The following is a 115,944-nucleotide window of genomic DNA, read 5'->3' as shown; positions in this document are numbered from 1 at the left end:
ATTTGGATGGAAGAATAGGTTCTCCAAGTTCCCAAAATTGAGAACCTCTAAGTCTCTACACCAAGGAGAGATTGGATGATGAATGAGTGACCTTGGAGGATTAGATGACTAGCTAATCACCTCCAAGGTGTTGGCCTCTTTAGAGAGAAAATGGAGAGACAATTCTCACCCATTTTCCCCAAAAATAAACCCTTATTTCACTTAATGAATATTTAGTTATAAAGTCATTTATATAGTCACTTCTTTAAGTGACCTAAATAACCAAACAACCCTAATTCATCTTCATGGCCGGCCATATAGGGATTTATGGGCTTTTGGGCTTTAATGAATCTTTATTCATTAAATTGTCATACAACTTAAGTTAATGGGCTTGACGTTCGAAGCCCATTGGGCCTTAAGGTCCAAAACTATCCCGTGGTCTTTAACGAACTTATTCGTTTGATTAATTAACATATTAATTAATCCTTGCCATAAATAATTAAACCATTCAATTAATCTTACTCATTTCATTTATTTCGTCCATCTCTACCTTACACGGTGTACGATCCATTAGGTTCCTTTTAGCGAGGTAGTGGGCGATTAAAACCATTTTACATCGATTGTGAATTGAAACTATTTTCAATTCTCCCTTTAGTGATTACACACGTTTAGGGCTTCCACAAACCATGAGTGACACCTAGCCGTATGTCATGGTTACCCAAGCTAATCAGAAGAGGTGGAGAACCTATTCAGTCTGGGATTACAAATGCAATACGGTCCTTCTCTAATCTAATACTCTTGACCACATTGTTTGGTTTGATAGTTTATTTTCTCATGTCTACTATCCAATGTGTGTCTTGTGCTTATATGATTACCTTGAATGTGATTAGGAACGCATTCCCAAATCTCATTCATACTCTGGCCAGAGATTCAAATCATATCAGAGAGTATTCTCCCTCAAACGGTTTGAAGGTTAGAGATCCCTTGTTGCGCATTCACTTGTCTCCATAGCTAAGCGGCTTGACCCCAACGATGCCGTGGACACCCTCCTGGTGGGATGACTTTGACATAATCAAAGATCAAGGTCTTAACCACAAGACAACTATGATGCCTCAGGTCAAAGGACTACTTTGCATTATCCCAACCATGAGTTCTCATGTGACATGGAATATGAGAACTCTTCGTTGATCGCGTTCAGTGAACTCATTCTCTATTGAGCACCTACCGTACTTGTCTTGATGTCACACACACCAATGATTCGAGACTAATCACTCTCCCTGAGAGAAGACATAGTACGTACCGATCTTGACGGACTGTCAATGCCCAATTGGCAATCCTATGATCAGGAACGTTTAGGATGTGTCTACGAAAGAATGGTCTCAAGAATCTAACTTCATTAGATTACATTCTCCCAATCACATATTCCTTGGACTTTATCGTTTAAGCATATAACATTTATATGAGACGGCTCAAACAATAATCTATGCCCTTTATATGTTAAACTAGATTAGTTTAACATGTGAAATGTCCGTAAAGTATCATCACATGATTGGCTTTAGGGCACATTTCCAACAATCTCCCACTTGCACTAGAGCCAATCAGCTTGATCATCAATGATGATATCTCTTCTGTAGTCATTTCATAAATGGCTGAATAGTAGGCCTAGACAGTGGATATCTATATGTGTTATCCATAGAAGCAACCTTGAGAATACCGACGTCACCATTATACATGATTCTCAATCATGTGGTTCAGTCTCTCATTTGTGTTCGGATCTTGATGAGACCTTGATTCCCAGGCTTGAGCTATCGCCCTATTAGTGTCATACACTTTCTGGTTGGAACCGAATAGAGAGTTCATAAATGAACTTTCCCATCCAAACAACATTGTTGTAAACTTCTATATGGAAATATATCTTGCATTCATAATGGAACACACTAAAGTCATTACTTTAATGTTTCCATCCAAATATCTCTTTAGTCATAATAAAGAGATATTCGTTTATCTCTTCATTCATAATGAAGAAACATCCAATGATGGATTAGATTCATAATCTAATACATTTACGCTTCCATTACGTTACTTTGATTCTTCCTCGATCTTTGAGGAATTTATCCTTTAGTATTTCTTAAATACTTAAGGACTCACTTGACAGTTGCCATGGTTCTGATCCTGGGCTTGCACTGATATCATCTTATACCGTTCTAGGTACAACTCATATCAATGTTTTTCATACAATATGAAATACATAAATCACCTTTGTGCATATGCATAAATTATTCTATTTACGCATTATTTCTTTGGGAGTCAAAGGGTACGTTCCCTTTGAGAAGGGCAACTTGCTAGTCTCACTAGAATCGTCCTTCTTATTGAAGTTTATCATCATATGAGAAACTTCCTAGCATCCATTGTCTATTATTAGGGATTGATATAATCCAATTATATCATGAAATATATCATTATAGATTTCCATCCCATGTATATAGACTATATCTCCCATATACATTCTATCTTCATATAATGTATTAAAGTCATAACTTTAACAAAGAAGTATTCTTTTCATTTCGAAAATTAATATATCATATATATTTAAATTTTTTAGGAACATGATTAACTCCCACTAATCTTTTGTAAAACTAGTAAACAAAAGATTCATTTACATCTATATGAGAAATCAAACGATTTGATCCTTTTTCTCATAAAATGCAAATAGCTCCCACTAACTTGCTAAGATCCATGATGGATGGATCTCTACAACTTACATGTCTTGTGATTTATAGTTTTAGACATATATTATCAAGACTATCTTAATAATGGTTTCGGAAACCCAGATTATGTCCAAACATTGAATCACCATTTAGTTGTAGCTAGCAATCTTCGAATTTATTGAAACTAAGACTACGTCAAAAATGGTTTCTTCAAAGTCAACCATTCTTTTTTATTGTAGTCACCTTAAGCTACCAATTAGCTTTGAAGGTTTCATTATTTCGAGTCAAATGGTACTTTACCATTTCCTTGAGTATATATCGTATATGCACTCAATGTAGTCATAAAGTTCAAAACCATTCAACTGAGACGGTTTATAAATCCTTATCGACTACCTTGGAGCTTGTGGTATAGGAACTAGGTTGTTATATTTGTTGATTACTTTCTTGTCTCTCAAAGAACCCATTCTTCGAGTTCTATCTTTCGTTCATTTGCTTTTAGGCAAATCACATTGTAGAATTACAATGAACTACCCAACAAAACAACATTTGTTAGTTGGTTTATAGAAGCGATATCCAAAAGTTATTTTAAGGATATCCTACAAGATTGTTATCAAACAAATATTGCTTGTTAGCACACAACCCTAAATCTTTAACATGCTTAAGATTTGTCTTTCTTTCCAACTACATCTTATGGAGTCATGAAAATATTGGAAGATCTTCTCAATCACAATCATATTGTTTTAGAAGTATATATCCTATATATGGGTAATAGATAACATCTAACGAACTAAATCTTATTCGAGTTCGTTCTTCTCCTAATGGAGAAATACATTATCTTATGATGCTTATTTCCTTGAACTCTTTCAAGGAAACTATTCTAAAGTGTTACCTTATCTTGGATCAAATCTAAGGAGGTAAATACTTTAGACGTCTTACTCATCAACTTACATTACTTGAATTCTTTGAAACATTTTGCAAAGTATTCGGACTTGTGTTTATTCAAAATAAACTATAGTCCAACCGAGAGTGATCTTCGGTGAATGTTATCCAACATGAGTAGTATTATGTTTGTGGACAATTGCCACTAACATCTAAGTGAATTAACCTCAACAACTTTGTGATTCTTTCTTCTTTCCAAAAGAATAAAGATTCGAACATTTCACCTCTATACAATTTTAACAAGAAGGTATTGGATCCGGATCTAACGATCCAAAGCGTCCATCTATTACCAACTCGTAATTTATGTTTTGGAGGTATCACAACTTTAGTTGGGATTAGTCACTACCTTGCAACCTTTTGGGTTTTAAGCATCATTATTTTCTAAACAGTTAACACTACCATATTATCTCTACTATAGAGATAATTAATTAGATTACCATAATCCAATCATTGATTAATAAAGAACATTGTTTTGTCAAACAAAACATTTATCCATTTCACATAGTGACGGAATTTAGTTCCTTAAAATTGGAATATAAAGACAATCTATGTTTTTCCAATTTCTTTGGTAGTTCATATGAGGAAGTAAGTACCATCTGCTTTCGCAGAGATCTACATTTGATTCACGTTTCGAATGTGAAGTACTTTCTCTTCTCTCATTAATCTTCTACTTCGTATTAGCCACACTTTTACAACGATTGTAAAACATAGTCACTAATACGGAATCATGCATTCAAGTAGAAGAACCAACTGTTTTGAACTATTCAAGAACATTTTACAACACCTTCGAAAGGTGTGTCCTTGACACTTGCAAGACATTTCTTGCAAATACCCCTTCCAATATCCATCCTTTCATAAAGAAAGTTTGTTCCCTTGGAGTTATTTATCTTCTTTATTTGACTTTCACCTTTGACTACATTAGTCATGGTCCCTAAACTCCCACTATCTCTCTTGAAACCTTTTTCAATTGTGTTATACACATCAAACATTTTGGAGAGAGTGCGGTTTATTGTTCACTACATAGTTTACAATAAACTTAGTGAACCATTAGGATAGGGAAACAAAGGTGAAGTCCTTGCCTAGTTTCCGTCTCGTTAAGTGGTATATCACTTCAACACTTAATGATTCAAAATCATCATAAGTCCATGTTAATGGACTATTTTTGTCAACCAACCATTATGTTCTAAACATAATTACAAACCTTCAAGAGTTGTACAAGGCAACTCTCATTTCTTCATACAACAATTGTAAATGAAGAAACATGGCACATAAAGTGTTCATGCCTTTGTGCTTTCTTCTCAAGTTCTTTGTTCATTTAACAAAGAAATAAGCACTAGTGTTTGCATTGACTAAGAGTTGTTCAAAGCAACTCCTATTTCTTCATACAACAAATTGTAATTGAAGAATTATGACAATTAAAAGTGTTGTCCTCTTTATGATAGACCTTTTCTAACATATTCTTCTAATGATACATTATCATTAGGAAGATTGTGAGGATGAGACTACTTAGATACATATGCAATCCTATTAAGACATTCTTTGGGATTGTGGTACCTAAGTCCGGAAACTAAAACATTCGGTTTTGTCAAGTGTTGGATAGCGTTTGCAAATATATTGGTAAACAAATACATAACGAATATAAATTGATTGATTTTAAGCCATTTGATTTGGGTCTTTAAATCAAATAGCACCACCCACTATTTTTGGCAAATTCCATATCCCTCATAGGAATTCGAGAGTTTTGGATGAAACTCCTAGTAGGTTATGGGAGGCTCACTATTACCAAGCCCACCTCACGATGATACGATATATGGCTAGCAACAATAATAATGAGAGAGTACGCTTACTCATTTGCAACTCATGCAAGTACCCATCTTATTTGGCCTCTAGAGAATGTAACCTCACAATGATATGATATTGGTTCCATTGCACTTAGTTAAGTTCTTCCCACCATGCTTAGTGTGTGAAGGGGTTCAAGAATAGCCTCACGATGATACGATATATAGCTATCCTCGTTGCCTACACTCACCTCATCATATGCATATGGATTCCTCCTGAGTATAAGCATGCACTTTGTACTCCCCCATGATAGGGTGAAGCCGGTGTACAAGTCATAAACGATTGGATCCCACCACGATGGAAGGCCACGAAGAGATATTCTAAACATCTCTCGCTTATCAACTTAATATTGGTTTGGTTGAGGGTTTTAGGTCTCATCACATATAAACATACATTTTAATCTCTATTAAAACTATTTTGGTCCTATTACAACTATTGGTCCATCCCTTTGTTTTAGTTGTACATAATACTCCCACTATGCTTTTAAAACGATTTTTAAAGCAAGAGTATATGATACTACTAACATAAACTTTGCATTCATTTGATGGACTACATAGTTGCCTTAGGGCCTAAGGATGATTATGAACCTTTGTTTAGATTCAACACGAGCCTTGTGTTGAACCTCAGTCTAGGAATGAAGATTGATTTTAGTTACGCGTTTAATCACATTAAGGCGTGTTGTCTTATGGGCGTTGGACCCAACTACTTCATTTTCATGCATATCATATAAAGCAAGAAAGAAGTACTTCAAAGTAAATGTGAGCTTATGCTCATTACAACATTTGCATATAACAAATTACTTTAAAGTAAAGAAGAGCTTAAGCCCTTTTACAACATTTGATCAAATCAAATTACAACCAAAATCTAATCTACACATTTCCATGGTTCAAACAAATTTGAAACGCCTTTCACATAGCTCAATTATATTAGGCTTAGGTTCATAATCACCCTTTAATTAATTAACACTTTAACTAATTAATGAATGCAACATTTTCATTTGGTTTTTGTATCCATAAAATTGATTTAAATGGAGCTAAACAAAATGAAAATCCAATTCTCATTTAAAGAGACAAAACAATTTTGTTCTCATCCTATTTGGGCCATCTTGCAATTAACCTCAACTTTTGGGCCATATTGCAAATACAAAAACTTTTGGGGTCACTTTGTATAATACACAAAAGTCACAACTTCATGTAAATACAACTAGAACCCAAACTTTTAATAATGCAAAAACTTCATTAAAGGAACAAAACAATTTGTCCTTTAGCGTTTTTGGACCTAAACGTAAAAACGTAAACTTTTGGGCCAAAGTGCAAATACACAAAAGTATCAAAACTTTATGTAATTGCATAAAAGCCCCAAAAGTACTCCCTTTGAGGGAGTGGCCTGTTTTAGGGAGAGGATAAGAGTGGTGTGTGTGTTGATTTGTAAGTTTTGTCAAAAAACATGCAAGTGTATGTAAAAGGATATGTTTATGAAATAATTCAATCATTATTATTTCAATCATCATTTATACAAATAATTAACACTTTAAATACATGATAAATCATTTAAAAACATATCACATATACTTTAAGAAATAAATCAAAACTTTGAATCAAAACACCAAACCTTTTTGTTCTTGGCAAGAACATCAAGAACAATGAAGAACATCCATGAAAAACCCAAATTTTTCCATGAACTTTTTCCACCCAAAAACATTCCAAAACCATTCTTACTTAAGGGAAATAACATCTAACCAAACTAGGGTACTTAGGGGTTCCAAAGAACACATTAAAACACTTTTAACAAGTCAAACAAGAACCCAAAAATTCACCCTTTGATTTTGGCCGAATTTTCCCAAAAGCATGGCACCAAATTTTAGCTCCAATATTCATGCTCATATGAACAACATCTACAACATTTGAGATAGCAAATTTTCCAACAAAATTTACTTTCAAAGAAGCAAGAATAAAGCTTGTAACAATTACAACTTTTAGATCACAAACTTATGAACTACAAAACACAAAAGGATTCACCAACTACTAGACCTAGGCTCTGATACCACTTGAAGGGATTATTTTGAAAAACATGTTCATTTGAGCAACATCATATAGCATGCAATTAACAATTAAAAGGCGGAATCATGCTTGTATGTACTCAAAAACAAAACATGACCATGAAATTCAAAGCCTAGTAGATTGGTGAACCAATAATCAACTCAAAAATAAGTGAGTTGAAATTAATACCTTTGTAGATTCCTCTTTGCATAAGCAAAGGCTAATCACCCAAAGAGATAGGGCCTTCATTCCTTGCTTCTTAGATCCATGGATTTGGATGGAAGAATAGGTTCTCCAAGTTCCCAAAATTGAGAACCTCTAAGTCTCTACACCAAGGAGAGATTGGATGATGAATGAGTGACCTTGGAGGATTAGATGACTAGCTAATCACCTCCAAGGTGTTGGCCTCTTTAGAGAGAAAATGGAGAGACAATTCTCACCCATTTTCCCCAAAAATAAACCCTTATTTCACTTAATGAATATTTAGTTATAAAGTCATTTATATAGTCACTTCTTTAAGTGACCTAAATAACCAAACAACCCTAATTCATCTTCATGGCCGGCCATATAGGGATTTATGGGCTTTTGGGCTTTAATGAATCTTTATTCATTAAATTGTCATACAACTTAAGTTAATGGGCTTGACGTTCGAAGCCCATTGGGCCTTAAGGTCCAAAACTATCCCGTGGTCTTTAACGAACTTATTCGTTTGATTAATTAACATATTAATTAATCCTTGCCATAAATAATTAAACCATTCAATTAATCTTACTCATTTCATTTATTTCGTCCATCTCTACCTTACACGGTGTACGATCCATTAGGTTCCTTTTAGCGAGGTAGTGGGCGATTAAAACCATTTTACATCGATTGTGAATTGAAACTATTTTCAATTCTCCCTTTAGTGATTACACACGTTTAGGGCTTCCACAAACCATGAGTGACACCTAGCCGTATGTCATGGTTACCCAAGCTAATCAGAAGAGGTGGAGAACCTATTCAGTCTGGGATTACAAATGCAATACGGTCCTTCTCTAATCTAATACTCTTGACCACATTGTTTGGTTTGATAGTTTATTTTCTCATGTCTACTATCCAATGTGTGTCTTGTGCTTATATGATTACCTTGAATGTGATTAGGAACGCATTCCCAAATCTCATTCATACTCTGGCCAGAGATTCAAATCATATCAGAGAGTATTCTCCCTCAAACGGTTTGAAGGTTAGAGATCCCTTGTTGCGCATTCACTTGTCTCCATAGCTAAGCGGCTTGACCCCAACGATGCCGTGGACACCCTCCTGGTGGGATGACTTTGACATAATCAAAGATCAAGGTCTTAACCACAAGACAACTATGATGCCTCAGGTCAAAGGACTACTTTGCATTATCCCAACCATGAGTTCTCATGTGACATGGAATATGAGAACTCTTCGTTGATCGCGTTCAGTGAACTCATTCTCTATTGAGCACCTACCGTACTTGTCTTGATGTCACACACACCAATGATTCGAGACTAATCACTCTCCCTGAGAGAAGACATAGTACGTACCGATCTTGACGGACTGTCAATGCCCAATTGGCAATCCTATGATCAGGAACGTTTAGGATGTGTCTACGAAAGAATGGTCTCAAGAATCTAACTTCATTAGATTACATTCTCCCAATCACATATTCCTTGGACTTTATCGTTTAAGCATATAACATTTATATGAGACGGCTCAAACAATAATCTATGCCCTTTATATGTTAAACTAGATTAGTTTAACATGTGAAATGTCCGTAAAGTATCATCACATGATTGGCTTTAGGGCACATTTCCAACAATCTCCCACTTGCACTAGAGCCAATCAGCTTGATCATCAATGATGATATCTCTTCTGTAGTCATTTCATAAATGGCTGAATAGTAGGCCTAGACAGTGGATATCTATATGTGTTATCCATAGAAGCAACCTTGAGAATACCGACGTCACCATTATACATGATTCTCAATCATGTGGTTCAGTCTCTCATTTGTGTTCGGATCTTGATGAGACCTTGATTCCCAGGCTTGAGCTATCGCCCTATTAGTGTCATACACTTTCTGGTTGGAACCGAATAGAGAGTTCATAAATGAACTTTCCCATCCAAACAACATTGTTGTAAACTTCTATATGGAAATATATCTTGCATTCATAATGGAACACACTAAAGTCATTACTTTAATGTTTCCATCCAAATATCTCTTTAGTCATAATAAAGAGATATTCGTTTATCTCTTCATTCATAATGAAGAAACATCCAATGATGGATTAGATTCATAATCTAATACATTTACGCTTCCATTACGTTACTTTGATTCTTCCTCGATCTTTGAGGAATTTATCCTTTAGTATTTCTTAAATACTTAAGGACTCACTTGACAGTTGCCATGGTTCTGATCCTGGGCTTGCACTGATATCATCTTATACCGTTCTAGGTACAACTCATATCAATGTTTTTCATACAATATGAAATACATAAATCACCTTTGTGCATATGCATAAATTATTCTATTTACGCATTATTTCTTTGGGAGTCAAAGGGTACGTTCCCTTTGAGAAGGGCAACTTGCTAGTCTCACTAGAATCGTCCTTCTTATTGAAGTTTATCATCATATGAGAAACTTCCTAGCATCCATTGTCTATTATTAGGGATTGATATAATCCAATTATATCATGAAATATATCATTATAGATTTCCATCCCATGTATATAGACTATATCTCCCATATACATTCTATCTTCATATAATGTATTAAAGTCATAACTTTAACAAAGAAGTATTCTTTTCATTTCGAAAATTAATATATCATATATATTTAAATTTTTTAGGAACATGATTAACTCCCACTAATCTTTTGTAAAACTAGTAAACAAAAGATTCATTTACATCTATATGAGAAATCAAACGATTTGATCCTTTTTCTCATAAAATGCAAATAGCTCCCACTAACTTGCTAAGATCCATGATGGATGGATCTCTACAACTTACATGTCTTGTGATTTATAGTTTTAGACATATATTATCAAGACTATCTTAATAATGGTTTCGGAAACCCAGATTATGTCCAAACATTGAATCACCATTTAGTTGTAGCTAGCAATCTTCGAATTTATTGAAACTAAGACTACGTCAAAAATGGTTTCTTCAAAGTCAACCATTCTTTTTTATTGTAGTCACCTTAAGCTACCAATTAGCTTTGAAGGTTTCATTATTTCGAGTCAAATGGTACTTTACCATTTCCTTGAGTATATATCGTATATGCACTCAATGTAGTCATAAAGTTCAAAACCATTCAACTGAGACGGTTTATAAATCCTTATCGACTACCTTGGAGCTTGTGGTATAGGAACTAGGTTGTTATATTTGTTGATTACTTTCTTGTCTCTCAAAGAACCCATTCTTCGAGTTCTATCTTTCGTTCATTTGCTTTTAGGCAAATCACATTGTAGAATTACAATGAACTACCCAACAAAACAACATTTGTTAGTTGGTTTATAGAAGCGATATCCAAAAGTTATTTTAAGGATATCCTACAAGATTGTTATCAAACAAATATTGCTTGTTAGCACACAACCCTAAATCTTTAACATGCTTAAGATTTGTCTTTCTTTCCAACTACATCTTATGGAGTCATGAAAATATTGGAAGATCTTCTCAATCACAATCATATTGTTTTAGAAGTATATATCCTATATATGGGTAATAGATAACATCTAACGAACTAAATCTTATTCGAGTTCGTTCTTCTCCTAATGGAGAAATACATTATCTTATGATGCTTATTTCCTTGAACTCTTTCAAGGAAACTATTCTAAAGTGTTACCTTATCTTGGATCAAATCTAAGGAGGTAAATACTTTAGACGTCTTACTCATCAACTTACATTACTTGAATTCTTTGAAACATTTTGCAAAGTATTCGGACTTGTGTTTATTCAAAATAAACTATAGTCCAACCGAGAGTGATCTTCGGTGAATGTTATCCAACATGAGTAGTATTATGTTTGTGGACAATTGCCACTAACATCTAAGTGAATTAACCTCAACAACTTTGTGATTCTTTCTTCTTTCCAAAAGAATAAAGATTCGAACATTTCACCTCTATACAATTTTAACAAGAAGGTATTGGATCCGGATCTAACGATCCAAAGCGTCCATCTATTACCAACTCGTAATTTATGTTTTGGAGGTATCACAACTTTAGTTGGGATTAGTCACTACCTTGCAACCTTTTGGGTTTTAAGCATCATTATTTTCTAAACAGTTAACACTACCATATTATCTCTACTATAGAGATAATTAATTAGATTACCATAATCCAATCATTGATTAATAAAGAACATTGTTTTGTCAAACAAAACATTTATCCATTTCACATAGTGACGGAATTTAGTTCCTTAAAATTGGAATATAAAGACAATCTATGTTTTTCCAATTTCTTTGGTAGTTCATATGAGGAAGTAAGTACCATCTGCTTTCGCAGAGATCTACATTTGATTCACGTTTCGAATGTGAAGTACTTTCTCTTCTCTCATTAATCTTCTACTTCGTATTAGCCACACTTTTACAACGATTGTAAAACATAGTCACTAATACGGAATCATGCATTCAAGTAGAAGAACCAACTGTTTTGAACTATTCAAGAACATTTTACAACACCTTCGAAAGGTGTGTCCTTGACACTTGCAAGACATTTCTTGCAAATACCCCTTCCAATATCCATCCTTTCATAAAGAAAGTTTGTTCCCTTGGAGTTATTTATCTTCTTTATTTGACTTTCACCTTTGACTACATTAGTCATGGTCCCTAAACTCCCACTATCTCTCTTGAAACCTTTTTCAATTGTGTTATACACATCAAACATTTTGGAGAGAGTGCGGTTTATTGTTCACTACATAGTTTACAATAAACTTAGTGAACCATTAGGATAGGGAAACAAAGGTGAAGTCCTTGCCTAGTTTCCGTCTCGTTAAGTGGTATATCACTTCAACACTTAATGATTCAAAATCATCATAAGTCCATGTTAATGGACTATTTTTGTCAACCAACCATTATGTTCTAAACATAATTACAAACCTTCAAGAGTTGTACAAGGCAACTCTCATTTCTTCATACAACAATTGTAAATGAAGAAACATGGCACATAAAGTGTTCATGCCTTTGTGCTTTCTTCTCAAGTTCTTTGTTCATTTAACAAAGAAATAAGCACTAGTGTTTGCATTGACTAAGAGTTGTTCAAAGCAACTCCTATTTCTTCATACAACAAATTGTAATTGAAGAATTATGACAATTAAAAGTGTTGTCCTCTTTATGATAGACCTTTTCTAACATATTCTTCTAATGATACATTATCATTAGGAAGATTGTGAGGATGAGACTACTTAGATACATATGCAATCCTATTAAGACATTCTTTGGGATTGTGGTACCTAAGTCCGGAAACTAAAACATTCGGTTTTGTCAAGTGTTGGATAGCGTTTGCAAATATATTGGTAAACAAATACATAACGAATATAAATTGATTGATTTTAAGCCATTTGATTTGGGTCTTTAAATCAAATAGCACCACCCACTATTTTTGGCAAATTCCATATCCCTCATAGGAATTCGAGAGTTTTGGATGAAACTCCTAGTAGGTTATGGGAGGCTCACTATTACCAAGCCCACCTCACGATGATACGATATATGGCTAGCAACAATAATAATGAGAGAGTACGCTTACTCATTTGCAACTCATGCAAGTACCCATCTTATTTGGCCTCTAGAGAATGTAACCTCACAATGATATGATATTGGTTCCATTGCACTTAGTTAAGTTCTTCCCACCATGCTTAGTGTGTGAAGGGGTTCAAGAATAGCCTCACGATGATACGATATATAGCTATCCTCGTTGCCTACACTCACCTCATCATATGCATATGGATTCCTCCTGAGTATAAGCATGCACTTTGTACTCCCCCATGATAGGGTGAAGCCGGTGTACAAGTCATAAACGATTGGATCCCACCACGATGGAAGGCCACGAAGAGATATTCTAAACATCTCTCGCTTATCAACTTAATATTGGTTTGGTTGAGGGTTTTAGGTCTCATCACATATAAACATACATTTTAATCTCTATTAAAACTATTTTGGTCCTATTACAACTATTGGTCCATCCCTTTGTTTTAGTTGTACATAATACTCCCACTATGCTTTTAAAACGATTTTTAAAGCAAGAGTATATGATACTACTAACATAAACTTTGCATTCATTTGATGGACTACATAGTTGCCTTAGGGCCTAAGGATGATTATGAACCTTTGTTTAGATTCAACACGAGCCTTGTGTTGAACCTCAGTCTAGGAATGAAGATTGATTTTAGTTACGCGTTTAATCACATTAAGGCGTGTTGTCTTATGGGCGTTGGACCCAACTACTTCATTTTCATGCATATCATATAAAGCAAGAAAGAAGTACTTCAAAGTAAATGTGAGCTTATGCTCATTACAACATTTGCATATAACAAATTACTTTAAAGTAAAGAAGAGCTTAAGCCCTTTTACAACATTTGATCAAATCAAATTACAACCAAAATCTAATCTACACATTTCCATGGTTCAAACAAATTTGAAACGCCTTTCACATAGCTCAATTATATTAGGCTTAGGTTCATAATCACCCTTTAATTAATTAACACTTTAACTAATTAATGAATGCAACATTTTCATTTGGTTTTTGTATCCATAAAATTGATTTAAATGGAGCTAAACAAAATGAAAATCCAATTCTCATTTAAAGAGACAAAACAATTTTGTTCTCATCCTATTTGGGCCATCTTGCAATTAACCTCAACTTTTGGGCCATATTGCAAATACAAAAACTTTTGGGGTCACTTTGTATAATACACAAAAGTCACAACTTCATGTAAATACAACTAGAACCCAAACTTTTAATAATGCAAAAACTTCATTAAAGGAACAAAACAATTTGTCCTTTAGCGTTTTTGGACCTAAACGTAAAAACGTAAACTTTTGGGCCAAAGTGCAAATACACAAAAGTATCAAAACTTTATGTAATTGCATAAAAGCCCCAAAAGTACTCCCTTTGAGGGAGTGGCCTGTTTTAGGGAGAGGATAAGAGTGGTGTGTGTGTTGATTTGTAAGTTTTGTCAAAAAACATGCAAGTGTATGTAAAAGGATATGTTTATGAAATAATTCAATCATTATTATTTCAATCATCATTTATACAAATAATTAACACTTTAAATACATGATAAATCATTTAAAAACATATCACATATACTTTAAGAAATAAATCAAAACTTTGAATCAAAACACCAAACCTTTTTGTTCTTGGCAAGAACATCAAGAACAATGAAGAACATCCATGAAAAACCCAAATTTTTCCATGAACTTTTTCCACCCAAAAACATTCCAAAACCATTCTTACTTAAGGGAAATAACATCTAACCAAACTAGGGTACTTAGGGGTTCCAAAGAACACATTAAAACACTTTTAACAAGTCAAACAAGAACCCAAAAATTCACCCTTTGATTTTGGCCGAATTTTCCCAAAAGCATGGCACCAAATTTTAGCTCCAATATTCATGCTCATATGAACAACATCTACAACATTTGAGATAGCAAATTTTCCAACAAAATTTACTTTCAAAGAAGCAAGAATAAAGCTTGTAACAATTACAACTTTTAGATCACAAACTTATGAACTACAAAACACAAAAGGATTCACCAACTACTAGACCTAGGCTCTGATACCACTTGAAGGGATTATTTTGAAAAACATGTTCATTTGAGCAACATCATATAGCATGCAATTAACAATTAAAAGGCGGAATCATGCTTGTATGTACTCAAAAACAAAACATGACCATGAAATTCAAAGCCTAGTAGATTGGTGAACCAATAATCAACTCAAAAATAAGTGAGTTGAAATTAATACCTTTGTAGATTCCTCTTTGCATAAGCAAAGGCTAATCACCCAAAGAGATAGGGCCTTCATTCCTTGCTTCTTAGATCCATGGATTTGGATGGAAGAATAGGTTCTCCAAGTTCCCAAAATTGAGAACCTCTAAGTCTCTACACCAAGGAGAGATTGGATGATGAATGAGTGACCTTGGAGGATTAGATGACTAGCTAATCACCTCCAAGGTGTTGGCCTCTTTAGAGAGAAAATGGAGAGACAATTCTCACCCATTTTCCCCAAAAATAAACCCTTATTTCACTTAATGAATATTTAGTTATAAAGTCATTTATATAGTCACTTCTTTAAGTGACCTAAATAACCAAACAACCCTAATTCATCTTCATGGCCGGCCATATAGGGATTTATGGGCTTTTGGGCTTTAATGAATCTTTATTCATTAAATTGTCATACAACTTAAGTTAATGGGCTTGACGTTCGAAGCCCATTGGGCCTTAAGGTCCAAAACTATCCCGTGGTCTTTAACGAACTTATTCGTTTGATTAATTAACATATTAATTAATCCTTGCCATAAATAATTAAACCATTCAATTAATCTTACTCATTTCATTTATTTCGTCCATCTCTACCTTACACGGTGTACGATCCATTAGGTTCCTTTTAGCGAGGTAGTGGGCGATTAAAACCATTTTACATCGATTGTGAATTGAAACTATTTTCAATTCTCCCTTTAGTGATTACACACGTTTAGGGCTTCCACAAACCATGAGTGACACCTAGCCGTATGTCATGGTTACCCAAGCTAATCAGAAGAGGTGGAGAACCTATTCAGTCTGGGATTACAAATGCAATACGGTCCTTCTCTAATCTAATACTCTTGACCACATTGTTTGGTTTGATAGTTTATTTTCTCATGTCTACTATCCAATGTGTGTCTTGTGCTTATATGATTACCTTGAATGTGATTAGGAACGCATTCCCAAATCTCATTCATACTCTGGCCAGAGATTCAAATCATATCAGAGAGTATTCTCCCTCAAACGGTTTGAAGGTTAGAGATCCCTTGTTGCGCATTCACTTGTCTCCATAGCTAAGCGGCTTGACCCCAACGATGCCGTGGACACCCTCCTGGTGGGATGACTTTGACATAATCAAAGATCAAGGTCTTAACCACAAGACAACTATGATGCCTCAGGTCAAAGGACTACTTTGCATTATCCCAACCATGAGTTCTCATGTGACATGGAATATGAGAACTCTTCGTTGATCGCGTTCAGTGAACTCATTCTCTATTGAGCACCTACCGTACTTGTCTTGATGTCACACACACCAATGATTCGAGACTAATCACTCTCCCTGAGAGAAGACATAGTACGTACCGATCTTGACGGACTGTCAATGCCCAATTGGCAATCCTATGATCAGGAACGTTTAGGATGTGTCTACGAAAGAATGGTCTCAAGAATCTAACTTCATTAGATTACATTCTCCCAATCACATATTCCTTGGACTTTATCGTTTAAGCATATAACATTTATATGAGACGGCTCAAACAATAATCTATGCCCTTTATATGTTAAACTAGATTAGTTTAACATGTGAAATGTCCGTAAAGTATCATCACATGATTGGCTTTAGGGCACATTTCCAACATACAGGTGATGTTAAAATATCTCAAATATTAAAAATATAAAATATAAAAAAACCAAAAAAAAAAAAACCTTCTACTCCCCCCCCCCACGTTCTCTCTCCCTCATTCTCTCCCTCTCTCATTCTCATTTTCTAAAAAAAATGTGTTCATACACACAAAGTGTGTAGGCAAATACTAGTATTATTGAAGGATAGATTGTTTTTTCAAGTGTCTCTCTAATTATTCAATGACATATGATGTTCAATCTAGGGCTAGGCACGGGCCAGGCTGGGTAGAGAGATTTTAAATTTGGGAACTGGACCTAACCCGGCCCGTTTGAAACGGGCCGATTCGGGACGGGTCCACGGGTCCAATTGTCATAGCCTAGCTCGAAATAAATTATCGATGACGTGAATTGACTATTTTACCCTTGGATGTGAGCATGTGGTGTGTTATGCATGTAAATGGTGGTTCAAACTTGCAATTTCCTTAATTTTTGGAACAAAGTTTGAAATTGGTTTTGTGGTTTTGGTTGGTGACCACGTGGACCACTCACACACACACAAACTCTTCCTCTCACTTCTCTCCTATGCTCTCTCTCCTTCGGACTCACTCTCTCTCCTTCCTTAACGTACGGACGAACGCCAAACTCGCATTTCACGCACGGATCGACGTCAAGAAGGTAAGATTCGAACTCTTTGCAAGTCCTTGAGTTCATATATACCATTTTTAGGACTTGAAAACCTAAAAAACCCCGAGAACTCTAACCTCCGATTTGGTGCACTTTTCATGCACACGTAAATGTGAAGGTTTCAGTGGATTTTAAGCTTATAGGTAGCTTAAGGAGGTCCTCACGAGGCTATGAGTGGTTCGTTGGAAGATTTTGGACGTCGGGATCGTGAGTTTCAAGTTTGGCATGTTTTCTCGAATTTCTCCAGTGAGATCCTGTGATCTTTGGGGCTTTAAACATTAAGGAAATGTTCTATAAGTTAAGAGCTTCAATTTGGTATTGGTTTCATGAAATTTGGATGAAAAATGAGTGAGATATGAAGGTTTTCGTATTTTTCCAGTTTCCGGCGAACGGCGACGGCAAGGCTAGCCGGAGAAGAAGATAGAATATTTCGTCAAAGTTGATTGAATATTCTGACGCCGTCAGGTAAAACCAAGGAAGAAAATATCGGTAATATCGAAAATATCGGTAGTCCGAAAACACGGAAATATCGATGGAAATATCGGTAAAATATCGATATCGATAAAAATTACATGGAAACCACATAAATTGTAAGAAAAACTTGGAAATTTTTATTGAAACTTTGTAGGATGTTTATTTAGTCAATTATCTATTAGTTTATCACAAAAAATTGGAAAGAAATGCATTGCATGATGGATTTAACATTATCAAGTTGATTATATAGCGAGCTGACAAACATTGTGAGTGTAGAAAATATGTAGTAATTAATGAAAGAAGTCTAAACACACCATAATCATTTATATATAATGAATTAGTACAATATTTTACACTTTATACATTGCATGGTAAGATACATAAGTGACTTAGTACCACATAGAGTTCCTATGAGGTTCAAAATTTTCACTATCTTCATCATCTCTATGTGTAGAGTAAGTGTATTGTGAAGAGTAGTTATCCAATTTAATGAATAATAATCCAATTTCATAATAATCCAATTTCATAAAAAAATAATCCTAATATAAAACATGGTGATGAATAATAATCCAATTTAATGAATAATCCAATTTGATAATAATCCAATTTAATGAATAATAATCCAATTTGATAATAAAAAAAGGCGATAACAAGCCAATTGGCAAAAATGATTAAAAAAATCTAAATTGTCTAACTGACCGACACTCTTATAGACTCATTATATCACTTTTATAGACTCATCTTACCCTTATAAATTCATTATTTTTCTTGAAATTGATTAGAATCATTAGAAAAACAATTTTTTGCATTTCCATATGCCTAACCAATAAATACAACTTCTACTATTTCCCTGAAATTATATATTTTCACTTTTTCCCTGAAATTGAGTCCTTTATCCTAATCTAATCTAGACCCCCAGATTAATTTATATTTTCACTCTTTTTCTGAAATTATATAAATTGTGCAATTGAGTCCTTTATCCTAATCTAATCTCGACCCTTCATCTTGATTCTCACTCTCTGTCACGTTGCCACGTGGCAGCCCACTAACCCTCACCCTATCTCTCTCTCTTTTCCCGAGTCCCTCTCGGACCCCTCACTCTCTCAGAGTTCTCAACTCTATCTCTCTCTCGAACTCTCGTTCTCTCACTCCATTTCCCCGATCGCACCCACACCCAGGCACACCCAAATCCGTCCACCCCGATGTTAGCGCAGCATCTCCACCACCCTTCTGAACTCTCCCTCCCTCTCCTCCGTCTTTGGGAAGCACGGCGACCCGCAGAGGAAGCTCGGCTTCCCCGATCGCACCCACACCCAGGCACACCCAAGTTTTCAGGTGAGATCCGACTAAACCCTATGTTGATTACCTCTTGCATGCGTGAAATCTGAAGTTTATATGTGAAATTGATGTTAAAAATTGTGTTTTTGCAAGGTTTTTGGGACGAAATCGGCTCGGGAATAGGCACACCATCTCCGGCGTTCTTCTCCGACGTTCGGCTCGGAGTTCGATTGCACCGTTCAAAAAAATTTCGCGATATTTGGACGAAAACCATTTGGATACCACTTAAAATATCCATCCCCCGAAAAACCGATAATATCGGCGATATTTCACCGATATTATCGGCATTTTCTTCCATGGGTAAAACTAACGGATTCCGTTACTATTTAACGAATTATTCTTAACGGCAGGTAGGGTTTTTGTTAGGGTTCATGCGCGTGGCCGCGCGTGTTGTCATGCTTTGGTCGGAGCGTGGGTGGTCGGAAAATTTTTCTAAAAATATGGGGATGTTCGTGAGGTTGTGTAGATCATGTTGGTATATTCAAACACCCCATTTGAGTATTGTATGAGAAGTTATTAGCTAGTTTTGTCTATGTGCTTTAAATAACGTTTTTATAGTTATTTCGTATATAGGGGAGGCTTATCTTGAGGACGAGTGCAGTCAAGGGCGACTCGGGGGCTACGACCCTTCGACATACCAGTGAGTGGGCTTTTGGTTTTCAATATATATTTATATACTCGATATTTTCCCAGAATATGCGTTTAAATGAAAGTATGCTTTGAAATGCCATGCATATAAATTTATATTCGGAATATGAAATAGTATATGATGCATAATATATAATTGTGGTGCTGTGGACGCTCAGGTAAGCCCAGGTGAGTTTATGAATTGTGAATGTGAATAATGGTTGTGATTATTTGAGAAGCATAGAGCTCATAAACCTGCACCTCGGGTGATTGTGATTTAGCCAGAGATAAGGCACATGCCTGTTATTATAATGTCACCTCCCGCACCATATGCTCATATTGGATCCAATTTAGGTGCATAATCTTGTCGTACAGACCATCATAGGTGGTTCCGACTCATAGGTGACTAGCGATTTATCGCCCAGCTATCATGAGAGAGTAGTATTGAGCATAATTATATTACACCGAGTTTTGTCGTATAGACCCCTTTTTAGTGGTTCCGACTTATGTGCAGTGTAATGCCGTACAAGTCATAGTAGTGACTCCGGCTAGATTGACTAATGAGCTATGAATTCAGCCGTACATATTTATGCAGAGGTTCTGGCTTATATGTTATCTTCCATGCAATTATTCTCACCTGAATTACTTATTCTATTTGCATCTTGGCATGACATACTTATAATTATGAATATGTGAAGCATGATTTGAATGGATATATTTACATATATGTTTATACATATGATTATATTCTATTTCTGGGAAAATTATACATGTTTTATGGCGAGGGGTTAGAACTGTTGAGAAATGAAATGGTTTTGTAAAACATTTGTTTTTGCCCACTCACGTTTTCTGTTTTGCGCCTTTCCAGGTTTTAGGTAACTGCTGTTGGTGACGTACGAGGATTCCGGCGATTCTGACGTATTAAAATAATTGTAGGACATCTTAGGGTATTGTATAATTAGTAATTGTCCTATTGGACTGCACCTAGACTTTCTATGCTCTAAATAGAAGTATTTACACTTGTATCTCACTCCTAGCACTTCCCGTTTATTAGTGCACATTAGTAGCTTTCGATTTTAATTTATTCGTATATTTCTTATCTTAATTGCTTCCTCACTGTGCACATGGCTACGTCACCCTCACGTGACGACCAACATGCCTCGATCTCGGTCGGGGTGTGTCACTAATTACTTTTTTTTTTTGGGTCTGACATTGGGCTCTTGTTTTATTACCAACAACACACATATTTACATTTACAAGAGAGGGGCCCACATACAATACAAACATAACAACAAAAGTATGGACCTAACAACAAAACCAAGCCCAATAGAAAAAACCCTAACAGCCTGCATCCTTTGCTGCTGCTGCCATCAAAAGGACCACCAAACTCGAACCAGTGGCCTGAAATCAAGCCAAATCGAGCCCCCAAAGTGGATTAAAAGAAGACTTCAACAAGTCCAGCAAGATCCTTTACAACATGCTTTTCCAAAGCTAAACTAAAATCAAAACCAAAACCAATTAAATCCATAAAATAAAGAAATTATATCCCTAAATTCAGTAACCTAAAAATTTCAAAAGTCCTATGATTATATTCTATTTCTGGGAAAATTATACATGTTTTACGGCGAGGGGTTAGAACTGTTGAGAAATGAAATGGTTTTGTAAAACATTTGTTTTTGCCCACTCACGTTTTCTGTTTTGCGCCTTTCCAGGTTTTAGGTAACTGCTGTTGGTGACGTACGAGGATTCCGGCGGTTCTGACATATTAAAATAATTGTAGGACATCTTAGGGTACTGTAAAATTAGTAATTGTCCTACTGGACTGCACCTAGACTTTCTATGCTCTAAATAGAAGTATTTACACTTGTATCTCACTCCTAGCACTTCTCGTTTATTAGTGCACATTAGTTGTATTTCACTCCTAGCACTTCCCGTTTATTAGTGCACATTAGTAGCTTTTGATTTTAATTTATTCGTATATTTCTTATCTTAATTGCTTCCTCACTGTGCACATGGCTACGTCACCCTCACGTGACGGCCAACATGCCTCGATCTCGGTCGGGGTGTGTCACCAATTACTTTTATTTTTGGGTCTGACATTGGGCTCTTGTTTTATTACCAACAACACACATATTTACATTTACAAGAGAGGGGCCCACATACAATACAAACACAACAACAAAAGTATGGACCTAACAACAAAACCAAGCCCAATAGAAAAAACCCTAACAGCCTGCATCCTTTGCTGCTGCTGCCATCAAAAGGACTACCAAACTCGAACCAGTGGCCTGAAATCAAGCCAAATCGAGCCCCCAAAGTGGATAAAAAGAAGACTTCAACAAGTCCAGCAAGATCCTTTACAACATGATTTTCCAAAGCTAAACTAAAATCAAAACCAAAACCAATTAAATCCATAAAATAAAGAAATTATATCCCTAAATTCAGTAACCTAAAAATTTCAAAAATCCTAATTCAAAAGTCCTAAATCCTTGAACAGAAATCCAGATAATTCAAAAACCCTAATTTAGAAATTACCTTAATTTGAGAGAATATGACATGATATTTCGAATCGCAGGATGATTGTGGTGTTTTCAGTGGCGGTGATGGGTGGTCACCTTTGGGAGGAGAGTCAAGAGACGTTGGCAATTGTGGTGTTCACAAAAGGACTCGACTCGAGTGGGAGAGGGGACTAAGAATCGAGAGGAAGGACTCTGGGAGAAAGAGATCGAGAGGGAAAGAGAGTGGACTGAAAACCGAGAGGGAGAACTCTGGGAGAGAGAGATCAAAAGGGAAGAATCTGGGAGAGATAGATCAAGAGGGAGGACTCGGGAGAGTCTTCGAGAAAGATGCTTCAACTAAAAATTCATTACTATTGGTCCCTTAACTTTAATCAAATTGGAGCAATGATCTTTTAACTAAAAATTCATTACCATTGGTCCCTTAACTAATCAAAATGTGTAAGCTATGATCATTTTCGTTAGAATTTTATCAAAATAAGTTATGTTGGAATGACCATTGATACAATTGGGATCCGTCAGCTCATCAAAACGTATAGCTATGGTCATTTTCATCAACTTCTTCAGAATTTTGTGAAAATGAGTTATGTTGGAAGGACTAATGCTACAATCGAATTAAAGTTGAGAGACCATTTCTCTAGTTGAATTAAAGTTGAGGGACCAACAGTAATGTATTTTTAGTTGAGGGACTATAGCTGCACGTTTTGATGAGTTGAGGGACCAATGGTAATAGATTTTTAGTTAATAGATCAGTGCTTCAATTGAGTTAAATTAAATTACCATTGTTACAATTTACTATTATTCATAATCCAATTATCAACATTCATTTTGTTTGAATTAAAAATAAATGAGACTATATAGAATGGGTTGGACTCAACTCTAATCTTTAGAGGGCCACCATAGTACAGGTCAGCATTGGGCCTGGTATAATGTAAGCCGACCCGGACCATACAAATTGCCCGCCCGCGGTTTCTCTTCCACTTTTGGAAACCCCGCTCGCCCACTGATTCACCAGTAACCGTCAACGACCGAACCGCAGGTAACATTGAGCAAAGCTACAAGCCTACAATCCAGTAAACAGCAACCACGTGTCGGTCTCACTTCCACGTCAGCGGTTCATCCTCGAACGCAGGGTGCGCAAAGGGCTCTCCGGCGCACGATAGCGTCGCCCACCAGTGTGGTCGGCATTGAAAACCGGATAAGAACTTTTCCTTAAAGTAATCAGAGGAATCGGATATGCATTGCCAAATAACAACTCGTAATAATTGAACCGCAGGCCCATCACGATCAATGTATCGTCGTCATCACAATCGTACACGTGTCCGAACGAGCACCTTTCAGTAGGAGTATGAAAAACCAACGGCCTGGATTGCTCATGCACGACAAGAACACTGACGTGTGTTAGTGTTTACTTTATGGTTTTTGTCGTTAAATATTGGAGAGGGTGATCCTATTTTTGTCTGATTCGGAGTAACAGGGTTTCCACAGAGAGAGAGAGAGAAAGAGAGAGTTGGAAATTTGGGTGTTGAGAGGAAAATGGGTGTGCCGGCGGTGACGACGACGGGGGAGGGAGGGAGTCCGAGGAGTCCAGAGGCGAAGCTGGGGATGCAGGTAGAGGATTTGTGGGACGTTCAGGAGCCACAGCTGAGTCCAACTGAGAAGCTCAATGCTTGTTTTGAGAGCGTCCCTGTTTCTGCTTTCCCTCCTGCTCCTGAGAATCAAGGTACCCCATTTACATCCATCCATACACTACACATATACATGTAACATATATATATATATACTCCTATATATATATATATATATATGCATATATACAGATGTAATGACATGGGATCATGTTAGAATTTGTAGCATATGTATCTGCTGTGATGATCAAATGATTTGTTGATTAGAAAGGAAAATACTTGGCTCGTTCGTTACATGTTGTTTCTTGTTGCCTTCAAATCACCAAAATCGCCGTTTGACGTGTGTTGGAGAAACTTTCTTACGAGATTTCAATGAGACGTTTTTGTATACGTATCAGACTGTGATTTGTAGGTAAGGAAGAGTGGAGCTAACCAGTGATCCATATGAATTTGATGGTGAATGTTATTAGAAGAATTAAACAAAAATCAAGAGATAACTAGGAGGGATCAGTTTTGTTGGAATCTGATAAATTTAGGAGGTTTTGAAAAAAAGTGGAGGATTGTTTTTGGGATTGAAAATTTTGCTTTTAATATTGTTGTTTGTTGGATTAATTTTTTTGGGAAACTTGTTGTATTTCAGTGATTGAGATAAGGTCAGACACCAGTTTAGCTGAAGCTGTTAAAATCCTGGCCCAACACAGAATTCTTGGTGCACCGGTGGTGGATGTCGATGCACCTGAGGACGCTAGCTGGATCGACAGATACATTGGCATTGTTGAGTTTGCCGGAATTGTCGTGTGGATTCTGCATCAGGTTAGCAAGTTAACAAACATTATGCATTAAAAACGTCAACTATGTTGTTTATAAATGCATTGTCTTAGCGTTCCTCCTTACCTGCAAATCACATCCTGAATCATGATACATAAGAAACATAACTACTCCTTAAAACCATAAAAAGAAAAGTCATGCGCACATGTCAAACTGTGATTTGTTTGGAAAGAGGAACGGCTCCTTAAATATGAAGGAGCCGAAGTATTTTCCTTTTTAGTTTTTAGACTCGGGAGCTACGTTTTTTTGCTATGAATTATCAATGTGGAGGAATATAAAACATGATAATTATGCTAATCTTGACAGTCAGAACCATCGTCCCCGAGGACCCCAACTAGTCCATCTAGTGCAACTGCTATGGCAGCAGCAGCTAATGGACTGAAAGGTCTTGATCTTGCAGGACTCGATTTCGTCTCTGATTTTGCCGCAGCAACTTCTGGAAGTTTTTTCGAGGCTTTGACTTCTTCGGAGTTTTACAAGAACACACAGGTCATACAATATTATTAACATCTTCAATAACATAAGATCATTCATTCCCATGATATATATATTAACATTTGAGAATACAGGTTCGAGATATCTCGGGGTCATTTCGCTGGGCTCCGTTTCTTGCTTTGCAGAGCTCAAACTCGTTTTTGACCATGCTCTTGCTGCTTTCAAAGTACAAAATGAAGAGTGTTCCTGTAGTTGATTTGGGTGATGGAAAGATTGATAATATCATCACACAATCTGCTGTGATTCACATGTTAGCGGAATGCGCTGGACTTCAGTGGTTCGAGAGCTGGGGAAAGAAGAAACTATCCGAGCTTGGTCTTCCCATGATGACTGCTAATTGCATTGTCAAGGTGAAATCTCTTCTCAGTTCCCACCTGAAACTATCTTTCAATGAACTTGGGGATTTCTCTCATGCATAGTTACCGCAACGCTTAACTTGAATGCATAATATTCTGTTGCAGGTGTACGAGGATGAACCAGTGCTGCAAGCGTTTAAGCTGATGAGGAAAAAGAGGGTTGGAGGGGTACCCGTGATTGAAAATGGCGGTAGCAAGGCAGTAGGTAATATCAGCCTAAGAGATGTTCAGTTCTTGCTTACTGCACCAGAAATATACCATGATTACAGGTATGTAGCGAGAAGTGTTCAAGTTTATTCATAAGAATTTCAGTTGCAATGTAAATCTGGATCACTCATTTGACATGTCTTGACAGATCCATCACGGCGAAGAACTTCCTGACAGCAGTTGAAAGCCATCTAGAGAAGCATCAGGAAGTCTACCCGATGTTGAGTACCATGGTTACGTGCAAAAGGGATGACACAATTAAGGACTTAATCCTGATGCTGGACTCCAAGAAGATCCACAGAGTATACGTTGTGGACGATGATGGGAATCTGGAGGGAGTCATTACGCTTAGGGACATTATTTCAAGGCTAGTTCACGAGCCCCGTGGCTACTTTGGTGACTTTTTTGACGGTGTTCTACCGCTGCCTCAGAATAGCAGGGTTTAAGAGAGGTATCGAGAACAATGTTCCAATCTTTTCCCCAACCGAAATGAGCAATCCTTTTTCGTTTTCTTGATTTTATTTTCCCCTTGTATGTAATGATCTCTGTCCTGGTCCTATGGTGGTTTTGTTGGATGTGTTTTCGTCGTAGGTAAGTCCTCTGTAATTACTGGTGTTCAGTTTGACACCGTTTTGACTCTCTGTAAATTTGTTGTATCCATGAGCTCCATGGGAGCTTTTTTGCAGTAACAATAATAAAACCTTCTCTTTTCATCTACTTTTCTGCTCTTTGATACAAGCGGCTTTAGGGGATTGGGAAATCGAACTTAGAGTCTCGGGTATAAGGGGTAAATCTTTGGAATTGGAAAATTGAACTTAAGATCTCGAGTACAAGGGGTAAATCTCTTGACGACTTGAGTTACAAGCACTTCGTGGAGATTAGTAAAGTTTTAGCCTTTATTGGTAATGGCAATATCTTCATTGGGATGTTGGGAAGGTTTGTTTAGAAGGTTTTGGGGGTTGAGTCTTAGGCATCCACAACTACTCTCTTCCCAAGCAAGAAGCCAACTTCTCTTGTATTTACCTAGATTAAGCTTTTTAGACAAGTTTCCTCATTTCAAGCAAGAATTGAGAGGACCAATTAGTTGATTTGCCTGACACCGTGAAATGCTAGATTCAGTTGCCCATGCGTTCACAAACTGTTCCTAATTGTTCTTGTCCGAAGACCAAGTTGGACGTTTTCTTCAACATCAGCTGTTGAAAAATGCTAAAAACAATCGAGCACGCGTAAACTAATCTAAACCTGTCTTATTTGTATTCGACTGATCTTAGCACTCCTTGTTATTAAAGGCAAGAAGTGGCTAACTATAAAACCAAGGCTTTTAAGTGACGATATATACATATAAAGGCTATACATACACACACAAGGTTTCCAACTTGGGGAACTTCACGCTACATGAAAAACACATGTACTAAATCAATCTGAACAACCTTCAACTTTACTTTCTGGAAACCTAAACCACTTACGTTGCTCACAATCGATTTCATCCCTTAAGTATCATCAGATGTAATAAATAGGTTCCTAATTCTAGCCAGACAAATTCATAACACCGCCTTTACAAAATTCCGAAAACTCACTAAACGAAGAGAAGAGTTGTAACCAGCTAGATATTCACGCAACATCTGATATACATTAAATTTACATCTCCATTCTTCAAGTTAATAGCTCAAGTTGCACTCATTTTCAGAGAAAAAAATAAAACCAAAACGTAAATGGGTATATGTTTCTGAATCGTTGTGTATATCGAATTCAATATTTTACACCAATGGTTCTAGTTCTTCTTCCGCACACAGATAACATACAAGACTCGCTGGCGATTCATGGAAATCAAACACATGAACCACGAAAAAACATCGACAGCAACAAAAAGCTAAAATCTACAGAACCTGTACAAAAGTTATTACAGTAGATGATAGATGGGTTGGAAAATAGCTTTCACAAAAAACCTGTGTTTATAACATTAACACCAGCAAAATATTTAAATAGGTATCATCATCATCATCAAGCTACATTTTTTTTTTGTTTTCGACATTATAACTTCAATTCCAACTTCCAACTAGTCTTTGATAAAAGCAAAGAGCTTACCTCCTATGCACTTTTTCTTCTCAGATGGTTCAGAACACACGGTGTCCCTTCGAACAAATCCAACACGTAGGTCTCCAAGTCATCCGGTGTGTACTTTATATACTTCCCGGCATGCCTTCCACTCTCCAGCTGACTCCCAAATCTCCCCATAAATGATCTGTAAGCTGGAATCACCTTCTCTGATATAGATATCCGAAGCTCCTCCCGAAGTTGAGCATCTGGGACCTTCCAAGCTGTTTGGGTCCGATAGATTTCTTCAAAGTTCGCATTGAAGTTCTTAAACCTCTCCTTCAACGCCATCTTCGAAGCATTACTTGTGCTCCCGCCAATCCCTTCGTCTTTCAAACAAGACAGGACCTTGCTCCAAGCAGCTCTTAAATACCCAGTAGCATACTGGCGTACCTGGCCACGGCGCTTGCGAACCCATTGGTCTCCCAAGAGTTTTCTAATCTCGGAATCCTTCACTTTCTGCACTATGTACTGAATATTATTCATCAAAAACACAGACTGCATTGCTCCATCATCATAAACCCTAGACTTCTCCTCGAGATTGGACTCCAAATTCGAAATCAACAACAACAACCTATGGCCTATCGGAGACATGCTGCCTATACCCAAATCATCATTTGGCGATCCTTGCAACCTTTCCAACTCTTCCTCACCAGTATCCAAAAGCGAATTGAGAGTAACACTATAATCAACCAACAATTTGACATAGTTCATGACATACCGAGTAAGCGGGTGAATCTCGCCGCTCAGCATTGGTTTCTTACTGGCCTCGCTCTGAACAGCATTCTCAAACTCAGCAAATGTCCCTCTCGCCGCATCACCGAGCCCATCCAACACTCCCCTGGCCTCACCAACCACATACTCATCAGTCATCATTTGCTGCAAGTCCGGCAACACATCAGCCATGGCATCATACATGTCAAGTATCCGAAATAGCTTCTCGGGCGACCTTCGACCAATGGCAACCGCCTCTCCAAAATTCAACAGCTGCATAACACACCCTTTGGCAGTGTCATTGAAGCAACACTCCCTAGTCTCATCAATCCCTTCAAATATCTGATCACAAAGCCTCCTTTCGCCATTGATCAAAACCCTAACGCCAATTTTCACAGCTTGTATCCACTTCTTCATCTTCTCATCCAAACTCTTCCACTCAATCTTCTGCACCTCCTCAATGCTCAGCTTTTCGACGCCCAGAATCACCAAACACTCGTCCAAAGCGTCGCGCCTGACGCTGTTATACACCTGCACACACTCCTTTTCGTAGCCGGACCGAATCATACGCTCCGCAATCTCCTTCAGTTCCACGACGGCGTCAGGATGTATCAAATCAACGTCTGTATCGCCGAGGCTGCCACCGCGCTCGTGGAACCGGCCGGCGTCGCGGTCCTCCTCGCCGAAACTCCCAAATTCATCGTCGATTTCGCCGTCGTTTGACACGAACGACAGCGAGACTCTCCGGATCGAGCCGTAGAGTCGATCCGAGTCGAAAGGCACCGTGTTTCTGATCAGAATGTGGCGGAACTCGTCCTCCAGCCGAGTCATCGCGATTTGGAGCGCGTTCTCGGCCCGGTCAACCAATTCGTTATCGGACCGGACCGAAAGCCCCTCCATGAGGGTGAGGATCTCATCAACGGCCGCCAAATACTCACCGGCCTCGACCGGCGACTCCTCCCACGGGACTGAGTTTCTGTGAGCTTCGGATTTGGACTCCCAGCGGAAAATCACCTTCTCGGCTTCCCCGAACCGGTCCTCGTCGGCCTTGGAATCCTCGCCGTTGATCAAATTGGTGATGTTAGACAATCTATTGTCGAAGCTCGAGAAGATCAGGAGCATGTCCTCGCGGACCTCCTTGGGGGTGTTGAGGCTCTTGACGATCTGCTGAGCCGTGGCGAGGACCCGGTCCTCTCCGCCACCGCCTATGCTGGTGGTTGTGGTGGTCATTTGGGAGATGTTTGGCTGCTAGGGTTAGAGATGGTAACTGGTGTTTGGGTGTGAGGGAGTTAGGATTTGGATTTGGGGAAAGTGGGATTAGGGGCGGAGGTGACCATTCGGGGGACGGCGGAGTTGGGGACTTCGGGGGGTGTTTGGTTGCGGGGTTTATCCGAGACTGCGACTGAAATGACGACACTGTCCGTCTGGCTTTTGGCCGGCTGCTTTTGGGGCGTGCTGGTTCTCGACAAGACAGAGAGAGAGAATTTTAGAGAGAGGAGTGAGTTTACGGAAACTACTTATCGTGCTTTGAGCTTTGCGTTCGGGGAGTGTCGGGGTGGGGAGTTCGGGTGCGGTGCTGGTGCACGGGTGTTAACCTGGGGGTAAGCTTCCAATTCCACCGTTTGATTGGGTCAAAATTAGGTGGGGCCCACCATCCGACCTTATACTCTCTCTTCTTTACACGAGAATAGGAATATTTAAATAACGCGACATGAAAATATTTGTTCAACAAATAATAACGCATTCACACCCAATTATGGTAACAAATAGAAACCAGTTCACACACACACACACACATAAACAAGGAGTTTGATCTAGATGAGTCGCTGCTTCTATATGTTGATCTAAACAATTTGGACATATCTGTCGGTGTAAATGACTTGGTCAGAAAGTAGTACTGATTTATCTAGTGTCTAAAATATCGGTATCGATATAATATTAAATTCAAATTATATAAATATCGATAGATATATTGAATACCGATATCGGTTCCTTTTTATGAAAATGATGGAACCTTAAAATGAAAATTTAGGGATACCAACATTTTAAATTAAATTTGTAAACGAAATAACGTGTCATCAATAGAAAACAAACATTTTAATCACCACTTAAGTAATAATTCAATTATCAACAACCACATCATTCGGTTTACAAATTTGGTTTAGAAAAATGCGATTCCCTAGTATTACTCAAACTTAAGAGTTTCTCCGATATGAGGTGAAGTTTAGACTTCACCCCATTTTCATATCTTTTCGTGAAAATATCGATCATATCGAAGAAATTTTAAATACTGAATTTACCAGGGTGAGTTGTAGTGAGGTTACCCACATGACAAATATGAACGGAATAATGAGTGAGGAAAATGACTTGTATGGCAAGAGTCTATTTAAATAATACAGGGACATGTTTTAGATTTATAAACATGTTTTTGTATCATTGACACAGAACATCACCGTGATAGCGTAACCGTACTATAAAAATTACTCTTGACAATGAGAGAATTAACTATTTATGAAATCTCATTAAGATGATTAATAATGACTTACAAGTTCAGATAATAAATCGGCCCAAATATCTAAACACAAAGTTTACGATTTGTGTAACATATGTATTTTACAGCGGCCAAACCGATCTTATGATCACAATATTATTTTAAATATTTTCTTATACAAACCACACTAGAAAAGGAGAATTTTTTTTTTTGAACAAACAATATTATTTACACTAAAGGTAAAAGGATGGGGTGGGCTGAATCTCATAATGTACTAGCAATGATATTGTTTAAACTAGTTTTTGGTGAGAATCGAATATAAGACCTCTCACTTACAAGTAAAAATAAATATCACTAAACCGTAATAATAAATTGTAGAAAAAAAGGAGAAAGTAAACGCGGAACTTCAGATATACAATTATCGACAATAGAAGCTAATGAGTCCAGATAAATTAAAATATCTAATTAAGGGAATCTTAATCGGTACCATCAAACTTAAAAATTGAACCATCGCATCTCATAAAGTTTAATCATCCCATCTAATCCAGATTAGTTTGGATAAGATTCAAAAGCACGCGATATGACAGGGTAGCATTTTCGTAATTTCCTTATTTTTGTGAAAAAATATTATATATATATATATATATATATATTTTAGTACATTTTTATTTTTACACTAAGAGGAAAGGAAGTTCAGTTAAGCCATACAATAGGCAGCCTAATTTGATATTGAATTCGCCATCCACAAGATTTGAATATAAGAGCTCTCACTTCTAAGAAGAAAAAAAATACCACCAGACTATAATAATGAGTGACAATATTATATTAAATTATAAGTTGATGAAAATAAAAATGAGAAAAAAAAACTCTCGTTTTTCTATTTTTCTTGCTCTTGAATGACGCAAACATTTGAACGTCGGTGATCTACACTTTTGCAATATGTAACGAATGCGAGTTTTTCGTGATTGTCAACTGCAACTCCCCATTAGTTGACCAATGAACAACCCCCAAGTATCCTTTTATTTTATTTATTTTTAATTAAAAAATAGTATTATCCACACGTCCATTTTTATTTATCACACGTTTGTTTTAATTTTCAGTCGTCGGATCAAATAAATTGAGAAAATTAATTTTGAAAAATTAATAAAAATGTGTAAAAGATAAAAATATATGTGTCGGTAACAATATCCAAAGAAAATTACAAGAAAAAATCATAGCAACAACCCCTAGGAAAAGAGTCAAACTACCAAGTATAGAAAGCTTCCACAACCAAACTTGTAAATAATTCATGGCATGACCTCTAGCTGCTATTGCGTCTGTCACAAAATCCGCTTCAAGAAAAATATCTTTTTATTTTATTTTATTTTTCGATAAAAAGGAAAATTGCAAAGAAAAACTTCGATAGTAACTAAACCAACTCACCTAACACGTTAGATTTCCAATTTCGCAAATCTTAAATCCAAATCCATGCTTTGTTTGCAAATGATTCAGGTTCCATCAACATTTGTTAGAGAATTAAGATCCTTAGGGTGCACCTCTTTCTTTACTAGTCGGGATTAGCGAATTTAACCATAGTATGTTATAATCGAAATCATTCATTTCCTTAATCAAATTTCTAAATTGATCTAAACTGCAAGGATGCGAAATTAAGATTGGAGTACATAAAAGTAGGGGTGGGAAATTTTGCCATAAACCGATTTACTGACCAAACCATACCGGTCGGCTCATAATGGTATGGTATAGTTTTGACATTTTTTCATAATCGGTTGACATTTTACCGATACGACAATTAATGGCATGGCTTTGGTAATTGATTTTGTATGTCGTCGGTATGCCATACCTACCAATATATATATATATATATATATATATATATGTTTATATTTATATTTTTTTTCCTTCTATTTAGATATTTTAGGTATTTTTTAAATGCATGACTCCTTAGTTTTAGGGTTTAGAAAATAAATTAAAAAATATATATGTATATATGTATATGATTCATGCCATAATGAATATAGAAAATATTATTAACAAAATTGATAGCATGATGATTACTGATACTATATATACACGTACATATATATGATTTTGAATGTATATGCGTTGCTTATGTTTAGAATGATGGAGTCCAGCCAAACAGCCGCTAGTGCACAACATGGATTAACCCAAAATGAACCACACAATGCAATCGAACAAACACCCCAATCTGAAAATCAAATTGAGCCCTTGGAACTGGAAGATAGCGAGGAAGAAGTGGAAACCACCGGTTGTGCAATTTACCAACCGAACCAACCAATAATTTTAGCTGAACCGATTTTTGGCAACCGCAAGAAGGCGGTTGGCTAGCAGTAACTGATTTTTGGTAATTATGTATATGTGTCTGATAGGTGGCACAAGGAATTTGACACGATTTGCCAACCGAATCCAGCCCTACATAAAAGAAAGTACATCCGTTATAATCAATGTAACTACGCACAGTCACACACATCTGTCAAATTACATTTACACACTCACAGCATAAAATCAAAGAAAACAAGAGACCAATAGATTATGTCCCAAAAATCTGAACCTAAAGTTCTTGGCCTCCAGTATGGACAATGTGGCTTAATTGTCCTAATCTATCTATCAATCGTTTTAATTAAAAATTATTTTACAAAATGTTGTTAGGTTGTCTCTCTCACCAATTTTCTAATTTTGGGACTGCGATTTGATTGGTGCAGCCATGATTCCAGTTTCACACGGAGCATTGCCAAGCTTAGAAAATAGAAGCACTTGGACCATCAATCGTGACTAAAATTTCTACAAACATTAACCTCTAATTTTAGACCTGACAATTAGAGGCTATTTTGGGATTAATTTCACCAATAAAATTAATGATGAGATTATGATAGGTTCAGGTTCGATTTCTTTCTTTGTAACAAAATAAAAACGACAAATATTTTTTTTCTTTTTCTGCATGTTGTCATTCTAAAAGAGGAAAAAAAACACAAATGGTGTTTCCGCTCCATTTCACGACTAAAAATCCGAACAAATATAGGACTAGATGTTTACATGATGAACCTTGTTTCAACTATTTATCATCTTAATAATAAAATGATAACTTTTTCTCAATTTTCTGATGGTATGTGTGTATTACTATATTATTAAATTATTATTTATTACCTTTTTGCTTATAATTAACGCTTGAATTGGCATGAACACAATACATATATACGAGTAAACCCAAACATGACCTCACTAAAACAAATATCCTACTTCGAGATCCTAAGTTCGGCTCTCCCCTCCACAAGAAAAGGAGAATGCTTAGAATCTGCCGTAAAGGTTTTCCCATATGGGCAAAAAGCCTAATTTCCTCCTGAAATTAAGCTCCAAACAAAAGTGATTTGCATCATCATACAAAGCCTGTAACAGAAAATTTCTCGTCAAACCGTCATGCCATTGAAAGTTTAAACGATTACAAGAGAAGTCAATTTTGACAACCCTTTTAGCCAACCAATCCTTTGAACTACTTTTTGTCACTCGTAGACGTAACGAACACTTGGAAACAACTAGGAAACAAAAAAGGGCCACTCATCTATGGCTCGTATCAACGTTGTGTGTGACAAACAGTGATGAATATTTTATAGAACACTACTTGGTTGTGAAAGATCAGCGGCCGCTCCTGCTCAATGTCCAATTATATTTGGACACATATCAAATTTGTGCTTATAACTTTAATTATTTGGACACATGTCCAAATTTGATGGGAATCAGCAAGAGTGACTATTGATCTTTCAACAGTCAAGTAGTGTTCTATCTTATAACCAATCACGGGAATCACCTAATCTGAGTGATCAAACATTTGGACGATACTCAATAAGGAATAGGAAGGTCACGAGATGAGTGTTGTAACTTGTTGGAACATCTTTTCCAAGACTCGAGACATATTAAGTTTATCTGCCAATATGGGTTTATAAGATAACAAGAACGGCTGTCAGTAACTCCATTAGCGAAGCGAAATACAACGGAAACATGGATAATGGGCTTTGCACATCCAATGGGCTGACCCAAAGTCAAGGAACCCAACAGTTTTGCCGATACCGTTTTTAAAATTTCTTAACAACGCCAGTTCCCAAAAATTCAATTTCGGACGACCACCAAAATATGGCGCCGCACGATATCCGCCGCGCGTACAAGAGACCGGCGATCTCAGACCAGCAGAGGCGCCGAGAGCTCGCGCTTCAGCGCCAAGAGCAAGCCCGGCGCGACGTCCAGCTCCAGGCCCGCCGCTTAGCCTCCACCCTCCTCTCCCTCCCGCTCGAACATGAACAACCCTCGGAACCCGAACCCGAACCCGAACCCGAATCCGCATCTGAATCCAAGGAGTCCGAATCCGACGTCGAATTCGACCTTCGCAACGCTTCGAAGCTCAGAGGCACGGAGGCCCGAAAATGGTTCGCTAGGCAGCTCATGCTCCCGGAGTGGATGATCGACGTCCCAAACCGCTTGCCCCACGACTGGTTCGCTTTCCATTTCTCTAAATTTCAATTTTTTTTTCCCAATATAATTTCAATTATTTCTTCCAATTTTTGGGTTTTTTGTGGAAATGTAGGTATGTGTTTGCGAGGCCATCTGGGAAGCGATGCTTCGTCGTTTCGTCCGACGGAGCCACAATCAGCAGGCAACGAAACGGCACTGTTCTGCACCGTTTCCCGTCGGCTCTTCCCAATGGTTCCAGGAGCCGAGACGGGTCGGGTTCCGCTCAGTCGTATTCTATACTGGACTGTATATTTCACGAGGTAAGTATTTCAATTGTGGGTTAACTTTGATTATTTACTTTCTTCAATTGCGCTCCAAATGTTTGATAAAATGCCAAGCTGAATGTACATTGAATGCAGATGGACCAGACGTACTACGTAATTGACATGGTGTGCTGGAGAGGTTACTCTTTGTACGATTGCACGGCCGAGTTTAGGTTTTTCTGGCTGAGTTCTAAGCTCGGGGAGACCGGGGCTTGTGAGGCTCCGTCACACTATCATAGGTATAGGTTCAGCTTTGTTCCTGTGCATAACTGTGATCAGAGCGGGCTATACTCGGCTTATGCTGGAGCGGTACCTTATGTAAAGGATGGTCTTTTGTTTTATAACAAGTAAGCTCATTTCCTGATACTACTTAAAATTTGTTGTTATGGATCTGTGAAAATGTCATATATTGTTGCTATGGTTCACTGTTACAGTAGTTTCTCGATTTTTTTTATGCTGTTGAAACTTTCTTTGACATACGATTTATGTAAAATTGTTTTTTCTTTCTAGGCATGCTCATTACCAACCAGGAAATACCCCATTAGCATTAGTCTGGAAGGATGAGAGTTGCAGTCAGTACGTTATTGACACAGATAACAAAGGACAGGTTCCAAGCCATCAACAGGTTTTTTTCATTACGAACCCTTCTTTGCTCTATTTGTTGGTTGGGCTATCTCTACTCTCATTTTCTGGTTCCATGTGATCAGGTAGTTTTGGAGCTGCAAGGTGATGGAAATGTGACTACATCCGATGATCCACCAGTTGTCTTTGGTTGCTTGGAGTCAGACTTCATACAACAGGTATGTTTTACGGTGAATTTTCATTATAGGAACATGGATATCTGCACCTAGTAATTGCGAGTTGAGTCAGGCAAAGTATGGTAGGGCTTTTATGGGAGCGGTTCTGCTTCACTCAAAACAAATATTTTGCTTAGCTTTTCATGGCAGTTTTTTCCGTATCTTGTCTCCTCCCACCCCCACCCAATAGTTACATTTTCTCCACCAATGCTCAAAACCCATAATACCAAATCGGTCCTTGCACTTGTTGTCCTGAGGAAAATGCGGTTCTATCTCAGGTCACTGGTAAACGACTCTGAAGCCACCAGACTAACTGACAGGCTGGTGTCATTGAGTTCTTTACAACCCTAACATGTAACATTTGTCCTCTCTTTCCTCGTTGTATTCACATCTTTTGCCTTTGTGTTCTAACTTCAATTTATTTTCAGTCAGGGTTGCATTCAGGATGTCTTCTTCGTTTTGCTATTGGTGATGGAGGATTAAGTGTTGTAGATGGGAAGCTTGAGAAGGCAGATTTACATTTCCTTGGCAAGTCCAATCGTGCCCGTGCTTTTGCAGATACTTACTCCAAGGTTCGTAGAAAACTGTAATTCCGCAATGCTGGTGGAAATCACTCTTTCTCGATGTTAAAAACTATCCTGATACATAACTGTTTTAAATCTTTACCTTTACTGATAATTCCTTTGGAATGTAATCTTGCAGATTATGTTTCAGAATATGGTTCGGCAGTCTCCCCTGAAAATTGACGATTTGGTAGCATCAATCAACTCACCGGATGATGAAGGAAACAGACCTGATGTACCGGAAGTTGATATGGTTGGTTGATGATCAGTCGATACTCTGAAATTACCGGAATACAGAACACACAGCAAATACAATATCCTCATTGGGATCAATGTAGCGTTCATATTCTCGGGTATATTAGTATCTTTCGATGTATTTTTGTGTAATCTTAACACTGCAAGAAAACACTGCAAGAAAGCTGAGCATCCTTGTTGGATGATCGATGTATACTAGTATCTTTCGATGTATTTTTGCAGTAACACTTTTTCTCCTGGAGTATGAAATTATTATTTTCAATTTTCCGGTCTGGATCGCCTGCCTAAATTGCTTTCGTTTCGAAGAGTTTTTTGTTCTTCCTTTGGTTAAATTAACCATAAATAGTAAGGAAAGAAACAAGAAAGTAGAATACAAACATAATTAAGCATGGTAAAATTTCTTAATCTAAGTTAATCTTGAGAATATTAATACCCGAATCGGTAATTACATTCCTCTTCTAACATATTTAACTATCAATAAAGAGTTGAGCAAATAATATCATATACTAAATAACATATCTTCCTCATGAAAACCGAAAAAAACTGAAAAAAACCGAAAAAAGAAATTGTTTGTAGGGTTCTAAGTATTCTACGACGCAGCGGTAGTTGCTTCGCAACTGTCATGTACGCAGGCCAATACGTCTGTGTACTCCCTTGATATGGTGAAGGAATCGTAGACTTTGCCGTCGTTGCTTTTCTTGTACTCGAACAGGAGCGACGTGTGATTGAATGCCGTCATCTTGACATATCCGAAGTCGTGGTCTCTGAAAATACTCCAGTTAGGTTGCACTTGGCTGAAATCAGATAAGTGGCTTCCTGCGCCACCAACGACAACATGTATTGTTCCTTTCACAGCGCCGGAGTAATGTGATTGTTCTGAAGTTACGCATTGGCTCTGCAACACCGCGCCCGAGTGACAAGAAAAACGAAGAGATTAAAAGAAACGAAATGGAAGTCATCCACAACTGTTTGATGAGACTGAAACTGAAAGAGTTTGAAACCGAAGGAATTGATACCTGGTAGACGGGGCATGATCTTTCATAGTGATGGACATGGCCGTAAAAGGCAATGTCAACCTTGTACTTCTGCCAAAGTTTCTGCAAGCTTTCCCTTCCCATAGGCTCTTCAAACGAGCCCTCCTGCCCATAATAATAGTTAGAGGAATAGCCAAGCATGCGATGGGCGGCAAAGATCAACCAAGGCTGTTTTTGTCTATCGACAGTTGCAAGGCAATTCTCGATGAACTTGTACTGCTCCGATCCCTCTCTCCAGTCGTGCTCAGTGTCAGCTATGCAGAAGCGAAACATGCCATAGTCGGTTTTGTACCTGTTCATTCATAGAATTCTCATTAGAAGTGCGCGGCACGCAAAAACACTGCTGCAGGCATCCCATACTCCAGAATCAGTATAAGTACTTCAAGTTACAAGAAATGATGCAATTTACCAGAACTTTGCTCGGTTCTCGGCTGGAACATAGAACATAGTCTCAGCCAACACGCCACATTCTCCACCAGAATCCATTTTGTCGTAAAAGGACCCCGAATCAGGCCAATCTCGTTCATGATTACCACTGCAGGAAACAAATTCGAGATCATCAGCCGAGATCATAAATCAATTTTATAAATCTCATTAGCAAAATGATGAAAACATGTAATGAACACTTCCACAAACCTGCCAACCATGTATGGCACAGTTGATGCAATCGGTTCCACCTGTGCCGTGAACTGATCCCATTGTGAGATGTACCCATTTGCGTACGTTAGATCTCCAATATGAAAAACAATGTCGATATTCTCCAAATCGCTGATGATTTGATCGGTAGTCTTCAGTGCACCAGGCTGGTAATTACTGTACTCATTTGAACCGTCACGCTCTCCCTGAAAGATGCAGGAGAAAACATGTATCACACACCGAAAACCCCCTAGCAGGATGGTAAAAGCAACCACAAAATGGACGTTCTATGTAACCGGTAAATGGCACGGCTCAAAATTACAACTGAAAGTACCTTGCCAATGTCACCGAACATTATGACACGCTGTAAGGAGTCCTGTCCAGGATATGGAGATGATCTGAATTTGTACTTTTTGCTCCAGATAATTGTCCCATTGGATAAACGATGTCCCAACTTGTAAAACTGCCTGAAACCAATCATCACAACGGTAAGAAGATATCATCCGTAGTTAACAACACTCTTAAAGGCAAAGAGAACAAACAGGGAAGAAATCGTTATATGCATACTCGATGTTTGGCCACAAATCCTTCAGGAAACTTGTGTGTATGAAGCCAGGATCACGCCACCCAACTGTCTTTGCAGGTGCACCTTAACGAACCATCGCAGTTTAACAATTTTATGTTAAGATATCTGTCTCCGTAGATCACGCAAATGTGACAAGGTCGTGAATACATAAAAATGAATCATACCACACATCATGCTCCGATCAAATGTCAATGTTCCAGCTCCGGATCGCATTCGAGCTTGCCCCTCTATACCCCATTCAACAAATGGAACAGCTTCATTGATGTCGTAGCCACTTGTCCAAGTTACTGTCATCTGAAAATACATAAATACCTTCATATAAGTTCGCAGCACGCCAAAAGACACATGAACCACAACATAACGCTTCAAATTCTCGGATGTTTATAAAAAAAAATTCTCATCAAACAACCAAAGATCCCGATTGAAAAAAGAAGTTTAACATAAGAACACACAGAACTGTAAATTAGGATAAACTCACTTCATTCCAAGACTTCCCTTGAGCAAGGCGTGGAAACACAGGTGCTTTTGGATTGGCAAATGTTATGGAGTTTGAAACTGCCACCAGGTTTGGCTGCAACAGTCAAGTATTGGATCAGTCACGTAAAGAAAGACAACGATTCTTTAACGAACAAAATAGAATATGAGGAAGCATGGGAACACAAGAATGAATCATGATCATACATTCGACAACCCGCCTGAAAATAATGCAAATGAGAAATCTGCCCGCTGATTTATAAGCTGAAACTTCAAAGAAGATTTGCCAGTCGTTGTATAATTCGGATTGGAGTCTGTTGCATACTTGTACTGAAGCATAGGGATCATATATCACAATGGTTAGGAATGTTCAAACAAAATTGTTTCATCCGCTATTTACTATTACAGAGTTGCAAACTGCAAGCACAAACCTTTATGGGGGCAGTGCATATATAAGGAGTTTGTTCTTTTGGTGCATTCACTGGCGGACACATCGAATCACTGCCTTATTAAAACACCGTTACTTCAATCTCCAACAGTTATAAACAAAGATCTTCATACAAATTTTGCAAAGCAGATTCGATCACAGAATAGTGCATAGTAAGTTGAATCAATAGCTAGATTGTTCGTGGTAAAATAGGTTATGTAATCGTTGTCAGACACTTTACTTGAATCTTGCCGGAGAAAAGACTCCAACCCAATCATCTCCAGTAGGAGTCTGGTTCTCAAGATCCACAGTTACCCATTCGGTATCCTCATCCTGCAATCGTAGGAATCAAAAATACATATTATCAACACCTTAACTCCATGGATAAAAAAGACATTCATATGAATTCAAAAACTTGAATTCCATGCAAAAACTCATCTACTCGAAAAGTCACCGTACACCAACCCAACAGTTACACAAAAAATACATTCAAAAGGCAAAAACTAAATACGGATTATTCAATCAATGGGCTACCAAATAAAAGACGTTACAGTAGCTCCCAACTATTTTGACATGGCGATATTCTTAACTAATATAACCTATGGGGAAGGGGACACGAACTTGGGTGCAAGCCCACATAGCCACTGTAATGAAATTCAAAATTAAATGATCATAGAAGTTATTTCAACTATCCACTTTTACCCCATATTTTTTCACAATGCCAATCTGCTGTTTCTTTATTTCCCATTGACATCTATTTGTGTACAAAAATATTGAGCAGCAGCTAATAACTTGACACATAAATGTTGGCAGCCATTGAATCAAAACAGTAAAAATAAATTGTTACCTTCAAGCCGAGCACACAAGGGGAAGCTTTGACGGAGGTGGTGGATGAGAGGTTGATGGTGGCTTTCTCAATGGCAATCTTGGAAAGCGGCTGTTCCCCAAAACCATCGCCCTGAGCGGCAGCTCCCGCTAAGTTGGTCAATCCCAGAATCACCACAATCGCAAACAGTTGAAAACTTTGCGCCATTGCTGAGTTGGGTTTTTTGAAAATGATGAAAACAAATTCGAGAAAACCCCTTATTTATATGAATCGAACAGATAACAAACACGCTTTGATTCCATATGTGATTCTGGAAATATCACAAAGTTTCAATCTTTTTCTTCTTCTTTTTTACCGTCTTTTTGTAATTGGGAGACAAAATTGGGGTAGGATTTGAATTGTGGGAGGATTTTAGAGAGAGGGCGGGAAGGGGAGGGAAGGGAAGGATACGTCTGTTTGTATATTAGTGCATGTGTTTAAGATATTGGATTCTGATTGGATTCTTTCCACTGCACGTGGGAAAAGAGTTTTACCATTTGAGGTATTCATCAATTCCCCCCTGAACTTGTGACCATTGGCCAATTTCCCCCCTCAACTCTCATAATTAGTCAATTTCCCCCCTCAACTTTAATTTGGCCAATTTCCCCCCTCAACTCTCATAATTAGTCAATTTGCACCCTACTGTTAATTTTTTTTAATTTTCCATCTATTCTTTTTTTTTTCTTTCAATCTTTCTAATAACTTCCAACAAAGTACTAAAATTAACATAAACTCACCTGCATAATATAGGGTAAAATGTACAAAAACATAATACAATTAGTATGTGATATGGGTTGATTATAAGAAAAAGTTATGAATCGGGTTTAAAGCATGTAGAAGAAGAAATAATAATTCTAAACTCATGGATCAGACATATTTCAATAAAATGGGTTATTCTTAATAAGGAGTCAAAAATTATGAATTGACTAGCCATTTTTGCACTAAAGCTCGATTCTCCGCAATTTACTTGAACTTAGCTTTCACTTTTATAAAGAAAATTGTATTCACATACAAAAATGTACACATCAATCCTTTTCGTTATCAATTTTGTATAGTAAAAAATCAAATAAAATTACTCTATACTGATTTATTATGACTAATAATACTATCTATGATAAATTGTAAAATTCTAAATTTTAATCTATTTGTAATAGGATAAAGACATAGGAAAATGATTAACATACATCTTATTTAGTTTCTTACACACACTTGTTTAATTATGATCAAATTAAAAAATTAACAGTAGGGTGCAAATTGACTAATTATGAGAGTTGCGGGGGGAAATTGGCCAAATTAAAGTTGAGGGGGGAAATTGACTAATTATGAGAGTTGAGGGGGGAAATTGGCCAAAATTAAAGTTGAGGGGGGAAATTGGCCAATAGTCACAAGTTCAGGGGGGAAATTGATGAATACCTCTTACCATTTTTAGGTCAAAAGTTTGAGGATGTATATGAAACGGATTCAGAGTCGCGTAACGTTTTTTATTTAATAATATGTTACTTATTTTTTTAGGAAAACTAATGAAAAGGGCTTGAAAACTTTGAGTTTTAATGATAAGGACAAAATAAAGGGTAAAGTGAATAGTATCAGGATTGACTTTTTAGTGTAAAAATGTGGTTTTTCGTTAAAGTGAACAGTACCAGGTGCTTTTCGTTAAAGTTCCCTAATTTTTTAGTACATTGATATTTTACACTAAGGGGATGTGGAGTTCGGCTAAATGATATAATGGACAGTCTAATTTGGTATCAAATTCGTTATCCACGAGATTCGAACCTAAGACCTTTCAGTTCCAAGTGAAAAGAAATACTACTAGACCGTAGTACTGAGTGACATTTAATAATATATTACAATGTGTAAGTGTTTCTTCACATAGTAATTATTATTAAATTGAAACGCCATACGCAACTGTTATCATCACATAGTGATTATTATTAAATTGAAACGCCAAACGCAATTGTTATCATTTTTAATTATGCTGCTCTCCAAAATTTTAGATGTTTAAGAGCATGAAGAAAAGCGTTTTCATTAGAAATGTTCGTATTAGTGTTGTTTAAAGTGATTTTATAATTTAAAAGTAGTTTTAACTTTGTTTTTTTGTCAAATATTATCATAAAGTGTGTTTCACGATGGTTCGTATTGAATAATTACGAATTCCTATTGTTTGTATCAAAAGAATGGTACGGGAATGTTTTTGTATATTTTACTTCTTCAGAACTAAATACATATATAATCCATAGCTCTCAAGGAAACAAATAAAAACAGGATATATACAAAACCCTTCCTTCCTAATAAAGGACTCCAAGTATTTACCCTATTTACATTCCCTTTTTTTCGTCTAGACTTTGACTCATGTCTACACTTCCCCTCAAGTTGATGCATATATATCACACATGCCCAACTTGACAAGTGAGTCATCAAACTTGCGACTACATACATCATGAGCAAGAACATCTGCAAGTTGTTCCTCCGAATTCACAAACGGTATAGACACAATCTTCTTCTCAAGCTTCTCTTTAATGAAATGCCGATCAACCTCCACATGTTTTGTCATGTCATGCTGCACTGGATTATCAGCTATATCTCTTGCTGACTTGTTATCACAATATAGCTTCATGGTTTCCTTTGACTTAACCCCAAGACTCCAGAGAAGTTTTCGAAGCTAAAGGATTTCACAAATGCCATGGGCCATGCCCCTATACTCGGCTTCAGCTGAAGACCGTGATACCACCTTCTGTTTTTTACTCCGCCGTGTAACCAAGTTCCCTCCTACAAAAGTGAAGTATCCGGAAGTAGATCTTCTATCACTTACATTTCCTACCCAATCAGCATCCGTGAACCCCTAAATTATCAAATGCCCATGCTTCCTGTACAACACTCCCTTTCCTGGTGCAGACTTCAAATATGCTAGGATACGCATAACAGCAGTCATATGATCTACACTCGGTGAATGCATAAACTGACTCACCACACTTATAGCATATGCAATATCTGGACGTGTATGAGCCAAATAAATTAGTCTCCCTACAAGTCTCTAATATCTCCCTTTATCAATAGGCTTCTGATCTGGATTCAAATGTAGATGATGCTTTTCAACAATAGGAGTGTCTACCGGCTTACACCCCAGCATACCAGTTTCCTTTAATAAATCCAACACATACTTACGTTGCGACAAGAAAATACCTCTTGAAGAGCGAGCAACTTCAACCCCAAGGAAATACTTCAAGTCTCCTAGGTTTTTCATTTCAAACTCGGCTTCCAAATTATTCTGCAACTTCGAAATCTCATCATGGTCATCTCCAGTAATAATCATGTCATCTACATAGATGATTAAGGTTGTCACTTTACCTTTTCTTCGTTTAACAAACAATGTATGATCAGAATGACTCTGATGGTACCCATTCTTCTTCATAACTTGGGTAAACCTGTCAAACCACGCACGAGGCGATTGCTTAAGTCCATAGAGTGACTTACGCAACCGACATACTCCAGTATTTCCATAAGCACTATACCCAGGAGGGAAATCCATATACACTTCTTCCTCCAAATTTCCATGGAGAAAAGCATTTTTCACATCAAACTGTTTTAATGGCCAGTCCATATTTGCAGCTAAAGAAATCAGAACACGTACCGTATTCATCTTGGCAACTGGAGAAAAGGTTTCTTGATAATCTACACCATATGTTTGAGTGTATCCTTTAGCCACCAACCTCGCTTTGTACCTGTCTATTGACCCATCGGCTTTGTATTTGATTGTAAACACCCACCGACATCCAACAGTTTTTTTTTTCCTTTAGGTAAACACGTCACCTCCCATGTATTGTTCTTTTGTAACGCCAACATCTCCTCATCCATTGCTTGAGTCCACTTTGGATCCTTTAGAGCTTCCTCCACTCGAGTTGGTACTTTAATTGAATCCATATTGTTCACCAAGGTTTGGCGTTCTGGTGCAAGACCACCACATGAGACATAGTTGGCTATTAGATACTTCACCTTTCCTTTCGGAGAGAATCTATCAGGTGGCACACCTCGATTTTGTCTTGGTGGCAACCTATACACATTCACATTATCACTTGTGTTAATTACATAATCATCCACGATACTTACCTCAGGTGTATTCAGAGAAGATTCATTGGACGACACTTTGGATTTAGAGAGAGGGGAAAACACATTAACAGATTCGGTATGTGTCTGCTGCAGCTGTCTACCAGGCTCGGCAAAACACTTGGCAGTCTGCTGGATAGGTGCGGCAGACCCTTGTTTCGACTGCTCAGACACGGCAGTTTCATGTTCTTCATATACTTGCTCAGACATGGCAGAACCCTGAACCTCAACATTAGCACATCGGTCAGAAAGTACAACAGCACGTTCGGTGCTGCATGAAACTGTGTCTTCTCCTAGACCCAACCACTCCAGATCACCAATAGTGTTCTCCCCCTGGTGATCTGAAGATAAACGCACAGACGGATAAAAAAACTCCAGTTCAGAAAAAGTCACATCCATGGTGACATACATATGCTTAGTCTCAGGGTGATAACACTTGTAGCCTTTTTTATGAGGTGAGAAACCCACAAACACACACCGGAGGGCACACGGATCCAACTTGGTGCGATGAATTTTCTGAATATGCACATAAGCGACACACCCAAATACTCGAGGAGTGAGAGTATGAGTCGGCACTACTGGAGCATATTGAGTGAGGACTTGAAGAGGTGTTTGAAAGTTCAAAAACCGAGAGGGCATACGGTTAATCACATAAACCGTATAAGTAACAGCTTCAGGCCAAAACATCTTAGGGACCGAGGCTCCAAGCAGAAGAGCACGTGTGGTTTCTAAGATGTGGCGGTTTTTTCGTTCAGCAACCCTATTTTGTTGCGGGGTATAAGGACAAGTCGTTTCATGGAGAATGCCACGATCACGAAGAAACTCGGACAACTCACAAGCAATGTACTCACCACCATTGTCAGACCGTAGTACTTTAATCACAGATGAGTATTGAGTCTGGATCATCTGAGAGAAAGACCGAAAGACTAGACCAACATCACTCTTATTTTTTAACACATATAGCCATGTCATACGAGTGCAATCATCAACAAATGTAACAAACCATTTAATTCCCGAAGGAAGAACAACTGGAGATGGCTCCCAAACATCAGAGTGCACAAGTTCAAACGACACAGACCTTTTATTCATACTAGAAGGAAACAAAGCACGATGGCTTTTAGCAAGAATACATACTTCACAATGTAAGTCTGATTCATTTATTCTACTAAATAAAGTAGGCAACATAAGCCGTAAATATCCAAACGATGCATGCCCTAACCGAGGATGCAATAACCATATTTCCTGTAAACTACTAGCATGTGACGCTCGAACCGCATTAGCCCTGCCTGAAACGACGTCATCAACATAGTACAACCCCTCTCTCTTAGTGCCACGCCCAATTATCTCCTTGGTCTGAATATCCTGAAGTAGACAAAAGGACGGATACATTAGAACAACACAATCCAATTGTTCAATGACTTGTGGTATTGATAATAAGTGATAGGACAATGATGGAACAAATAAGCAACAATGTAAAGGGAGAGATGGGGAGAGGTGCACAGTGCCAGCGCCACACACGGGGACAAGAGTCCCATTAGCAGTCGCTATGCTTTTCCTGTGAGACATTGTCATATATTGAAACAAAGTTTTATCATACGTCATATGATCGGTTGCACCAGAATCAAGAATCCAACCTGTATGTGGATCACTTTCGGAGGCTAAGAGAACACGCCCCACAATACCTGTATTGGAGGATGAATCACCAGGAGTAGCACGAGTTAACAAAGTGTGACTAGGATCCCCAGAGCTAGCCCCGGCCTCTTGAGCAGTTGGTGTAGCCGCTGCAAGAGAGGCACGGCCTCCATTGGATCCGACTGTTCCACAGTCATTTGCCCACAATTTCTTCTTAAGTTCTAGAAACCAATCAGGTACACCATGCTTAGTAAAACATGTATCTTCAGTATGGCGAGTTTGACCACAGAAAGTGCACTTCAAATCATCTTTGTTTTCTCGGGTAAAGGGACAAGAATTGAAAGAATGATTAGAAGAATTGTTAGGACGGGAAGTTGCAGGTGGCCGAGAGACCATGGCCATGGACAGTCCCCCTTGGTTGTTATTCCCACCCATCATGGTGGCATGTCGTTGTGCTTCACGCCTAACAACTAAAAAAACTTCCTCGACAGATGGTAACGGTTGAGTACGTAGAATATCGCTACGTACTTTATCAAAAATATCATCCAAGCCCGCCAAAAAAGCGTACACACGATCAATTTGAATTTCTTCTCGAAGTGTTTTAAGATCAGCAGCACATTCCAACTTAATTGGTCTCCGTTGATCCAGCTCCTGCCAAACGGACTTGAGGTCAGCATAATACACACCAACCGGCCGGCCCTCTTGACGAAGCCTGAACGACTTAACCTTCAGTTCATAAATTTGAGAAATATCTTAACCATCATAATAAGTCCGAGCCACCTCCTCCCAAACTTCTTTAGCAGTACGCAAGTGAATAAAAAATCCCATGATAGCAGGTTCCATGGAATTAATCAACCACCCTTTTACTATGGCATTCCTGGTCTCCCACGTCTCATACTCAGTACTGTCCTCAGCAGGTTCCTTGGTACTTCATGTCACAAAGCCTTTTCGACCACGTCCAGCAATATGCATCTCCAATACCTTGGACCAAAGAGGGTAATTGGATCCATTCAACTTCACAGTGTTTGGCACAGCAGATGCATCGTTCTGAATAACAACGGGACTCAATACCTGATTGTTAAGTGGTTTACGGGAACCACCCTCCAACTTCAAGATTGAATCACCTTCAGCCATCTCGACTTACACACGGAAAGGGTACCGACAATTGGAAGATATTACTCACGGCAGCAACCAACCAAACAGGCGCTGCAATTCTTCCACAAATCACGACAGCAGAGGTGCTGCGACACGTCCACCACGTCAAACAAACACAGCAGTGGTAGTTTCTAGGGTTACAAGGCTCCGATGCCAAAAAGAATGGTACGGGAATGTTTTTGTATATTTTACTTATTCAGAACTAAATACATATATAATCCGTAGCTCTCAAGGAAACAAATAAAAACAGGATATATACAAAACCCTTCCTTCCTAATAAAGGACTCCTAGTATTTACCCTATTTACATTCCCTTTTTTTCGTCTAGACTTTGACTCACGTCTACAGTATCAACATCAGATTCAAACAAGTGTTTTGATCTAAATATGAAACTTTCAATATCTCTATTTTATTAAAGAAAAAAAAACGACTATTCAAATAAAACGGGGACAGATAATAATTTTACATGTTTTAAATGAATCTTCAAACTCACGTTGAGAGTAATTAATTAAGGCAAGTTGTTGAATTCAATCAATTTGGTAGAAGAAAGCAATAGGGATTTAAGCTCCGGATTAATCCAATCAAAGTCTAATTCACTAGATAGTGGAATTTAAAGTTTTTGGTCCAAGACCTGGACTCCCCCTTTGCCTAATCACAAAACTTTGATCGATCTTTTAATTGCAGCTGTGAACACGAAAATTTCCTGAAACGAAAGAGACAAGAACAACATGCACAAACAAATATTTGTGTTTTTTGATTTAGGGTTACAATCTCTCTCTATTTTGATCCTCTGATTCGATCTCCGTAAGGTGTTGATTTGTGGATGTTTCGTTGATCCAAGGGCCGTTGAGGCTTGATCTTGGATGAACTGTTGGAAGTTTCTTCAAGGGGCCGTGGGCTTGATCTTTGAAGGTGGATTTGAGCGGATCTTCAAGAAGCCGTTGGGGCTTGATCTTGAGGATGAATGTTTCTTCAAGGGCCGTTAAAGCTTGATCTTGAATAACGATGATGAGCGGATCTTCAAGGGCTTTTGGGCTTGATCTTGAAGAACAGTGATGAATGGATCTTCAAAGGCTTTTGGGCTTGATCTTGAAGAACGGTGGCTTGTTGATCCAAGGGCCGTCGGGGCTTGATCTTGGATGAACAGTTATATGGATTTGGTGATGTTGTTGATCCAAAGGGCCGTTGGGGCTTGATCTTAGGATGAACAGTTATGTGGATTTGGTGATGTTGTTGATCCAAAAGGGCCGTCGTGGCTTGATCTTAGGATGAACAGTTGTGTGGATTTGTTGATGTTATTGATCCAAAGGGCCGTTGGGGCTTGATCTTAGGATGAACAATTGTGTGGATTTGTTGATGTTGTTGATCCAAATGGCCGTTGGGGCTTGATCTTAGGATGAACAGTTGTGTGGATTTGTTGATGTTGTTGATCCAAAAGGGCCGTCGGGGCTTGATCTTAGGATGAACAGTTGTGTGGATTTGTTGAACACTTTCTTCAAGGGCCGGGGCTTGATCTTAGGATGAACAGTTGTGTGGATTTGTTGAACACTTTCTTCAAGGGCCGTCGAGGCTTGATCTTGAATTGGTGGAAGTTCTTCAAGAGCCGTTGGGGCTTGATCTTGAAAGAGGAATTTCTTCAAGGGCCGTTGGGGCTTGATCTTGAAGAAGGATTTGACGAAGAACGAAGAGGACTTTCTTGATCCTTCGGGATTTGCTTGAATTTGGGAGGTTGGATGCTTGAAAGCTTTAGAGTTTCAAAGCTTCAAGGATTTTGGATGTGTGGGGAGTATTCTCTTCCAATTTGGGAGTAGAGAAATGTATTTGTGAATTGGTTTATTGATTCTTTGATGGATGAGCCTATTTATAGGCTTTGGGAACGAATCACCACCATCCATTTGTTTTGGTGGATGTTGTAGGTGAATTTTGGTGGATGTTGTAGGTGAAACTTGGTGGATGTTTGTAGGTGAAACTTGGTGGATGTTGTAGGTGAACTTGGTGGATGTTGTAGGTGAAGTGAATGAAGGTTGTAATTTTAATACAATGGTCAACATTTATTTCACCAAAATTTCAATGTTTACAAATGTAATCTTAATGCAATGGCTAACATTTATGCCACCGAAATTTCAATGTCTACAACAGCTTTTTACCTCTCAGCGGCAGAAAGTAATCATACATATGCATTTTTGAAGTGAGTTTGATCCCTTTTCTTCTGCAACTAACAATTTAATCTATTACAGTTATCGTTTGTCAACAAAAAAAATATGATCGATCCCAAATAAAAAGTCTTATCAGAGCCTTCGCCTTTTTTATTAAACCTAACTCCAAAACTCATTAAAAATTGTACGAGCAGGGATTCGAACTTGGGTGTAAAGAAATGGATCATACTGCATGAATTCGAACTTGGGTGTAAAGAAATAGATCATACTTCCATGACTGTTAGTCATTGAATCCCCCCGCTAAAAAAAAAAGTTTCTTATAGGGCTATAATCTGGACAGGGGCTAAACATAACCCCTTCGATTGGAGATGGCTTTAGGCATCCACCATACCACCTCCAAACACGACCCAAACTTATTGAAAAATCACCTAAGCTTCTTGAACTTGTCCCTATACTCAAGAAAGCAAGTAATCCGGAGAAAATGAAGAAATTCTAAGATTGAAAAATGAAGAAACCCGAGCTTTCTTCAAGATTGATCCGGGTCATGGTGTGTCAAATAAAATGAGGTAAGATAATATGGAAGAGCGAAAGTAATGTGAGAAATGGTGTAGAAATAGCTTAGGTATTTTACAGGAAAAAAATTAAAAAAGTTGAAAACCAATGGCTAACTGACTTTAGCTAGCAAATGGGCTGCTGATAACTTGGGCCCCTTTAAACGGGTTGGCTGGCTCAAAATACCCAGCCTGATGACCAACGGGCTGAGAAATGGCCTGGTGGGTCCTCTTTTTTATAGCCCAACCCTCCATTGGAGTTCGATTTTGTCTCATTTCGGGCTAAAACATGGCCTATGGCCCTATGGCCTGATCCAAAAGAGATGAACTTACTCTTTTAGTGCAACGACATATCCTTAATGTGTAATTCTGGTCTCCTAAGAATTTCTAAGTCAAATACTAAAATGGTATGATCTTTTGCATACCTGATAAATGGGGCATATTCTTTCGTAGTCATGGACATGCCCACAATGTCCCACCTTGTACGTTTGCCAGAGCTTTTGCATGTCATCTCTTCCCATAGGATCGGAAAATTGACCCTCCATTCCATACCAAGAGTTGGCAGAATAACCGAGAACCCGATGAGCCACAAATATCAGCCAAGGCTGTTTGTTCCTGTCAGCCGTTGCAATGCACTTCTCAATGAATCTGTACTGCTCAGAACCTTCCCTCCAATCATGCTAAGTGTCCGCTATGCAGAAGTAGAACATTCCGTAAAACTGTTCGTACTGCATTTTATGAATGTCATTGATACAAATAACAATACTCAAAGTGCAGTTTATGTTAACGTGATGCCAAGAATAACAGGGTACGCACGGACGGAAGCACGTTGGTCAATCGCATTAACGGTTTTGTGGATCAAGATCTCGGAAAGTGGTTGCACTCCATCACCTCCCTCTGTATTCCTGTAGTGGTTATGACCTACTGTGAAATTCACCAAGAAAATCAATAGAAATGTGACTTTCAGAGACAAGAAGCTGAAGCCCTCCATCTCTGTTAAAAGTGGTCATACCCAAATATGCTTAACACTATATGTCTTACCCAGATTTATATACAATTTCAAACCAGGTTTAAATTTCCACTATTTATTAATTTTCTTATTATTATTATTATTATTGATTCTCATTGTTTTGTTTGGTCAGTTTTATTGAAGAAACTGTATCATTGTTTTTAAGGTAGTCCTGTTATGGCCTAAATTTAACTGAACGAGAAAGAGTGCAGCGCCACAGAGAAAAGAGAGATGTACGAAAATTCTGTGTATTTAACCTCTACATTGTGCCTTTATTTATACTAAACATATCGAGCTTACTTGCCTTACAAGTAAGAAAGCCTAAGATTACAAGAATTATAGCAAAATTCACAATATTTTTTAGCCTCTTTTAGCAATTTTTAAACTAAAGTTTCTAAATCATTTTTTATCTTTTAAGTAGTATAGGTGTTACTTTCATAATAATTAATCAATTTTGATGTTTTTCTTGGAAAAAGAAAAGTGCTTGAATGTTCTTGCAAGTCAGTATACTAACGCAAGAAATGAGGATACCCATTGCGTGTTTTCTTTTTGTTTACTTGAAACGAGGAAAGTTATGAATTGAGAAGTCTTATGATCGAATATAGAATTGGCAATCGACCACTGGCAGTATGCGAAACTTCTTAAACATGAAAATAGGAATTATTCATTATTCAATAATAGAAAATAACCAGAAAGCGCACTGGCAATTGCTTCTTGCATTCACAACTTATTTAGCTTCACTAATTAAATGGCTAATCTCTTTTCCAAGCTAAAAAATTGGCTTGATTAGAAAAGAAAATAGTGTAATTAATTAGATAAAACTTGATCATGAAGCCAAAGTGGTTGGTTCACAGCCATCATGAACACATGCCAAAACATCTCTGTAATCCCTTGAGATTGTGAAGGAATCATAGACCTTGCCGTCACTGCTCTTCATGTACTCAAACAGAAGTGATGAGTGGTTAAATGCTGTGAGTTTCGTGTATCCAAAGTCGAGATCTTGGTAAACGCTCCAAACTGTCTTCAGTGTGCTGAAAGCTGATAAGTGGCTGCCTCCTCCTCCAACAACTACATGGATTGTTCCGTTCACCGTCCCTGAATAGTGGGATGTTTCCGAGTTTACGCATTGATTCTGCAAAACACCGGCATCAGACGATGAAGAATCAATATTAGTTAAGCAGAACTTGGCAAACTATAAAATATTTCACATATCCTAATAAACTTTGGCCACATTGTGTTATTCATTCACATATCCTAATAAACTTTGGCCAATAAATTTTGGGTGATGAGGGTGTTTGGAGGGACAGGGCGTTCTATCAGAGGCTAGGTTCCTTCTAATCCATTTAAGTAAGGGGAAGGTGGGTTGCTTTCTTAGCGTTTTGGTCCTGGTGTGTAGTTCTGATCGTCTAATACTCTATTGTCCGAAATATTGCTATTAAAGAAATATAGGTTGCAGGAAATTCTCAGTAAAATGCTGTTGTCTTTTGTTTACCTGATAAATGGGGCATATTCTTTCATAGTTATGGACATGGCCATAGAAAGCAATGTCCACCTTGTACTTTTGCCAGAGTTTTTGCATGTCATCTCTTCCCATAGGCTCTGCAAATGAACCCTCCATGCCATACCAAGAGTTGGAGGAATAACCGAGAACTCGATGACCGGCGAATATCAGCCAAGGCTGTTTGTTCCTGTCAGCTGCTGCAAGGCACTTTTCAATGAATTTGTACTGCTCAGAACCTTCCCTCCAATCGTGCTCAGTGTCTGCTATGCAGAAGTGGAACATTCCATAGTCTGTTTGATACCTGTAATGATTCAGGTACAAACAAAATAACATTTCTTATTTCCCAAAAATCTTTCTTGTGTAACAAGGCACAATAGTAAGGCACATAGTCATTTGATGTTATTTACCAGAACTTAGCTCTGTTCTCAGCAGGAACAAAAAACATGGTCTCAGCCGGCACACCACATTCACCGCCTGAATCATTCGTGTCATAGAAGCCTCCGGTGTTTGGTGTATCACGTTCGTGATTGCCGCTGTTGGAGCAAATCATCATGTAAGTTTCAGAAATGTGAACTTATACATACAAACACATCAGCAAGGATAGGATAAGCAATGCAAACCTTGCAACCATGTAGGGCACAGCTGATGCAATGGGTTCCACCTGAGATGTGAACTGGTCCCACTGTGAGATGTATCCATTGGCATAGGGCATATCTCCAATGTGGAAAACTATGTCAATGTTATCCAGGTCCTTGATCAGTGCATCTGTGGTAAGGAGTGAGCCGGGCTGGTAATCAGCGTATTCATTTGAACCGTCACGCTCAGCCTGAAATTCGTGCGAGGAAATGTGAAACTTTGTTTTGTACGAACAAAGATAAACATCTTTGCAGCTACATTTGCAGAAATTAAATGTGACATGTAAAGTTTTGTAGAAAAATTTTCATTGTCCATTCAACATCTCCACCAAGCTTGCTAGTTTTTCATTTTCTTGAATTTACCTTTCCCATGTCACCGAATATGACAACCTTCTGTAACGAGTCCTGTCCTGGATACGGGGATGACGTAAAATTGTACGTCTTGCTCCAGATATAGGAACCATTGTATAATCTATGACCAAGCTTGTAAGTGTACCTGTATAAACAATCAATCGATACTAAAGCCTTCAGGACAGAACAAACATTTCTCATGAAATGTGATGATTTTCAAGCTGCATACTTTGAATTAGGCCACAAATCTTTCAGAAAACTTGTGTGGAAGAAACCAGGATCGCGCCAACCAACTGTTCTCGCCGGTTCATCTGCAAATTATCACAAGAACTTCATTGATCACAACATTTGTTTTTTCTTTTTCAATTTGTCTCTCTCTTTTCACAAATCCTTATATATAAAGTTAGCTTTGTTGTTGTTGAAATTAGATTGATCATATGATTCATACCACACATGCTCCCTCGAGGGAAAGTCAATGTTCCTGCTGGGGATCGAGTTCGAGCTTCTCCTGCGAAACCCCACTCAACAAACGGTACAGCTTCACTGATGTCGTAGCCGCTTGTCCAGGTTACTGTCATCTGCAAAAGAATAAAACAATATTTATAGGAACTCAGTTTCACAGGTACATCCTACATAGCTTCAAAACAAATGGAGCAGTTTATCACTATGACCGGAACATAAACGTACTTCATCCCAGTGCTTCCCCAGGGCAAGACGAGGGTAAAGAGGCGCCTTCGGATTTGCGAAAACTATAGCATTAGAAATTGCCACTAATTTCGGCTGCATTACACAAAAAATCATATACTCAGAATCAATTAACAACACTTGAGCGCAACTATTAGTAGTTCAAACATTCAAAATGTTGTAACGATATAAAACATTTTTTGGAGCAACTAGAGTAACTGAAAGAGAAGAAACAAGGATGGACTCACGCTTGACAACCCGCCGGAGAACAATGCAAATGCGAAATCTGCCCGTTGATTGATCAATCGGAAATACAAAGTGTTTTTGCCTGTCTTGTTGTAGTTAGCATCGGAGTGGTTGGCATACTTGTACTGCAAGAAATGATAAAGCAACAAGATTTGAGTTCAGTGGGAGAATAGCTCTCGAGCATTTGAAGTGCAACAAGGCCAAGTAAAGTAACAACTATTTACCTTGATAGGAGCTGTGCATAGATATGGCTCATAGTAATCTTCTGTGAATGGACAAGTTGATGCACTGCCATAAACATAATTTGACTTGTTTTATTAATTAGTTAATATACAAGCTTTATCTAAAAATATGCAGTGGAAGAAAAAAAGAAGATAATGTAGTAAAATAACAAAGAACAATTAAGAAATATGTGCACGACATTCAATACATGATTCGGAATATGCATGAAGTAGGGGTGGAAAAAAATCCCGAAAATCCCGAATCGAACCGAAAAAATCCCGATTCCAAACCAAAAATTTCCCAAACCGAAATTCCCGAACCGATCCCGAAATTTCGGTACAGGATTCGGGATTGGCTTCTCGATATTTCGAGAATCCCATACCGAACCGAAAATATATAATATTAATTATTATATATATATATACATATTATATATATATATATTATTCTTTTATAATTGATGCTAGTAGTTTCTAATTCATGCTCCGCAACCTGGAATGCCCTACACCTTGCATATTTTTCATATTCTGTTTGATATTCATTTGGATTTTATTATTGCTGCTGTCATGGCTGATGATTTCAGAAGACTTCATTTTCTTGTCTCTCAACAGATTGCAAAAAGGGTTTAATTAATTTGAATTTTGACTCTGATAAAAACAATCAGGCATGCTAGTTTTAGATTAAATGGTAGTGTGAATGAAATGACATTATTCCTAGTTCATGAATGTGTTCTTGAATTATATATTTGAACAACAATTCAAAATTTCATATTTAAATTTGGGATTCCCGATTTATTACGAAATCCCAAAAATATTTTGGGATTCCCGAAAATTTGGTTTGGGATTGGTCTTCAAATTCTCGTCCTGAAAAATTTTGGTTTGGAATTCGGGATACTATTTTCGGTATGGTATCTCATACCGAACCACCCATGAGTATACGACGCTATGGAAAGTCATATAATATTATAATAATAAATTAAAAATAATATTAATTTTCTAGATAAATAGTATGCGTGATGTCATTTTGCGAGTTAATCAACCCGTCAGTTGACACAACACAACATCAATATAAATGGATAGGCCGCGCACAACCCGTTACTGCCCTTAATTGGATTTTCAAATGCTTATGTTGTAATGAAAGTTTGAAACACGCCAGCAAACACAGTAAGTGTATATCATATTATTAATTGTCAATAACAGTTTGATATGTGCGAGTAACTTTTTTTTTTTTTAAACTTCGGTTCCCACTACAATGCTATGTCTCATTCATCTGTACGACTTTGATGCAAAATTTTACCGTTGCAAAAAGATTCCCACATATAAGATCAAATCATTGATCTCCTAGACTACTAAGTGATACATACCATAAAAGAAGTATTGAATAATTGGCTACATATATGTATCAAATAAGTAAGAGAGGGAAGCTCATTTGTGCCTTGAATTAAACGGCCAAAATATTAGATTCTTAGAAGGTGGAAGATCATTAAAAGGAGCACAAACCGAAAGTGTAAGCTAATAACCCTAAACTGTAGACACAAATTTCACACACACAACAATGCCCAAGAATATATGTTGAATTGAATATTTTGATCTCAACCCTATAAAAATCTAAGGGCTTAAATTAAACCTCTGAAAGTTGACCTATCACACTAATATATACAGAAAAGAAAAAAAAAAGAACTTGATTAATAATTATGAGAGTGGCAAAATTACACATTACTTGAATTTTGCTGGAGAAAAGACTCCCAACCAGTCATTAGCAGAAGGATTAGGACTAACAACATTCACAGTTACCCATTCATAATCCTTCCCCTGCAAACAGAAAATGAACCAAAAAACATCATTATATTCCAAACAAAACTATTCGTACAACATTCATCAATGTCAAGAACAAATATGATACAAAATTGACGATACTCAAGAAGTAGTTGCTGACGTTACCGTGGTGCCAAGAACTACAGGGTACACATGAACAGAAGCCTTTTCGTGAATCGCATGGACGGTTTTGTGGATTAAAATCTGGGAAAGTGGTTGCACTCCATCACCTCCCTCCTTATTCCTGTAATGTTTATGACCTACTGAGAAATTCACTAAGAAAATCAACAAGAATGCAGCTTTCAGAGACAAGAAGCTAAAGAAGCTCTCCATATCTGTGTATGCTTGGGTCTCATATGTCTTAACTCTTAGCTATATTTATACACAATTTCATAGCAGACCTAAAGCACTAATTTTTTTTTTTTTTTTGGTCTTTGCTGTACTAGTACCATTTGCTTCATTTTCTATTTTCTGCTATTTATTTATTAATTTTTTAAAAATTAATTTTTATTGGCTTTTCCTTTGGCCGGCTTCATTTAAGAATCGCATCAACGTTTTCTACATGGTTTTTTTTAGCAGAAAATGTTACTTTTATAAGATTAATCTGGATGCTTTTGCCCTTCGGCATGAAGGAACAAGGAAGAGACCACAAGGAAAATGAAAACTTTTTGCATAAGGTGTCGACATGCTGCGAGAACGTTCTTGCCAGTTTATAAATACTATTATACTACCACGTGAGAATGTAGAAATTAGAACACTCTTGAAACGAGAAAAGTCATGAAATGAGCTAGTGCAGAACGAGAAATTGTCAAATATTCTTACCTAATCAATTTATTTTTAGTTTTTCAAGTATTAGTTTACGAATTACATTTATGAGATTGAGAACCACATTTAAAAAAAAAGTGTACCTGTTAGTAAATACAAGGATAGCAAGGAATCGAAATGGTAACAAAATCTTATGTTAGTAAATATTAAGGGTGCTGTGGATGCAAATTTTCTCCTCTTCGATCTTGGACGATTTTGCACCTACAAAACAACTAGCACCTTAGGTTAAGGCCAAGAGCCTCACGCGCCCACGATGAATGGGGGGGGCTTTGGCCGAAGAACCTCCGATGCCAAAGTTAGAATTTTAGAGAGAAATAGTGTTTAGAATATTTGGGATTTTTTGTAAGAGAATTGGAACTAGTGTTTTGTAAAAATGGGACCCAATTTATAGGAGAGGAAATGGTGATTTATTTTGGGGGGTTATGGAGATAATGGGCTAGTTATTTTGGGGAGTTATGGAAATAATTGGCTAGTTAATTAGCAAATAGTAATAACCTAATTAACTAGCTATTTGAATGTCATAAAAAGGGGGAGAAAATGGCAGCAACAAACAGAAAATAAAGGGCATGGCCGGCCCTAGTGGGTTTTTGGTTATAATTTGGAGGTTTAGTTGATAATTAAGGGATTGATTAGGTAATTAATCCCTTAATTAGTCAATTTTAGGAAATATGAAAGGAATAAGTATATTATTTAGCTAATTGATTAGCTAAATAATGAAATGGGAAATGTATGAATAAATTAGGTTTTAAGTTGATACCTATTTTGGGCACTTTTGACTTGGTTGAAGGATAATTGTCTGCTGATTGCACGTAGGAATCCCGGTATACCTCAAGGGTAGTTTTGTCTTTTTTTGTCAAAAATCCACGTGTCGCCTTGTGATTTTTTTTGGCTCCATAGGTGCAACTTAGGTTGGGTTAATCTGAATCTGTCTATACTCAATTCAGTTTTAAACATGATTGAGTGGGTTAAAATGAAGTAAAAACTTGCTCAAACTCAACCCGGCCTCAATCGGTCATTTATTAGGTTGGGTTGGGTTGATTCCTTGCCCATTCATGTCAACTCAAACCTAACCCGATTTCTAGCCCAAATTCTCTCATGTACATATTACTCATTCCACTTCATATTATATAGGCAAGGTATAATTGGTTTTTATTTGTACAATGAAAGACAATGTTCCTTTTTTGTTTCTTTTGGTTGAAAGTGAAACTTTGGTATTCTCTTGTAATTTTATTCCAACTTTGTATGGTTGAAACATTAAAGTCCACACTACGTAGTTTAGTTTTGTGTGGATGATGATTTGTAAAATCGAATTATAACTAATACATATCTACGTTGTGGTAAAAATTTGATAAAATCTTGCTGAATAAGGTGTTACAAGATTGAACTTGATAAAGTTGGGCAAACCTAAACCTAAACCAAGTAAGCTCGAACCCAATAACTGGAACGCGAATAAATCCACATGAACCCGAACTTAACCCAAACCAAGATTGTGAATGTTGGGTTAGGGTTGAGTTGACTGTCTAACTCGGCCATCCTGCCCAAGTTGCACCCCTATCATACATAAGATAGGTTATGAAGCGAAATAGGTTTAGGGAAGTGATTTTCACACATCTGTTTTAGCTTTTTACACACATCTCTTTTTATTTAAGACTATCAAATTGAATAAATTAGACGAAATCACAACCATAATTAAAGAGAAATTTATAAAAGATTAAAGGTCGTACCCAGTGCACAAGGCTCCCGCTTTACGCAGAGTCTGGGAGAGGTGAATGTCGGCTAGCCTTACCCCCATTTATAAAAGATTAAAACAAAAAAATAATATATATATGAAAATCACTCTCCCTAGTTTTAGTATCAATTCCAACTCATTTCATGTCAATGAACATGAGAATAATGCCCTTAATAATGACAATTTTTTTATAAGTGATACAATCCGAAAAGTAGGAAGTACGAAAAGAAAGTCGGACTCACTAAAGCAATCTACAATTTACATCAACAACAACAACAACAATAATAATAATAATGACAATGTTAGGGTAATTAAATTTTTAAACTAAATTTGCAAATCAAACTATGTGTCATAAAAAAGAAATAGGTATGTTAATCAACACTTATAATAATTCAATCATCAGCATCCATGCTATTTGATTTACAAAATTTAATTTAGAAATTTGATCTTCTTAACATTAGCCTAATAATAATAATAACGACGAGGACAATAATAATAATATTTTTTATTTGCATTGATTCCCAAAGATTGATCTCCAAATCTCTACAATGATTTTCAATTGTAGGGAAGGGACAAATGATAAGTGAAAGACACATTATCCTCCACCTTTTTATTATTTTTTGTAAAGCATACAAACAAAAGAAGCTACGATTAAACCACCATATGAAACATTTCAAATCTTAAAACATCCACGTACCCTCGCCCTCGTGGGGAGATTATCTTGACAGCAAGGTATGACCAAGTGAACTCCTTTTCCATCTTTGATTAGTGATTAGTGACAACCTTTCTTTGTGTACCATTTGGAATTAAAAACAACACCAATAAATAAAGAGTATGGGACTACGACCTAGTTTGGGAGTGAGGTGCTTAAAAAAAAAGCACCCATGAAAAAAAGCTGTGAGGGTTTTAGGTGTTTGGTAAACTGAAAAAAAAATGGCTTATTTTGGAAGCTGCTGTGAGAATAAGCTGAAATCAAAGGAAAAAGCTGAAGCTGCTATTTGCAGCTTTGGAAAACTGGCTTTTTTTCAAAGCACATGGAGCTACAGTGCTTCTTTAATGAAAAGACTCACTATTAGACTGCTTTTTTTTTTCCAAAAACACTTTTACAAAAAAGTTTACCAAACACTCTGCTGATTTATTTCACAGCCGCTTATTCTCACAGCACAGCCGCTTATTCTCACAACAGTTTTTTTTCAAAGCACAGCAATACCAAACCAGCCCTACATTACCCTATAAATTTAAAAGTGGGCCCATAGTAATACTAAGGGCTGGTTTGGTATTGCTGTGCGTTGAAAAAAAACTGCTGTGAGAATAAGCGGCTGTGCTGTAAGAATAAACGGTTGTGTTGTGAGAATAAGCGGCTGTGAAATAAATCAGCTGAGTGTTTGGTAAACTTTTTTGTAAAAGTGCTTTTGGAAAAGAAAAAAAAAACAGTCTGATAGTGGGTCTTTTCATTAAAGGAGCACTGTAGCTCCGTGTGCTTTGAAAAAAAGCCAGTTTTCCAAAGCTACAAATAGCTGCTTCAGCTTTTTCCTTTGATTTCAGCTTATTCTCACAGCAGCTTCCAAAATAAGCCCTTTTTTTTTAGTTTACCAAACACCTAAAACCCTCACAACTTTTTTTCATGGGTGCTTTTTTTTTTTAAGCACCTCACTCTCAAACCACCCTAACGCGCTAGAAGTGAGAGAGAATCAGATCAACTAGTTTCTTTGTCGATCAAGATTTTTAAGTATTTGATTACAAGTTTTTAAGTATTATCTGTAAATAAACACAGGAGAAACTTAAGGAGTGAAATGATTTTCATACAAATATTTTAGTAACGCATGAAACTCAATAATTAAAATAAGAGAAATGCTAAGGAGACTCTCAAAGTGAGACTCTCCATAAACTATACGCCACTTCATGTCTGGCACAAGGTTTTATGATGTTGTCACATGAATTACGCTAAAAACATGAGGTGGTGGAGAGTTCATAAAAAATCTCAAACTTAAAAGAATTTCCTTAATGTTTCCCATCAAAATAATTCAAATTTATACTGTTTACATGTATCGATACTTAATATCTTTTTGGTCAAATCCCCAAATATCTTTTACATTATATTTGGATGAAGAAATTTAAGATTACCAAGGAATTTTAAAATGACGGGATTTTATTTTCTAGAATTTGTGAATTTTCTTGTTTGGTTTGCCTAAAAGAACAATGAAATTGAATACAGAATTTGTTATTTTTAAGCTCACAATCATAGAAATTGGGAAATGACACCTATGTATATGGAATTAAAACTTGGGAATTGGAGGTCCCAAATTCCAAGTTTTTTTCTACGCGGAAATTCTAAATTTCTATGTTTATGAATCCAAACAAGAGAATTCGTGCATGTCAATTTACAAATTCCGACTTTTATCCAAATTCCAAATTTATTTCCCTCATCCAAATATAGCGTTAGAAATTAGGAAATGCGGATAATGTCTAGGTCACATGGTTCAGTTCGACATAAAAAAACAGGTCACGTGCCTCTCATTTTATTTTACTCATTTATATAATTCCAAACAGGATATCTTATCTTTACTGCAAATAGGCACAAGAAATTAATTCTTTATGCAAAAAAAGGAAAACGTGATCAAATATTAATATGTAAATTGATCACAGCATATTTTGTGAGACGATGCTGTAGACAGGAGTGCAAATATTGTTTAAGAAGCTTAGGCCCACGAAATTAATATTATGTTTTTTTTTTTTATTGGTGAATAGAGAGGGTGAAGACATCCAGACAAACTAATATATATCATTAATAACAATAAAGCGGTCCATAGGGGCACCAACAATATCATCCATTAGATGTTGCATAAGTCACTGGGGAGAAGACTGAAAAGAATACAACCCAAGGTTCAAATTGTAACTTCATTTGGCTAGCTGATCTGCAACATTATTCACTTCCCTGAAGATATGTTAGCTCACAATGCTCAATCCGTCTCATCAAATCCCTACAACTCTTCAAAAGGGTTGCAAGGGGGTGGAAAGTATCTTGTACAGACTCATTCAACAATAAAACAGTAGAGGAAGAGTTCATCTCGATGATTAACTTAGATATGTCTTTTCAATAGCAAGCTGGAGTTCAAAATATAATCCCCAAACTTCAACATCAATAATCTACCCTTGACCTAGATTAATAGAGAAACCTCCCAAGCAACCTTTGTGGTCACGGAGAATTCCTCTAGCACCGATGTTGCTCGAAACCATTTTTCTAGATCCATCCACATTCAATTTATGCCAACCAAGAATAGGAGGCTCTCACTTCAACATAACATGCATTTGAGGAGGTGGTCTATCAATTTTTAGAAGGGAATCTATCCATTCAAAGGCAGCTCCAACAATAACCTTTTTAGGATCACTAGGGAGGGAAAAATCCACTTCAAAAATTTGGTGGTTCCTCCATTTCTAGATATACCAGCAAACAAAGACAAACAAACAATTTCATGCTATCTTGCTAGACCCATTACCTTGGACGTCACGTTAGCCATCAACCAAGCTTTCAAGTCCAAATTAAAAGTATTGCATAATTGAGAAGGAATTCGTAGAATATCCCAATGCATTCAGCTTTGCTACACTCCCTTAGAATATGTGTAATGGTCTCCAAAGGCCAAGAACAAAGGTTGCAAGAGGAATCCATAGTTAAATTCCTTTTGGTTCTTTGCTCATTAGTAAGTAATTTACCTTAACCAATGAGTTAGAGGAAGAATCATATAACACATTACAGTTAGTCTTTATGGTGAAAGTTCCATTTGAAGTGCATCTCCATATAAGTTTGTCCTCTCCAGCACCAATAGTCCCAACAGGCCAACTGATAATTTTTCGGACCAAGTTTTCTAGAAAAGCATATCTTAGCTTACTAACATCCCACCAACCATCCCGAAAGAAACAAGAGATTGGAAAATCCTCCTCATGAAAGTTATTAGCATCAATATAATTAATAAAAGGAGCATTCAACACCCAAGGGTCTTTCCAAACTTGACACCATCACCTTTTCCAATTCTCCATTTCATTCCTTTGTGCAACAAGTTAGTTCCATAAAGAATTCCTTTCCAAGTGTATGAGCAGTCAGACTTCTCATGTAATTTAGTATCCAAAATAAAGTTCCCTTGCAAGTATTTCGCCTCATAGATTTTCGCCCGGAGACTTGTATCCTTAACATGAATTCTCTATCCAATTTTAGCCAACAAAGCTTGGTTCATCTCTGTCGTTTTCTTTAATCCCACACCTCTAACTCACTTGGGCCTGCAAACAAGGTTCCATTGACATAAATGAATTTTCTTTTTCTGTTGAGAGTCCCCCCAAAAGAAGTTTATGTTCAACTTATCCAAATGCTCGCATACACTAACTGGAAGCTTAGTGGTTTGCATAACATACACCGGTGTAGCAAAGGTGACTGCTTGGATTAAGGTGGCTCTTCTAGCCATTGAAAGGATATTACTCTTCCAAGAAGAAAGTCTACTCTGAACTTTATCAATATCACCCTTATAAGTTGATTTAGAGACTCTACATTGGATCAATGGCATCCCTAATAATTTCCAAGATTATCAGATAGAGAAGATCCACAAATAGCACTTATTTCTCTAGCCTCATTTGCACAAGTATTAGGAGAACAATACAACATAGATTTCTCAAAGTTGACTGCTTGGCCAGATGCCAAGAAGAAATTTTCAATACATCTCTTCATCACCCTAGATTGTTTTGGTGTTGCATCTGCAAAAAGCATAAGATCATCTGCAAAGAAAAGATGAGAGGCACGGGGACCAAACTAAGAAGCCTTGACATGTTTCCACTTACCAGAATTGACTTCATTAGTAATAACATGTGACAACTTCTCAACACAAAGTACAAAAATATAAGGGGACAAATGATCCCATTGGCTAATACCATTACTAGGCGTAAAGCTCTCAGTTAATTCACCATTAACACAAACCTGGTAATTAACAGAGGATATGCAGTCCATGATAAGATGAATCAAACTTTCAGGCAAGCCAATCTCATAGAGCACACCACTGATAAAGCTCCAGTTTAAGCGGTCATAAGCCTTAGACAAATCAATTTTCCATGCTAAAAAACCTTTCTTACCCTTGGACTTTCTAAACTTATAAAGAATCTCTTGTGCAATGAGAATATTATCCGTTATATGTCTACCAGGGACAAAGCTAGCTTGATTTGGGCTTATCAATCCAAGGAGAAGAGGCCTGAGCCTCATCCTTTGAGGGTTCTCAATTTTAGGCACAAAAGCAATTAACGTACTGTTCAAACCATAAGGCAATTTATGAGTTTGAAATGTTATTTTAACCATATCAACAATATCACTTGCACATCTGCCCCATTGAGCTTGATAAAAGTAAGTAGGAAACCCATCGATACCCGATGCTTTAGTACCTCCAATACTGAAAAGGCTATCCTTAACCTCCGCATGGTCAATCTTTCTATTAAGTGATCCAATATCATCCAAATGAATAGAAGGAAAAAGTTTAGGTAGAGAATTAACCTGTCTAGACCATTTCCATGAAAGAAGAATGTTTGAAAGTACTCCACAACAAGACTTTTCAGGTCATCATGGTCTACAATCCAATCACCATAATCATTCTTCAGTCCCTCAATTCAATTTCTCCTTCTTCTCACAATCATGGTAAGATGGAAAAATTAAGTATTACGGTCACCGTCTTGTAACCATTTCAATCTAGACTTTTGATGCCAGAAGACAGCTTCCTAATTTAAAATTTTGTTGAACTCTGAAATTAATTCCCGTTCCAAGTTGAGAAGAAAATTGTTTGGGCCTCTACATAGTGTTTTATGGATACCATCAATGCGTCTAAGGAGCTTCTTCTTCTTCTGCTTGAAGACATGAACATTCCATCTTTTCAGGGGCTCAACTAGAGCACAAGTTTTGTCCAAAGCAGAACCATGAGAATTACTCTAGTTTTCTACAATAAGCTCATCAAAAGCATCATGCCCAAGCCACATAGCCTTAAATCTAAAAGGTCTTTGAAGAGGATTGGGGACATGAGTAGATTGAAGACTGATTTTGAGAGGACAATGATCAGATTTGGTATGTGGTAAGTGGAAAACACTTGCCTCTGAGAATAAGTTTCTCCAAGCCATATTACATAATCATCTATCAATTCTTTCTAGAGTTTTCTTGTTAGTCCAAGTGAATTTAGGATCAACATATCCTTAGTCCAACAAATTATTTGTATCCACCCAAGCTTTAAAGTCCTTGATCCTACAAAAAGGAGCACCACCTAGCTTATCACCCACCTCTAACATTTCATTAAAATCCCTTGCTAGCATCCATAACATTTGGTGGTAGTCAACTACACCATTAAGGTAATCCCACAATTTTCTTCTCTTCACAATACAAGGGCTAGCATAAATGAACGTAAGCAACCAGGGGTTATAACCAGCTCCCCTCACACAAACTGAGATGGATTGATCAGTGGTGCCAATAATATCAATATGAACTTTACTGTTATCCCAAAGAAGCCATAACTATAACGCCTCGCTTTATTTCATAATTTACCTTTAGTGGTAGGCCAAAAATGTCATAGTTACCCTTTATGTTAATAACCATTCTAACATTTCTCAATTTGACGATTTTCCACTAAAATTTAATCTCATTTATTTTATGGCTGCATCTAACTTCTCATTAGACTGCCTACGTACCCTTCGAAGGGATCAAGCCAATCGTAGTTCACAATTCACAAACATAGATCAATGACAATAACATAAAATAACAATTCAATATAAATCACCGATATTATAATCACTCATACGTAAAACAAAACACCTGCAGTCGCAATGAGCCCACTAAGCTTCATGAAATGTCAACATCACTCTAAGATAAACGGCACACTAGAAACTCGATTTAGTTGACTATAAAAAGTCAACCGTCGATCAAGATCGAGGATAGGGTTCACAACCCTAGAAATCTAAACCGGAAGATCCGCCTATCATATTTATGCTTTGTAACTTCTCAACATCCACATTATGCCTCTAGAACAACATACTAAAATTTCATTACGATCCAATGGTTGGATCTCCACCAATCGCAAATTCAAGTGGCGGCCAACGTTTGATTTTACAAACTTAGAAATCTAATTCGGGAAGATCCGTAAGTTCCTATTGTCCTCAAATATTACGTACTATTACGTGTTAAATTTTGGTGACGATCCAACGGTCGGATCATCGATTCATATAATATCCAAATAGCGGTCCTTATCAAAACTATAGTCATGCGACGAGATTTCGTCAATCGAACGTCATATATGGAATCAGGGTATTCAAATTAGTCTAGGAAGAGCAGGTGGGGTCTCAACCCATGCGCTGCCACCACGTGCCGCCGCACGCGGCTGCCGATCACCCCGACTCGCCGAAAAATCAACTATTTCTAAAAATTGCCAAATTTTACAAAATTGTATATCTCAATGAGGGGAGCAATTTTCATTCCTGGGCCGAAGCCTAGTTTGGCCAGAAGTGGCCTGAAATCACCAAGAACCGCCAGAAAACCCTAAAAGAGTGAACTTCGATTCGTCCATTATGTCGCTCCGCCCCCCCTAATGTTGATTGGGCTTTGTTCCTGGACTCCAAAGACACCTAAAGGTGGTGATGGTTGACGAAAATCCCTTCGAAAATGGATGAATTCCCGTCGTGGCTTCGGAACACCCACCATCGGTTCTTCACCAAATTACCCCCAAATTCCTTCAAATTTTAGGTGAAAATGGAAGAGGGAGTGGCAAGATGATGATTGGGCATGATAAATCAGTCCAATTCGTTGGAAATCCGATGGAAAACCATCGAAAAATATGGAAGAACGGGTCGGGTCATGCGGGTCAAGGGGAAACGTTTCCCCCTCATTTTCTTCTCCCTCCTTTCCCCTCATTTCCTCTCTTCCTGATTGGCCGGTCCCATTCCTCCTTTCTCTCTTTCTTATCCCAGTCGTCCATCTCCCTCTTTTCTTTTCTTTTCCTTTCATCCCAGCCACACACGTGGCATATCACAAACAGTTTGCGCCTATGCATTCGTGAGATCGAGCTCTATCCAAAGATGCCAAGAAATATGATCAAATATATGAGGATAAAATACATCCTCATATAGTTACGTTAAACCAACTAAGGGCATTTTCATCTTTTTCACTTATCGATAAATTTTACGACGTAAATTATAATAATTTCCAATAACAAAATTATAAAATTTCTCAATTAAATTTTCATAACCATAAATCGATTTATTTTCGATTTTCTCCACATATTCATAATTCAAATTCATATACTTAAAATTTTCAGGGTATTACAATAACCCTCCAGAGAACCCATTAGCATCCACTATTTTAAATGAAGGAAAGCCCAGCGATTTGGCCACAAAAAGGGATTTGGATCCTCCCTTGAGCTAATGGAGAGGATCTTCCTGACCAATCATTGTGGACCATTGGATTTTTATCTAACGGCTATAATTATTATAACTTTAAAGCATGGTCTAAAATATCCATAATATCCTGATATTTCCATAGAAATTTCCATGTTTTTGGACTACCGATATTTCCGATATCATCGATATTTTAGACCTTGCTAAGTCACTCATGTATCTTACCATGCAATGTATAAAGGGTAAAATATTATACTAATTCATTATATATAAATGATTATGGTGTGTTTAAACTTCTTTCATTAATTACTACATATTTTCTACACTCACAATATTTGTCAGCTCCCTATATAATCAACTTAAATCAGTTATATCTATCATGCAATGCATTTCCTTCCAATTTTTTGTGATAAACTAATAGATAATTGACTAAATAAACATCCTGCAAAGTTTCAATAAAAATTTCCAAGTTTTTCTTACAATTTCCGTGATTTTTATTTAATTTTTATCGATATCGATAATATCCTGATATTTCCATCGTAATTTCCGTGTTTTTGGACTACCGATATTTCCGATCGATATTTTATACCTTGCTTTAAAGGGATGTTTGTAGCTGTTAGATAAAAATCCAAATTGCAAGAATCTCCAATTTGTGGTTTTGCTTTAAATTAGTAACATTATTCTAAAATTTGGTGCAGCCAAATCCTCTAGAATTCCACACAACTATATTCATATTTAAAAATAATACGGATTGAGAAGGCAGAGAACCAACAGCTTCCAATAACAAGCACTACACCTTTAGAAATGTTGACAGAACGCATACCTAACATATAAAAATTTGACACAATCTCCTGACAGATCAAATGCTAGGATACCCAGAAAATCAAGAACACAGACAACCCTAGAGATTTGCTGGTACAAATTAACAAAATTGTGGAAAGTTACAGAATTTTGGGAAGAATTACCAAATTATCTCAGATGGGTTACGAGGCCGCAACCATCTACATCAACAATCGAGGCAGCAGCAGAAAAACAGAGATCGAAAGAATGATTTTCCACCGATTAGCAGGAGGTCCAGGTTGCTTTCACTGAGGAGAGAGAAATAATTGCAGGGTGGAAGATGGTTAGGAAGACTAGGGGAATAGAGGGTTAAAGGGCATGGCGTGATACTGGATAGAGGGAAAGGGTAGATCTGCAGGAGGAAGAGAGAAGGGATGAAGGTAAACAGGGAAAAAAGGCAAGCAGGAGAGGCTCACAGATGAGAGCATTTCACAAACGTGGGTAAGTGTCTACGTTTTTAGAGTTGTTAATCTGTTAAATACAATTGTGTTTTGAATTCAAATTCTTCTGATTAGTGTATCTCTCATACTCAATTGGTTTGACCCCACACAATTATTCGAGAATGAATAATATTTTAGTCTTAACGAGAAATTTGATATTGGATTGAGTAATGGGGATGAGAGGTCTTAAGTTCGATTCTTATTAAAAGTGAATTTGATCTAAATTACTATGACTAGTTATTGTGAAGTTTAATCCACTTCATCACCCCTTAGTGTAGTTACAATTATATATCATTTAGCTAATCTTCTCTTGTCAAATTGATGCAGCACTTTGCCAGCTCATGAATTCTACAAGAACTTGGAATGTCAATGTAGCGGTGTTTCAAATCAAATATGCAATATTATGTGAGTGAGGACTTAAAATTAAAAATGTGACGTCGTGTTATTAGTCAAAAATTTCACGATAGCTTCTAAATAAGGCAAATAAGTCCTCCAAATCAAGGAAGCTTTCGCATAAAGTAGCTAAGGGTTTTCTTTTCACCTTATTGTTCATTTCACCATAAAAGCTATGCACGTTCATAGATCTGACAAAACGCTAACGCATACAAATTTACAGATCACAAATTCAAATAAAAAACAAGTTGGATTCATGGTGATGTCGAGTTAAATACTAATTTATTATGATTGGCTGAACTCATTGTTTGACTTAACTAAAATTCTCAATCAATCTTTAGTTTAATAAATCGTTGTATTAATAATAAAAATTAAAAAAAAAACATGCAAAAGCAGTCTCACTCCTATTTCTTATTTTTTTAGGTAATAAACAATCAAATTTTTAAATATTAAACATAACCATATTCCTAATTAACTATTATTATAATCTTGCAGTACAAGGGTAGCCGATTGACCTGACACACGGTGTTTTCTTATATCCAAATCTGTAGGACAAGAAGGAGCATGTAAGGTATGAACCCTCTTCACACATCTCGTACCTAAACATCCAGGTATCATTCTGATTCATGACTTCCGATTCCAAGTCGGTAAGCACGCAGTCAGTGGGAACACATACCAAACACACGGCTGTCCCTAAGCAATATATACATATAGATTGATCAGAGCATATTCTCTGTATCATGCTCTTGCAACATAGCATATTCAGTTGATGAAATTAAAATCCAGTGCAAGTCAAGGTTCACGATTCATTAATCTACGAGAAGTAGTATCGGTACAACTATACGGGAAATATATAATCTAGGAGAAGTTGTATCTCGGTTTTCCTAAGGAGAACTATCATTCGGATCAGTTAAAAGCTCAAAACTAGTAACGAGTTAGCAAAGCTCTTTCTACATTACAGAACTACAAATGCGCAGGCAGGACATAGGAGCGACTCTGGTGTTTCATAATCCCTTCATTTGTTTGCAACTTCACGCCTTAAAAAGGTGGGGGCAAGCAGCTTCTCCAGCTCCACTAATCTGAAATTACATGTACATAATTGGTAAAACAAGCAGAAATGTGTTCTGGAGCATAAAATGTAGCACCAAACATCAATCGTTGACTTACATCTCATATTTCTGGATTGCTTCCTTTCGTTTCATCACATATGCGTCACCATCTTTAGGTGCATTGATCAATGCATTGCATACAGAGAGTGGAGCTGGGAAGCCGGTCAAACCAACAGAATTGGGTCAAATGACAATTAAGAAGGAAAAATGCAACATCTTATATAGCACTTCAAATCCATATGGCTATTTATAGCCTTTAAACTGAGTTTATTCGGTCTCGTGACAGACTTCAACTTATTTGTTTGTCAATTTTAGGTGATGGCTCCATTCTCTGTAATGCAACCAAACTAGAGAATGTTGTTTGAAAAGACAAAAGCACACCGGTCATTCCATTCAGAATGGCTTTCAAATATTCCACAGATTATAAAGAAAATGTTACATACATGGCAGCAAAGCTTCTTGTTTCATTGCCACGTCTTTGTGAACCTTTAGGGAGGCTGGTTTGTCAGGCTGCTTGATACCCTGTTCAACACACGCAATATAACCATGTAAATTGTGATCCATCCAAACAGCACTCAGAAATAAATAGCAGTCAACGGAAACTTTTGATAGATTATGATCACCAAGTGGATGCATCCTCCGTTACAAAAAATAAAAACTACTGAGACAAAAAGAAAAAAAAAAATCTTACTGATGTGGTCCATATCGAAGAAGCATCTGCATCTTCAGACAGACGCTTGGAATTTTCTAGGCTAATTGGGCTAAAACAAGAAGTATCCACTACCTTCTTCTTTTCCCGCCTCTTCAGGATCTTCATATGGCACTTCTTGATATAGTGCATCAAATGATACTTAGAATGCCTAGAGCACAACTCTGCTTGGATATCCGGGTTCTCAGTTAGCCAGTCGGCTATATCTTTGGACTTAACCACGTCATCTTTCTCCAACGATTCTAACCAAATGTAAGCCGGTCTCCATTGATCGGTGCGCTTAAATCGAGCATGTGGAATATCACCCTGGTTTTCTTCCCTTCCATCCTGCCATTTAACATTACAGAAACCATGTCAAAACATCTGCATAATATTACCAATTCAAACATCAATGGTGTATTTCCCAAACTCCATTAGTAAATTAGCAAAAACACCAATGACAACTATAAGTTTTACAGAAACATAAGAGCTGAATTGGAGAAAAGAACTCTTCAACTATCTACTTGTCAGGCTCTAATTGATTCTTAGTTGCGAAATTCCGCTGTTACCTTTCTCCATTGGAAAGCAAGAAAAGTATTTTTCTAAATTATTAGGTTCGAAGTGTTTTTCCCTAAACTGTAATCTTTTCAAGGGTTTATAGTCGAAAAGCCCGATCGTTTGCCTTATAATCTGCCAGAAGGCACCTAAAACTTTCGCTAATTTGCCTAAAAATCTCATCTAATCCCAATTAGCTTAATCACACAAAGATTGGACCTTTAACAAAAACCCAATTTTCTTTCTGGAAAATTTAACAAAATTAAACCTGAATTGGAGAATGTGGGTCCTGGTTGGGGAGTCGCATGCAATTCTGAATGGCAATGAGGCGGTGGCAGAGGTCGCCGCGGGGCATGGACTTGATGCCTTGGGGTATGAAATCGAAGTTGGAGTCGATCCAGGCTTCGACCTCGTCCATGGAGACAGCTTTGGCCTCGGGGAACGAGCAGAGCCAAGCTCGGGCCATGGTCTCCCATTCCTGGGAGGACTGCTCGCTGGCGTTGTCGTTGTCGGAGACTCTCTGTTCTGCCACCGCTTCTTCTTCTTCGGTTGCCGCTGGCGGTGCTGCTGGTGGTGTCGCGGCTAGGGTTTGGTCTCCGGGGTTCGACATTTTGCTCCCCGCGAAGGAGGAGGAGGAGAAGAGAACGGAATCTGACACCGCTGCGAATTTTGCAGCTTTCTGTGAACTGTTGATACAATTGAAACAAGGGGGCAACAACGACGTCGTTTTCGCGATGGTGGTTTGGTAACACAAATGTGTGACATTTATTTTGGGTTAATTACATTTTAACCCCAATAACGGACCACGAGGATTTTTGTTTTAGCTTTATAAACCCAGTTTAAAAATTGTAGTAATTTTAAACCACCCATCAGCGTTGACTAGAAGATCAACCGTTAAATACTGACATGATCGCGTGTAAGAGAAGAGCAACTACATCGACCGTGACGTTTCATGTCGATAATACAATGTTATAATAAGATGACATGCAAACTCAAAAATAAGATTATATTTTCATATATCAAAGGTACATGTAGTTCTTGGAAAAAGGAAAAAGAGTACAAGTTAAGCAATTTTCTTAATTTAATTCCTACCAAAAATATTTCTAACATCCTTTCTAAAACAACAGCATCCAATCCATTGCTCTATAGTTATCCCAAGCAGAACTACCTGGTCTTGTGTGCTTTGGCCATCTTTTTCTTTCGTTTCTTCAGAGCCTTCGGCACTTTGGTTTTCCGAGCTTCCCTCTTCTCTTCCTTCACTTTCTTCTTGTTCTCTTTCCTAGCAGCTTTCTTTTCGAGAGGATCCTGTGCCTTGGTTTCGGAAGAGGAGCTCTGCCCTTCCAAGTCACTTGAGTTGTCATCTGTATCAGAGTCAGATTCAGTCTCGGGATTTTCAGAGGGATCTGCTACAGCAGTAGCATCATCTTGTTTCTGCTCCTTCTCAGATGAAGCTGGTTGACCATGAGGAAGAGCCTCCTTCAGTCCTGTAATAGTTTTATAGTACATGTCCCCTGTGTCCTCTCCGCTAGTTAACCGTATTACATCCCGCTCAGCATTCTTCACGTCATCTAAAGTCTTTGGAATGTACGACTGGAAAGAAGCGAAGAAAAACAAATCAATGTCCCAAAAGTTCGGGTGCCCACAATCACGCAATGCGAAGTCAAAGGCATTCAATAAAACATTGTTACATTTTCATCACCTGTACAAATACAGAGTCTGCAATTTCCTCCTCTGCAGATATATCTCCTCTTGCCGTAACCTTTTGTTGTACCTGAAGTTAGCCAGTCAAACAGAGATCTTACTTAAGATGTTCATCTATTTATTTGTAGTGTATAGGAACATAAATTCTTTAATATTTGAGACCAAAATGGACGGAATCAAACCATATCGAGATAACTCTCCACTGCATCATCAGCAATAGTTGGATCAACTATAAAATCAAAGAGCTCTCGAATTGTCATAACAGCTACACCATGTTTCTTAAAGAAATCCTGTATGCCACACAGCGCTTGATAAGCTCATAGCAGTGAGTGCATTACTTGTACTTATCATAAGCAATGAAAGCATAACTTTGGAAAGAAAGTGACTTCCGCAACTTACAGATACATGGACACAATCTTCTCGTAGGAAATCAAGGGCATGAGGGTGGTCCAGATCAACTGCTTGAGAAACATCAATAATGTACAAGTGGCCCTGCCAAAGAGGAAGGGAAGACATAAGAACATAGCACACTATCATGTGCAATAAGCTTAAACTTCAAGTAGTTAGTAGCAACTCACCTCAAAGTAAAGTATGTTGTATTCACTAAGGTCTCCGTGCACCAATTTGCTCTTCTGATACATTGTTCGCATAGCAATAATTATCTGGCAAAAAATACTACGCCGTCACTCCAGTACCCAAAGAAAATATCAAACACAAAAAACATTTTTGCTAGCATAAAAGTAGTTCATTTAAAAGTTTCCCAATAGTAATCGTTCGTATTTCGTATACAATCCAAAAACAAATCTTGAAGATTGTCTTTAAGTGAGCTGCAATTTCACCAAGACTAGCAACAAAGTAAAAAATCTAAGAGCTTTCAAGGCCTGTGCACATGTCCCACTAGAACTCTTTTAGCCAATAGGTTCTTGTATTTAAATTATTATCACAGAAATATTTTCATATCAAAGATTTTAGCAAACCTCCATATAACCTTCCCGTAGCTTGTCTAGCGATAACGCAGCATCCTTAAGACGAGGTGCTGCCCAACCCGATTTCCCTGTAATAGAGTACATCAATCAAAGCTACTCTAACTAGAAACAATTTTTTACATAATCTATAGGACCAAATCAAATTGTGATTTATATTCCGTCAGAATATATGTCCATTAAAGTTAGACATACCTATGAATTCCATGACCAGAACATGAAGTCTTAAAATAACTGTAGATGGGCACCTAATTCCGTTTTCCTTTAGCCTGCATTTTTACAGACCATCTCACATTCATTAGCACGACAAAAATTAGCTTTATAATTAATAGGACTGAAATGGAGTTTTTACATAAGCTTAAGCTAGAACCATAGTGCAAAATGGATAGACACTTCCTTCGTATTTCCACATATGTACTTATCAGAGACAAAGTGAAGAGAGTACTGATATGCAGGTTTAAACAATATTAAATTAGTGCTGCTACTTACCAAAGAATTAATTGTACTCGTATTTAAAATTGTGTTTCTCTTACCTCTTTAAATTCCTCATTTCTTTCTCAGCCCATGTCTGCACCATTTTCCTAGGATTGCGCTTGCAGTATCCATGTCTGAATCGGTAGTCCCCTTGTACGTATCTATCCCTGTCCCTGAAGTTTTTTGGCCAGGAAACTAGTAAGATATATGATAAATCTATTGCTATAAACACAGGTATGGAAGATTCAACACGCTAACTGGTTGTCCTCGAAACTGAAAGATAACAAGATAATAACTTACGAAAAAAGAAAAGGATTTAAAAATAAATTCAAAAGAAACATCATACATCTACATGATAAAAAAATTTAGAAGATGTGGTAAACACTGAGCAGTTGAGCACTATATATTTCTATGCCCCAAAGAAATTTCTCATATTTGTAGAATTTATAGTGTTTAACTTAATAACATTGTGAAACTGTCAATTAGCCATTGGAACAAGCTCAAAGTATCACAGAAAGCTTACTTAAAAACCAGAATAGATGTTTTGAACACTTTGATAGCCATTTCCTGGCCATCAGATTTTGTTGCGTGATACACATTTGCCTGTTCAAGAAGAAAAAACAATTCCACGATCAAAACTAAATTAAGCAGTTATCATCACCGATTCACTGCAGCAAGATCAATACCAAGTCAATAAATTACATTCAGAGGTTAAAATATGAGTAACTCAATACGTACTTCTTTCCCGGTAGAAATGCAGCCATTGATATCATGAAACACGCCACTATTCAACATTTTGAACAAAACCATCCGAGTTCTAGGATCGATGGCCTAGTGAAAACACACAATCACTACAACTAATGAGCTAAAACACATAATTGGAATGATTAAAGAAAACCCATGAATGGAAAATGCTGTCTCTCACCTGCTCAACAGTGGCACGGTCTGCTTTCTCAGTAGTTTTCGTTCTGCCAATGGCCATGTCCCGAACACTTCCCCGAATGGCAGTGGTCACGGAGTTGGACATTCCAACGTTGAACCTCCCTTCCCACTCCTACACCCGCAAAACCGAAACAAAAGACGTCAACTTTGCAAGAAAATCAGCACCAAACAATAAACAGACTTGCAACCAAACAATTTTACAATTGAAATCCACTTTAAATTCGAAGTCTTACATACAATTACAGCAGCAAGAAGACCAAACCCGATTAAAATTTCAGTGTTAAATTTGCAAAATTTGTACCTCCAGAGGCGAAGCTCGGATGTGGGTAGTGAACTTCTGGTTGCGATTAGCGAGAGGCTGAAGGGTCGAGGAAGCAGGGCGGGAGTGAAGGCCGCCGTGGGCATTGGGCCGCCGTGAATTGATGGTAAAGCCGCCTTCTACTCCTCTGTCGTCGTCCTTGGAGTCCAAATAGTCCAACGCATCTCCGACGTCGGAGTCCGACGTCCAAAGCTCCTCCTCCTCTTCGTCTTCTTCCACTTCCTCTTCTTCCACCTCTGCTTCTGGTTTTGCTTCGGGAGCTGCTTTCTCTTTCTCTGCTATGTCTTCAACCGGGGCCATTTGGAGGGAGCTGATCTGACGCCGATGGAGTTTTTGGTGGTTTTGATTTCTGAAACGGCTGAGAGCCGCTTGCAAATTTAGGGTTTTGCGCGCGATGGAAGACGCCACGTGGACTCTGTAATTTCTTCGTAATTAGAAAAAGCACCACAATAATATTTGTATTTCTGTAAAGGACTTCAAAAAAGAGAAACTTGTGCAATAACAATTGGAGCTGAGGTTTGGTAGAAACTTAAAGCCTCCAATTTCCCTAAAATAATTAAAGCCTACAATTTTCCTAAAACAATTAAAGCCTCCAATTTCCCTAAAATAATTAAAGCCTACAATTTTCCGAAAACAATTAAAACCTTTTCTATATGAAAAATAACTTTTTTTTATGTGAAAATTAAAAATACTCCTCATACTATCGAGATTTTCTTAAAAAAAAAAATGAAAAATACATTGACGGTAGCTCTACAAAATGTGCGTTAAAAATGTGTGAATGACTAAAATAACATTTACTACGTTAATTGGGTTTAATTGTAGCTATAATAATTATAGATAATAATGTAAGTTTCGTTGTGATATACATTATAATAAATATTGTGATTATGTAAATCCTAAGTAAAGGTATATTAGGAATCTTTCAAATCTAGAAGATCTTTCCTATTAAACCTTGTATTACTTGAAGAGCAAGTTTCTCTAGCACAAGATTTGGGAAATAACACACAGAATTCCTCAAGCATATTCTTGATCTCTCTTTCTTTCCTGCCATACATCTGTCTTTTTCCTCAGTTAAATATAGACCACAACAATTTTCACTTTTACCCACTTTCTCTCCCACTCCTATTTTTTGTCTCTCTTTCTTTATTTTTTTTAACTTTTATTCGATAACTTCCATAATATGCATGTACACAAATTGCTAATACCACACACATATAGCTCTAGGGTTTAGTAAAAAACCCTAATCGATTGTCCTCGACGATGAAGCGATCACAAATAGCTCCTCCTGCTTCCGCTTCCGCTTCCGATGAGGTTGAGGATACGGATGCTAAAATAAACAAAGACGACAGATTCAGTGGTCTTCCCGATGAAGTTGTTCATCGTATTCTGTCCCCTCTTCCCTACTCAGATGTAATCCGAGTCGGAAGCTTGTCGAAAAGATGCAGGCAAGTTGGTTCCTCCATTCCCACCTTGAATTTTTCTCAATTTCCCTCAGATTCTACAGACACCTTCGACAAGCGATTGGAGCTGCTGGCTTCCTTGGACAACTTCTTCTCCCGCCGCCAGCTCGCTAATGGCAAAGACAAGATACGGTTACAAACCTTTGATCTTGAGTGGGAGTTTCCGCACCATGGATTTGAGCGGGATACCAACATCCCAAATTGGAGGGACAATGAGGCACGTCGAGTTTGCGCTTCTATTCGTAATGCTGTCGACTGTCGTCTTGAAAATCTTTCTGTTTTCTATGGGATATGGTCGTCCGCCAACGCCAAACGTGAACCAGTTGAGTTTCCTTGTTGCGCTTTCAACTGTGGGTCTCTGAAGTCTATAGATCTTGAAATGTTTGATACAATTATTAAAGCTCGCAGCATTGCTACTTGCACTGTTTCTAATCTGGTTTGCTTGAGGTTGAAAGAAGTGACTGTGGAAGATGGTGACGGATTTTGTAAATGGGTTTCGTCGGCCTGCAGATTTCTTAAGGAATTGGTACTCAAAGATGTGGCTAGGTTACAAAATATCACCATTGAAAGCCCGTCTTTGAAGTCGTTTCGGCTGCACTTGATTTCGGGGTGGAGCCCCCTCCACCATCTTCATATCTCTGCTGAGAAACTTGAGCGTGTAAATATAGCTTGCAATGGCAGGCCGTTGGAAATCTCTGCTCCAAATCTTAGGTACTTGAGGATGCAATGGAGAGGAACCAAGATGATGAACATTCGGAATCCAGGGGAATTTAATCGTTTGGAAAAAGCAGAGCTTGAAGTTGTCCACAATCAGCCCGGAGTTGAGATGGAAACCGCATCTCATGATCAGTTCCTCCTCTCTAGTGTTGTTCAAAGTGTTAAAGTTCTTGCTTTACACGACCGATGGACTATAACAACTCTGTCCAAGGAAGGTTGCACTGCACCACCATTACATAACGTTTGGTGCTTGCGAATGAGTACCTGGAGTTTTGACGAGTTTGACAACAACCTAGTTCCAACAGTGGCCTCTCTTTTCAAAAGACTCCCTAATTTGAATACCTTGGAGATTTACGTGTCCCATTTGTTCGGAAAACCAGAACATGGATTTGATAGCGCATATTGGCAACTCCAAAACCTGGATTTTATATCCCAGCTTAAGCATGTAACCTTAGAGTTAGAGGTCTCTGAAGGGTTTAACGACTCTAATCTAATCGAGTTTGCAAGGTATGTGCTCGAACATGCTCAGAATTTGAAGAAAATGGCTGTGATTTGTGAACCCAGTCAGTCAAGGTTGATAAGTTCGATAAGGTCGGTCACGAGTACTTCCAATGCCTCAGTTGTCTTTCTGGAAAAAGGCTCTATCTGCACTTCCGTGATTTGGCACGCCTATTCCGCGGGATCTGTACAAGAACTGAATAATCGCTTGATCGATCCTCTTCCTGATGTGGCTTAGTAGTCTGTCTCACTAGTTCCTCCTGCCCCTCTCTAGGAGTAGGTGTCTTTCGTTAGTAGCGAGATCCTTGATTCTTTATATGCACTAATGATCGATTCTACGTTACTTCATTTTATCGAAATTGGAAGATCTGTCATGTTATGTGTGTTGCTTTTGTTGATAGTATTCACTTATATGGAGCTAAACGTATTTAAGTCAAGTCCAATGGAATTGCAATGGACTTGTAGCTCGACTGGTTAACGACATTTCTCCGATGTTGCTTGTAGCTCGATCGGTTAACGACATTTCACTTACAAATTCATTACTTAGCAATCACATTCGGGTGTCCACTCACGCATTTGGCCCCTAGTTGCTGTAAGTATTAGCTTTTAACATGTCCTCAATATATGAGCAATATATTGTCGCTATGAGCGATATCCATTGAATTTGATTTATTTCGAGATTTAACCAAAAACTTTGAACCATGTGGTTATGGGACGACACACACATGTAATCTACGAGTTTAAACTCTAAGGGTGTGTTTGTTTGCCTTCACTGGCTTTCACTAGACTACACTGGACTAAGTATTAGTCCAATCCTATGTTTGTTAGGAGCTGAGATAGTTTTAATGAGACTAGAAGGGACTCGCCCAGACTAAAGGCTTCTCTAGCCAGTCTTAGTGAGACCCCTCAATATTGAGCGGACTGCTAATCCGCTTCGCCCCTTCCTGCTTCGTCCGTCTTATCAACGACTGTAGACTTCCCCATCTCAGAAAACCCAGAAGAGTAAGTCTGCAATTACCCTCAATCACCCATCTCCCAGAAAACCCAGAAGAGTAAGTCTGCAATTACCCTTAGCCACTCACCTCCCAAACCAGCAACCACCTCCAAAGCTAACAACTATCTCTCTCTTCTTTCTCTCTGAATCGATGGAATCCAACGCATAACCCAAAAATAAAACCCACCGACATCCAAGCACAAACACCAGAAGAGGAATATGAAAGTAACCTTCCTAATCAGTCCAGCTGTCCAAGCCGTCATCCAATTTGTCTCGGAACACCCAGAAAAAACCCACCTCAGTGGCCCATTTCTCATCTGGGTTCAACCCCACCAAGAACCCAGACCCTAATTCAACCAAAACCGAAATCTTTGAATTGATTTGTTGTGCCTTTTAGAATTTGTTAGAGATAGATATTCTAGACAAAAATAGTGAAACTGAGAGAGGGGAGGGAGAGAGTGGCGGAGGAAAATAGGTTTTCTGAGAGATGATTCTAGAAATAAAAAAAATATTGGCCATTAGGGAGAGGTAGATGATTTCATAAAATAATAAAATAAATAAAATTATAATATAATATTAGATATACAATAAATAATATAATATTATAGTTTATTAATTATCCTGCTTTTTAGTCCAACATTGCACCAAACGCTTCCCTAAGTTACTCCAACCTAGTCCCTGAAGCTAATCCAGTCCGAGATAGTCCGGTGCAACAAACGCACCCTAAGGAGAATAAATTTGAGAATTTAACTGAAAATCCCAGATAATGTAACATTAAGAAACCTCCATGTCTTTGATGTATGAGAAGTTAGTATTATCCGTCTCATGTAAACCCCACTCCAGGGTGTGACTATAACCTTAAAAATACACGAAAGCTACGGATCGATTTTGATAGCTAAAGCAATGATGGACTACCTCAAAAACGAACATCTGTGATGTATTCAAGAATTTAGGGCCTCAAGTTGCTTTCGGAGATCTTCTAGGTCGTCAACTGTACCCTCTGTAGCTTCAGTAGGCGGTTTTTGGAACTCATCTGCACTGGGAAGCTCGCGAACAAGACCTTCTGGAAGAGCATCTGAGACCAGATGGCAGATGATGATCAGAAAACAAGCCATTCATAAATTTGTAAACCCATAAATATATCAAATATAAGGAATTGTAAATCACCACAGAATTCCAATTCCAAATGGTGGAAAAATTCGAGATGTTCGAGCGAAATCCATAGAACTTGAAACAGTAAAGAATAAATTACCTGGAGTTTTGGCCTCCGTACTTTCTGGCTCGTTATCATCAACAACACTGCAAACACAAATTGAACGTATGCTTTCATTTCCATGAAACTAGTCCTCCAAAATGCATGTCATTCTTTTTATATGCAACTTGGGACACATCCCTGATGTTCGTAACCATTTAACACGAAGAAACATTAACTACTTAATATGAAGATACATTCCATTGTTGGTAGAAGTACCTTATTTCCCATTCATTATCAAGATGAAGTGGAGATTCCGGAACTGATGATGCTTCAGCTTCCATCTTTGCTTTAATTGCAGCATCCCTAGCTGGCTTTACGAGCAAGTATTCTTTCTGCACGGTAGATATTGCCTCAGCATCAATGACAAACAAACTAACCGGATGTTTAAATAAATAATCATTAGATCCATTTCGAGTGCCCAAGGCCAGATCTTAGTTTCTTTACCTGCCGATCTAGACAAGCAAAATTAGAACACTGAGGGTTTGGCTTCATTTCCATAGTTGGGAAGAAGTCTTTAAGAGAATTATATCCCTGCAACCAAGCAAATCAAAATTCAGGCAGATCGGCGCGGAGCAGCGATGCATTATTTGATGCTAAATCTTAAACATATAGATCTAAGATTTTACAACAACCTTCAAGATGTTTTGCCAAATAAAGCAGAATGAGAGAGAATATACATACGACTTACCAAGTATGGGGAGACGTTTCCAAAGTTCAGCAAGTATTTTAGTGTATTTTGGACTAGAAGCCCAGCAACAACTCCCTAAAAGATGAAAACAAATCAGTTGCTTTAGGACATGATATACTGACATATTAATCAACCAGTTATAGATTGTCTCCACTACTACAGATTAACAAAATGAATCATCATCTTCAGTTGAAAGATTTTTTTTTTATTTTTTTTTATTTCTCTTTGTAGTATTATGTACCAACACATTCATGCGGTCACTCTACTACATGAATTTGAAGCAAACTACCAGTGAAACACTAACACTAGCAAGTTTGAATGATAAAAGTCCAAAGAAGGGGAGCCGCCAACAGACTGGAGATGAAATTTTCTTACCATAGTGGTAGGTAAAGATGCAGCACACACCCCTTCACGCTTAAGTGTACGTTCATCCACTCCAGATGCCACAACCTAAGGAAGAGATACATATAAGACAAAGAATATCAATCTTCAATTCTTCATGTTTTACATTCCTCACAGAGAATCCTTCAGCATCATCAAAGTTCAAGCAAGAGAATCATACCAAAGGTGGTGCACATGCAAAACAGGCAGTCTCACCAGGGATCAGCAACTGAATATGGCCTGAAACAGCATCCTCAGACACACCTGTCAAAGTTTATGTTCTTCATGTGAATTTTGTCCCTCACCATATAACTCATACATACAAAACTAGGTCATACACCATGAGTCTTTCAGTTAACACTTAAGGTTTCACAAATGTAGGAACTATTTGCTTACCAGACTCCATCCATGTCTGATTCAGTTCATTGCAAGCCTGTTTCACAATAAAAATAAAAAAATAAAAAAACCATTATGATGGTTTACTTGGAGGCAGAAGGAACGAAGAGAACATAATTATAAATTTATAACGAAGAGGACATAATTATAAATGTATAAGTGATAACTTCATACCTGATTAACAGCCATTCTTGCTTCATAATTATCAACACAGCTTAGTACAAGGTCCACTCCACTGCCTTCTTTATTTGGGCGAAACGATTTATTTTTTAAACTGGCCATAAAGGTATCAAAACCTTGCACAGTTGTGATGTTCAGTGTATAGCTCTAAACACAAAGAAATTGATTAGCATGGTTACAAACTATGGGCACTATGATTGAGAGATCAAATATACAAAGATCTATACAACTGGCATTATCATACAGTCCATTCATCTATGCCTAGAAAGTGTACACAGAAAAATTAAGATCGAATAAACCATAAAAGTTGTGATGAAGTTTGAAAGGAGAAAAAATCCTGATAAATGCTTACCTCAAGCACAACATCGGGGTTTATGTCTGAAAGGGTCTGTACAGCAGCATCTGTTTTCGTCATACCACTCTGAGAAGGAAAACACATTCACATTAAAATGAAAACTTCAAAAATGTATGATCATGAATTACTTGGAAAATAAAATTTTGTGGGGTATGTAAAAAAAAGGAATAAAGGCGAGAAAGGGACTTTGGTAAATCTTTGAAGCATAAAACACCTAATCTTTGAAGCATAAAATGACCTGATTGAGGACCGGTAAAGAAAATTTTCACATATTAAGAATGACGAATGAGAATAACAAGTATGAATACCTGCTCTGGTCGAAAGAATAACCTATTCATGTTAGCTAACTCTACTTTGTCATAATCATACAACAAAAGGCGACCAATACCACATCTTGTTAGCATCTCAGCTGCTACACTTCCTACACCGCCTACTCCCTGCATATAACGAAATAGGACATCACTACAAGGCATTGGCAATAACTAGATTTAATTTCGTTTATAATTACAAAATGAAACAATGAAAGAGGAGATAAATACATACAACAATGGCAACTGAGAAGTCCCGTATTCTTTCATAATTTTCCACAATACCCATCCTCTGAAGTGCCATAAGCCTACTGTAAGGATTGCTATCTACCACCTCGGCACTCATATCCTGCCAGTGCCAACATAACATATAATGCATGAACAAACAATGCAATCATCACCTAATATCATGCATTTTGACAATGACAGCAGATAAACCGTAGAATTACCTTCACTTTTGAACGCCGAACAGGTCCAGAATTTGCAAGGCTCGTAAGGCGTTCTACACGCAATTGTAGCTACAAATTACATTTTTCATGAAGCAAAAAGAAAAGTCAGCTCTACAAGAAAAATTACAAAACCTTAGTAAACTTCTCAGCATTCAGCTAATTGAAAACGTTTCACTTATGTCTCATAAATCAAACTTCAAGCTAAACACAAATAATTAAATATCCTAGTTTCTTTCTCTTAATTTTCTCAGGAAACAAACAACCACCAAAAAATTAAACGAATAAACATGCAATCAATTAACAAGCAATCCCAATCAAAAGATCACGCATAGATTACTGAAACTTCATATGAACAATGAACATTAAAATATAAAAACCGAAAATCGATCCGTTTCAGCCAAATCAAGCAGCTAATTCGATCGCAACCAGTAAAATCCAAACCAAAAGCTCTCTCAAATTCTCCGCTGAATCTCAAACGGATCGGAATTGCGAGATTTTACCTTATCGATGGGAGCATGATGAGAAGGATCGGCCAGCGATTTCTTCAGCGATTCAAGGTCGCTCAACAACTCCTTCAGTTCCACCTCCATTGCCTCTCTCTCTCCTCTCTCTCTCTCTCTCTAAAAAAACGCTCTTAAATTCGGGAACCGGTACCTGCCTTGCGGCAGCGAAGGAAATGGTGTCACTGTTGTTTGCCACTTTGCCGGAGCTGGTCTGTGAGCCTGTGAGACCGAGAGTGGACCAACAATTTGGGCCCCGAAAAATTGGGCCATCGAATAGTTCGTAATATCTGTATTGCTTAAAAAGCCCTAAATTGCGACAACTTAAACTATAAGGACCAAAGTATTTGTCTGGTTAATTCCGTTAACCAACGAGACAAAAGAGAAAAATAAAAGAATTTTAACGAAAAGCTACCGGTACTGTTTATTTTAACAAAAAATTACATTTTTACACTAAAAAGTCAATCCTGGTACTAATTACTTTACCCTTTATTTTGTCCTTATCGTTAAAACTCAAAGTTTTCAAACTCCTTTCATTAGTTTTCCTAAAAATTAAACAATAAAAGTAGAACTTGTTTGTCAGTAAATATCGTTAATATATATATATGATAGTTTTATGTTTGTTTATTTCTCTTGTTTGAGACACATTATGAATATAGAATGTTACTTTACAACAAAAAGAGTTGGAAAGAAAGGTTAACCTATTCGGGAATCTCCAGATCTACGCTTATTTTCAGCTTCCCGAAGCATTTCGTCGCTTACTACGCCCTTCCTCGTCTCTGGGTGACTAGGTATCCACCGTAAGCCTTTCCTTGTTTGAACCTCACCCTTAACTTTATTTAAGGCTATGCAGCACCTAATGTTGCGTTCTAATGATAATGTCTCTTATTGAAGTATGAAGTTTCAGATTAACATTTAGAGTAGAATATCGTTGTATAAAAAAGTATAACTTTGTCCAATCTACATGCACCAGTGTCATTATTTCGCCTTCAGAAATGTAAATGCTATTAGGTCTCGTTTGTTAGAGAAGGCTAGCTTGGGTATGACTGTTCACTATATTAAAGGCATTTTGAAGTAAGAAATGGATACAACTTCCTTATTCTGTCCAAATTGAAAGTTACTCATAAAGAAAAGTTCTCCATTTTGATCCTACAATTTTTGTGGAGATTAATAAGGATATCTTTTCTTCACAAACAACCTTCAACTTGAACAAATATGAAAGTTGTAATTCATTTATTCTTTTTAAATGCATTTAATATAGTGAATAGGCATATCTAAGTAAATCTTCTCTAATGGTATAGTGGTATTCCTTTTCATTTGTAAGTGAGAGGTTTTAAGTTTGATTTTCACCTAAGACGAATTTGAATCACATTATTGCTAGATCATTGTGAGAATTAGTCCGCTCCCTCATCACTTAGATGTAGATGGTATCGTTTGTTTAAAAAAAAAAAGTAAATCTTCTCTAACAAACGAGAATTATTATTTGAAACACCATTACTTATTAACTTCTCTCCTACAAACGAGTGTCTCACGTACATAAGTTGGAACCGAAATAAGATTTTTCAATTATTAATGATGTTAAATAAATGAATGTAAGGTGGGGCCCAAAGGGAAGAAACCATTTCAACTTCCTTGTGGTATTGTGTGCAATTGTTCATCCCAACTTCTGTTCCTGCGTGCGAAATTTCATATGGAATTATAACATAGTTTGATACGCCACCCAAATTTTGTCAACCATATATTTCAATGTTTTAGTGGGTCTAAATTGTCTTCTGCAACTTCCCACATTTTTCAGTTTTAGTAGTGTTATTAATTTTAAGCACACTAATTAGGAAGAAAGTGATGCGGACAATTTACAATATTACAATAGCAAACTGTGGGTTTGAACTATACCGACATCAAATACGTTCGCTTGTTTAAATTTTAATGAGTCAAGTTAAGTTCCAATCTGACAATATAATATCATATCAAGCGTCTATTAAGAAAAAAAAAATTCCTTATAATGTTATTATTTATGTTGTTTCCCATTTAAAATATTTTATTCAAGTATATGATTACAAATAGAAATCGGGTAGGTCTAAATTACCAGAAAAAATGGTTGTTTGATTTGTTTGTTTGTGTTTGTGTGAGCTAGCTAGAAGAGTTATTTGATTGCTTATGCATATGGAAAGTGTTTATACCATATTTAAGGCCTCGTATTTAGATCTTGTACAAATACTCGGAGGACTTAAATGTAATTATGTGATAAAGGAAAGGGCCTCACTCTCACCCTCAGATGCCAATCCTTAGGCCATATCATCACCCTCTCAAAGCTCTCATCCTCACAGAAAAGCTCTCTCTCTCTCTCCCTCTTCAACTCTTACAGAGAAATACAATCAGTGTGGACGTAGCCCGAATCTTGGGGTGAACCACGATACATCTTGTGTTATTTACATTTCTTGCAGATTCACGGTCGAATTTACGTTGTTCCAAGACCTTCGATTTTGTGCATCAACAGAAAGAAAATAAAAAAGGCTTTGCTTTGCCTATTTAGACCATCTCCAACCTTTGGGTTAAAACCTAAAAATTTTAGCCCATAAAATTTAGGTTTTAGCCAATAAATAACTTTTCTGATCCAACACTTCTGGCTTAAATTTTTTAGATTGGGATTATTAAAAAATAAATTTAGGCTAATTTTTTCTTTTAAAGTAATTTAAAAAAAATTATATACATTATCATAATTTAATTTTATGAACATTTTAACTTAAAAATATTTAAATTCTGATAAATATTGAAAAATCACTAAATTTGGGTGCATTTTGAGTTAAATAATTTTTTTTTAATTATTTTAGCTGTTGTATTCAAATTTGGGCTGTTAGATATTTTTTTTACCGTTAAATTTAATTATATTCGATCTCAACCGTTGGATTTAACAAATCCTAGGAGACATGCCCATGTGGGTGGAGTCCCGCTGGTGGTACCCACACCATTTTCTGAGCTAAATCCTAGGGGGATTTGGCTTTTAGCTTTTAGCCCACACATTTAGTATGAGTTAGGTTAGATATAGGGGGAGAATAAAACCTAAAAATAGGATTTAACCCAAGGTCGGATTTGGTCTTAGTAGGGTTTCTTTTGGGGCTAAAACTCGATGGCTTTGAAGAACGATCCATGAATATTGCTGTGTCCCATTATGTCATGGAAAAGCTTTGTCCTCTTTCCAGAATGGACCACTTTTATCCCAAATGAAAATTGATGGGAAGTAGGAACATATTCTTTGATGAACTAAATCAAGTAAAAGTTTACAAAAAATTTGCCTAATCCAATCCCTGTCACTGTCGAAAAAGCAGCCTGGGAAGGACCTAGGCACTGAAGGCCGTCCCGATTAGGGTCTAGGTATTTAGAAATTCGGTGAAGTCTTTAGACAGCGATTAGGTGGTCTAGGAAGCCCTAGGCGTTTCACTTTTTGTTTGTTGGCTACCCGTGAGGTGCCCTGTTAACTCGAGGCTCTTGGGGCGTGTTTAAAGTGACGTAGTGAATATATTTCAAACATCATATCTCACTTGATCAGGTCTATCATCCATCAATCGTTTTAATGTCCTACTTAGTTACAAGTCTACGCTACCAGACTCAACTGTTTCATTTTTTGTTGCTTTACATTATTCTTTTTAGATTAAAGGGTTCGAAGATAATTTTCTTGTAAAAGAATTCTTGACTTTCTTTCTTGTAAAATAACTCTAAATACCCATATATATATATATATTACTTTATGTATTCATTCAATTGTGGTACTTTATAATTTATATGTCATTTTATTTTGTATTTATGTTTCCAATACAAGTGTGTGTGTATATATAATTAATTAATTTAAATATAGTTGTGTGAGTAGTCACTTATGTATATATTTTGATTATTATATATAATAAATCTAATTAAAATTAAATAAAAATCCGTCTAGACTCCTGCGCGCACAAACTAGAGCCTGTCGCTTTTTAGAATCTTGATCCCGGTATAATAGTATTAATTCATGATTGAGATATGATTAGAATTGAACCCTAAAAATCTATTATTATCATCTTAACTCGTTTTACGACGCTCTTCTTCTTTGTTTGGTCTAAGATGGTAACACCAAACACGACTCAGACACAATTTTTACCATAATGAATCCCATGAGCAAAAGCTCCTTTATCAATCTAGACGTAGAAGGATCAAACCCCACCAAACTTGTAGATTCCGTCTTACGTATATAATGTATATATGGTATGTAGTGTGTACTACTTACAAGGTTATCATTCTGTAGCTCTTGGCTTTGACCAAAAATAGAAACGCAAGCTGTCGTCACTTCTCAGTTATGCAGCCTTATAGCTGCAATAGCAACAGTAAATCTCATTATATAACCGATAGCGTAGCACATCATGGTACGACTGACATTTGGGACCTTAGCGTGCACAGAAAGGAAGGTGTTCTTCTAGGGTTCTACCTTCACAATTGATCCTAAGCGACATTTTTATCACCTAAAAACCTTAGCCAACACTATATCGATCGATCGATCGCGCATCTTCTGTCATGTCGGATGGCAGCACCCAAGCTTTTGGCCTCGGCATGGCCCGGCAAGAGATGCAACAACGCACCATGCATGTATCATTACTAGAATGAATGCAATCGAGTACTGCAGTATCAATGCCTCTTGGCATGGGGTCACATATATTCTTCCTTTAGTATAGAATTATTGTTGCTCAAAAGTGGCACGTAAATGGGTTTCTAAAACAATGTAGACATGCTTCAATGTGTAGTGCGGGCATCACATTGCACCTAACTCTAAAAGTTGTTTGGATATATTGGGGAATCCTTCAACAATGAGCTTTGTTTTACAACTAATTTAGGGTTTAAATTGCTCATCGAGTCTCTTTCACTCAATATGCATGCATGTGAAGAAGTACTTGGTATGTTGTGATTATGCCCCTCAACACGATAGCTTCTAAACAGAGCAAGCTTACATTAAACGAGTTCACTGTTACATGCCATTTTGGTTCTATTATATACTATTATGTGGATAAAAACTTACCTATGACATTATATTATTAAAGGATAACATATATATCCCTCTTGCTTTTGAAGGGTGGCGTATCTTTCTCTCTCTCAAATTCTCAATCAGTCATAAGCACACAACAAAAGTTAATTTAAGATGTGGAGAGGTTTACATCAGCCAGTCATTGTCATTCTCTCTTAAGTTGCGAGGTCAATAAGCGAAATCTATGACTTCTCAGAAATTTGCATCACTTGCTTATATACATATCCAATGAGTTCAGAAAACAATCATGTGAATGTAAAACAAGAACTAACGACCGACCATGCCCTAGAAGTTATCTTAAAATCAAAATAACCCCTGATGATGCAACTTTGCTTGTGATTGTGGCTAATTAATCCTTCCTAATTAACAAAAAAAAAATTGAATTAGAGGTATGTCTGTCCTGCGAAACGTGGTTGTCGTGATGTTTTTTGAGGCTGAAGACGACGAAATATGTATTAAAATAAATTATTTAATTGTATTATAGTTGCTCCTGTAGACTGTTGCTAGTTAATTAATTGTTATCAACTCTTAATTAGTGTGTGCTCTTATGTAAAAAATTTATGTTAGTACTGTCGTTGAAGACTCAAGTGAGGTCTTATATATTAATTAATTTAGTCATCTGACTGGGGGATAACTTGCATCAGAAGACGAAAATTATTTAGATGTTTATGCAGCACGCAACGCAACCACGTATGCAATTGCATCGCAGGGATCATCAACAAGTCAAAGTCGCCATTTTGTATTAATTTTATTGTTAAAAAGAAGAACTTCTTCATGAACGTGGGAGCATCAACTTCTTCATTGATGTCACATTGCTAATCTTATATTTTCTTACAAAGTTAAGACCCAGAATTTTGCGCAAATCTCCTCTCGCAACGTATGGATGTGGGATCATCAACTCCGTTCCTGTGGTCTTTTGAGGAATGGGAAAAATTGTTGGAATTCTATGAAAGAGTCTTCGAAGTCAGGATGCATACAAGTTTTGTACGATCAGGTGGAGTGGCACGAGAATTGCCTCTTAGTTTATGTCGAGATATTGATTCCTTCAATATTTCAGTAAAATATGAATCATATAATATTGTAGATACATAAAATCGTCCATGCACTTAGATTTTTCCGCGATGCTAATTCACGTTGCAAGTGATGTTGTGGCGCGAATGACGTACTTATCCGTCTCTAATTAGTGTTAAATCAATATCTAAGTCATTAGATCCGTGTTCACAATCTATACGATCGAGTTCAACTGCACATGCAATATGTCACCAAGATCAGCCATCACACACATAATTAATTAAAAGATTTGGACAACAGTTTTGGTCGGTAATATGGCACTAATCAATCTGATTAAGATCAACCAATTTGTCACTTAGCGTTAGCGTAACAAAGCCATGGCTGGACCCAAAACTGAAAAGATATAAGTCTACAGTAACGAGGCATGTGTAGATAGCCAATTGACTGATTCTAATTATTATTATTTTAAAAAGGAATCATTTGATGGGTTCGCCACAACAATTTATCCTTTTGGGGTTCAGGAAGGTTTACAAATGCATTTTAGCTTTCACTGGCCACCATCGTGCGATTCACCAACGTCGAAAATTGAACTTAGGACATACCGTGTGGAATTTGAATATGAAATTCATTCTCAATTGCTAAGTCACACCGTGGTGTTTACTGGTTCTAATTATTTCAAGTCCATAGCATTAGCCACATGTAAACCATTAAAACGACATATGTACGATGTCACACCAACCTTAAAAGGCTTACCCCAAATTGATTGATGCCATTGCCACCTTAGCCTAAGAGGCAAAAGATTAAGCCAAGTGTGTGAACATGCAATTAGCCTAATAGCCTCCTTTCCAGATTAGCACAGCGATATAATTTGTTCTTGGACCAAAGAACCCACAGTGCGAATGCTTTACATCATGGGGATTTAAATTAATTGTTAATTAATTAACCCTTGATTTTGATGTTTTAGTTTCTTGAGTCTAGATTAAGATTGAGTTAAGCAATAATTATAAATTCAAATTACCAAAAAGAGAAGAAAAAAAATATAATCATACAATGGTGATAAGAGAAATACTGAAATACCTATGTGACTCTTCATAGCCTCCAAAAATGTGAGTTGTCATGGCAAAGCACCAACTGATTCCTTTTTTGCTAAAAATAAAATAAAAATTAAAGGATACTATTGTTAAATTGTTAATCTGAAAGGTGCATGCATGCTTGTGGCAAATGGCCTCAATGCAGCACTCATTTTCTACCAAACTATTACAAATGGACAAGATTTGTGTTCCACCAACTCCACATCCTCAAGCCTTATCCAAATCCTCATTCCCATATCCAAGTTGTAGGAGTTTGGAAGTTTTTTTTAATTCAATTTTTGTTCATGTCCCCACTCACAAATGTGAAATATATGTATATCCACGTTAGTAACTTGGTTTGCAAAACTTTCACAGCTCACAACTTGTACCACCATGCCCTAGGGTACGAAATGAGTAATCAATGTACAGATGGAGGCCGATAGAGACATCATATAAGGTTTTGACTCCGATGTCATGTTTTGGGTGCATGTGACGGTAATAGTATGGTGATGTTTAGAAGGATCAGATCAAAAACAACGTTTTCATTTTTTATTACAAAATTTTAAAATTTGATTGGATCGGTTCACATTTTCAAATTCAGATTTTTTTTAGAATAGGAGTAATCTTGAAAGTTTTGGAACACAATTTAGAAATTCATATCTTTTGCAAGTTTTTTAATATTCCCGAACTTTCTCATACATGCATTTTATTATTTCTTTCATTGGTATATGCTTGTGTATAAATTGATTTCATTTTGTGGTATAACATAGGAGTAGGATGCTTGTGCTTTTTTATATATGTGTATGATTAATATAAGAATAATGATCAAAATGTATCCACGACTAACAATAAAATACAAAAGGTGATTACAAAATACATAATTTTAATAAATAAATTTAAAAATAAAAATAAAAATTCAAAATTTTTAATTGAATAAGGTCTAAACACTTAGGAAAACTTCATGTCGAAAATTCGGAGTTCTCGAAATCTCTAAAATGCATACCAATTTTCATTCTAATTTGTCAAAATAAAAAACACTATTTTAACTTGCACCCCTAGATAATATTATTTACATGAGTGACATAATTAGTTTATTCCTTATAATAGAATGTTAAAAAAGTACGTGTGTAACATGAACAACTAAATTAGTAACACTGCATAATAATATAACAATTTTTTTTTTTTTGAAAAAAATTGCCTCCTACATCATAATCCCCAACAATAATACTTGCATGAAAATTTGAAACTTAACACAGTGGTTTATGTATGTGACAACTTCCACGTTTAATCCAACAAGAGAAAAGATTAGACACGTATATATTTCTGATAAAAGGTTGTGAAACTTTCACAACTCTCAAGTTGCACCACCATGCCTAAGAGTATGAAATGTGTAATGAATTGATAGGGGCAGATAGAGACATCATATATATTAGGGTTTTTACTGTGATGAATCTTTTTTTTTTGCATGTATCATAAAACCATCTCGTCTTTTTGTCACATCCTGGCCTGGGTCCACCACATTACGGGCCTGTTCCATCATCGTAGCACGATATTGTCCGCTTTGGACTTGCCATTCCCTCACGGTTTTGTTTTTGGGAACTCACGAGCGACTTCCCAGTGGATTACCCATCTTGGGAGTGCTATGACCTCTTTCTCGCTTAACTTCAAAGTTCCTACGGAACCCGAAGCCAGTGAGCTCCCAAAAGGCCTCGTGCTAGGTAGGGATGAGAATATACATTTAAGGATCACTCCCCTGGGCGATATGGGATGTTACAATCCACCACCCTTAGGGGCCCAACGTCCTCGTCGGCACACTTCCGACCAGGGATTGGCTCTGATACCATTTGTCACATCCCGACCTGGGGTCACCACATCCCGAGCCCATTCCACCACCGTAGCACGATATTGTCCGCTTTGGGTTTACCATTCCCTCACGGTTTTGTTTTTGGGAACTCACAAGCGATTTCCCAATGGGTCACCTATCATGGGAGTGCTCGCTTAACTTCGAAGTTCCTATGGAACCCGAAGCCAATGAGCTCCCAAAAAGCCTCGTGCTAGGTAGGGATGAGAATATACATTTAAGGATCACTCCCCTGGACGATGTGGGATATTACACTTATAGTATGAGCGTATGTGTGAATAATTTTTCGTAGAGTAGAATGTTAATAGATTAAATATGTATTATAACATAAATGAGTTGACAACATCGCAAGGTACTATTACGACTCAACCGGTTTACAAACTTTGTCGTATATCACACTTACTATCAATTAACTTAAAAGATACTAGGCATTAGTCAGGCGGCAAAATGGGAACTAGCGTGTAGGCGGTTAGACTGAGCCTAGGCAGGCTAGGAAATTTAAAGTAAATTTATTATATTTCGTATAAATAAGTTCATATTCAAATTAAAAAAAATAAAATAGATAACTATATTGGGATACATAAATTGCAAAATAAAATGATATATAGATCATAGAGTATTAAAACAATATTGAAAACATGTGATTCAAGCATATAATGAGTGTTTGTCCAAGTATTCAACAAATCTCTTACATTTTATTAAAAATAAAATGCAAAATTAAAATTATCGATCTTCTGTCTAAATGAGAGTCGCGACCTAGACGGGTGCCTAGGCAAGGGTGCAACCACCAAAGGACTAGGGTCCTAGGCTCATCCTAACTTATGTCAAAGGTGTATGAAATCAACCAACGGCACCAAGTTTTTATTTGCAGAGGTGTGAACCTCATGGAAGAAGATGAAGCAAACGACGTCATTAGACTGTTTTGGTTTTAAATTTTGTTTGACTGTTTAATGAAACAATGAGTTTGGCAAGGGAGTTTTAAAAGAGACGTGCAATTTTAAATGGAAAAAGCAACCTCACTACTAGTTCGATTTTCTAATCTAAGAGTAATATACACCCTATAATTTTCTAAAGCAAACCACCTTCTTTATTTGCAGACATCTTCCCCTTATCCTTCTTTTTCTTACTTCTTTGTATTTTCTTTAGCCCTGCACAATCTATCTCTTACTTGGTTGTTTGGGTTTGTATATATTTTTCTTCTTAGTATTGAATTTAATAGAGGCCCCTCCAGTTTTGTGAAGATTACACAAATTGCATATATTAACATGTTATAAATTCAATCTTTATCCACTCGCATATATATATATATATATATATATTTATTTATTTATTTATAGATACATGTGTGTGAAAGGTCCCTTCTCACTCGAAATTCTGGCTCAGCCACTGTGCCTAGGTGAGAATTTTTAGAATGGTGCATGACGTTATACTTGCGTGAAAATTTGAAACTTACAAAATGGTTTATGTATGTGCCGAACTTCCACGTTTAATTCACGAGAAAAAAGAAGAAGATAGGCATGTACACATTGTATGGTAAGAAGTTGTTTGGATTGAATAAAGTAAGGTCCTACTCTTACCCAATTTTTTGATGGAGATTTAGTCCGAGAACATGATGAAAAATAAGATCCTTCGTAAGACTTGGAAAGTTTGGCTTTTCCGTCACTCATGCAGGCAATAAACTAAAAGCCAATAAACATGTTTTTCATGCTGCTTCCATGAGAACTAAGCATATATCATGGGGATTTAAGCCAAATTAATTTGAAACTTCGTTTATAAATAAAAAATAATCATGTGTTAACATTTTGTGTATGTGCTTTCTTTAATGAATTATCCGATCGGTGGCAATTTGACGATTATGCAATCAGTAAAGTTATCTAGACACATGCGCTGACAGACTTTTCAAGTGTTAATTTTGTGCGTTGAAATAACATCACTCTTAAATAATTGTCTTATATGCATATTTCGTTAGAAATAACACAATCTGCAGAAAACCCAAAAACTGGTCATCGTCTACATTCGTTCCAGATTTCGTAAAAAATCATCCCAGAAGTGATTAGAATCTTAGAATTAAGTCTCGAAGCTCACCTAAACTCGTTTTGGGACAAATGGGGACGGATTCCACCAATTTTTTCTTTCTTTCTAACGTTGTATGCATATTCCCCCACTTACTTATTCAAAATACTATTGCAGATAAAACCTAACCTTTTGATTCTTTTTAATGTATAAAAAATACTAAGGCGTGTTTGCTTATAAGGAATAGATTTGCGAGTATTATTTTTAGAGTGCTACGATACCGTTTGGTACGCAGACGGGATGAAACGAGACGAGACAGGACGGAACAGGACGGGACGGGACGGGACGGGACGGAACAGGACGGAACGGATGATGTAAATATTGAAAAAGATAAGGCGAAATTTTGTCATAAAATGTTATAAATTTATGTTCCACGGATGTAGAACGGGTCGTTCTAGGGGAAAGAGATGGAACGAAAAATCAGCCAAATTTCGTCCCATGGGACAACTCGTTCCACAGTTTTTAGGCGCACCAAACGTCGGACAGAACGGCTTTTCCCGTTCCGTCCCGTCCCGTCCCACGTATCAAACGGTACCTACTAGACCCATCCCAGTGTCTTACTTCTCCACCCATATTATAATCCCGCCCACTACAAAAAGTTAAAAACTTGAAATGTTATCTTCCCACCAACTATTATTCCTAAAATAACCTTTATATTGAAATTATTTTTATTTTTATTTTTATTGAGTAAAACAAAATCTACAAAGACACAATTCAATTGATCAAGATGCATAATGAGGATCGCATCTATACAATACATTTTACACAATTCCCGGTGTCTTCTCCATCCTCCAGCACGCCGCCCCGCCCCCGAGAACACCATGTTCCACTTCATTTGCACCTCCCACAACAATTGGTACGTGGATTGTGGACAAACAAGCCTTTATCCTAGTTTTCAAGGTTGTTTGCTGGTACTGACAACAAAAACAAACAAATCAAATTAAAATGGCCAAAGGTATAGGGGACTTGATTTTTTGAAGATTTAGAGAGGTGGGTTGTTCTAGAAGATGGGGAAAAACGAACCTAACAACCTAGAGAGTAGGGGTTTTTATTTTCTTTGGTCTTAGATGTCATTTTACAAGAAAGTAGATTTGGTATTAAATTTTTTATTAAAAGATGGGTGATAAAATAAGACGATGGGATAAGTTTATCACCACTCTATTTTTATTCATGTGTTTATTAAAAAATAAATAGTAAAAAGTAGGTATATCTCATACCCATTGTATTCCTTCTATATCTTAAAAATTAAGGTACGAGATAATCAGAGAAAATGGTTTATCCTATACCCGTTCATTCTTATCCCCACACCGAGTAAACATATGCTAAATTATTATTATCTTGTCTATTCATATTGCAACAAAAAAATACACGTGGATAACGTTTCTCTCGACTATAAACTAAAACGGATTTGTTTTCTTAACTATACAAATAAATGGATGTTAAAAATCCAGTGTGCCCAACTTGATCTAATTAATTATTGTGTGCTTTGACCATCCTAGTGATGAATATAAATTACAGAATTTGGTTATAATACTTACATGTTCATTTACTGTTACTAAAAAATCTGATGGAAGAACTCGATTATCCTGGAGTTTATCATTTTATTTTTTTCATCTATTTCTAGGATACAATATTTAATAATAGAGAATGTAAGAGCAACTCCAGCGGATGCTGGTTGCTCGGGCGACAGGGGAGGAGAAAGGGCCTGAGGGCCGATGGGAGCAGCTCCAGCGGGGAAGGGCCAGAGTGAGGGTGGGAGCCCGAGCAAAGGGGGGGTGGGGAGTCGACGGGCCTGTGGCCCGAGGGCTTTGCAATTTTTTATTTTTTTTTGTGTCAGAGAGAGAGAGAGAGAGAGAGAGAGAGAGAGAGAGAGGGTTTTTTATTATTTAAACAAACAAAAAAATTATTATTTTAATTGCTTATTGCCAGGGGGAAGGGTTCCAAGGGTGGAGATGTAAATAGCAATTACTGTTCATTAATGGTAGTTACTATTCATTAATGGTAGTTACTATTCATTTAAGGCAGTTACTGTTTAATAGGGTGGATTGAATAGTGGATTGCCAGGGGGAAGGGCTCCATGGGTGGAATTGCTCTAATACATCATTATGAACGCACCAATTATAAAAATTTGAAGGAACAACAAAAGGTTCGACATTGTCTTGCACATATTAAGTTTTGATTATAAAACGTTATTGTAACAATAATGCTATCGTATTACATTTACTTACAACAACCTCACACAAATATATAGTGCTCACTTGTATAAAAAAAATGATTCAAATAACATCGAACCTTTCAATTCTAACTTTCATGACAATTTAAGGCCAACGGTTGTGATGTTAAGAGCAATTCCACCCATGGAGCCCTTCCCCCTGGCAATCCACTATTCAATCCACCCTATTAAACAGTAACTGCCTTAAATGAATAGTAACTACCATTAATGAACAGTAATTGTCATTTACATCTCCACCATTGGAACCCTTCCCCCTGGCAATAAGCAATTAAAATAATAATTTTTTTTGTTTGTTTAAATAATAAAAAACCTCTCTCTCTCTCTCTCTCTCTGACACAAAAAAAATAAAAAATTGCAAAGCCCTCGGGCCACAGGCCCGTCGACTCCCCACCCCCCCTTCGCTCGGGCTCCCACCCTCACTCGGGCCCTTCCCCGCTGGAGCTGCTCCCACCGACCCTCAGGCCCTTTCTCCTCCCCTGTCGCCTGAGCAACCAGCATCCGCTGGAGTTGCTCTAATTAGTGGTGGAATGCCTTGATGGATCGAGCTCTACTATTTAACCCACTCCTTCAGTTTCAGCTCTTCCATCTCTATAATTTAGATGAATTTTATCATTGCTTATTCAATAATTTGTAATAATCTTTTTTTAGAAATTATTAAAAACTCCAAGGAGAATTATAAATAAAAGAATTTGGGAAAAAAATTCCAAGGTGAATTCGGCAGAACAATAGGGCGTACTGTACTGGGCCTGCACCGGCTGGCCTAAAGCTCAGTCTGGGGTCCACAACGAGTCTTTTGACCAGACCTTTCGTCTCACCCCAAATCGCTAAAACCGGAGAGAGCATCCTATTTATTTCCAGAAAGGGCTCCCTTTCTCATATTCTACTAAATTAGGATTCGTGCTGTTAAAATTTAATTTAACTGCTGAAGTTATTATAACTTTTAAAGTGTGTCTTTGTTTGTAATTGGTGGATTAAATTTCAACAATACGGATTCCTTAATTTGGTGGATTAGGAGGATCAGATCCCTTTTCTTTATTTCCCACTAAAAATTAATTTTTTTTAACAATCGATATTATCTATACTAAGGGGAGGGAGTGGGTTTAGCCTCACAATGAGCTAGCAATAATGTGGTTCAAATTCACATTTGACGAGAATAGTACCTAAGACTTTTCACTAACAAATGAAGATGAATATCACTAGACGTGGTACTAAGGGTTGGTTTGGTATTGCTGTGTTTTGAAAAAAAGTTGTTTATGCTGTGCTGTGAGAATAAGCGGCTGTGAAATAAAGCTATAGAGTGTTTGGTAAACTTTTTTGTAAAAATGCTTTTGAAAAAAAAAATCAGTATCATAGTGTTTGGTAAACTTTTATGTAAAACAAATGTGAAAAAAAATCGATTTTTCAAAGCTGGGTTTTGCAGCTTCTTGTTTTTGGCTTTTTTTTTTCACCAAAAACTGTGAAAAAAAACTGAAGCTGAATGTTTATTAAACACAAAAAAAAGCTCCTAACTTTTTACAGAATCACCTTGGTATCAAATTAGGCCTAAGTAGCACTACTCAAAATTAATTAAACCAAATAGAAAACTTAATCAAGGATTAATAACTAATTCTCTTCAAATCAATCTCGCGGGCCCCACATACTGGCTTGTCGTTTGGTCTCCCTCCTTCCCCGTGTATATAAGTGCTTCCAGACGTCATCGTTCTCGACTTTTATCTCCACCCTCACAAAACCCACAAACATCCAGACAACCACCGTTTCCATACGCACAGAGAAAGATAGAGCTTGGATTATGTGAAGATTCTGCAGAAGAAGAAGAAGAAAGCCAAACATGGAGGCGGCGACGCTGCAAAGAAAAAAGCTCAGAAGCTCCCGCCGATCAACCGCAGCCGCGAAGTCGGATTTCTTCGACGGCCTGCCCGACGATCTCGTTGTCTTCGTCCTCTGCAAGCTCAGCTCCTCCGCTTCCTCGCCGTCCGATCTTATCAACGTCCTCCTCACGTAAGTCGGATTTCTTCTTTTTCTTGCTTGCTCTTGATGAATTTGTCGGTTTAATTTTTGGAAAATAAAATAAAATATAGGTGTAAGAGATTGAACCGGTTAGGACTCCACTCTCTGGTATTATCAAAGGCCGGTCCAAAAACATTTGCAATCCGGGCCAAGAACTGGTCCGATTCTGCCCACCGGTTTTTCAAACAGTGCGTCACCGCCGGTAACATCGAAGCTTCCTACACTCTCGGAATGGTCAGTCGCTTAATTTTATCTATTTATTTTCTTTTCTTTTAATTTTTGTAATTTTCTTTTATTTTTGGAAAATAATTTCGCTTTTTTCGCAACAGATCCGATTTTACTGTTTACAAAACCGAGGGAGCGGGGTGTCGCTCATGGCGAAAGCCGCCATGAGAGCCCACGCGCCGGCGCTGTACTCGCTCGCCGTGATTCAGTTTAACGGCAGCGGCTACTCCAAGAATGATAAGGACCTGCGCGCTGGCGTGGCTCTCTGCGCTCGAGCCGCTTCCCTCGGCCACGTCGACGGGCTTCGCGAGCTCGGCCATTGCCTCCAGGACGGTTACGGAGTCAAGCAGAACGTCACCGAGGGACGCCGCTTGCTTGTCCAGGCCAACGCGCGGGAGCTCGCGTCCGTTCTACGCTCCTCCGCGGCGTGGCGGTCCCACCATTACCAGCACTTCTACGCCTGCCTGACGGGTCTGGTCAGCTGCCCGCTGCTGAGCGACTTCGGGTGCAACGTCCCGCCTCCGGAGCTCCACCCGGCGAACCGGTTTATGAGGGAGTGGTTCGGGTCGGGGCGGTGGATGGCGGGGCAGGGAATGAGGCTGTGCTCGCACGTGGGGTGCGGGCGGCCCGAGACGAGGCCGCACGAGTTTAGGAGGTGCTCGGTTTGCGGGACGGTGAATTATTGCTCGCGTGGGTGTCAAGCGCTGGATTGGAAGCTGCGACACAAAGTCAAGTGTAAGCCGATCGAACGGCGGCTGGCGGTTGACGGTGAGGCAGTGGAGGAGTTGGGGGGACTGGTGGAGGGTGAAGAAGGTGACAATGTGGCCGTTGGTTAATGAATTGATATAATGGAAAAGAAAAATATGCGTTTTTATTTTATATGTTTTTTGTTGTTGGTTAAAAATAAAAATAAAAATTACAGATGTATATTGTGTCATATATAGAAAGGGGTTAAATAGTATTCTGTATTGGACTTGTTTTTTTTTCTTTTTCCAATTTATAATTGGGGAAGGGAAAAGTTTGGCTAAGGCACACAATAAACAACCTAATTTAGTATCGAATTCACTATTTACGATATTCGAACCTAAGATCTCTTGTACTTCTTACTTACAAGTAAAAAGAAATATAATACTGAGTGGCTATATTGGACTTGATAATAATAGGTTAACCCCACAAAAACAGACACAAATCATCTTCGGATTTGAGCCTAGGGATCAATACATCCGGACCATTGAAATTTGATTTAACGGCTACAAACATATAACTCCTCTAAAAGTTATAATAATTGTAGCCGTTAAATCAAATTTCAATGGTTTGAATCTATTGATCCCTAGACTCAAATCTGGAGAGGATCTGTGTCCCAACAAAACATGCATGCAAAACGCAAGGAATATGGAGTTGGAGTTGTTCTATTCTATATGTTGTATTAGTGTGATGGTGTATAATTAGACGTAATAGGATTTGATTAAGTTGTGGTGACTTTTGTTAATTTATGCTAGAGAGTATATTTTTTAACACATAAGGAATCATGTGATGTTACATATTACAAACCACCGTTATCATGTGTTTATTAATACGTAAGGAATCGGAATATTGTACTTAATATAAATAAAAATTTTGTTTTTTGGATAACAAATTAAAATTTTATTTGGTAAATACTTTTAGTTTTTAATAAAATAAAAACTGCAAAACCAAAAAATGAAATTCAAAGCCAAATTCTAGAAAAAAATTTGTACAGGGCTTGGTTTGCCACTAGATTTCGTTAAGTGACACTACAATTCACTCAAAACTCGTCACGTGGCAAGTCAAATATAATCTATTACCATTTTTTTATACTAAAAATTTTCATAATTATTTTTTTACTAATTAATTTATATTTAATCTAATATTTCCGTTTTTTTCTTCTTTCCTCCTATTTTTTTTCTTCCCAAATTCCCCTCCAGTTTGTTTTGCCTTAGGTCTTCAGTGCTCTCTCCCACTTCTTTCTCTTCCAGTTTTGTTTCTTGCTTTCCTTACAAAAAAAAAAAAAAAAAAAAAAAATTCAACATCCACTCCAATTTTATCATGGAAAGCAATCAAGAATCTGTAAATTTCCTTTCGTTCTTTATACAATAGTTACTTTCATCATATGAACTTGACATGAATAATCCACATATATAGGCGTATAAAGGTTTTTTTTTCTCTTAATTATATTTGGTAGAGATGTACTTTCTTGAAAATAGAAAGCTACTAGGATCAAAATAAAGTGAAAGATAACAAATAGGTTATGAAAAAATTAACTCGATAATATGGAGTGTGCACTTTGGTATTTATAGAGATGAGAGAAACAGTGCAGGAAAGTATTTGGAGAGAGGAGGGGGAAAGAAAGCAAAGAAATTTTCTGAAGAAAAAAGTAGGGGTGGGTTCAAAAAACCGAAAACCGAAAAAAACCTAAAACCGAACTGAACCGAAATCGAAAAAACCGAAGAGAACGAACAAACCGAACCAAACCAAATTAATTAAATTACCTTTTTATTTAATTATTTGTTTTGGGTATTATTTTCTAAATCCAATTTATAAGTTAAAATGTGCTAAACCCAATGTGTTGCCAAACTTTAAGCTCAAAATATTAAAAAAAATGCCTATAAAAACTCTAAACCCTAACCTATTATTTCTCCCCCATATAAGGTTCTGGAACCAAACCTCCTCCTAAAGTACCTACATCCATCTCCATAACACTGTCTACTTCTGCCACAACTTTCTTTTCCAAATCTACTCTCATATAACATGTAACAGAATCCATAAACATTTATTTCGGGTAGATTATTTGCGTAATTTGTGATGGAAAATAATCAAACACACACTAAATAAATCCACCCACGCATTACTTTTACTAATCAAGTTGTCGACATGCAGTTACTAGCATACAACCCTGATATTTGAACAACATCATACAATTTAACTTTTCTAAGTCATTTGTACAATTTTGGTGTTGTGGGGTTGTTAGTTTGGACTTTGGAAGATTTGATTGATGATTTTAGTTCAACTTTAAATGTTTATTTTCATTGTCTTTGATTCTAGTTAGAATGCTTATGTTATGATTGTATTGGAGAGTTAAAATTTAAAATTTCAATGTTTTTCATTTTTTGAAGAAAAAAAAAACCGAAACTGAACCGGACAAACCGAACTGAAAAAAACCGAAAAAAAATGAACCGAATCAAACCGAAATTTCGGTTTGATTTCAATTTTGGCAAAAAACCGAACCGATTTGAACCGAACCCACCCCTAAAAAAAGTGCAGAACTTCATAAAAAACATGAACCACAACTGGGAGAGAGAAAGAAGTGGGAGAGACAATGAAGAGAACGACAAAACAAAGTGGAGGGAAGTTTGGGAAGAAAAAAAAAAAGGGAAAGTAGGAAAAAAAAGAGGAAAGAAAAAAATGGAAACATTAGGTTGATATATATAATATATTAATTAGTGAAAAATAATTATGAGAATTTTAAATAAAAAGAATGATAAGAGATTATATTTAAGACTTGTCATGTAGGGAGTTTTGAGTGGATTGTAGTGTCACTTAGCGAAGTTCAATGACAAGTCAAGCTCTACACAAGTTTTTCTCATCCGAAACTATTTTCCTTTTTTTGGTTTTTGAAGTGAAAACAAAAAGTGAAAAATGAAAAGGAAATGGTCATAGGTTACTGATTTTTAGTCATGTTTTATTGGCCAACCCTGGTAATAATACAACAACTTAACTTGGCTGCTGAATTACGAAATGGTCAAAGGTTACTGATTTTTAGTCATGTTTTACTGGCCAAACTTGGTAATAATACAACAATTTAACTTGGCTGTTGAACAATTCAGCATCAACAGCCACTTCTGCTTATACCTAATCCCGTGTGAACACATGTCCAAGTTTTGATTTTTTTAATCAAATGTCAAGGTGGTGAAGTTTCATTAGTTGGAAATGGTTGAACAAAATTAACCATATTCTTCCCAGGAATCATACTTTGAAATTTTGTTTAGTTGACAAAATTAAGCTTTTGTTTTTTCAATTTCATTTTCATCGTAGGCCAGCCAACCAATAAGAGGTATCTAGTGACGAGAGATTTTTCAGTGCGATCGTCATACAATGTGGTATACCACTTATCCTGATATAAATAGTGAGATATGTGTGTCAAAAAGTTAATAACTTAAAAATATGTGATGTAGCACCCGCGTTCCTGTTACAATTAAAATTTTCTCATCCAGCGACTCTTCAACTTAAATTGCATTAGTCAAACTTAACTGGGTGCTCACAAAACAAACAGATTTAGACCAACTTATTTTTTGGTTTGATTTTTTGGTCCAGAAAACTAAATTTGCACGGACAAAATGATCTGACGGATTGACGTGCGCCAAAAAATTTAGACTTGGATTATCTCTTCTCCAGTCTTCTTCTTTGAATCTAGACCCTTTAAATAAAATAAAAAACTAATGAAAATGATTTGAAAACTTTGAGTTTTAACTGTAAGAACAAAATAAAAGATAAAGTAAATAGTATTATATTTAACTTTTTAGTGTAAAAATATAGTTTTTCGTTAAAGTGAACAGTATCACGGACTTTTCATAAGAAGTTAAAACAAAAAGTTAGCGGTACTATTTACTTTAATGAAAAATCATATTTTAACACTAAAAAATCAAACATGGTACTATTCACTTTTACCCTTTATTTTGTCCTTATCGTTAAAACTCAAAGTTTTCAAATCTTTTTCATTAATTTTTCTTTAAATAAAATCTAATAGTTGGGAGTTGATTTACATGTTTAATGAGCCTTATTTTGTTAATTTTATTGATTTTTTTTGGTCAGAAATTTTATTACTTTTGTTCAATAAAATAAATAAGAATAAGGCTCACTGAATATGTGGCTTAATTCCAAACCGTGAGAAACAAACTTTCCATGCACATTACGGTCAACAAATTTGGGAAAGAGTTCTAACCATCAGCTTCTTTTTTTCTTATTATTTTTTACACATTTGCTCATGATCAACCAAAAAAAAAAAAAAAAGGGAAAATGGACTGATCATAAACTACATGATCAAGAGTAGTACATCAAAGATAACGACGGTAACGATGTAAGTAAAAAACACCGATAAATAGACTTATCAAACTCATTTCATGTTACAAGCAACAAGATTCAATCATAGACACCGATAAATAAAGACTTATCAAAATCATTTCATGTTACATGTAGCGGGGTTCAACCATAGACACCGACAAATAGAGACTTATCAAGCTCGGTGGGGTTTTCTAGTGTTGTAGATAATAATCTTCTTGTTGATTCCCTTCTAATCCGTCCTAAAACGACATGAATGGTTTTCCATATCTTCCAAATTTGTCGGGCAGAAATATTGAAATCGGAAGATTGAAAAATCACTTCCGTACAATCACAATAGGTTGTTAGCGTCTCGTGAGTTCATATGATTCGGTATTTTATCTTCCATGGTTCAGAACTTACAACAGACCCAAGTACAGAATTGAATACAAACATTGTGCCTACAAGTGAGTCATGATTCAAGAGACAACAACCAAATACTAGATGCTTACACTCGAGAGGGGAAAAGGTGACGCCGAGCATGAAGGTCCGCTTACCGGTTTATGGTAACGAGCGATACAAAATCTAGGGCTCCTCAAACTTGACTAAAATTTGGTTCAGGTATGGTTGATGTTTCCTGACCTGCAATTGAGACGTAAAAACACAGATATCAGTTAAGTTTCCGGCTCCTGTGTTATGGATAAAGGATCTGCAGGCACTGGCTGATTCATTAAGGGGCAAGGGGGGTCAGCTGACCCCCCGAACTTCGATGAACGTCCATAGACACCTTAAGTGCTGACCCTCCGAACTTCGGTGAATATCCATGGATACCTTGAGTGTTGCCCTTTTGAAGATTAGAGTTGGCTTCATACTTGCCCTCCAACCGACTTCAGGCCTACCAAAACCTGATGAATGTCCATGAATACCTTGGGTGCTGCCCCTTGCTTACATTAACATGTCTGTAGTATGCATTTCAAATAACTTCAAGCCTACCAAGACTCGATGAAATGACAATATGCATGCTATTTCTAGAATAAAAAAATTTTCGCGTTGCGCACGCTATTCTTACTGACCCCCCTAATATTATTTCCTGGATCCGCCACTGTCTGCAGGTTGACTCAATTGGATAACGCTCTAGAGGTTCACACAAGCAACCTCGACTCATTAGCGTTTTAAAGGGAAAAATTAGCGAAACTATTAGGGACTGCTCATCAAAACAAGGAAACGTCAAGCTGAAGAGATTAAAAGCCTAACGTATTAAAAGCCTAACGTTCTAATTTCAAAAGCATATGCAAAATCAAAATGAATTTAATAGAACAGTTCAAGATGTGAATGAGACACATACTTTCACACCAGCCAATGATAGTAGTTTATGGGAAGCAATGTAGGCAACTTCTGGATTGTTTAACCTCTTTTCCACAAAATATATAACTTCGGCGACTCCTGACTGCAAATAAGAAGCAATTGGCAGGAAAAACAAACTGGTTAGACACTGGCAACGTACCACATTGAATGTGCAAATGCTCAGGTTCTTGAAATTTTAAGGCAATAAAACTAGATTACCATCTCTTTATATGCTCATTACCAGAGTTTTAGCGGATTGGAGAGGGACTAGGAAGGGAGGGGAAGGCGGGAGGTGGGAATGACATAAGCATGGTTATTTCAGATATACAGAAAAATACAAGCACAAGGAAAGCATAGGAAGAACCTGAATGATTATCTTGGCACACTCATTGCAGGGGAACATGGTCACATAAAGCCTCTGCAAAGAAATAGAGAATAAGCATTCACACAGTACTTTCAGTCACAGAGGGCAACGAAACAGAATAACCACAAAATGGAAAAGAAGGAAATATAGTCAACCATCATTTAAACTTAAGCACATTTTACAACTTGAGTTTCTACCAAACATATCCAAGTAAAAGTCCCTCAGGGTCATCATTTCGTCAAGTTGGTCGAGGACAACATTTTAGTTCGAATCCACATTATAATACTAGGTCAGCAGATGGAGATTATATATTCGTAGTTAATGGGAATGGGTAAGTGTAACTAGAAGTAACCTGTCCTGCAGCAGAAGCATGATTCGTGTTTAGGATAGCATTGACTTCAGCATGACAAACATAACTGCAAAACGAAATCAGAAATACTAAGAGAAATAACCAGAGATTTGAAACCAGTATACAATGAAAGCGCAAGCGTTGGATATGATGTGATAGCGGTGGGATGATAAATTTGACTAGTGCAATGGAAATAAAACAGATATTAGATTCCAACTTCAGAATAAGTTCAGAGTAAACAGCAGACCACGAGTCAGAAAATTAATATAAGAAAGCACAAACACTTACGGATACTTTGTCTCCAAAGGATCCCCAGTTCTGGATTTCTGAACAAGAAAGGACAGCTTTACCAATTACTACTGAGTACTGACCATAGCATCATACAATCATTCTTTTTTCTTTGTACAATTTCATCAAATAGCGTAGACAAACCTTTGCCCAAGGAAGCTTGTCATCCGAACAACCTCTCGGGAACCCATTATATCCAATTCCTGAAAAGAGAGAAATTGGCTGGAAGTCAAAGGAAACTACATTCGCGAAAGTTCAATGATCGTAAAAATCATAATCAATGGACAACAAGAGCCATACAATCACTGAACAATATACTACGATATAATTTATAATTCGACGTAATTTGGATGCAGAGGCCACGTCCACGAATCCCATACCTAGAATTACACCATTTTCACTCACCAAGCATGCTCCAACCTATACACCACAAATACAAAACATAGCCCCAATGACCAATCAATATATTGTCTAACTCACCAAGTTCTTATCAGACCACAAATCGAAGAAATGTGCAACACTCTCATTGCTAATTCTCAAATTAATTCCTCCTCATTTAATCACAAATTCATCAGCATGCATACATGAAAAAGCAGAGAAATATGACCTGCCTGTTAGGATCTTTGGATCTTTCAGCTGATAAAAATGCAATTGCCATGAAATAATCATCCCATGATAAATATCTGCGATCAAAACAAAAGAATACAGTTACAAATTAAAAACCCAACAATAATACGAGTGAAAATTAACCATTTTTGTAAAAATTTGTAACTAATTACTCATATATTTATTACTGCAATGGAGAAGTCTGACCAAAATCAAAGGGCTTTATGAAAAGTTGGAATTTTGGACACTAACCCTTCGCGCTTTGAGGGGTCGAAAGGGCTCTGAGAAGAGCATTTCCTGGAAACGACGCCGTTTTTCGACAAATCGAGTTTGGGGGACTGCCTCTTAGGGTTTGAAAAGAAGAAACGGCTAGTGAGCGCAGAGGCCAGGGCACCGAAAACGGCGGCGGTGGAGACCAGGGCGAGCTCGCGGGAGTTCATTGAATTGTAAAGGGAGAAACTTCCGCCGCACTGTCACTTCCGGAGAAAATTTCCAACTTCGAGTTATGGTGGTAGAAGAAATAGCGGGAAAATTAGGTGAAGAATTGGGGAAGAAACGGAAACGCGCGGCAAAAAGCGGGTGGTGAATATAGTAATAAAAAAAGTTTGTATTCATTTACCAAAAAATAAAAAAAATTTGTATTCTTACAAGTGGTGGTGGAGAGAATTTTCAATGTCGGGAGCACAATCTGGTACACCAAGCTTCCCAATACAAGTGATTGAAAATTTATTTTCAAGTATCAAATCACTTGTCTTATGAAACTTAGTGTAACGGTTCGTGTTCCCGACACACAGAAAATCCTCTCGTCTTTGTCAATATGATGTAAATATGGCTTACACATTAGTCCATATAAGAATTTCGAACTCACGCGTCATCAATTTATTGTTGGATATTGCAAACTTCTTGGCTCATTTTGAAAATCATCCTAAACCGGAAGGTTGCATAGTTAAACCTAAAATAACATAAAAATGGGCAAAGAACAATAACCCACAACATAACATTGTTAAAATTGGCCCCCATCTTCGTTAGTTCAGGTCTTGTGTAATGATGGTCTCCCGTGTCCTCATTAGTTTAGATGTGGTGGTGTTTGGGGTGACACTTTTACTTGATTGAAGTGTCTGTTGGTTGTATCCCCATTCATTGCCTTGTTCTTGGTTGGTCTACCATGGTGTATGCCTCGTGGTAGGCTTTCTTATTCCTGTTTGGCTTCTTAGCCTTGAAATGTGACATCCTAGCTTTCAAAAAAAACAAAAATAATAATAAATAAAAAAAATAAACAAACAAAAAAATTTTAACGTGACATAAAGGTTTAAAACTATTTGTCGATTGATAGAAGATGGCGGATTTGAAAATTTGGAAGAACTCTAAACCCATAAATTAACTGAAAACTTTCGAATGAAAAAATTCTTAAAAAACAACAAGTCTCATAATTATTTTCTAAAAAAATCATTGCAATATGATCACTTAAACTACGAGTCTTTTGCAACCATTGTTGTTACTGCTCACATTTTAAAGGGTCACTCCCACTTTTGACTTGCCGTAGGATTGTCCTCCTAGCCACTATCTCCCTAGGAGTACTTTAGGGTTGAAATACATGATAAGAGGTGTAGGGATTAGGGTGGGGTGGGCACTCCAATGAACAAAACTTGATGAAGGTCTTAGTTGGAGGCCATGATAAATTAATCATTGTCCTAAAGTTTGAGTGACCTCCATCACTACCCCAAATGAGGTGGGATAATTTGGGCAGATCCAAAAGGATGACAAGTATAGATTAGGGGCACATACCCTTAGCAAAAGCCTTCCCCAACTCCCAAACTTTCACACGCACCTTGTCCACCCCAAAACCTACAACTTTCCCCTTTAATGCAAGCTTTCCACTCGATTTTGATGGCAGCATCTCAGAGACAAATGGATACCAATAACTAGACCTGGCATTTTGGATCCGACTCGTTAACCCGACCCGATCCGTTAATATTAGGATTTGCGTGGATGCTTAACGGGTCGGATCATTAACGGATGAACCCGTTAAATAACGGGTCACTTTGGGTAAATCCGTTAGCACCTGTTAACACTAGTTAATTGATGATGTTTTAGTAATTTCAGTAAAGTCTTAACAACAAAATATAAACTCTATGCAAAAAAAAAATTGTTAATGGATGAAACGGGTCGGGTTAGGATGACTCGTTAGCTTAACAAGTTGAGTTCAAGCGACTCGTTAACTTAACGGGTTGGGTTTAACCCGACCTGTTTACAGCTACCAATAACTTCAGTTATCGGTGGGACTTGTCATGTCCATGACCAAAAACTAAAAACCTTTTGATCTTCCATTTCTATACTTTGACATGCATGTCCTCCAATGCCGTGCAAGTGGTACATCTGTTTCTTGGCATGTACATATAGATATATTTCGCTTGTTCCAGCACCGAAGTTGATATGGCCGAGTTGGTCTAAGGCGCCAGATTAAGGTTCTGGTCCGAAAGGGCGTGGGTTCAAATCCCACTGTCAACATTTCTTTTTCCCTTTTTTTGCAGCATTCCTTTTCTGATAATATGCATTTCTTCTTTCCCTTTTTTTATTCACAACTTCTCTTGTTTCAACTTTCCAATAAGTAAACGTGTCATAATATTGAAGAAAATAACTCAAAAACCATAGCAGCCAACAAGTTACATAAATTTTATTTGCAAGATGTTCGTCTTTTACTAAACGACAAATTTTATTCAACGATCATATATTTAACGTTTTGTTATTGACGTATTATCCACATTATTATCAGCACCTTATCTAAATCATCAAGGAATAAAGAACACACCTCAAATCCAGAGAAGTAGAGAAAAGTAGTGGGTTCAACTGAATGCCCAACGTTTTTATAGTGAACCTCCCTATCACATGATGTTTGTTGAAGAGATGTCTCTTTGGCGGGACCCGTCTGATCCAATGAGAGATTTTTTTAATATGATCGGAACACGGAGTGGTAAATTATGTGTTATTATATAAATGGTGTGTTATGTATGTTAAAAAGTTAATAACTTAAAGAATATAATTTTTCACCACTAATATAAAAAAAACACGTGATGTACCTCATGTGTTTCAATTACAATGAATTTTTTTTCAACTGCTAGAGAAATTTTTAATTATGACGGGAACACAAGTGATATACCACGTGTTTTAATAGGAATAATGATAAATTTTATTTTTTAAGTTATTAACTTTTTAGCACATATATCTCACAATTTATATAATGGCATGTGATGTATTATCATGTGTACTAGTTACACTGAAAAATATCTCCAACCGCTCAAGTGGCAGGATCAGAGACCCAATCATGGTCCTCAGCCTCACGTGCCAATCTGCCCGAAGCGTGGAGCGGTTGAGATATAAAAGTGGGTAGCTTTTTTTAGGAAATGGATCATCTTCGGATCCCTTTCATTAAATCATCTCAATCAATCAATTTGAGTTTTTGAAATTTAATCAAACTGCTAAAAATATAGAACTTTTTAAAAATTATAATAATTTTAATGGTTTGATTAAATTTTAAATATCTAGATTGAATGATCGAGAGAATTTGAAGGAAAAAAATCTGGAAATGATCATTTTTTCCTTTTTTGTACAAGAGGGCCGACAACAATGGGCCCACCAATAAAGCCTCTGAATCTACGTCCAAAAAACCAAACCGCACGTGCGACTGTAATTATTACGCGCCCTTTCATCATCCTCAGTCATCTCCCATAAATAAAAAAAAAGAAAAAAAAAAGAGGGTCAAAGAGATTAAATAGTGAGAAGAAAGAAGATAGAAGGGAAAAAAGGCAAATCATAACCCAATTACGTGATCCGTTATTTTTACTTGGGGGTTGGCTCTTCTGTAACGAACACTGGGATTCTCGTTGTTCTTAAATGGGAACGGTGTAGTGATATTTTTTATTTATTTATAAGTGAAATGTCATATATTCGATTCTCGTCGAAGATAAATTTGAATTACATTATTGTTAGTTCATTGTGAGACTTAACACATTCACTCATTTGTTCAAATAAAAAAATACAAAGGGATGTAAATGGTCGTTATTGCATAAATTTATGCAGAGTAACATTCTCTTATCAGATATTGATTGGTCAAACAAAATGATCAGACGTGTGAGATTTGTTGACCAGAAAGCATTTCTTGGATATGTAAGATTGTTTGAACAAAAACATTTATCGAACTATATGTCAATGTTATAAATGTCGCATATAATTTTAAAATATAGCATGTGAGACAGTTTGACAAGAAAATATTTTTCAAATAATTGTATGTCAAATATCCTCAATCTTCACTAGCACTAATTATGCCTTGTTTGTAGGTGGCTTTCTACCACAGTGGTGGAGACGAGTGCTGTCTTTGCACCACGACGTGTGTTCAAATTTCGTTGGCTCCCTAATCTAACAAATCTATTGTTTGACAAAAAAAAAATTATGCATTCTTTGATTGATTAATCTCCCTTGAATGCTTAATATTGAAATAATATAATGTGAGACTGTTTTTTACAATAGATTGATTAATTTCTTGGACTACCATCTCTTGATTAGGTTTTTTTTTAACTTTCTAGATTACCTTTCTGAGTTCCATTATCCCTATTAATCCAGAAATTAACGTTAAACATGGGCATGATGGTAATTTGGGCTTGCTCTAGTTTTGTGTGTGTGTGTGTATATAGGGCACGCAACTTTTGGCATCTCACACAAACTGTTTTTGCATCAGTCATATCTGTAATAAAAACCCTTCATTTGCTTCTTTTTATTTCCAATGGAAGGAGATGATCAAAAGGAGTTGCAGCTCCTCCCTTCTCCTCACTGGATGACATCTCTGCCGTCGGATTCTTCCATAAGATATCGTCGATCAAAGTCAGCAGCGCAGGAAGGGCCTAATGATTCCCAGCTTGACCTACAATTATCAATCAGTGTAAGGCCAGCCAAACCTTCTTCCTCGGATTGTTATGTCTTCGACAATCCGAATACTTCCGAGTTTGATGTCTTGAAGCCCAAGGCAGCCAGTTGCATGGAGTCTTTGAAATGGCAGGCGGCGGAGCAAATCAGACTGGCGGCTACGGAGAAGGCGTACGCGGAGCGAGTGAGGGAGCTCGCAAGGAGAGAGATGGAGTTGGCTCAGTCGGAGTTTACGCGTGCCCGGCACATGTGGGAGAGAGCGAGAGAGGAAGTGGAGAAGGCCGAGAGAATGAAGGAGAAGGCAATGCTTCAGATGGACTCGACGTGCATGGAGATCACTTGCCAGTCGTGCCGGCAAAGGTTTAGGCCGTAAAAAAAGAGACCATTTGGTTAGCGGATAAGAGACGGCAGACAGAGAGAAGAAGATCTTTGTGTTTATCTTTCTTGATCATACTTTTGAGTATTGGATTTTGTGGAATTTTTCTTTGGAGAAAACACAAAGAAAATAATTACAAATTGATGGATAGAATGAAAGTGTGAGACATGATGAGATTTGAACTATGTTCATTCGTGTGATGAATGTGTTATGTTTAATTTGTAAAATTTAGAGTAGAATCGGCCTATGCATGTGTTATGTATGTTTAATTTGTATTCCAACCGGGAACTGGAATGACACTTTTCTTTTGATACGAGGACTAATCCTCATCTCCTATTTCGCATCCTCGAGCAACTCTGAAGATGGTATACACCAGAGAGGAAAGAATGCAAAACTCTAGTTACACGAACCAAACTCGATCACACTTAAAGTTTGATATGAGAACAATTCTCTCCTCCTATTTTGCACCCTCGAGTAACTCGAAGATGGTGTACACCAGAGAAAAAAAATATATAGCAAAACTCTGGTCACACAAACCTAATTGGATGAAGCTTAATTAAAGCACAATCTTTATATGCTGCATAATTCTGTCTGATAAATTTATTGGAATGATTGCGGAACTCGAATGAACTACGTGTTGTTTAATTATCTGGAGGCTACAAGATAATTTCAGAAAAATTACATATACAAATATGAATCTGGATCCAATATTTGTGCTTCTATAAATGCCAAGAAGCTTGACTTTTTAAGCTTCCATATCTGGCATGTTGACTCGGCCAACTGCAAACAAATTTACTCAGTTCATCAATCATTTTCTTAATTAAAGAGAATAATTTTAATTAAGCTAATTGCATTTGACTGACTGAACCATCATGACATTAGATTGGGCAAGATTGCATGGAATTCAGAGCAAAGAATAAGTGTCCTCTTTTATCATGACTTTGCAGTTTCTGAACATATACAACAAACTAGCCTGCTGGACTTGACGATATTTTAAAAATAATATTTTTAAAAGATAATATTTTAACTTAACTACCACAAAACGATATTTTAAACCATAATTAAGAAAGAAAATTTAAATTTAGGTGCAAAGAAACGGGCACATAATTTGACGATATTTTTAAGTCGCAAGCAAAATCACAAACTAACAATCTTAGTTTAATTTAATGGTACATCTCTTCATAATGTTCGAAGAGTTTCAAGATCGAACCCCTCTCCCGTTGATCTAAAGATGAAGTTGCAACAAAACCCTAACTCCGAGATTTTTATTTTATGTACAAATCAAAATTAGTTAACCACGACTGGAATTTGAAACCCAAGTGAAGTGAAGACAGGGAAAGATCGATCGGGCTGGGGAATTGTCAAACCTGACGTAAAGAGGGTCAAGTTTCAGAACCATGATGTCGATATGGAAAGGCAAATGAATCAGAACAAAAAGGGGCAAGTAATTTAGCAGCAACAAGACATCGTTGCTGTACATCCACTTGGATTCAACCTCTTAACTTTTGTTCATCAAATCATACACGCACTAC

At 37.2% G+C, this 115,944-nt stretch overlaps 11 protein-coding genes, 1 long non-coding RNA gene and 1 other non-coding gene across 14 annotated transcripts; 6 read left to right on the top strand and 7 right to left on the bottom strand.

Moving 5' to 3' along the window:
- The first annotated feature begins 23,994 nt into the window (after positions 1 to 23,994).
- Positions 23,995 to 26,957, top strand: LOC126599422 (SNF1-related protein kinase regulatory subunit gamma-1-like). The gene is made up of 6 exons (XM_050265797.1): positions 23,995 to 24,449; positions 24,995 to 25,167; positions 25,489 to 25,671; positions 25,752 to 26,027; positions 26,139 to 26,302; positions 26,389 to 26,957. The coding sequence occupies exons 1-6, from the start codon at positions 24,263 to 24,265 to the stop codon at positions 26,684 to 26,686; spliced, it is 1,281 nt and encodes a 426-aa protein (XP_050121754.1). The 5' UTR covers positions 23,995 to 24,262; the 3' UTR covers positions 26,687 to 26,957.
- A 1,004-nt stretch (positions 26,958 to 27,961) lies between these two features.
- Positions 27,962 to 30,564, bottom strand: LOC126599421 (exocyst complex component EXO70B1-like). Its single transcript, XM_050265796.1, has one exon. It carries the CDS (start codon positions 30,276 to 30,278, stop codon positions 28,329 to 28,331), a length of 1,950 nt encoding a protein of 649 aa, XP_050121753.1. The 5' UTR covers positions 30,279 to 30,564; the 3' UTR covers positions 27,962 to 28,328.
- A 4,984-nt stretch (positions 30,565 to 35,548) lies between these two features.
- On the top strand, positions 35,549 to 38,197 carry LOC126598841 (uncharacterized). 2 transcript variants are annotated; one of them, XM_050265201.1, is made up of 7 exons: positions 35,557 to 36,038; positions 36,131 to 36,317; positions 36,417 to 36,667; positions 36,831 to 36,945; positions 37,028 to 37,120; positions 37,546 to 37,689; positions 37,820 to 38,197. In XM_050265201.1, exons 1-7 carry the CDS (start codon positions 35,683 to 35,685, stop codon positions 37,940 to 37,942), a joined length of 1,269 nt encoding a protein of 422 aa, XP_050121158.1. In that variant the 5' UTR covers positions 35,557 to 35,682; the 3' UTR covers positions 37,943 to 38,197. The 2 variants fall into 2 exon arrangements, with proteins under 2 accessions (XP_050121159.1, XP_050121158.1); XM_050265202.1 differs by lacking the exons at positions 37,546 to 37,689; positions 37,820 to 38,197 and adding an exon at positions 37,396 to 37,529 and having other exon boundaries at positions 35,549 to 36,038.
- Positions 38,198 to 38,506: 309 nt separating this feature from the next.
- On the bottom strand, positions 38,507 to 52,542 carry LOC126598838 (probable inactive purple acid phosphatase 27). Its single transcript, XM_050265197.1, has 13 exons — positions 52,340 to 52,542; positions 44,315 to 44,321; positions 41,334 to 41,419; positions 41,097 to 41,166; positions 40,873 to 40,995; positions 40,670 to 40,762; positions 40,356 to 40,485; positions 40,169 to 40,254; positions 39,940 to 40,068; positions 39,606 to 39,811; positions 39,379 to 39,504; positions 38,952 to 39,261; positions 38,507 to 38,830 (listed from the first exon to the last, which is right to left on the bottom strand). The coding sequence occupies exons 1-13, from the start codon at positions 52,540 to 52,542 to the stop codon at positions 38,525 to 38,527; spliced, it is 1,875 nt and encodes a 624-aa protein (XP_050121154.1). The 3' UTR covers positions 38,507 to 38,524.
- A 666-nt stretch (positions 52,543 to 53,208) lies between these two features.
- On the bottom strand, positions 53,209 to 58,379 carry LOC126598837 (nucleotide pyrophosphatase/phosphodiesterase-like). The gene is made up of 12 exons (XM_050265196.1): positions 58,140 to 58,379; positions 57,919 to 58,010; positions 56,202 to 56,265; positions 55,980 to 56,102; positions 55,735 to 55,827; positions 55,496 to 55,625; positions 55,277 to 55,358; positions 55,060 to 55,192; positions 54,682 to 54,887; positions 54,469 to 54,594; positions 54,053 to 54,362; positions 53,209 to 53,692 (listed from the first exon to the last, which is right to left on the bottom strand). The coding sequence occupies exons 1-12, from the start codon at positions 58,344 to 58,346 to the stop codon at positions 53,387 to 53,389; spliced, it is 1,872 nt and encodes a 623-aa protein (XP_050121153.1). The 5' UTR covers positions 58,347 to 58,379; the 3' UTR covers positions 53,209 to 53,386.
- An 11,296-nt stretch (positions 58,380 to 69,675) lies between these two features.
- Positions 69,676 to 71,838, top strand: LOC126598843 (uncharacterized). Its single transcript, XR_007614992.1, has 2 exons — positions 69,676 to 70,245; positions 71,133 to 71,838. It is a non-coding gene; the product is annotated as an uncharacterized LOC126598843 (long non-coding RNA).
- LOC126598842 (uncharacterized) lies at positions 71,424 to 73,705 on the bottom strand. The gene is made up of 5 exons (XM_050265203.1): positions 73,258 to 73,705; positions 72,438 to 72,782; positions 72,190 to 72,268; positions 71,805 to 71,898; positions 71,424 to 71,716 (listed from the first exon to the last, which is right to left on the bottom strand). The coding sequence occupies exons 1-5, from the start codon at positions 73,597 to 73,599 to the stop codon at positions 71,653 to 71,655; spliced, it is 924 nt and encodes a 307-aa protein (XP_050121160.1). The 5' UTR covers positions 73,600 to 73,705; the 3' UTR covers positions 71,424 to 71,652.
- A 276-nt stretch (positions 73,706 to 73,981) lies between these two features.
- On the bottom strand, positions 73,982 to 77,788 carry LOC126598839 (uncharacterized). Its single transcript, XM_050265199.1, has 12 exons — positions 77,391 to 77,788; positions 77,073 to 77,201; positions 76,886 to 76,978; positions 76,671 to 76,750; positions 76,207 to 76,320; positions 75,869 to 75,942; positions 75,668 to 75,744; positions 75,269 to 75,352; positions 75,090 to 75,182; positions 74,873 to 74,980; positions 74,689 to 74,760; positions 73,982 to 74,579 (listed from the first exon to the last, which is right to left on the bottom strand). The coding sequence occupies exons 1-12, from the start codon at positions 77,706 to 77,708 to the stop codon at positions 74,154 to 74,156; spliced, it is 1,668 nt and encodes a 555-aa protein (XP_050121156.1). The 5' UTR covers positions 77,709 to 77,788; the 3' UTR covers positions 73,982 to 74,153.
- Positions 77,789 to 81,749: 3,961 nt separating this feature from the next.
- Positions 81,750 to 85,786, bottom strand: LOC126598840 (ubiquitin-like modifier-activating enzyme 5). The gene is made up of 14 exons (XM_050265200.1): positions 85,590 to 85,786; positions 85,090 to 85,158; positions 84,876 to 84,989; positions 84,641 to 84,769; positions 84,330 to 84,398; positions 83,972 to 84,124; positions 83,798 to 83,834; positions 83,583 to 83,665; positions 83,396 to 83,470; positions 83,021 to 83,095; positions 82,777 to 82,863; positions 82,549 to 82,664; positions 82,330 to 82,376; positions 81,750 to 82,152 (listed from the first exon to the last, which is right to left on the bottom strand). Exons 1-14 carry the CDS (start codon positions 85,677 to 85,679, stop codon positions 82,019 to 82,021), a joined length of 1,278 nt encoding a protein of 425 aa, XP_050121157.1. The 5' UTR covers positions 85,680 to 85,786; the 3' UTR covers positions 81,750 to 82,018.
- A 14,789-nt stretch (positions 85,787 to 100,575) lies between these two features.
- LOC126600965 (F-box protein At1g67340-like) lies at positions 100,576 to 102,084 on the top strand. The gene is made up of 3 exons (XM_050267658.1): positions 100,576 to 100,882; positions 100,963 to 101,125; positions 101,221 to 102,084. The coding sequence occupies exons 1-3, from the start codon at positions 100,713 to 100,715 to the stop codon at positions 101,950 to 101,952; spliced, it is 1,065 nt and encodes a 354-aa protein (XP_050123615.1). The 5' UTR covers positions 100,576 to 100,712; the 3' UTR covers positions 101,953 to 102,084.
- Positions 102,085 to 106,432: 4,348 nt separating this feature from the next.
- LOC126598616 (uncharacterized) lies at positions 106,433 to 109,705 on the bottom strand. The gene is made up of 9 exons (XM_050264982.1): positions 109,372 to 109,705; positions 109,121 to 109,196; positions 108,894 to 108,933; positions 108,658 to 108,716; positions 108,514 to 108,551; positions 108,229 to 108,292; positions 107,877 to 107,930; positions 107,514 to 107,615; positions 106,433 to 106,810 (listed from the first exon to the last, which is right to left on the bottom strand). The coding sequence occupies exons 1-9, from the start codon at positions 109,557 to 109,559 to the stop codon at positions 106,754 to 106,756; spliced, it is 678 nt and encodes a 225-aa protein (XP_050120939.1). The 5' UTR covers positions 109,560 to 109,705; the 3' UTR covers positions 106,433 to 106,753.
- A 1,841-nt stretch (positions 109,706 to 111,546) lies between these two features.
- TRNAL-AAG (transfer RNA leucine (anticodon AAG)) lies at positions 111,547 to 111,627 on the top strand. Its single transcript has one exon. It is a non-coding gene; the product is annotated as a tRNA-Leu (tRNA).
- A 2,220-nt stretch (positions 111,628 to 113,847) lies between these two features.
- On the top strand, positions 113,848 to 114,735 carry LOC126600036 (zinc finger protein SHOOT GRAVITROPISM 5-like). Its single transcript, XM_050266542.1, has one exon. It carries the CDS (start codon positions 113,897 to 113,899, stop codon positions 114,407 to 114,409), a length of 513 nt encoding a protein of 170 aa, XP_050122499.1. The 5' UTR covers positions 113,848 to 113,896; the 3' UTR covers positions 114,410 to 114,735.
- Positions 114,736 to 115,944: the final 1,209 nt, after the last annotated feature.

Source organism: Malus sylvestris, chromosome 14, assembly GCF_916048215.2.
Source record: "Malus sylvestris chromosome 14, drMalSylv7.2, whole genome shotgun sequence".
Taxonomy (NCBI): Eukaryota; Viridiplantae; Streptophyta; class Magnoliopsida; order Rosales; family Rosaceae; genus Malus; species Malus sylvestris.
The sequence above is the reverse complement of the archived record's forward strand: the minus strand, read 5'-3'. Positions and strand labels throughout refer to the sequence as shown.

Bases quoted from the DNA above. Each gene is read 5' to 3' on its own strand.
- LOC126599422 (XM_050265797.1), top strand. From the start codon at position 24,263: ATGGGTGTGCCGGCGGTGACGACGACGGGGGAGGGAGGGAGTCCGAGG. The intron at 24,450-24,994 runs GTACCCCATTTA...GTTGTATTTCAG, and splicing joins TCCTGCTCCTGAGAATCAAG to TGATTGAGATAAGGTCAGAC. The intron at 26,303-26,388 runs GTATGTAGCGAG...ATGTCTTGACAG, and splicing joins GAAATATACCATGATTACAG to ATCCATCACGGCGAAGAACT.
- LOC126600965 (XM_050267658.1), top strand. From the start codon at position 100,713: ATGGAGGCGGCGACGCTGCAAAGAAAAAAGCTCAGAAGCTCCCGCCGA. The intron at 100,883-100,962 runs GTAAGTCGGATT...AATAAAATATAG, and splicing joins CTTATCAACGTCCTCCTCAC to GTGTAAGAGATTGAACCGGT. The intron at 101,126-101,220 runs GTCAGTCGCTTA...TTTTCGCAACAG, and splicing joins CTTCCTACACTCTCGGAATG to ATCCGATTTTACTGTTTACA.
- LOC126598837 (XM_050265196.1), bottom strand. From the start codon at position 58,346: ATGGAGAGCTTCTTTAGCTTCTTGTCTCTGAAAGCTGCATTCTTGTTG. The intron at 54,595-54,681 runs GTTTGCATTGCT...TTGCTCCAACAG, and splicing joins GTGCCCTACATGGTTGCAAG to CGGCAATCACGAACGTGATA. The intron at 53,693-54,052 runs GTAAACAAAAGA...GGTGTTTTGCAG, and splicing joins GAATATGCCCCATTTATCAG to AATCAATGCGTAAACTCGGA.
- LOC126599421 (XM_050265796.1), bottom strand. From the start codon at position 30,278: ATGACCACCACAACCACCAGCATAGGCGGTGGCGGAGAGGACCGGGTC.
- LOC126598841 (XM_050265201.1), top strand. From the start codon at position 35,683: ATGGCGCCGCACGATATCCGCCGCGCGTACAAGAGACCGGCGATCTCA. The intron at 36,039-36,130 runs GTTCGCTTTCCA...GTGGAAATGTAG, and splicing joins AACCGCTTGCCCCACGACTG to GTATGTGTTTGCGAGGCCAT. The intron at 36,318-36,416 runs GTAAGTATTTCA...CATTGAATGCAG, and splicing joins TGGACTGTATATTTCACGAG to ATGGACCAGACGTACTACGT.
- LOC126598840 (XM_050265200.1), bottom strand. From the start codon at position 85,679: ATGGAGGTGGAACTGAAGGAGTTGTTGAGCGACCTTGAATCGCTGAAG. The intron at 85,159-85,589 runs GTAAAATCTCGC...TGTAATTTGTAG, and splicing joins ATCATGCTCCCATCGATAAG to CTACAATTGCGTGTAGAACG. The intron at 84,770-84,875 runs GTATGTATTTAT...CGTTATATGCAG, and splicing joins ACTTCTCAGTTGCCATTGTT to GGAGTAGGCGGTGTAGGAAG.
- LOC126598616 (XM_050264982.1), bottom strand. From the start codon at position 109,559: ATGAACTCCCGCGAGCTCGCCCTGGTCTCCACCGCCGCCGTTTTCGGT. The intron at 109,197-109,371 runs GTTAGTGTCCAA...TTTTGATCGCAG, and splicing joins GACCCCTCAAAGCGCGAAGG to ATATTTATCATGGGATGATT. The intron at 107,931-108,228 runs GTTACTTCTAGT...ATTTCTTTGCAG, and splicing joins ATGCTTCTGCTGCAGGACAG to AGGCTTTATGTGACCATGTT.
- LOC126598839 (XM_050265199.1), bottom strand. From the start codon at position 77,708: ATGGCCCCGGTTGAAGACATAGCAGAGAAAGAGAAAGCAGCTCCCGAA. The intron at 77,202-77,390 runs GTACAAATTTTG...TTGCGGGTGTAG, and splicing joins TCCGAGCTTCGCCTCTGGAG to GAGTGGGAAGGGAGGTTCAA. The intron at 76,751-76,885 runs GTACGTATTGAG...CTTCTTGAACAG, and splicing joins GCATTTCTACCGGGAAAGAA to GCAAATGTGTATCACGCAAC.
- LOC126598842 (XM_050265203.1), bottom strand. From the start codon at position 73,599: ATGTCGAACCCCGGAGACCAAACCCTAGCCGCGACACCACCAGCAGCA. The intron at 72,269-72,437 runs GTAAGATTTTTT...TGTGTTGAACAG, and splicing joins CTTCGATATGGACCACATCA to GGTATCAAGCAGCCTGACAA. The intron at 71,717-71,804 runs GTAAGTCAACGA...ATGTAATTTCAG, and splicing joins GCAATCCAGAAATATGAGAT to ATTAGTGGAGCTGGAGAAGC.
- LOC126600036 (XM_050266542.1), top strand. From the start codon at position 113,897: ATGGAAGGAGATGATCAAAAGGAGTTGCAGCTCCTCCCTTCTCCTCAC.
- LOC126598838 (XM_050265197.1), bottom strand. From the start codon at position 52,542: ATGGAGGGCTTCAGCTTCTTGTCTCTGAAAGTCACATTTCTATTGATT. The intron at 41,167-41,333 runs GTAAAGTGTCTG...TTAATAAGGCAG, and splicing joins TTTTCTCCGGCAAGATTCAA to TGATTCGATGTGTCCGCCAG. The intron at 40,763-40,872 runs GTATGATCATGA...TGACTGTTGCAG, and splicing joins TTTCAGGCGGGTTGTCGAAT to CCAAACCTGGTGGCAGTTTC.